Raw genomic sequence first — 144,179 nt, forward strand, 5'->3', positions numbered from 1 at the left:
TTACTCACATTATGAATGTAATGGACACAGCTTTCCTTCTCATAGTATTCCTTCAGAGTGTTGTGTCCATGGAATTTTCTAGAAAACACAAACTGACATTTTGCTACGCATGCAATATGCTAGCTACTAACACGCAATAATTTAAAATTATTATAATAAAACTATTCCGTTAAATAACAAATAAAAATTTGGCCTATTTTTGGACAATGGCTATCAATACAATTTAATGAATGTAATTAATTGAAATAATGTTAAACGTTATTTTCTATAGCGCCTATAAATTGAATACCAAAGTGCTTAACAAGAGCAGAATACAGCAGCAAAATACAACAATGTAAGGTTATACATAAAAAAGATACATTAAGAAGAAATAAAAGATAATAAAACTTTAAATAAGGTCGCGTTTACACTGCATGTTTGAATTTACTGATCTGAATTTACACACTAAACATGTTATATTGCGCAGCGTAAACACAATTAAAGCTTAAAAAAACGCAAGAAAAATGGGATCTTTAACTTTTTGTCATGCTCATTTTTCTCTTAAGTTAAATATAGTAAATTTAAGTTTGAGGCAAATAGCGTGTTTTTACGGCAATTGCGCTGCCAATTCACATCATTCGCGTTGCCCCACGCAAGTTTGCGTCTATTCCCGTCTTTGCATTGACTTTGAATGTAATCTACTTCGCAAATCGTTGAATTTGTGTTTGGTGTGTACGCCCCAATAACAGATGATGTAAGCGGGTCGTCAAAAAAATTAGATACAGACAACAAATCGGAATTGGGCATCAAGATTTGCAGTATAAATCTAACCTAAGAAGTACCCTGCCAAAAGCTGTCCAAAAAATTTTTTTAAGGTGAGATTTAAAAATGGCAAATGACTGCACTTGCCGAAACTCCATAGAATTCCATAGTTTATGAGCTAGTGAAAAAAAGGCACTGTCTATCATAGGTCTTAATCAACTTATTATTATTATAAAAATGAATATGTGCAATTATACAGTGTAGATACTGTTCCTTTAAAAGAAATCATGTGACAAAATCTAACTTAAAGCTGCAATCCTTAACCTTTGGGGTAAAATGATCCTCCTTACCTGTGCCCGATTTACAACAGAAGTCTAATAATAATGCTTTGCAATTTGATCAACCGTGTCTGTTTTTGTGGGAATAACGAGCGTTCTACTTTAGGTCTTTGTGTCTTTCAGCCACATCCATAAACAGAGGACCCAGCTACTATATCACGTGTGTGCTGCTGCAGATGGTGAAGAGATTGTAGTTTGTTCAACAGTTACTTAGAATTTAAACTTATCATCTAGACGTCAGAGCAGCTTCATTAAAACATGTTAATTTATTTTCATCTTTAAATCTGGGGAATCATTTATTGCTAAAACTTTAAAGCTCAAACTGCGGTATCAAAAACGACACTGAGCTAACATTACTGTGTAAAATGTGTACTAAATAATGTATGCAATCTTAACTACAAATCATCTACGTACCGATGAGGTATTTGTACCGATAAAATTGTCTATATTATAGGGATACGCGGTAATTCGCATGCCATATCATGCGCATCTTGTCAGTGAAGCCGGTTCAGATCGCCATTTACTACACAAAGCCGTATTTCGCTTACAAGCTGGGCCGTATCGCATACATATCGCAGGCCGTACATCCGCAATAATTAATGCGAAATTGGCCCGATTGTCAGTGAACTACGACTTTGTGTAGTAATGTGCGCAATGACAGTCACATGCAAATGATCGTGCATTTTCTTCTATTTTACTTCTTCAGATTACATGTTTTTTAGATATATGACCTTTAGGAGGTACTTCTGTCATGTGGATGTGGCGATCACAGACATCAGATTTATCTGAGCAGAGTAGCGGGGCGAAGGAAACTACTCCACAAATAACTGCAATTTTATGTTTCTGACAGAGATGGCGATATAGAGGCAAAAGTTACGGATTGCAACTTTAAGTGGTTCGTAAATTGGGTCCCCAGTGCTTCTTTTAAACTAGAAAATGTGAAAAATTGTGAAATTAGGCTCAGAATTTTGATGTCAGAAATGGATAATACCGCCCCTTAATCTGTACTATCCAACCACGGCACTGCCATTTAGTGCAAAGATCAGCTCATTTGCATTTTAAAGGACACACCCCAAAACGGCACATTTTTGCTCACACCTACAAAGTGGCAATTTTAACATGCTTTAATAAATTATCTATATGGTTTATAAACGTACTCTGGGGACACCAATTTATTTGACATATTAAAAATGCCCCCTTTAAAAGGGTTTGCTTGAATTGATCAATTTACAACAAGGGAGTTCTCAAAAATGTATATGTATGATGAGGCACGACTACAGCAATACATAAAAAAATCTAAAAACTTTACTAAAATGATGCTTAAATCTAGGTGCCTGAAATTACTTGGCGCCTTTCTTTTACATTTATTCAACCGTCAACCTTTAACTCTTTCCCCGCCATTGACAAGAGAAGAGAAAACGGCAAGAGAAAACACTTTCCTGCCAATGACGAGGTTTTACGGCTATCCATATTTCCGCTATTATCCAGTAGGTGGCGCGGAAGCTTCCACTGATCAGAAAACAGTAAAAACTCATTCTAATTCTGATCTCTAACAAAAGTCCTTTACAAAAACGCAATTATTTGAGAGGTGATAAAAGAGAACAAATGAAGATAGGATGAAATGTTTGTGCTGTCATTTGATATTTTATGTTAAAATATTTAAAGAAGATAGGTATTAAACTTTTGTGAAAATCATAAAAAATGCTGCCGCGTGCTGGCAACTTAAAAAAACTAAAGCTGGCGGGGAAAGAGTTAAACATAAAAATGTGTTTATGCGTCTCTTTCACAACACACCAAAATAATTACGAGTAGACAAGTAAAGACATGTGGCAGCAATTTTCCTCCTCTCACCTCATGATGTTGTCGTCGATCTGCATGAGGGATGTGGCGGTGTAGAGTCGACTCAGATCTGCATCAACCATTTTATTGGAGCCGACCCCGAACAATTCGCCCCTGTTAAAGTGGAAACAAAACGAAACCTTTTTGACTCTGGTCGTACAACATCCTGGAGGACTAGATTTGTGTTCTCTTACCACTCGGAAGGAGGTTAATTAATCTTGTTTGTGTCATCAAGTTAAGTTATTCTGATGTCTCCTAATGAGTCGATTGCAAAAGAAAATGTGAGCTCAGAACAGTTCTCATAACATCTCTACCCATGGGATCGTATCACATCGGACCGCTCGACAGAGCTCACAATGCCTGTAAGGTTTGAGATGCTTGATGTGGTCAACATTACCTGTGGGTCAGAATGATCTTCTTCATGTTGTCTGCCATCAGGAAGTTATAGAAACGCCGACACTGGTCCCACTGCAGAAACGTCTCCTGAGCCCTAAAACGTCAACACATGAGACACGACGAACGATCAGTTTTACTTACAAGCAACAACACTAAGACGAATACAGGAGGATAAAAGATCACAAACAGCACCAGACATTGTATACTTGAGACTTGCTGGTGCGTGATAAAGTCTCAATGTGAAACGCAAAACCTGAAGCTCATATTCAGCGTGCAACCCAGAACAACGATTTCAATGGTTTTCAGATTTTTGGACACGCACATCATATAAATATATAAAGACTAAGAAATTACCTAAAACTGTGTCATATATTACCAAAAACGGTATCAACGTTCACATGATATACGATAGTGACGCTCAGGTTGTGTTTTTTCCAACCTGAGGGTCCCGCTTTTATTAAATTATTTAGCCCACCCCAGACCGCCCCGCACCTCTGTTTCTATTTTTTTTTTACAACCCGCCCCGCGTCCATTAAATAGACATACTAGGCATTGTAAAGGGATAGTTCACCCAAAAATGAAAATGCTGTCATCATTTACTCACTCTCATGTTGTTACAAACCCGCATAAATGTATTTGTTCTAATGAACACGAAGAAAGATATTTAAAAAAATGTTTGTAATCAAACCGTTCATGGACCCCATTCACTTCCATAGTAGGAAAAATTAATACTATGGAAGCGAATGGGGCCCACGAATGCTTTGGTTACAAACATTTCTTGAAATATCTTCCTTTGTGTTCATCAGAACAAAGAAATGTATACAGGTTTGTAACAACATGAAAGTGAGAAAATTATGACTGAATTTTTATTTTTGGGTGAACTATCCCTGTAATGTAAATAAAAAACCATAGAAACCACCATAGTCTTATTATTAACAAAATAGGATAATGATACACATTTTCAACATTATCTATTCATAATTTTTTTCTCTCACACCTCATCTTTCATCTTCACTTTTATTTCTCCGTTTTTTGTTGTTGTTGTGGCTTGGCGTTTTTGTGATGTGAGGCCAAAGGTTTGGAAACATTACGCAAGTTACGTTGCAACGTAGACCTACTTATTTTAACCTTATCAAAGAACCTAATAAAATATAAAAATATATATTCCCGAATATTTCATATAGGTTATACACTGCAAAAAATTATTTACAAGAAAAAAATTCTTAGTATTTCTGTCTTGTTTTCAGTAAAAATATCTAAATATTCTTAAATTAAGATGCTTTTTCCTGATGAGCAAAACGACTCAAGAAAATAAGTCTAGTTTTTAAACCAAAAATATCACATTTAAATGATTTTGTGCATAAAATTTTTTTTTGCTTGTTTTATGCACAAAATCAATTACATTTTATATTTTTGGTCTAAAAACTACACTTATTTTCTTGGGTTGTTTTGCTCATCAAGAAAAAGCATCTTAATTTAAGAATGTTTAGATATTTTTACTGAAAACAAGACAAAAATACTAAGAATGTTTTTCTTGAAAATCATTTTTTGCAGTGTAGGGAACTGCATGCAACAAACATGTTGTTTTATTTGTTTTTAATGATCCGCCCCACAAATAAAGCAACACTTTTTTACCGCACCAACGCGACGACCTGCGCATCACAAGTATGCGATGCATAGACGGTCAATTTATGGTTTAATTGTGCTGCATTGTTTTTAACCGCACAATTACTATTATTTTATTCATCTTTTATTATTGTGATTATTAGCGTTATTAATTATATTAATTATGAAATTAACAGTGTTTTTAAATACATTGTAATGTAAATGACTGAAAAATGCCTTTAGGCGAGTTTTCACAGGCTGGGTCACAAATAATAAACAAATGCAGTAACACTTTACACAAAGGGGTGTATATAAGACTGACATGACATCTTTATAATCATGACATGACACGTGTCATGAATATGACGGAGATTTTATGCACGTTTATGACAAGTCATTAAGTCATTCGCTCAATGTCATTTACATTGTTTGAGATGTCTTGGTAATGTCAAGTTGTCATAACAAAGACAACATAACTTCATAAATCTGTCATAAACATGACACAGCAGATACATTTTCAAAATTAAGAAACTAACTAGCTTTATGGGTCATGTGGTTGGTTTTGACATTGGCTGTCATGTGGCCATTATAATTGTGTCTGACCACTTTTTACCACTGATACAAATTAAATTTGAAATTAAAATGTCATTAATTGTTAATACTAATAATAGTGTCATAAATATTTTTCTTGACCTGATGGATGGTGATGATTATTCCTGAACTAAACTGTGGGAAAGTCTGTCAAAGCTTGTGCTGTTATTTGCGTGAGAGATCAGATTGTAACTGCGATGTGATTACGAAAATGTAGGAAATGCCCTTTACCTATCAATTCCAACTAAATGCAAAAGATCCATTAAAGGGATCTTAAAAATAATAATCTGCCAGATAATCGGAGCTGAAGCAGATTAACAAAGGCTTTACAGAGTCAGTAATCCTGAGAGATATTGTTTGGCAACACACTCGGACCATTGCCAAATCTGCTGACACATAATAAAACATTGAGCGCAGACAGCCGGGCTCACAGCTGAGGTGTGGCTTTAAGTATTTATGAAGTCCAAACATTCCCAAGCTGTGACACGACTATCAGGTGATTATTATCATGATGTGTGTCATGTGTGTTTGTTAAGGGTGTCGCTATGATTGTCATGTCATCATTTTAATCTTTACAGCTGTCATTACGTTGTCTATAAAGCGGCTTCGCAACAATGCAAAGTTGTGAAAAGGTCTAAAAAACGAAATGTACATTTGAAAGATCCCATCTCCAGATTTTGTAACAAAGTAATTGTCTGGTTATAGCGTCTTACCTCAATGCACTGTATCCCTGACATACACTGACACAGCACAGGACTCGCTCCTGATTGGTGCTGTTCTCTCCCAAAAACTTGCACACGATGTTTCCACCCAGACTGAAGCCCACGACGATAAGTTTGGTTTGGGGGTGTGTCTTTTTTATGAAGCCCACCATAGCTGCAAACTCCCATGTACAGCCTATAAAAAAACAATAGATTCATATTATATACAACTACTAACTGGAAGCATGTGCTTGTTTAATAACATGAAATGTGTTTATTTGAGGAATTATGCGGTAAAACAATTAGACACATGTGCTCCTTATGGTCTAAAGGTATTTCTTATATCTTCAGATGTCCCACACAGGTGTCTTACCATAGGTGAACATGCGAGGAGAGGTGAGCTCAATGTTTGGCAAGGCCCCGAGGTGATTGAGCACAGCGCATCGGTAACCCTGTTTCTGTGAATAATCCACGAACGTGCGGATGTAGTGCTTCTCACTGTGATTCCCGATACCAGGACAAATAACCATAGTGACGTCCTCTGGAAACAAACACAGAGACATTGAGGACAACTGTTGTACATGCAAACAAACAGGTGCAAAAGACAAATGTTTGAGGCGTTAATAAAGCGTGTTGAAACATTCAAAGCAAACAAATTCAAAATACAGAATTTGCATAACGCAGTTTCATAAACTTTCCACTGCATTGACAACGATATATTATAATTTCACAAATGTGAAATTATATTGTTTGCTATAGGTCAAAATTTACTTGGTTTAAGTTGGGGCAAACAATTCGCACAAGTTTTTTCATTACAGATTGCATTTTCGACATTTGTTGATAAAAATATAAATAGTGCACGATCTTAAAGGCAAAGTTCAAACCAAAATTATAATTCTCTCATAATTTATTCATCTCACATAATCCCAGATGTCATCAGCTAATCATAATTGTATTTTAAAATGTGTTCTTGCGCATCTTATTACTAAGTAGCTTATGGGAAAAGCGAGAACCAATAAGATTTCAAGTTATTAATGTGAAGTCATGTTTGAATGTTTTGCTAGGTTCTGCTTGTTTACATTTCAATTTTGCTAAATAAACTTAAATGATTAATAGTTCCCCACCCTTTCAAAAACACACAAAAAAATTGTTGTTCATTCAACTTAACCAAGAAATTGGTTAGGGGTGTACAACTAGAATAAGTTCATTTAAACAAATAATCTTTTGTTGCACCAACTTAATAATTTAAACCTTTTTGGTCATCAAAACATTTTGTTCAATAAACTTCTCCATGCAATTAGTTCTGGTCTGTTCAACAAGGACTAAACAAATTCATTCAAACAAAAAATGTATTGTTAAACCAACGGTCAGTTTCTATATCATACTAATTTGCATAATCACATGCATGCTAATAATAATAATAATAACATGATATGATACACTGGATGAGCATGTGAGAAGAGACTGATCTCCAGACAGGCATTAACACAGTTAGTGCTCATGCGAGGAAGTACGTCACATCCACAACTTTACCACAAGCACCACACTTCTGCACCATGGTAACCAAACAATAAATCAAAATAGATAACACAAACTCTTAAATCAATAAGATAAACGAACATTAAACACTATAAAGTCTTTCTCTTTACCTAAAAATAAAGTACTTAATAATACTTACATTTATTATTTAATTATTATTTAATACTTTAATAATACTTAATTTTAAAAATGACTCTCCAAATGCAGTTGCTGGCAAAGCATGCTGGGAAATACAGATCCACGACCCAGTTAGGAATAGCAACAAAAATCATTCATGTGTTCCCAGGATAAAATTATTAAGTTAATGTAATTTTTTAAAATTTAAGTGGATTGAACATGATAAAATTGTGTTGTGTTAAAGGAACACGCCCACATTTTGGGAATTTAGCTTATTCACCGTAACCCCCAGAGTTAGATAAGTCCATACATACCTTTCTCATCTCCGTGCATGCTGTAACTCTGTCTGACGCAGCCCCCGCTAGCTTAGCTTAGCACAAAGACTGAAAGTGAATGGCTCCAGCTAGCATACTGCTCCCAATAAGTGACAAAATAATGCCAACATTTTCCTATTTATGTGTTGTGATTTGTATAGTCACACCGTGTACAAATAACAAGGTGATATGAGACACCACCATCTTTTTACAGTATACATACTGGGAACTATATTCTCAGAAGGTGAAGCACTGCTATTTGGGCGGAGTGATTTGCTCGCAGGTATACGGTTAAACGATGGCTGTGTCTCATATGACCTTGTTATTTGTACACCCTGTGACTATACAAACCACAACACATAAATAGGAAAATGTTTGTGTTATTTTGTCATTTAGTGGGAGCAGTATGCTAGCTGGAGCCATTCACTTCCAGTCTTTGTGCTAAGCTAAGCTAAGCTAGCGGGGCTGCATCAGACAGAGTTACAGCACGCACGTAGATGAGAAAGGTATGTATGTATGGACTTATCTATCTCTGGGGGAAATGGTGAATAAACTAAATTCCCAAAATTTGGGCTTGATTATTTTAAATGATGGATTTATGTGTTTTTAGAGCTTTGCTATGTTGACACACATAAAGTATAAGAAGATAATACCATATATTTACATAAAATTAACATATACAATTATTTGTGTTAAACTAAAGAAAGTGAAGACATGAAGATGAGTAAATTATGAAAGAAAGTTCATGCATCTATTTAAAATTTTACAACTTGTTTTAATGTTTCAGAATCCTAAAAGTTATCACCAAATGAGTAATGAGTAAAACAGCATTCCACTTTGACTTTTAAAGTTTTTCAGGAGTGCTGCTTTCACTAATATCTCTTCTTTACCAGCGTGAGTTAGCATTTATTTAAATATCATTTACATGACACTTCCTCTCTGTGCTAAAACCGACTGTAATTTATCAGGTTTCACACGGAGCGTTGTGTTACTCCAGCCCAGACCAAATAAACCCGACTACATGGCACTGACCTCCGGTCTGATGATCCGCCAGCGGTTCAAAGAGGTCGAACGTCGCCGTTGCCCCGTCCTGCATGGGCAGATATTTGCGCAGGCCGAACGGGTGCGGAGAACTAACCCGACCCAACTTTCCATAGAGGGCTGTCTGTAGATGACCGCTTTTACCCCACAGTAGAGGAGGAATGTACCTAAAAAAAATGACACAAAATATGAAATTCGGCATAAAATATAAAAGATGCAATAGGTATAAAAAGGAAATTTGCTATGGACTGTGTATGTGTGTAGATATTTTGAGGATTATGCAAAACATGAACTGGGCCTCTTTTTAGGTCTGTATACTAACAGTTGGCATGTGACAGGCCAAGCAGACATCATGTGACATCACAGAAAGCCCCACCCACCAGTTAGGATTTACCCAGTAACCAATTGACCCTTTGTTAAGCTTATAGGTTGCTAGGTCTGCCCAATCCATCTCCTATAATACAACTAATTAAAAGATTTCCATATTAAAATACATTTTTAAATTTCCCAAAATAGTAATAATTTCTATGATGAGGTCCACAGAGGAAATCCACCCAATCTTCTTCCCTGTCACAGTGATCTATCACTCAAGCTTATAAAGACACACCTACATAACCAGTGACATATATTTATATACGGTTAACCTTAAAATACCAATGATAAGGAGGTCTAATCTGGTCACCATGATATTAAGGGGACAAGAGGATCAGTAGGGAGATTTGGGAGTGTCCAGTATAACCGAAGAACAGCTATATTTAGCAACCCAAATGTAAACACAACGAAAGCTCCCTTAAATAACCAGCACTTCTTAGCAATGTTATCAAACGTGGTTCGCACGTAACTTATAAAAGTACTGACTGGAAACGTTGACTATTTTGGTTTCCTGTAAGTTAACTAGTGTGTTTCTCAGCTGGTTGACTGTGGTCCAACCATACAAGTTAAAAACAAGAAACATGCGTCGGCAGGGCTGAGCTGGAGGACACGCCTAAAAATGTTTCAAAGTCCAGAGACGCAATATCTCAGGCATTCATGCCCATTATTAGCGCTCTTAAAGGTGTTTGCTGGACGACTTTACCAGGAGAAACGAGCTAATCGTGCTAATATGTGTTGCAATTGTCAATTGATTTCTGGTATAGATGCCATACTGGAAAATAATGATTACATAACCAGCCGGCACTGTCTTTGGATTACAAAAGATACACCCACTCGAGCTGGGCATGTATATGCAACACATTTACGCAACGAATATTGCGACTTCTGATGTCATTGTGTGGCACAACTTCTAAAAGATGTTTTTCTCGGTTTAATTCTACGATTAAAGTGTATGATAAAACATTAATCTTTCTGTAACAAAGATTAATAGCTAAAACTAAAAGTGGTTTAAAGAGATATTTGACCAAAAAAATAAAAATTCTGTGAAAAATTATTTACCCTCACGTTGTGCCAAACCTGTATACATTTCTTTGAAGATGAAGATATTTAGAAAAATGTTAACCAATCAGATCTGGAGCACCATTCACGTCCATAGTATTATTTTTCCCACTATAAAAGTCAATGGTGCCCCAGATCTGAATTTTTTTATATCTTCCTTTATATACAGCAGAACAAAGAAATGAACACAAGTTTGGCACAACTTGAGGGTGAAAACATGATGACAGAATTTGCATTTTTCGGTAAACTATTCTTGCATGCTTTTTGCATTTTTTTTATTACACTTTATACAATTATATTTAATTGTATACATTAAATGTCGCTGGTTTTGGGATTTCACGCTTAGGACACAAAAATAAACAGTAGTTCCAGCTAACAAAGACTTCTCAAAAACATCTCACCTTATCATAAACTATGAATGCAGACTATGACTGCATTTTTAAAATAGCAAGAAAATCCTCCATATGACAGGTTTGTACCAAAATGCATTACAGAAGTCTCGCAAAACACATCTGAAAGCGTTTCTGGAGTCTCTAAGCTGATTTCAGGTCACTTTGTGATAATAATTACTCACTCTTTGGTCAGGATAGGACAGGATTTGAGTAAGAAGTGGTTTAGCGCTGTATCCTGATAGATCAGATCTGGAGCAGCTGTGGGACTTTTTAAGTTTAGGCACCGGACGATGACATAGAGCACCGTGGCGACTGCCGCCAGCTTCATGCCGTCAAACATCGCCGGCATCTCCGGCGCGAGCGTGTACACCTCCGAATCGTGAGAGCTCATTTTTGCTCTGAAAAAAATCCCAAAATTAAATATTTTATTAATGCATATCAAAACCGAAGACCCCTATAGATTTAAAGATGTCTCGATTGTTCAATACTAAACAACATCTAGCTAATAATAAAAACTGACTGACTTACTTGATCTCTTTTTCTCTGATGAATTTGAGGATATTACTGTTCGTGGATTTTAGGTCACAGTGACCTGATCGATTCTCTGAAAGAGGAAGAATAAAGATTCATATTAGTAAAGATAAGATAGATGACGTGCTTTGAATATTAACAGCGACTGGAGCCGAGTCCACATTTATACCTCCATAACCATCTGCATTACTCACAGAGGCTCTTTCACTGAACATTAACCTTAAATGGACTCCATAAACGTTCCCATTCAGAGCACAATACCAAAATGTTAGAAAAGGATTAGCCAAACCATTTAGACATGTTAATGAGTTAAAATGTAGTAGTGCTGATGATTTTCCGCAGATGCACAACATGATTTCCTGATACAATGTTTATTCAACAAACTCAGGAAATGGTTTGTTTTGTATACATCTTTTAGCGAATGACATAATCAAAATAAATGATAATTATAGCTAATTAAAGAAAGGCAAATCTTTTGTATCAACTTCTCAGCAACTACTCGCTGATGCAAGAATAAACATGAAAAGTAATATAAAGTCATATTGTTACATAACAAAATACCTTTGTTAGTTAATGATTAGTAACATTTATATCTGTAAATCATTAAATAGTTATTAATAACACTATTAATCATTAACAATATCACTCTTATATTATATTGTTAACATATTACATATGTTATATATTTTGAAACATTATTAATAAACAATTATTAATTAATAACACTACATTTATTTATGTGTCATTTAGAAAAGTTAATAATAATAACTTGGTAAATCTAATGTTTAAATTAAAATTTTGCATGACATAATACTTCAGAAGTTATTAAGAAATGTTAAGTCACATATTTTCATATATATATTAAGTTATTAATATTTATTTATTTCAAATATTTATTTATTTATTGTTTATTTATTTATCGATTATTCATCTGTTTAAACATATATGTGATATACTTAGCTATAGGCCAGTGGCAATATAACTGGTTTGAGTTATTATAAAGTTGTATAAAAAGACTTTAGCATAAACACATAGTCGTGTGAAAGTGTGTGCTGATGTAAATATTGCAAAACAAGGCCTTTCCTTCGCAAATATTCACATATCCAGTGGTTATTTTACTGTAGTTATATACTGTAGATCGTACTGTAGGTCATTCTTCCCATACAAAACAACGGATATCAGAGATAACGTAACGTTAGTTCATTTACACTGATGATAATATGATAGACAACACGACATATGATTATAAATAGATATATGAGCATCAACTCGAAACATATCAACTGAAAATAGCTTTTCGGTGTAATGTTGAACTAAAGAAACTTCATTTTGGTGGATTTGTATAGATGAGGTAAAGCACAGGAGGCGGCGACACCCCAATAACAAGAGAACAGCAAAACACGCATCAATTTCCGTGCATAAAAACGCATCATACCTCTTTCCCACAAAAAAGCTCCCGTTTCCCGTAGTGGTTTAAATCAAACGTTTTCGTTGTCGTTCATACGCAGTTCATTTATTTTCCGGCGTCCATTTCTAGCATTTTCCTCCCTCTTCGTGTCTCTCGCTCGCAGACGGACATCAGTCGCAGTACTTCCTGATTTTGACGCGCTCATTTGCATATATCGCTGGCTATTGGGTAAAAGAACAACGGCGTCATCAGGCACCGCCTTTGTTTCCAAAAAAGGTCAGCGCGTTACGAGACTGCAGTGGGGAAGGTCACGTGTAAAAGCATGCATGTTGCTTCTGTCATGTAAGTGGATTAGATGCTTCTGGGCTGTGTTTAATTGACGTGAAAGAAAATACTAGAACTGTATTATTTTTGGGTTCTAAATAATAATACATTATACATGTAAAGGCCTTTAATAGATTCAGTCATATTAACTGTGCATAAATATATTTGTTTACTGTCATTTTAAATATTTATTACGTCAACAACAAGCCATCTTCCTCTGATTATACCAAGCACTGAGTGAGATAATAGATATGAAAGGTTGTGTTGTGTGACATTTCTCTTATTAAAGACCCACACACAAGTTAACCATTAAAAAACTATCTACAGGAAATGTTGCATAAGAAAACAAATAGTATCTAGCATTTGACTAATGCCGGATTTTTAGGCATAAAATAAAACATATTTAGCAAAAAAAAAATGTGATCAAATATAGCTGACACTACTAATATAAGGATAGTGCTACAATAAAAATTATATTTGAATAAATTTATCTACACTTTTATTATTTTTTTATACATGACATTATTAGTCTGACAACAGACACATTTGACAGCCTGTCTACATTAAAGATGTTTATAAATATCACCTGTTTTCGTATGTTTGACTGCATATTGCAATTTTTTTTGTTTTAGTTTTTTTTCAAGATTTGTGTTTTGCTTCGCTATTGTGCATGTTTATATTAATCTTGTTTATATTAAACAAGAGTCAGTGGTTCTTAAACCTTTTTATCGTGTGACCCCCCCTATACGGTGCATCCTTCGTGCCACCCCCCCCCCCCCCCAAAAGAAAATGAATGACATAAAACATTCCAAAACTTAAAATTTAAATTAAACAAAACATATTCAATTATTCAATGTAGTGCTGCTGGATAGCCTTATTTTTCTGAGATTCAGAATTTATGATAAATTAATTTATTTTAATTACATTAAAACGGTCCCCCCTGGCACTATCTCAGGGCCCCCAGGGGCCAAGGCCCCTAGTTTGGTCTTTTAATGCTTCAGGTTGCAGGCTAGCTCCACCTTGTGGAACTGCATAAACTATTTTTGAAGTACATTACGATCATTGCATTACTTAGAAATTTTTTTAATAATGTATGTGAAAGAACAGGTGATAGAATATACATGCAGTATACTTCGCCTAGATAATTATATTACATATAGTAAACATTACAATTAGTTTTATTTTATCAATACCAGATATACATTCACAGGTCTTTGTATATTAGTAGCTCTTGTGTTTTTAGACATTTTACTGGTTTCTTACAGACATAACTACGTAGAAATTAATTTCTAATTGGGTAAACTGCTAAAGTGCCTATAGGGCTTTTTCTTAGGACCTGTTTTCATAAATAAAGACATTTATAATATAGCTATATCATTTAATGCTATATCATTTAATGTCATTTAATTTAATTTGTATTTAGCCTTTCAAATTAAATGTAAACTGTCAAATAAAAATAAAACTTTAAGGCTCACCTTTAATATTATTAAGGTGCACCTGAAAGTCAGTCAGTGATAAATGCTGTAATGCAGGGAAAAATATTAATAAATAGCCTAAGTGAAAGTTGCCCTAAAACTTTTGAATGGTAGTACGCTATTTAAAGTTAAATCAGATAGTTGGACAGAACAATTAATATTAAAGCTTTATTTGTAATTGCATAGCAAGGTAAATAATGATATATTAGATACATATACATTATATACATACATATTATACCAATAACGAGACAAATGTCATACCTGCATACTTTTATATTTTGCATATTTATCATATTTTCTAGGCACCTGATAGCTTAAGACTATTTTTCTCATCCGTAGTTCTGTTTGTGTTGCATTACATCTCCCGTTTTCCATATGGTGTCAACATTGGAAGCTGTGACTTGATGCAAACTAAACCCCGCACCTCCTTCCCGTATTTCTAAGTGACAGCTCTGGTTGCTTAGCTACGAAAGACGCCACGGGGGCGTGCAAGAAGCGCCTTGACCCGCGTTTAACACGCGACGTGACATGTGAACGGCCACTGACGCTGTAATGTACCTAGATCGAAATATCGGGAATGTGTTTAGAAACCATATTATTGAAAAAAAAATTATATATATATACCGCGAAAAATAGGCCTATTGATATTGAATTAGTGTCCATCCCTAAGTTCGAAATGCACTGTAAAGCATAATAGAGTCTGCCAAACTTATAAAAAGAAATACATTTGTAAATATATGTTTTTTTTTACCTGATCAAAGTCAGACACTTGCCCACACTGTTCTGAACTGGCAGGCTACTACAGTGTGTCACTGATCATTTTATTTTTTGAATACCTGTTGAAAAACATATTTTGGACTATCTTCAGAAATTCTATTAGAAATCTCCTTCCTTTTTAACTGAAAGAAGATAAATATACTCATTAAAAAACAGAAAGCTATTTCACCTGTGTAATAATTACATTGACACCTAGTTCATTCACCCTGTGCGGCTTCAAGCTCGTGCCATAAAAAAATAAAACCCATCTTTGTGCTTGCATGAGCAAACAGCTACACAAAGAATCAGGTACTTGACCGATGAGTCAAAATCTCTTTAACTCTTATTTGTTTTCTGCTGGACCAACATGATCAGATTAAAGCAAGGTTGTCCAAACACTGCCATTTACAAAAATCCTTGCAGGCCTAAATGACCTTAAAGTAAGGAGCCGATCACAAAAATTTCCTATTACTCGAATTAATTGCGGTTTTTATTTCAATATAGTCTTGTTTTTGTTCAAGATTTTGAATTTCCTGTAACAGCCTAAACTTAAAAAAAAAAACATTCCTGAAACTGAATTTAAATTCAAAAACTTTTTAAGATTAGACAAATAATATGAATAAGTAATACATTTCTTTTTGTAAAACTGTATCCTCATATACAGTATAAGGGAATATAAAATAAATTTATACTCCACAGTAAAATGTTAGGAATGACTTGAAACTCCTCCCACGTGAACTTTGGAAACGTTGTCTGCTATGGTTAAGCATTCACGACATGTGTGATCGCTGTTTCTGTTTCATCTCACGTCTACTGCTGAAGCGCTTAAGGTGAGTCGATTTCAATCATCTCTCTCTCTACAGTGATAAACTTAATCCTCGGGTCTGTTGTCTTAAAACAGCTGATAAGAATTACAACAATATTGTGTTTTGAAATCTTTGTTTAAACACAAATAATGCTTGTTTTTATAGCACACATATTATGTATTTCAGTCATTTATATAGCCACAAAAGACGGACACTTCATCTAAATTAAACTGAATCCTCCGTGTTGATTAAGCTTTACAGCAAAAAACATTTCAAATGCAAAGCATAAAGTAATTTAAGTCTTCACAATAATAAAACAAATAATAAAGAATATTTTGAGCAAGTGCGCTAAAAGAAATACAGGTACAAAAGCAGGTACATAAAAAGTACTCCTTTGTACATAAACGATGTGTAGTAGTACCTCAAAGGTATTGGTACTTAATGAAGGCATATGTACCTAAATGGTACATATTATTACATATTAGGACCTTTTTAAATTGTGCCGTCCCAGTCACAGCTTTTGTACCGTTTATTTGGAGAGTATGGCAATGTGCTGGATCTAAGCAGGGAGACATTTCAGAAATTAAATTGCAAGTGTAATGAAACTTGATTTGGAAATAGACACTTAAAAATTAAGGTTCCTAAAAGGTTCTTTAATTCCTTAACTGTTACCCCATTTTTTTAAGTGTGAGGGGAAGGTAAAACAGTGATGTTTACCTTCAAATCAGTATAGCTCTGGCATTCTTTGGTCTAGACGCCTAATCTTGGTCTCCTTTAAGAAGAAAACTTTAAAGTTTTTCACTATAGCGTCTGGAGCTGTTAATATTATACAGACATAAATATTTATAGCAGTTTAAGTTTATTTTAAAGTGTTCCTATTTCATTGCTAAATAACGTTATTTTGTGTATGTGGTATAATACAATGTGTTCGCATGGTTTATGGTTTAAAAAAAACGCATAATTTTTCACAATGCGTACATTTTATCCTGCCTTCCTCAAATGCTCTGATTTTTTACAAAGCTCACGATCTTAAAAAGCGCTGTGTCCTTGATTGGCCAGCCATTCTGTATGTTGTGATTGGCCTGAATGATGTCAGCCGGAAATGTGACGCTCTTTACTATGTTTGAAAGATTTGCTCACAATGCAATTCTGACAGGAGTTAACTTACCGGCTGTGAGTCTGAAGCGGGAGGAATTATGATAATGTCGGTCTTGTCTACATCACTAAACTGTTGCCTACAATCAGTGTGTTTGTTGTAGTCCAAGAAAAGAGATTTACGTTGGAAACTATAACTCGCGTTATTGTTTACTTTGGGATTTGAACCTTTTGCATATCATTTACATGTGCGAATACACACTTACACACCAAAGGAAATGTAAAATCATGAATCAGATAATTCTTGCTCTTTAATAAACAAAAAGTATGTCTTTTATATAAAAAAAACTATCAAATGAAAATGTTTAATTGCAAAAAAATGCTGAAAAGCCATAGGTTTCAACTAGTTGTGATCCAAATTTCAAGTTAAAATCACAAAACACTTTTAGTAAATTTACCAACAAAAGCCACTAGGTGTCATTGGTTTGTTACATACCTTGGAGCTTTACAATGATAGGCTATATAGTTTGTCAAGATTTAAAAATATATATATAATAGGATATAAGTGTTGGGAATATATAATAATTAATATGCATTTCTATGCAGTGATATTTACACTTAAAATAACTGTCACTATAATTTCCATAACCAAATGGCTTTGAAATAGGAAAATAACATTCTTAGAGCTTTCCAATGATGCATCGGATTTCAAGATTTTTTCATGTTTAGAATAGGAAATGAGAGATTTCCAATGGTATATAGCTTGAATTTTAGTTTAAGAATAAGCTATTTTTCGGTTTAATAGTTACGTAAACAATTTGGGCCCACCTGTGGGCCTCTGACAGTTATAGGGTTTTAAACTGTAAAAAGAGGCAAAAATGGTCCTTTAAATGGTTCTTTTTCTTTGGGGCAATTAAAAATGGTTCTTCTGTGGCATTGCTGTGAAGAAGCCTTTGAGCGCCTTTATTTTTAAGTGTGTTTAATCGTGTTTTCTGAATTTCTGTCCAAACAGGCTTTGTTGAGGCAGTATTAGTGGAACAATGCTCCTGTTATGGATAACATTATGCTTCACATGGCATGGTATGGTACACACTTCTCACAGATCCTCCTGAGAATCTGTCATACAGTATTTCATCCTATAATCAGTTTATTTAAAAAAAAAACCTAATTTGAAATTTTTTTTAACAAATTAGTTCCACTAACTGTCTTTTTTATCCCAGGTGCAATGGGCTTTACGGTCCACAGTATTAAGGAGGGTTTATGTCTCGAGGACTCATTTGAAGGAGAAGTTTATTTAAAGAAATGCAATCTGGACTTAGATCTCCAGCAGTGGATGTGGACAGATAGATGGTTTTTGGTAAACACAGGCACCACGAGGTGTCTCTCCGCAATCCACAGTGACTCCGTCCAAACCGTTGAATGTAATTCAGATGAACACATCAAATGGCATTGCAAAGCACAACAGATTTTCAGTGTGAAGAATTCACTGTCATTGACTGCAGAGGGAGGAAAACTCGGTCTGGATGCAGGTCAACACATGTGGACGTCTCTGGATGCAGGTGACATCTGCCAGAACAAACTGAGTGAGTGGTAAAATAATTCATATGGGATCAAGCGTAGCCTAAAAAAGCTATGCAAAAAACATAGATTTTTTTAAATTTTCGTTAATATAATATATAAAAAAAATTCTATAAATTATAAAGTGCATTCATAAAGTTATTGTATTTGTTGCATTGCATTCAATAAATGCTATTTATGCTTTTAATTACACGACATTAAAGTATTTGGGGGTGAAACATATTTAATCATGATTCTAAAATGTCACCAAATAATCCAAATGCATTTTATGATGAAATAGATAGACATTTTTTTTATTTACTTAGCAGTTTTTTATCATTCACATTTGGCTGGGTGGTTATTAACACATTTTTCTATGGTGTGACAAACTCAGAACACATATTTAATATTACACATACTTTAATCTAGCTTTCTTCATTAAACCCTTCCTCACAGGATCCAGAAGACAAAGTGATACAGATTTTGAACGTGATTTTGAAGAAGACATGCAAAAGCCCAGAATGACAGTGGCACAGATAAAGTTTTTACAGTGGTATTACCGCACAGAGGACCGTGAGTACCACACTTTTACTCTTAAAGGGACAGATCACCAAAAAATAATTGATTCACTCTTAAAGGTCCCATTTTCCCTGTTTTTCGAAGCCTCGATTGTGTTAACAGTGCGCAATATTATGCGATAATGTTTTGTGTGTAAAAAATGCAGTATCTTTAACCACCGGAAGAAAAGTCACCACTGAATAGTTGTATTTACACAGATATACCAAAGATATTTAAAGGTAAATAAAATATACATTTGGCACTGTTGATGTAGGAATCAACACTGAAAACTGAAAGAGACATAGCATTCTAAACTATATAATAATAATAATATGAGCAACGGGCTCTGCTCCATAAAAATTGTTCATAGTGAGTAGAAATTAACACACACAAACCGTTGAATGTCATCCTCATATAAAATCTCATATTTTACAGCAACATCATGGAAGTTTGCCATGCTTGGATTTGCTTTCCTGGGTCTTCTGATTGGCTGTATCCTTGTGGTTATGGATATGATGGGTAGCAGGTGAGTATTGACTTTTACTATATAGTTTAGTTGATTTATCAATTCTCAGTTGTCTCTCTTAGCCACCAGTAAGATTAAATAGAGACCAAATGTAGACATTAACTTCATTAAATCTTTTACCACCACCGACGAGTTGTATTTGTATTTATTATTTATAAAGCACATTTCAATAGAACTTAAGTTGTCCAAAGTGCTGTACATTAAAATAGACATAACATTCCTAATAAAAAGGCCTTATAAAATATAAAAATTTCCAAATCCAAATACTTTGGTGCCAACCCATACAGAGACTTAAATACAAATAGTAAAAGTTTGTATTCAATTCAATGATGGACCGGCAACCATTAAGAGAAGATAGAAAAACGTGATGTGATCATGCTTACGGTTGCCTGTTATCAGTCTCGCAGCTGCATTCTGAACTGATTGTAGTCGGGACAGATCTTTCTGAGTAATGTGTAAAGAAAGTTACAGTAATCTAAGCGTGAAAATACAAGAGCATGAACAACTGTTTCTAAGTCTCTAATAGAAAAAAAGGGCTTCATCTTCTCAATGAGTCTCAGGTTAAAAAAAAAACAAGATTTGACTACATAATAATCAAATTTAAATTCTGGGTCAAATAGTACTCCTAAATTTTTCACCAGTGGTTTACTAGGCCAAGGGGCAAGAATAGAATTTATGGTACCAAATTTCCCATCTGAGCCAAAAAATATAATCTTGGTTTTACTTTCATTAAATTAAAAAAATATATAATGCCACCCAGTCCCTGATGTCAGCTTAGCAGTTCAGCAAAGGAGAGATATCTGATCCCGTATCTTTTCTAAGTGGCAGATAGTTACGAGACACACCATGCTTCCTAAATATTGTTCCCAAAGGGAGCAAATACATAGAAAACAATAGGGGGACAAGAATTGACCCTTGTGGAATGCCACATGTTAGTGGAGCTGAAATTGACATGCATTCACCCAGTTTCAGCACAAAGGTTCTGTCGACCAGATAAGACCTAAACCATTTAAGAGCTGTACCACACAAACCAACATGGTTTTCGAATCGGGAAACCATAATATTATGATTGACCGTATCAAACGCTGCACTGAGGTCGAGCAGCATTAAGATGGAAGGGGTTCCAGTATCAGCATTTAATAGTTATTTTCTAGTTTAATAGTTTATTTTTTATAGAGTTATTTTCTAAAAATGATTGTAATGGAATAAAAACTTCCTTCTCCAAGACCTTAGAAGGAAAAGGCAATTTTGAAATAGGTCTGAAGATGGCTAGGTCAGTGGGGTCTAAACCAGCTCTCTTTAATTTTGATGCACTATAGCAAATTTAAAATTGGTCGGAACTACTCCTAATTTCAAACAATTATTTATTAAAGTTAAATACAGGGACCCACTACTTAAAAAGCTTGTTTCAAGAATCATGTCGGGATAGCATATTGGGGGCTAGTAGAAGGTTTCATACGCATGACAATCTCCGTCAAATCAGACATGGAAACCAGCTCAAAATTATGGAAGACAGTTGAGCATGAAGACCCAGAAGCTTGATCACCATAATCTAACAACTGAAGGGAAGATCTAATATCATCAACTTTATCTATAAAAAACTTTTGGGACTTCAAACCCAGATGATGCCGGTGGATTTATTGCTGTTTTTAATGTATTAAATAAAACTTTTGGATTACCAGGGTTTTTCCGGATAAAATAAGAAAATAATTTAATTCTTTCTGCCTTAACTAGTTTCTGGTTATCAAATAACAGCCCTTTAAAAAATTCAAATGACATTTGCAATTTGTCCCTGTTGCATTTTTTTTATGTATGACTAGAGCACGCTTCGACTCATTACGCCAGGGTACAGATTTCAGCCAGGGTACATATGGTCTGGGGTGGAGCAATCTGATCTAAAATATTAGTACATGTCGACATAAAAGAAGAGAGTAATTGATCCCCATCCACATTCACATGTAAACCCTCACTGTCTAAATTCAATGCCACCATGTCATTAAATATAGTGCAAAAGTCATCAACCGTTTTGGAATTCAACTTTCAATGTTTAGAAGGTAACACATGTGAAGTTTCTTTAAGGCAAAGGAGGGAGATCTGCTTGACTGCTTTATGATCGGAAAACCCATTGTCAATAATTTCAAGGTCAGAAACAATCAAACCATATGAAAGAACAAGGTCCAAAGTGTGACCATGTATGTGTGTTGGACCATTCACATATTGCCCAAGATTATGTGAATCAATGAGATTAGCAAAGTCTCGTCTCAGCTGGACAGCAGACATGGATGTTAAAATCCCCTACGATCAAAAGTCTATCATACTTCAGCATTAGTCCATTATACACCACAACACACAGCACAGGGTATGTACCTCAATTAACATCAACAGTACCACACTTACACTAGTAAGTGTATAAGATTTCACATTTTTGCAGTCAAATTTCCTTGCAAAAACAGATGCCAAGCCACCACCATGGCCAGTGGTGCGAGGAAAACTTAAAAAGTTACAGTCAATCTCTGTCAATGGGCTGAGATCATTCACCCTTTGCAAAGTCTCCGTTATAAATAAACAATCCAAGCGGTGTGTAGTAATAAAGTCATTTAAAATGAAAGATTAATTTACCACCGACCTTGGGTTAATCAAGGCCATCTTAGCCGACACCTGTTCATAAGACGGCTGTGATACTAAACACAGCGAATGCAGATTAGCTAGGTTGACACCACCGCAACGGAGATGAGGCAAAAATACCTGAGAGGTTGAAGAACTAGCATCAGGCACCACAGGTGTAATCCAGTGATCCTGGGGTTCATAGCAGTCGAGGAACATCCCATACTGGGAAATAGACGTTGTTTACGACGTTGCTTCTTCTCCGGAGCAATGTACAACCCCAAAACAGAAAAAGTTGGGACAAAGTCTTAAATTAAAATTAAAACTGAAAACAGTGATCTGAAAACCCTTTTTGGTGTGTATTGCACTTAGAAACTATAGACTAACCTTTGTCTGATGTTTTACAAGATTAATTTTATTGTCTCTTCAAAATAAACACGTATATGCATTTTGAGTCTTGCAACATATTCCAAAAAAAGTTGGGACAGTAAATCATTTACCACTTTGTAACATTGCCATTTAATTTCACAACACTCAAAAGACATCTAGGGACAGAAGACACCAAGTGATTTAATGTTTCAGTGGGAATTTTGTCCCATTCTTCCTGTAAACATGTCTTGAGGTGTGCAACAGAATGAGGTCTTCGTTGTCGCATTTTACGCTTCAAAATGCGCCACACATTTTCTATTGGAGACAGATCAGGACTGCAGGCAGGCCAGTCCAGCACCCACACCCTGTTCGTTCGCAGCCATGCCTTTGTAAGGTGTGCAGAATGTGGCTTTGCATTATCCTGTTGAAATATGCATGGTCGTCCCTGGAAGAGGCATCGTCTTGAAGGCAGCATATGTTGCTCTAAAATCTTTATGTACTTCTCAGCACTAATGGTGCCATCACAGAAGTGCAAGTTACCCTTGCCAGTGGCACTGACCCAACCCCAGACAATGACAGACCCTGGCTTCTGTACTTGTTGCTGATAACAGTCTGGATGGTCCTTTTCAACTTTGGTCCGGAGCACCCGACGTCCATTTTTTCCAAAAAAAAACCTCAAAAAAGGATTCATCTGACCATAATACACGTTTCCACTGTGTCATGGTCCATTCTAGATGTCTCCGAGCCCAGATACGTCGACGGCGCTTATGGACACTGTTAAGATAAGGCTTCCTTTTGGCACAGTAAAGTTTGAAGTGGCATTTGTGGATGTAGTTTCGTATTGTGCTGCTTGACAAAGGTTTGTCAAAGTAATTCTGAGCCCATGTGGTTATATCAGCTTTGGAAGAATGACGATTCTTGATACAGTGACTGTAGCAGCCAAATTTTACTGCTGCTATTGAGATGCTATGTTGTCTTTATTGCACTAGGTGTCGCTGTGTATCTGTGAATGCATCAGGTATATAGATAGGAAATGTATTGTTGAGGTCAAGGTGTTAACCCGGAAGGGCAAAGGGTTTTTGACCGTTCTACCGTATAGATGTGTTTGTCATGCTGTTTTAATGTTTTGGAATAAATGGATTGCACTCTAAAGCAAGGACAACGCTTGGACTCTTCTTAACGGTAATTAAAGTTTAAACGCGTCAACCAACTCATTCCGGGAATAACATCGTAGAAGATTAATAACGGTTAGATCTTCTACAACATTAGTCAAAAACCTGCCAGCAGTTGGGACTGTGTCGGTGAACTTATCTTTGGATCGATTACACATTGGAATTACGAGTGCTGTTGGAAATCGCTTGGATGATAAGATCTAATGAAACTGGATTACACGGCGCCCAACGAGCAAAGGTAATGTAGCGCTATACTGTTTAATGGCCATTAACTGTGTGCACACATAAAGGGTAAATCCAATGCATTGGTAGCCTAACATTTAAATTGACTGTTGCGTTGAGCATCATTGCTACGGACTATCGTTGATTGACTGATTATCATGGAAATTAATGTACAAACCGCTAGTAAATCTAACGTAACTAGCGATGCTAAAATACCGACTCCAAAACGAGAAATTAAGCTCACTGCAAAGGCTTTCGCTTGGAAACTGGACAAGTTACAAACTGATAGAAAGGCCAAGCTAAATAAAGCAAGCCTCATAAGGAAGTTAATTCAAGATTTAATGGTAAAAAATGATAAAACCCAGGTCGAGAAAGCCCTTAAAGAATTGATTGAATTGTGTAATGAAATACAGTGTATACATGAATCTCTGTTGGAACTGTTACCAGATGTTGAAAGGGACAAACATATAACATGGTTTAAAGCAAAAATGATGTTTAATGATGAATGTATTACTGATGCAAAGTTGTGGGTTTCTCACTATGATACAGATTGTGGGTATGTTCATCCAATTCAGAATGTTGATTTAACTAATGACAAGGATGATGTTAATCCAAATGATAGTATTTCCAATGTTGACACGAGTAGTAAATGTTCAAGTCGAAGGAGTGGTATGAGTGGAGTAAGTACCACATCTTCAGCAAGGGTAAAAGCTGAAGCAGAAAGAGCTGCGCTTATAGCTCGTGCAGGGGCTTTGAAGGAAAAACATGCTTTGGAGGAACAGGAGCAACTGCTTAGGAGAAGAAGGGAAGAGCTGGATTTAGAAACTGAATTGGCTGCATCTACTGCCAAGTTGGCCGTATTACAAGCTGCAGACCTGAAAGATTCTCTCCAAGCACCCTCTGATGGCATGAATTCCTACTTGGAAAGTGAAAAACGGAAAGCGCAATCTGTTAATATCTTGAATCCTACAGTACAGGAGTATAAACCTGGATCCAGGAAACCAACGCAAAATATTGAGTCGTCAAAGGAACTGCTACCATCTATCGACCCATTACCATTAGATGTACGGAGAAAGGAAACAGAGCGGTGGTGTAAAGCTACGTCAAGGCATTGGTATAACCACAAAGAACAGCAACAGGAAAATAATATGATGGGAACATCTCAGCATTTTCATCACCAGTCAATAATAGCACCATTGGAGGATGAGCAAAGGCAAGTCTCATACTATCCAAGCGGTCAAGACTCATCCAGGGACCTCCTTACCATCATGCACAGGCAAAATGATATAACTGCGGCGTTGGTACGACAGCAGCAATCATCATCTCTGCCACCTCGAGAAATTCCAACCTTTGAAGGCGATCCACTTCAGTATAGAGCATTCATTAAGGCCTTCGAGCAAGGAGTGGAGGATAAAACGGGAAAGGCAGACTGCTTATACTATTTGGAGCAGTTTACAAGAGGACGACCACGAGAATTGGTGCGTAGTTGTCAACATATGGCTCCAGATCGTGGTTATACAGTGGCAAAGGATCTTCTACAGGAACACTTTGGAAATCCTGATAAAATTGCAACCGCTTATATGGAAAGGGCTCTGGCATGGGAAACAATTAAATCTGAGGACATTAAGTCACTTCAAGCTTATTCCCTATTTTTGCATGGTTGCTGTAATGTAATGGAGGAGCTTCCGTATATACAGGAATTAGATATGCCAGTGAATATGAGAACTATCATTTCAAAGTTACCCTTTAAGATGAGGGAGCAGTGGAGGACCAAAGCACACGACATTATGGAAAAAAACGGTCACCGAGCTCATTTTAAAGATCTAACCACATTCATTGAACGGTGGGTCAAAATTCTCTCAGATCCTCTGTTTGGTGACATACAGGACCCATTATCGGGTGCTACAGGGATTAAGGGTCTCATCAGGTCTAGACCACAGCCCAGGGATAGAGTAAAGGGAAATGTCGTTGCCACTACAGTAACATCTATGGATTTGCCTGGAGGAGTGTCTGACACAATTTTAGATTCAGAGATTGTGGAGAAAGCAGAGTGTCCCTTTTGTTATACACGTAATCATACCCTGGAGGAATGCAACCAGTTCCAGAGAAAGAAGCACAAAGAAAAGATCAGCTATTTAAGGGAGAAAGGAATATGCTTTGCATGTCTATGTTTTGGTCATATAAGCCGAGATTGTGAGCAGCGCTTGACATGTAAAGTGTGTGGTCAAAGCCACCCTACCTTGCTTCATATTAAAGGCCAAGCTGCAATGTTGGAGCAAGTAGAGGGATCTTCTAATAGCCAGTCAACCTTGTTTAAAACATGTGGCCGTACTAGGGCCGGAGAAGACCGATGTGCTCTGTCCATTTTACCCGTAAAGGTGAAATCCACAAAAGGGAATCGCATTATAAGAACATATGCCTTCTTAGATGCTGGTAGCTCAGCTACATTTTGCTCAGAAAGTCTAATGCAAAAGCTGAATATAACAGGCAGGAGAACTAACTTCCTGTTGAGGACTATGGGGCAAGAAAAGATTGTTCCAGCTTACTCTTTGACTGGTTTAGAGATATCTGATCCGAATAGTGATGAATTCCACAGCCTTCCAGAGGTTCTAACACAGAAAGAAATGCCTGTCACTGTTAATGACATGGTAACATCTGCAGATTTACTTAAATGGCCATACCTGCCAAAGGTGCACATCCCAAGTACAAAGGCAAATGTGGAGCTGCTAATAGGAACCAATGCACGCAAGATACTAGAACCTTGGGAGGTCATCAACAGCCATGGGCAAGGTCCATATGCTGTTAGGACAAAGTTGGGATGGGTCATTAATGGACCGTTGACTGAAAATGGTGGAACCTCAAAGAGGCAACTCCCTTCTGCTACAGTGAATAGGATCTCTCTGTGTAAGTTAGAAAACATGCTGAATGCTCAATATAACCATGATTTCTGTGAGAAATTCAGTGAGGAGAAGGAAATGTCAAGAGAAGACCATAAATTTCTGGAAATAATGGAACATTCAACTAATCTTCAGGAAGGAAGGTATTGTTTGAAACTCCCCTTAAGAAGGAAAGTAGTCTCATTGCCAAACAACTTTACAGTGGCCAAGCAAAGGATGCAGGGTTTAAAACGAAGGTTTCTGAACAACAAGGACTTGCATCAGGAATATGCAGAGTATATGAATAATCTCATCAGTAAAACCTATGCAGAACAAGTATCACAACAACAGCTACCCGGACAAAGTGGGAAGGTGTGGTACATTCCCCATCATGCAGTACACCATCCAAAAAAGGGATCACTTCGAGTGGTGTTCGATTGTGGGGTCACCTTCCGAGGAGCATGCTTAAACAACGAGCTGTTACAGGGTCCTAACTTAACTAGCTCATTGCTTGGAGTCCTTACCCGGTTTAGAGAAGAAACTGTGGCATTCATGGGTGACATTCAAGCCATGTTCCACCAAGTAAAGGTCGCTGAAGAGGACAGAGATTTTCTTCGATTTCTCTGGTGGCCAAATGGAGATATCACTAAAGATCTAGTGGAATATAGGATGACTGTGCATCTGTTTGGCGCAGTATCTTCTCCCAGTTGTGCTGCCTTTGCACTTAAAAAAACTGCTGATGATAACCAGTCCAAGTGTTCAGTGGAAGCAGTTCGATCTATTAATCAAAATTTCTATGTCGATGATTGTCTGAAGAGTTCTGCCACGGCTCAGGAAGCTATCCAGATGATTAAAGAATTAACTGCTTTATGTTCAAAGGGAGGCTTCCTCTTGGAAAAGTGGATTAGCAACAGTCGTGTTGTTTTACAAGCCATCGCCGAAGATCAAAGGGCCCAAGACCTTAAGGAGTTGGACCTAGATCGAGATAAGCTTCCAGTGGAAAGGGCGTTAGGCCTACAGTGGTGCGTGGAGACTGATACATTTAAGTTCAAGATGGAGATGGAGAAACAGCCTCTTACTAGACGTGGCATGCTGTCAATCACCAGTTCAGTTTATGATCCTATAGGCTTCCTGGCACCAGTCACCTTACTTGCCAAAATGTTACAGCAAGAACTTTGTAGGAGGAGATGTGGATGGGATGATGATTTGCCACCTGGTATTCTGCATCAATGGAAAGGATGGTTGGAGGATCTGGATTTGCTGGCAACATTTAATGTGACTAGGTGCATTAAGCCGGCAAATTTTGGGACAATTATGTTTGCCCAATTACATCACTTTGCGGATGCAAGCGAAGGTGGTTATGGAACTGCAACATATATTCGCATGTTAAACCCATTGGGCGACATTCAGGTTTCCTTTCTCTTGGGCAAGGCCAGAGTGACTCCACTAAAGGCCGTAACTATTCCCCGGCTGGAGTTGACAGCTGCGGTTCTTGCTGTCAGAGTGGATTCAATGTTAAGAGCAGAGCTGAAACTTCAATTGAGTCATTCTGTTTTCTGGACTGATAGTACTTCAGTGTTGAAGTACATCAACAATGAGGATAGGCGTTTTCATACATTCGTTGCAAATAGAATTGCAGCTATCAGAGACGCATCTGAGCCATCACAGTGGCGACATGTTCCTACTCAAGATAATCCAGCAGACGATGCGTCAAGGGGACTTAAGGTGGCAGATTTATTGAAGAATGACAGGTGGCTGGAAGGGCCTGCGTTTCTCTGGAAGAATGAGGAGGACTGGCCTAAAGTTGTACTAGACACCCGTGTGGACCCCAGTGACATGGAGATTAGAAGGGAGACGACTGTAAATACTATTAATGTGTGTGATGAGTTGAAGCCTACGGACTACCTCATGATATATTTTTCTGACTGGAGGCGGCTTAAGACCACAGTTGCTTGGTTTCTCAGAATAAAGTCTATGTTGTTGGATCAGAGTCGCTTGAGAAAGCGGTTGGAGACTTCTGTGACTGGTAAACTGAGGACAAGCAAACAAAATAAGATGACATCCTGGCACGGGATTTTAACGCTGGATGAGCTGTCAAGAGCAGAGGTGACTATCATTCGCTATTGCCAGCAACAACGATTCAACGAAGAGATTGCCGCACTATCAGCCCAAGCTACCATTAGGCGTCAGAGTCCTTTATACAGGTTGGACCCAGTTCTGGATAATGGACTCTTGAGAGTTGGAGGGAGATTGAGTAAAGGAGCAATGCCTGAGGAGGCCAAACATCCGTTCATTCTCTCAAAGGATCAGCATGTTTCTTTTCTCATTCTCAAGCATGTTCACCAGAGTTTGGGCCATAGTGGACGCGCACACACATTGTCTACAGTGAGGAAAAGGTTCTGGATTACAAATGCTAATTCTGCTGTACGTAAGGTCATCACTGAATGCAGCTTTTGTAAACGCTATAATGGTAGACCAATGGAACAAAAGATGGCAGACCTTCCAAAGGAGAGAGTCCTCCCTGATTTACCACCATTCACTAATACGGGAGTTGATTATTTTGGTCCAATTGAAGTAAAGAGGGGAAGATCGACCTGCAAGCGATATGGAGTTATATTTAGCTGTATGGCAAGCAGGGCTGTCCATATAGAAGTAGCAGGGTCATTGGAAACAGACGCTTGTATTAATGCTTTGCGGCGTTTCATCAGCAGAAGAGGACAAGTGTTACAACTTAGGTCTGATAACGGCACCAACTTCATTGGAGCAGAAAGAGAACTGAGGGAGGCTGTTGCTGCTTTGAACCATGTCCAAATTCAAGGAAAACTTTCTCAAGTTGGAATTCGCTGGAATTTTAATCCGCCAGCAGGCTCACATCACGGAGGGGTGTGGGAGCGAATGATCCGCCTGATAAGAAGGGTTCTAAGCTCCGTGCTACGACAACAGAGATTGGATGATGATGGGTTGCATACAGTGCTCTGTGAAGTGGAAGCCATTTTAAATGATCGTCCAATCACCCAGCTTTCAGATAATCCAAATGATTTGGAGCCACTCACTCCCAACCATCTTTTGCTTCTGAAGGGTCAACCAGCTTTACCACCTGGAGTGTTTGGGCCCCATGATCAGTACACGAAAAGACGATGGAAACAGGTTCAGTACATTTCGGACCTTTTTTGGAAAAGATGGGTACGAGAATATTTGCCATTGCTCCAGGAGCGTCAAAAATCGAATCAGAAGAAAAAAAGTCTGAGTACTGGAGATATTGTGGTGATAATGGATCCATCAGCCCCACGGGGTTCTTGGCCCTTGGGCAAAGTTCTTAAGGTCTTTCCAGATAAGCAAGGTCATGTACGCTCTGTGAGGTTACAGACCAAGTCCAGTATAATTGAAAGACCTATAACAAAGTTGTGTTTGGTGCATGAGGTTTAATCATTTGTTATGTCTGTATGGCCTTAACAAATAGGGGCCGGTATGTAGCAGCCAAATTTTACTGCTGCTATTGAGATGCTATGTTGTCTTTATTGCACTAGGTGTCGCTGTGTATCTGTGAATGCATCAGGTATATAGATAGGAAATGTATTGTTGAGGTCAAGGTGTTAACCCGGAAGGGCAAAGGGTTTTTGACCGTTCTACCGTATAGATGTGTTTGTCATGCTGTTTTAATGTTTTGGAATAAATGGATTGCACTCTAAAGCAAGGACAACGCTTGGACTCTTCTTAACGGTAATTAAAGTTTAAACGCGTCAACCAACTCATTCCGGGAATAACATCGTAGAAGATTAATAACGGTTAGATCTTCTACAACAGTGACGTTTAAGGGCACGGAGGTCACGGGACTTCAGCTTAGGCTTGCGCCCTTGCCCTTTACGCACTGAAATTGCGCCAGATTCCTTGAATCTTTTAATGATGTTGAATACCGTAGAGGACGAAATATTCAAATCTCTTCCTATCTGTCTTTGAGAAATACTTTTTTTAAACTTTTCAATAATTTTCTCACGTGTTTCTTGGCAAACTGGTGATCCCGGCCCATCTTTGCTGCTAAAGGACTAGGCCTTTCTTGAGTGCTGGTTTTATACCAAATCATGACTACAATCACCTGTTGACATCACCTATTTCAAATCACATCGTTAATCAATTGTTTTACCTCATTATAGCCCAAAATCTACCCTCCGTCGGGGCTTCTTATCAAGTTATATGGGCCATTCTACCGAATTGGTGCAAATTGACACTTCAAAACTTCTTGAAAAAAGTGTGTTTTTTCCTGAAAGCTTTGTAGCCATAAACATAGTAGAACATCTAAGGAACACTAATCTACTGATTGGACACTTTAGTTTCTTAGCATGCTTTTATACAGTTTCGAAATGTTTTCTCTCTCCCAAAATGTGTCACTACCGAAACACAACAACATTTGATATAAAAAATAGGTTTTTAATAGCCTATTCTGATTTTCTGTACATGAACCTTCTAAATATATTTTTAATTTTTTTTTAAAGACAGTTTCATGGTTATATTGATTGGAAATATAATTTTAACAAAACTATAAGTGTGGTTTATCAAATGAAATGCATTTTGAAAGCAATATTTCTCTGTAATTGCTATACATGCACTGATACAGATTTGAAATTCAAGGATTCATTAGTTTAAATTTTTATCTAACTAAATAAAATTATGTCATCTTTTCTGATAACAAAACCTATTTTATTTTTCTAGAACATTATTTGTTTCGGTCGTGACAGTAATGTTTCGGTAGTGACATCCATATTGGATTGTCCATATTTTGTGTAAAAAAAGTCATTAGTTAGTCAAAAATGATTGGCATTATGAAGTCAAAACATACAGCACAAAAAATATCTAAAGCAACACCACATAAAAGCACTTTGCACTGACATTACGCTGAAGAGATGACGGATAGTTCAGACCTTAAAGGGATGCAAGATATCCGATTTTTGCGAGTTTTATGTGTATCGTGTATATTTTATGTGTTTATGTGTATATTGGCCAATATGTGGCTGCTGTGTTCACGACATTATCACTGGCATTATTTACAGACAGAGTGCTGGAAGCCACAAGCGATTGCAGGTCATGTGACTAAAAACAAACAACCTTTCCGTGACAACATTGTAAGCTCGGCCTAACAGCTGATCATAACTGGACAAAGCGGGTTTTTATTTCTATATAATTTTTTTATTTATATATATTTGTAGTAATAAAGTGCTAGAAATCAATATCCTTTGCTGATAGTTTCTCATCATTGTGGAGAGTGCAGTTCATGGTTCCATAGAACCATCACCTGTTTTTACTATTTGTTAAATATAGTTTTTTAAGTTCAATAAATGTTACTTTTTTAAATTGAGACATTTATAATGTAAACTGAGTGAGCAAAAGCAGTATCGGCTCCAAGTATCGGCTCAAGAAAATCGGCAGCCTGTATCGGTATTGGCATTGGCACAAAAAAAATCCATATGGGTCGATCCCTAAAAAGAACTATAAAAACAGAACTGTCTTTTAACCATCTTCCTGGGTTTGTCCTTTCTTTTCCTCCATTCTTTTCTGACATTTCTTTGCTCCCTGTCAGATAATTCTTTGATACTTTTCAGCATCCCTTCTTCCCTGCGTTTCTGATTTTGTTATCTTTCCTTTTTTTAAGTATTCTTGGTACCTTTCTGGGTCCTCCCTCAATCTTTGTATGTATTTTCTCAGTCTGTCCGCTCTACTTTCATCTTTCCGTCCATGCATATTGGCAATTCCCCTCTCTCTGTAGCTATCTCTACAAATTAACCAAAGATATTTACATTTACATTATTAGTGTGAGCCTCTCCTGTCTACACTTAACAATGACATGTCAATTTACTATGATACTGATAAGTGCTATCTGTTATATCAGTTATATAAAGCAATCAGTCAAAGTCCCGCTAAATTAGCGCAGAAAGTTTTCCTAGAGACCAGAGGTAGAATCATATAGCCTTCATTTATCTTAGTTTGTAGTCCTAGTCAAATCACATACAACATTACAGAAATATGACTGACAAATATATGTGCACTTGAAAGTTTCTATTTATTTATTAAAATAAAGAAATAAGTGTCATTTTGTCACTACCGAAACAATCACGTCACAACCGAAAAGTCAACACATGTTTCGGTAGTGACTGTTTCGGTAGTGACAATTTAAGATAACTTTGATCCTACTGCTAAGATGCTAATTAGTACGTAGTTAGCCAGCACAGTTCTCGACATTGAAACATGATTAAAACCTAAATGACCAGTAGAAAAATTTTAAAAAAATTAATTAATCATTGAAAATGTGTGATCGGTAGTGACATTCATAAATGTCACACACTGATTTCCAAACTTTTGATCACATTTACTTCAAAACCATGGGACTGATCTAATCGCCATGCCACCACGAGGGAGCGAGGCACAGACAAAGTTTCTGGTTCAAAATTGAGGGGAGTGGCTTAAAGCAGTATTATATTATTGACCAAACTATGCAATGTTTCGGTAGTGACGTGAAAATGCGGGACAGTGTTTTTTTTACATGATTATTCATGTTTTTTACTGAAAATATCCAATAAATATATTTTTGGTTTTAATTTACAAAAGTATTCAAAATGATACTTCTTAAAAAAATTATAAAAAATTATAAAAAAATTATTTCATATTTTTTTTTCTATGGTGAAATTCAGACCTTGGGGTTTGGGACAACCACCTCTCAATTGAAAGCACCATATAAATGATGATATTTTATATATAAAGCCTGCAGCTACCTCAAATATTACATTGGGTTTTGATTGCTAATTGCTTATATTTTTTTATTATCAAAAATTTTCCTACGTTAATGCTTTTTAAATTAGTTTTTTGGTTCCGGGACAGCAATTTGCACGAATTCGGTAGAATGGCCCATATAAGTTGGGAGTAAAGGGGAGAGTGTTCAAGTGGATTAAATCATTTTTATCTAAAAGAAGAATTAGAGTTAAAGTAAATGGAGTTTTGAGTGAGGTATATGAGGTAGAAAATGGTACTCCTCAAGGGAGTATTATTAGTCCATTGTTATTTTCAGTAATGATAAATGACATATTTAAAAATGTAGAAAGAAATATTGGAGTAGCTTTATTTGCAGATGATGGAGCAATGTGGAAAAGGGGGAGAAATGTCTATCACAGTGTGAGTAAGATGCAACAAGCAGTGGATATAGTGCATAAAAGGGCAATTGAGTGGGGATTTAGGATATCAGTTGAAAAAACTAAGGTTATTTTCTTTACTAGGAAGAAAATAAGTCAGGAGCTAAAGATTCAAATAGCTGGTAAGGAACTGGAAAGAGTAGAGGTTTTTAAATATCTTGGAATGTGGTTTGATAAAAGAATGACATGGGCAATACATATTCAGAAGATGGTAGGAAAATGTAAAAAGATATTAAATGTAATGAGGTGTTTGCGTGGGGTGGAATGGGGTGCAACTAGGAGTGCTATGCAAACAATATATATTGGACTTATTAGATCAGTTTTTGACTATGGGTGTATTGTATATGGATCTGCTGCTAAGACTATTTTAAATAAACTAAACAGAATACAGAATCAAGGTCTAAGATTATGTTGTGGAGCTATGAAAACTACTCCAGTGACAGCCATCCAAGTAGAGATGGGGGAGATGCCATTAGACCTTAGAAGGGACCAACTCAGTCTGGTGTTCTGGGCAAATCTTAGAGGTCATAGGGAAGACCATTTAAGTCAAGCTACACTGGTAGAGAGTCAAGAGAGACAGAAAGGTATGAAAAACAGTTTTGGATGGACTGTTAAACAGAAAGCATATGAGATGGAAATAGCCTTATTGGATATAAGTCCTACAGTGGTAATTTCGAGAACTCCTATATGGACTCTTGAAGATCTTTCCATTGATCTTAATCTTTTGAAAGAAGCTCAGAAGGAGGATATAGATAGTAATGTGGTTCAGAGGTATTTAAGAGAAAGATATGGAGATAGAATAATAATTTACATAGATGGGTCAAAAAGGGAGTCAAGAGTGGGGGTGGCGTTTGTTATTCCAAAGTTAAAAATTGCATCCCAAAAAAGAATTAATGATAATTTAGCAGACTATACAGCAGAGTTAGTTGCTATTGTATTGGCGCTTTCTTGGGCTGAAAGCAATAAGCCAAAAAGTTTGGTAATTGCTTCTGACTCAGCTTCAGCTTTGATAAGTATTCAGAACATTAATTCACAAAGTAGGCAAGACATTGTTATAGAAATTGTCCAAATGGCAAGTAAATTAATTAAAGATGGAGTCAAAGTTGGATGTGTATGGATCCCTGCACATAAAGGAGTAGTAGGGAACGAGTTGGCTGATAAGAATGCTAAAGAAGCAACTGAAATGGAGAATATAAATTTAAGTATTAAATACAGTAAAGCTGAAGTTAAATCAATCATAAAAGGAAAGGTAAAGGAGAAGTGGCAAGTCCTGTGGGATAATGGTCATTCCGGTAGGAAATTATATAATATCCAAAAAAGAGTGGGGGTGAGTAGAAGTACTTGCAGAAATATAAATGAAGAAAATATCATTTTAAGAATGAGATTTGGGCACACAGGATTAAATAGTACATTAGTTTTAATGAAAAAACATGACAATGGGAGGTGTAGTGTATGTAACACACAGGATACCATAGAACATGCTATTGAGGTATGTACTAAATATAGTAATGAGAGGCAGCATTTAATCCATCAGCAAGAAGATGAAGAGATACCGTTGATAATAAATGAAATATTGCAAAGGAAATCTAGTGATTTATGTTTTAAGTTTTTATTTTTATTTTTTAGGAAAACTGGTTTAATAAGGATAAGTTAAGTGTAGGAACAATAGTATTCAGATCCACGCTCCATTTCAGAAGGTGGCAGTAATGCAACCAGACGTTGTTTGCCAACTGCCATAAAATAATAAGAAGAAGAAGAATCTACCCTCCGTCCCAACTTTTTTTGAAAGGTGTTGGAGGCATCACATTACAAATGTGCCTACATTTTCCATGAAATAGTATTTTTTACATTTTCAACATTTGATATGTTGTCTGTACCCGGCAACTAAATATGAGTTTATGAGATTTGCAGATTATTACATTTTGTTTTTATTTACATTTTACACAATGTCCCAACTTTTTCTGTTTTGGGGTTGTAGAACGACCGGCGTAAATAGCCCGGTAGCAAGAAATCAAACGGAGGAGCTGTCGACCCTGGCTTACTAAGATCATGATTAAACCACAGTTCCACTGAGTCTCAGATTAACAGCAATGTTTGCTTATCATAGATCAGAAGTGTAAATGTATGTTGATAAAATGAGGAGACACACAGGACAAACACAATAAACCGTGCGAGCTGCAGACGGCAAGCCATACACAATGGCGCCATCTTTGTCACAAGTTCAATATCTCGTCAATTAAAATAAAATGCTTCCCTTTATACGGCAATCCATATTTCCGCTATTATCCACTAGGTGGCACTCTTACCCAACTTATAAAACACTAAAGTATCCACTGATCCAAAAACAGTAAAAACTCACAAAAATGTCATTATCTCTTTTTGATGGTATTTTTGAAGAAACCTACCCATAGGCTACTTGAGAGAACAAATGAAGATAGGATGAAACATTTTTTTCTGTTATTTTTTTAGTTTGAAAGCAAAGGATCTGTTCTTTCATTTGATATATTGTATGTTTGTATTTAAAGAAGAAGATTTTCTGGTAGGCATTAAACTTTTGTGAAATTCTGCCGCTGACTGGCTGACACTGGCTGGAAACTTTTTTTTAAATGCTGATGTGGAAAAAGTTAACTCCCAGAACTCCACTATATCTGCCTGGCTTTAAAATACAAATGGCAATGGCAGTTTCCACTTGTAAAGTAACAATATCAACAGATGTGTTAACGATCATTTGTTCATAACTTTCAGGAGCAGGAAGCAAATAGCCAAATACAGATCATCCACCAAAGTTACAGGGTTGAAACCTGAAACGGAGGAGTTGCAGGTCATCATCAAAGATAAGGTCACAGAGGTAAAGCAGGAGAAAAACTGCTCCACGCCCCTCCTGCAGAACAGCCATACTGACAGTAAATCCACGAAGGAACTGAAGCCCGGGGAAATCGTGGTGACCTGGAAGGACGGCAACGTCTCTAGCTTATATCCTGAAGCCGCAGGGTATGGAGAAGTCAAAGAGGAGGTCCAAAGTTTAGACATTAAAGACTCACATGATGGTCAAGATGTGGAGACTCCAAACACACCCGATGAATCTGAAGATCATGCATTATGATTTGGAGCTTTCACAAAAGTTAAAAGTCCTACTCTTTGTCTTTATTTTAGATATAAATCCACTTGACTTTTGCACTGTATTCAAATTTAAGATGACATCTGATCATTCACATATATATTCAGTTCTGTTTATAAAAAATAAACAGGTATCTATTGAGTATATAGTTTGCTCTGCTAAGGCTTATAGTTTTTTACACTTATCAAATAATATAATAAAAATGTCACTGAAACTGTTGCATCAGAATCAGTCATAAAATAAAACACTAAAAATAAAAGTGTTGCTTTTTCTTTGGTCCACTGAAAGTTATTCGCATCTGCTTTTGTAATGAATGTGGCTATTCAAAGATGTCCTTACAATATTAAACTGTTTTTGTTTCAGCCTTGCAAGAACAGCCTTCACAGATTTAAACCTTATATTGACTTTGTATATTTATATTGTTTTTGATATTCTTTGCATGATTGTGTAAAATAATAATTCAACAAAGAACTCCAAATTAAAAAAGTCTGAATGGTCGGAAATGTAGGGCTGTCATAAAATTAATCGTGATTAATCGCATATCAAATTAAAGTTTGTGTGTGCATAATATATTTGTGTGTTATTATTAGAAATTTTTTATCTATAATATAAAATATAACTTAATAAATATATACATGTAAATGTTTCTTAAATGCATACATGCATGTGTGTGTATTTATATACAAAATAATTAAACATAGTGCACACACCTATATTATGCAAAAAAAATTTAAAAAATTGTATGCCATTAATTGCGATACGTTTTTGACATCCCTACCGTAATGCAAACAAAGATATTTATTTACACTCTGGTGTATTTGCAGTGTTTTCATTACATATCAAATAATAAGTCTGTAATGCATCATTAATGTCATGCACAAATGTTATGCCTGGTAAAGTCATCCTCTATTTGTGCGTGGTTCTGAAAATATGTTGTTTGACCTTAAAGAGAGATTTTAGAGATACAGTATCTTCCCCTATTCAATTGGTTTCAGAGAAAGAAAATAAAGCCGCTAGAATGCCCCATCCAATCACCTGATTTGAATCCAATTAAAAATCTATGGAAAGGTCAGAGTTCATAGAAGAGGGACACAGAACCTTCAAGATTTGAAGACTAGTTTGTGATTTTTCTAAATCTTGTTTTGTGATTGTGCATTCCAATTAATATCAATCAAACTGCATATGATTTGTTTTGATTTAAGCCTTCATAGCTAAAAAAAATACAACTAAGTAGCACAATAAAACACAATAAAAACATGATAACATCATAATAAATATGTTTTGACAAAAAATTAAAAATTAAAATAACGTTTCCAAAAAAGTTTTAGTTGTTCATCCACTCAAAACAGGGTGAATGGCACTTTCACATTCGCTTTGCAGCCCTCTATCGGCCAAAACCGCACTAAAGAAGTTTCCAACCGTTGGGTAGTGGTCCTGTAGTTCGAGTGAAAACTACAAAAAATTGCTTTACGGCAGACCTACAATCCAATCAGAGCCAGCTATGTTGCAGTATTTACGACAGTGCTAATAACAATTACGCGTCTAACCTGTAGGGGGAGCAAAGAGCAATAACTCTTTAGTGTTGCTTTAATGCAGAAAAATGTGCATGTCCCTTTAAATGAACTTTAATTTAGAGCAGCTAAGGAGCGCTAATACCAAAAAATACATTTCTCTGGCCAAAAATATGTAAAAATGTTTTAACCTGAGGACGGGGCTCGGGCACCAAGTTCAACCCCCCACAGAACTGCAAGGAGGAAGAAGGAGAGCAGTGAAGGAGGAGATGGGGAGGAGGAGGGATGCCGGAAGAATTACAGCTGGACACAGAGGCTGCCTTATATACAGGCCTGAATGTTTAGGGTCCTCCCGAACCTACGTTTAGAACTAGGCTACATAAAAAATATATTTTTACTGGCCAAATTATAAAATAATACATATATTTTTGCAGTTGAAAATACCGTATAATTTGAACCTTTTCAAACATGTTATCTTTACAGATTGTAACATACAACGTGAATATAAATGCTTTATAATATATCTTTTTAAAATATATTTCATAAATATATTGGTAAAAAATACTAAATATATTTCAGCACATATATTCTTTGGCCATTTTTTGTATATTTTGAAATAGCCTATATTTAAAATTATATTTGAAATTAAATTATATTTACTTTTGCCGTAACCTCTAAATGTTTTAAATCCAACATCCACCACAGCTTCACAGGGCTTATTGCTTAAAATAAATTGTCATTCCATATTTTTGGCAAGGTTTAATAAGAACAAACATACACAGCAACACAACTGTAATGACATGATTAATAATAAATCCATATTATTCGTCCACCAAGCAATGTAGTTCTTCAGAAACAATTCAACAAAGTGGTTGCCAAGCAACGCAGTGACGCAGTGGCGCAGTGATACTGATGAACGCGGCTCAATGACCGGAACTATATGCTTTATAAACAGAGGCACTTTTTGTGGTAGATCAGAAGATGGCAGCAGTCAGTCAGATTAGAAGATCTTAAAGCCTTTGAGAAGCGTCAGTGTGGGGGCTCTGCGTTTACTTTGAGCTCGTGATGATTTTACCGTCACCAGCTTGGCCGTGGCCGGGGCGGGCAGCTCTTTATAACAGGCGGTGAGGGGAGGTGCGGAGGACAGGCTGATGGCGGATTTATCTTCGCTGATGAAGAGCGGACCGATGCTCCTCTCCGTCTCCCGCCGTACCTCCCGTACGGCCTCGTGAAAGATGTGCTGAACTGACAGAAAATCCGAGCAGGCGGAAACTTCAAAGAACAGACAGCCGACACGCGACGCCAGGGACGCGCCGTCTGACTTGCTCACCTGTCTGAGAGAGATAGAAAACAATGTAGGCCTATTCAATACAAACACACGAGGCACAGTGTCATTTACTGGACTATATCGGTTATTGCCAATTACAAGAACGGTTTCAGGGTCTTATATCGTAAAAATTTCAATAAAAGACCAATAGAGTTATATACAGTGTTAATGAACTGTATCTAATAATAGAAATCTTGTCAAAATCAAATTATGCAGTCAAATGTTATCAAAATTGGAGTTTGTACTATTTTAATTTAAATAAATAAATTGATAGTCCTAATACATTATCTCATTTCCTATAATTAAACTATAATTAAGAAAAACCCAGGTAAATTTCACTCTACCACATATCCGGTAAACCTTGTAACTTTCTAATGATACATGCAAGGAAACCAAAAGGGTATTGTATACTAGTGCCAGCTACAGGAGTTAATAAAACAAAATAAGACAACTTTGAAAGCTCCAATAATAAGATTTCTTAGATGAGAAATAAGCTTCATACCTTTTCTTATTTTAAACTCTCTGGATTGCAAGCCTGTTTACTTACATCACAAGTGTGTTAGTGTAAGCGAAATGTGACCCTGGACCACAAAAACCAGTCATAATAGTTAATTTTGTTTATACATCGTATGAAAGCTGAATAAATAAGCTTTCCATTGATGTATGGTTTGTTAGGATAGGACGATATTTGGCCGAGATAACCATTTGGAATCTGAGGGTGCAAAAAAATCAACATGTTGAACTTTAAAATCCCCTTTAAAGTTGTCCAAATGAAATCTTTAGCAACACATATTACTAATGATAAATACATTTTTGATGTATTTACAATAGTAAATGCACAAAATATCTTCATGGAGCATGATCTTTACTTAAACAGGACATTTCACAAGACTTTTTTAAAAGATGTAAAATAAGTCTTTGGTGTCTCCAGAGTACATATATGATGTTTTAGCTTAAAATATCATATATTTATAGATTATAACATGTTAAAATTGGCCTTTTGTAGATGCAGGTAACTATCACTTTGTGGGTGTGTCCTTTAAAATGCAAATGAGCGGATGAAATGCAAACACTGATCGCCATGATGGTGGTTTGTTGGAAATTAAAACTCAATTGTGCTGTCGCTAAATGGCAGTGCCATGGTTGGATAGTGCAGATTTACAGGCAGTATTATTATAATAAGATCCCCTTTTGACATCACAAGGGGAGCCACATTTCAATTACCTATTTTTTCACATGCTTCCAGGGAATTATTAAGTAACTGTTTTGTTTTTTCACATTTGGTAGGTTAATAGCAGCAGTGGGGCCCCAATTATAGCACTTAAACATCAGATTTTCAGAAATGTTCAGATTTTAAGAAAAAGTCAGATTTTCATAATATGTCCCCTTTAATATCCTAATGATTTTTGGCATAAAATCAATCATTTTGACCCACACAATGTACTGTTGCCTATTTATACCTGTGCGACTTATGATTGGTTTTGTGCTCCAGGATCACAAATGATTTTAAACATAACATAGACTAACTTACTACACTCTCAGAAAAAGATACAAAAGCTGTACCCATTAAAAAGTACACTTTTAATCCTGTTGATGGATCCTAAATTGAATTAAACCCCAAATATTTTTTTAAATAGAATCAAAGCCTTGATATCAACACATATTTACTACTAAAATACAATACTGAAAAAAGTGGTCCCATGTTGTGATTGGGGCAGTTACCTTTTAAAAAGCTTTGCGGTACCTCTGAGGTACCATGAACTCTTTAGATGCAAAAGTGTACTTTTTAAAGAGGATTGCCTTTTAAAGGCCCCTCAAAAAAATGGGTATGAGCAGTCAAAGCTTCAGTTAAAAGCATTGTTGGCAAAGCACACGTAAATCTGCGGATATGTAAATGATTGAGTCCAGCTGTTATATTGTCATTTTAAATGTGATCCTGCATATACAGTACAATATCATATAGTGTGTTTGCACGATGAAAGTGAAATAAAAAGCAATAAACATTTCCTGGAGTTATCAGATCTTACTCAAATGTTTTAAAATCTTGAAAGGTTGAAAGCTAAATATTTAGCTAGTGTTGGGGATCATTGTTATAACATAGTTTATTACAGTTCTCCTGTTAAACAAACAAGACTAGAGTTTATGTAAATGCATAATTTCCTGCTATGCGTAGTTACTTCATTACTGTTTCGATTTTTCACTGACACTCACTCAGACAGGAATGTTGGCAGATTTACATAACGAGTCATAATGTATTCTAATAGGATGGATTTGATTTACCTGTATCTCTCCATGTCCAGTTTGTTGCCTATAAGAATGACAGGTGCCTCTGGCTGCAGGCCTTTTGTGTAAAGAGTCACAGTCTCGATATACTGTTGACAGACCTCAAAACTGTTTCGATTGTCAATGCTGTAGACAATGAAGAAGGCATTGGCCCAAGCTAAATACCGCTCACAGTTGACTGGTCCATCCTGATATGAATAAGACAGATGTGTTTAGTTGCCTTTTTTTCATAGTTTTCCATTTGACAGACACTCAGTAAAACCATGATGAGGGAACAAATCTGGGTAGAAACATCAAATGTGACCATGGACCACAAAACTCCTTAACTCTTTCACCGCCAGCGTTTTTAAAAAAAGTTGCCAGCCAGCGCCAGCGTTTTTCATGATTTTCACCAAAGTTTAATGCCTTCCAGAAAATGTTCTTCTTTAAATATATAAACATACAATATACCAAATGAAAGAACAGACCCTCTGCTTTCAAACAAAAAAAAACCGTTTCATCCTACCTTTAGTGGTTCTTTTGCAATCAGCTTTTGAATATGGGTAGGTTTTTGCAAAAACACCATATTTTGAGCAAAAAGCAGAAATAATTCCATTTTTATGACGGACTTTTCATAGAGATCCCATTCAGAGCGATCTTTAAAACAGACACGGACATGCAGCCGCTTGCCATAGGGCAATACTTCCGGTTTTAAAAAGTTGCGGAAGGGCGCCACCTGGTGGATAATAGCGGTATTGCGGAAAGACGGAATATCTCGTCATTGGCGGGGAAGCGTTTTCTCTTAATTGACGAGAAATCTCGTCAATGGCGGGGAAAGAGTTAAAGGATTACTTCACTTTTATTTAAAAAATCCTGATTATTTACTCACCCCCATGTCATCCATGATGTTTATGTCTTTCTTTGTTCAGTCGAGAAGAAATTATGTTTTTTTGAGGTAAACATTCCAGGATTTTTCTCCATATATTGGACTTTAATGAATCTCAACAGTTTCAAAGGGGTCTAAAAGATTCCAACCGAGGTATAAAGGGCTCGTTGTAGTTGTGCGTAGGTCCGATGGCGTAGGTTCCGCGTCGGTTTTATCTTTTATAATTTTGCGTCGCCGTCCGCGTCGACGTGCAAACACGCACGCAGAACGCTGGTAGGCAGTATCCACGTGTGTAACCACAGTAGCAGCGCGACCGTCAAAGAAGAAAGCTTTGTTTATACTCGCGCTTTGGTCTGCAACGCAAGCCTCCGCAGATCGCGCGCGCGTCTCACCAAACGGACGAGGCGTTTATAGTTGACGCGCTCACTGTTGCACTATTTTTTGAATCACCAGGAGGCGCGAGCAATAAAGTCAAAAACCAACACAAAGAAGAGAATAGAAGAAGTCGTCCGCTGGAACAACCCTGGTGCTTTTAACATCAGAGTTTGATATATAAATATGAGAACATGAATAAAACAACAATCTTTTAAATATGTCTTTATTAAACATGATCATTTCATTAACGTTTTTTACTAAACAAACAGTACAGATATCTTAAGGTTTGTATTTTATTCCTCGTCCAGTGGTTCATTCAATACAAATATAAGCCAAACATTCTGAATCATGTAAAAGAATTCGTGTTTTAAACTGCAAAGTTTCCATACTTTACTTACAGAGTGTCAGATAAATATATAAATTGTTTTGCTTGGATTGATCAAAGAGATACGTCACAGGCTTGCCTGCTCGGACAGAATCGCCTCGAGTTCGCGCGGAAAGTTACAAAATATGCCGTGCACAACTCCACGCGAAATGGGGTCTCGCGCACCCAACGCGCACGACCGGCCACTCCGCGTTGACGTCATTTTTGCCGCGCGCACCAACACGCCCGTGCGGACGCGGCGAGCATAAACATAGCTGAATAAGCTTGGCAAGTTAATTCACAAACGAAGAAGAAACAGCAACTTGTTGTGTATGTTTGAGAAGACCAGCAATGATGGAAGTAAATAAACAGCGAGTTTCAGTTAAATCACACCTCAACTTGGTCCGTCTTTGTTTTCATCGTTGCAAACGGAAATACCTATGACGCAGTTTTTTTACCTGACGGGAGGGGTTCTGGTAGACCAATCACAGCGCTTGCGGTCCGCGTAGAACTGACGGGCTGTTAAAAATTTTGCGAGGTGCACGTCAGGCTACGCAGAGCTACGCACAGGCTACAGATAGCTACGGCGTAGAACCTACGCACGACTATAAATCGGGCTTAAGGGTCTTATCTAGTGAAACGATCATCATTTTCGCCTATCTTCTCGTATTGCACTAGCCGTGTGTGACGTGCCAGCGCGACCTTATTTACGTAATCCATCGAAAAGTTACCCATTGTATATGTATAATGCACACTTACGGACCTTTTTAAACAATAAACTCACAGAAAGACATTAATTAGTGTCATTCCTCATACAACAACGTCAGAACGGTTCTCTTTCTCTACACTTATAAACACTGAAGCGGTAGTTTTGCATACGTCCTGCGTGACCATTCGACGTGATTACATGATACCCAAGGTCACACTGGCGCGTCACAAGGCTAGTGCAAGACGAGAAGTTGATGTTTTTTCTGGCAAAAATGACGATCGCTTCGCAAGATAAGACCCTTATGTCTCAGTTGGGATCATTTAGAGCCCTTTGAAGCTGCATTGAAACTGTAAACTGTTGAGGTCTACTATATGGTGAAAAATCCTGGGATGTTTTCTTCATAAAACTTAATTTCTTCTCGGCTGAACAAAGAAAGACATAAACATTATGGAAGACATGCAGGGGGTGAGTAAATTATCAGATGTTTTATAAAAGTGGATTTGCACAGGTATATTTGTAGCAATAGCCAGCAATACATCAAAATGATCACTTTTATGCCAAAAATCATTAGGATATGAAGTAAAGATCATGTTTCATGAAGATAATTGTAAATTTCCTAACATAAATATATCAAAAATGTATTTATCATCAGTAATATGTGTTTACTAAGGACTTCATTTGTACAACTTTTAAGGCGATTTTCTCAATATTTGGATTTTTTGCACCCTCCAATTCCAGATATTCTAATAGTTTTATCTCAGCCGAATATTGTCCAAACAAAAGCTTATTTATTCAGCTTTCAGATGATGTATACATCTCAATAAAAAGGATCCTTCTGATATCACGTGGTCTAGGGTCACAAATGTCAAATTCAAGTTCATTACCTGATCAGCAGTGTCCATCACTTTGACTAAAACTGGCTGTTGGTCGACCATTTCTTCAGAAGAATAGGTATCTTCTGGAAACAAAACATAAAAAGCTTGGACTGAGAAACACATCAGACCACACACATGATCTTATTAGGTTTCTTGTTTAGTCTTAAAACTAAAGATGCTTCACGATGCCATAAAAAAAGTTTTGGCTGAATGTTATTCTATGGCATCGCTGTGAAGAACCGTTCAATCCTCTTTATTTTTAATAGTGTACAGTATGTCTCATAAATAAATAAAAACTCCATGTTTATCATTCACACTATAGTAAAATACAATAATATATATTCACCATGAAATATGTTTGTTAAAACATCTCTCAACGCTGAGAGACTCACCAAGATTTGGGTCATATTCACTGATGAATCTCTTTGTGAGGAATTTCACAGTGAGAGCTGTGGGGAAAGAAAAACTTCCTTTAAATCCAAATTTAGTGTACAATTACATAAGCCATCCCAATGGGATACCAGGAAATCATTTGCTTTATAAAAATAATCTTGTGGAAATGTTTCACTTATAAAGTCAATATGCGATGCATAAAATCGTACCTGACTTTCCAGTTCCCATAGCTCCCAAAATGACGATGTTACATTCTGAAGGCTCGTGCTCAGGGACCGTTACAATGTTACAAGTCCTCGCTTTCCCAAACATTAGAGACATTTTGAAGCGTGAAAGATCAAAAGATTGAGATGTGTGCCGAAGCCGATCTGAATCGTACAGTCCATCAGAGTCCACGTGCGCTTTGATCTTCACTTCATACCTGGGTGACGTCTGATCTCTGCCCAGAGCTCGATGTAAAACAGCTGAATATTACTGCAATATGAAAGACATTTCCAAAATCACAGCCGATTCAGATAAACTTTAAAAACTGTTGTCTTCTCCTCTGTAGAGTTATATTCCTCAGACTTTAGTAGGGGTGTACAGCTGGAGATGATGTTGTGAGAGGGGGGCTGAATGCGGAGATGTTGGGATAGTTTTGGTTTGGTGGGTTGGAGCACATAATGGACCATCTAAGCCCCGCCTCCCATGAACAGAAATAACCCTTGTTTCTACTGCAATGCCTGTTGCTTTCACTGTACAGTTAAATGTATTGTGGTAATGGCATTAAACAATTCATACATAATTTAACTACTGTATAGACATAAGCACATACTTATACAGGAGTGGCCAAAAAGAATGTCTAGGAGGAGATTTGTACAATATTTGATTTTAAGCCTCTTCAGGTTAAAATGAAGAGTTTGGTTCTAAAATGCAATAAATCCATTATGACAAATTTTGGTAAAAACGTGTTTTTATACCAAGAAAGTGACAAGATGAAAACCACTATTTTCTGTTACAAACATTCACATAGCATCTTTAGGTTATAATAACATTAAAAATTCAAATCCATTATTTGATTTTCAAAGATTTATTTGTTATTACGTTTTTTTTTTAAATGCTATAAATCTATTGAATCGATATATAAATGTGCATTTATCTTTGCCATGTTATATTCATTTAGTTGACTAGTGGTATACACTGATTAAAAAATAAACATTAATGACTGCTGTCATCCTTGGGACGTCGTCGCTGAAATTTTTTCACAGTGATCGGCTGTAAAATGTTTTGGTCCTGCTCGATTTTCATTGGCTTCGCGTAAAATAATTGAAAGTTTTTCAGAAGATCCCCTGAGTTCAGTGTGTTAAGGGCTCGTAATAGTCGTGCGTAGGTCCTACGGCGTAGCCGCGATGGCGTAGGTTCCGCGTCGGTTTTCATTTATACTTTTGCGTCGTCCTCCGCGTCGACGTGCAAACACACCCGCAAACCGCTGGTAGGCAGTATCTACGCGTGTAACCACAGTAGCAGCGCGACCGTCAGAGAAGAACAAGCTTGGCAAGTTAACCCACAAACGAAGAAGAAATAGCAACTTGTTGTGTATAATTTGAGAAGACCAGCAATGATGGAAGTAAATAAACAACTTTTGTTGCAGTTTGAGTTAAATCACTCCTCAACTTGGCTCATCTTTGTTTTCACAGTCACAAACAGAAATACCTATGATGCAGTTTTATTTACCTGACGGGAGGGGTTCTGGTGGACCAATCACAGCGCTTGCGGTCCGCGTAGATCTGACGCAGAGCTACGCACAGGCTACGGAAAGCCTACGCCGAATCTACCCACGACTATAAATCGCCCTTTAGCATGACAGAAGCTTGATGCTGTCGGGAGAACAAGCAACAACACCAGAATTTTTCCATCTTCCGAGTGCCTCTCGCATAAATTATTAGATGTTGATGGCTTACGTTTCTTTTCTGCCACAGAAAACCACCACAGGTTTATCAGTGCCATCAAAGTATTATTTTGTTTTTGTTTGTTTGTTGATCACAAAGTACTGTATTCAACGCACCACCATTGTTGTTTACAATTCGTGGAGTGGTGCGCTGTGATTTGTTGAGCGGATTTATTGCAGTGTGCAGCAAAGGAGGACTGGAGTTTATTGCGTTTTGGTAAAAAAGGGAGAAAAGATGACAGAATAACACGGCGGATATTAGATTTTGAGTAAAATTAAGAATTAACTTTTTAATACTGACCTGATACAATAATGATCTTGGCAGTAACTCATTTAAAAAAAAAGTTGTTTATCGCATTTTGGAACCAAATGCTTCAAATATAGGTATATGGTACAATATGGACAAAACACCAAACATTCAAGACACTACTGGCAAAATTATTTTCATTTAAGGTGTATTTAAGTTTTTTCGAACATTAAAAAATGTAAAAGTATACAAAGACTACAATTATATCTGTTTTTAATATTTACTTTTGTGGTAATACAGATGTCCTGCGCTTTGTCTTTATAAACTTTGCACACATGTGTAATTTTTTTACTTAAAGGTGCAGTGTGTAAATTTTAGGCATCTAGTGGTGAGGTTACGAATTGCAACCAACGGCTCAGCCCACTGCTCACCCCTCACTTTTGAAACACACAGAGAAGCTATGGTAGCCGCCACTGGACAAACATACCAGTGCACAAACACTTTGTCCGTTAAGAGCTTCTGAAGAAACATGGCGGCACAAAATGGCGACTTCCATGTAAGGGGACCCTCGGTGTAAGTAGATAAAAACGTCTCATTCTAAGGTAAAAAAAACACATAACAGTTCATTATGAAAGGTCTTTATACACCCCTGATAATATAGTTTTGTATATTATTTAGCATTTCCGTCAAGACATCCTTATTAAAATTACACACTGCACCTTTAAATTCTTTTCAGTACTGAGCTATAGTGTTTATACTGTAAATGCAATTTTTTTTATGCATATTTAATCAAATATTTGAAAAAAGCGAAGATGTTAATTTGGACAGTTTCATCCAAAGTTGGATAACACTTTTGGCTTATGCAGTTTTCTGGCAACACTTTACAATAAGGTTTCATTTGTTTAACATTAGTTACGCTGTTAAACATTTCTGTACTGGCTGTTTGCCAGTAACTTACTGTAGATATTAATTGATGTTATTTTACTATTATTTACTTTTAATTAACACTAAACATTAACAAGTCTTTATCTCTACAGAATAAAACTATAAAATAACAGCCTCATGCAAAGCATTTTGGGAACCAGAAGTCCTCGTCAACCTTTTTGTGTTTTTCTTTCAGATTTCTATTCCCAGAATGTTTTGCAAGAGGCTGTTATTTTAGTTTTATTCTGTAAAGATAAAGACTTGTTAATGTTTAATGTTCATTTAACTTTGAACAAACTGTTGCAGTAAATATCATAAATTTAAATCTACAGTAAGTTACTGGCAAACAGCTGCATAACTACAGCATTTTTTTTACAGTGAGCGTATTTCATTTGTAGTCATAAGGAAACCATTGAATTGACTACCCAAGTTAATCTGCCACATTTTGAAATACATCCCCAAGGGTGCCAAAAGGCAACTTGACAATGACATTAGGAACAGTTTGTACTTTATTATATAAAGATAAGCAACAATAACTCTTTTCAATGAAGTTCAAGTCTCATTTTGAATGGCCTTGTGGAAAAGTTTGGAATGTTGACCCACATCAAAAAGTGACCCTTACAGGCATACCATTGTTACAATTCTGGGTCCTTCACCTGTTCACCAAAGGGAGAAGATAACATTTTCTGCCTTCTTTCAATGCCTGCCAAGAACAAAGGGTAATAAATAACTAGAAGGACTGCTGCCCTCTAGGGTGATGGCTATCCGCCATATAGGTCTCCCCGATACGCCAAGGCATTATGCTGCCAAGCTTTTCACTTCTATGTATAGCCCCTTCTATTCTTGCAGTTGTTAGGAGTAATACAAACTGTGGACTGATACAAACACTCAGTCAAGTACGTCTGACATAAAGAGATATCACGGATAACCAGCGGTGCTGTGAATCTCATCCAAAACATGTTTGATTATGCATACGTGGAAATTTCTCTGGAATTCTGCTCAACTTGATGGAGTCGAACAGCTGTGCTGACTTAAAGGTCACCACAGGGAAGGCGATTTGCCAGCCGACGGGTTTCGTTAAAGTAAGATTCGGTGAAAGTGTTTTTACGGTGGACAAAGGCCTCCTGGAGCAGCACTGCGAATACTTTCGAGCTCTTTTCCGTTCTGGGATGAAGGAATGTCTGCAAGATGAGATTTGTCTTCAGGCACCAAGTGCCTGTGGCTTCCTGGTCACCCTCCAGGTGTTACACGGAGAGAGACCCATCCTGAACAGAGACGAAATTGTCGAAGCCATCCAGTGTGCTGCTTTCCTTCAGGTCCAAGCTCTAACCGAGCATCTCATAAACATCATAAATTCCGACAACTGCCTTCTCATGTATCACACGTCAGCTATTTTCGGGTTATTTAAGCTCTTCGAAAGCGCTGCTTTGTTTATCCGAGACATGTATGGAGACCTCAAAGAAGATGTGAAGTGCTTGCCAAAGGATTTGATCGAACACATCGAGGCTCTTATTCCCAGTACATATGTGACTGTCGGTGCACACTCGCCGACCATCAAACTGCTGCAGGACTTCATGAGGACCGTTTGTTACCTGGATGAAGATGAGAAAGATTGGAAGGTTCTTACCCATTTGCCCCTCAACGCCAGCACCACCATGGCAGGTGTCGCAGTCTTAGACAATAAGCTCTATATCGTTGGAGGGGTCTATGATGTCTCCAACAAAGTTGTGGACTCTGGGTTCTGCTATGATGCTTCCACAGACACTTGGAGCACATTTTCTAGCCCACAACAACTTCGCTACAACTGCACTTTGGTCGGCCACGAGGGCCACCTCTATATCATTGGTGGAGAATACGACAAGACCATAATGTCCTCTGTGGAAAAATACAATGTCTCCACGGACACTTGGACCTTTGCCGCCCATCTACCGAGACCTGCAGCCGCTGTCACTTGCACCAAAACTATGAGCAGACTCTTCATCTGCCTCTGGAGACCTAAGGATGCTACGGAGATTTACGAGTACGTCGGGAACAAAGACAAGTGGGAGTTAACCACGACACTTGTAAGGCATCAAAGTTATGGCCATTGGATGGTGGCCCACAGAGACAATTTGTATGTTATGAGAAATGGACCATCTGATGATTTCTTGAGATGCATGATAGACTGTTACAATCTGACCACAGGTCAGTGGACGGCCATGCCCGGGCAGTACGAGAACAGTAAAGGTGCCTTGTTTACTGCAGTAGTGCGAGGTGACTCTGTTTTTACGGTGAACCGTAGAGCGACTGTGGAGTATGCCATCGAGGACAAATGGAGGACAAAAAAAGAATTGACAGGGTTTCCAAGAATTGGCTCCATGTGGACTTTCCTCTTGAGACTGCCAAAGAAAAGCAGCGAATCTTTGGAAAAGAAAGATAGTGGACCTGAGATCTACAGTCTCCCTTCAAACTCCCTACAATGTCAAGACTGAGTGGCGATACCTTTTTTTTAAATAATAGAATTCTAGGAATTTGTTGATACCGAGCTGTCTGATCTGACATAAGTCAAAGGCTTATTATTGTCAAATTCAGTTAACAGTGAAATGGGACAGGGAATGTGGGAATTGGAAAGTGAAATAATGGAAAGTGATGTGACTGGTTTTAGACGTGTGATTTTTATTTATAAATAATTGCATTCAAATCTTTCGTCTTATTTCACTCTAAAAACATGCTGGGTTGTTTCATCCATGGTTGGGTAAATTTAACTTGACTGTTGGGTTGGCCATATTTTATTATTTCTTCATACCAGAGGGCTGTTGAAGGCTTCAATCTCATATGCTGACAAACATTCTAGGGGGTGCATTATTTTTCAAAAAAATGCCATGGCGGTCAGAACCATTATATGTGGGTTGGACAAGACCCCCCCCCCCAGGTTTTTAAGACCAATGATATTGGACCCACTCTGTTTTCTCTAATTAAGTGCATTTGTTGGTTCACTTGTCAGAGCGCCAACAGTCAAATCTATTTCCACTAGAGCAGTGTTTCCCAATCCTGGTCCTCGAGGCCCCCCTCCCAGAAAGTTTTAGATGTCTCCTTATTTACAACACCTGATTTAACTCATCAGCTTGTTAGGGAGACATGTTTACCATTTTGGAAGGAGGCTGATAAGCTAAATCAGGTGTTTTAAATAAGGAGACATCTAAAACTCTCTGGGAGGGGGGCCTCGAGGACCAGGATTGGGAGGCACTGCACTAGAGGAATGCCCTAATAAATGAAACTCCATTCCGTGTTTCAGCAACAGCCTTGACTTACATGCTGCTGGTTCCTCAAATCCATTTCTCTTGGTTCAATGAGAGCCCATATAATTTAAACTCCATTTCATGTTTTTATTACTTTTGCATTCGGCAATCCTGCTGCGACACAACAAGAGCAATAGTTTAATTCAAAGGCAGCAGGGGCGACACAGTGGCTCAGTGGGTAGCCCAGCCGCTGGGTTAAATGAATCCAGAAAATGTTTATTTTTGACCCAACAATGGGTTAAATCACAGCATTCTGGGTTGAAACAACTCAGCATTGGTTAAATTAAAACCCAAAGGGGTTGTAAATACGGGGTCGTGCCTTTTTGATCCAAGGCTGGGTTGAAAATAACTCAGCATTTTTTTAGAGTGTACTCTTCTTTGCAGTATTTCTATGCTGTGTCCTTTAGACCATGTACAGTATGTACTGTGCACAATGCATCAGCTAGTAATAACTTTCAATTATTTTACTTGAATCTAAGAAACATGATGTTCAAGTCTCTTCGAAATATGATCTCTAAGTACAAGAAAGCTACTGTAGTTTTGATGAACAACGCTGATGGCATCCATTCAAAGACTTGCAGGCTCTGTTAATGTTAAGAGCTGTATTATATAAAATGGATGGTTAATTGAAAATACAGTATATCACCATGCCAACCACAACGTCAAACTATGGAAACGTTTCCTGTTTATATATCAAACAAGCCGCTGATCCCTGGAGCATCCATACCAGAGGAGCGCGGGTCAGTCGAGGGCAGTTAGTTAAAGTGAGATGAGAATGTTTAAGTTTGGCTGGAAGGCATAAAAGAATAAATATTATCACAAATGATATTTCTTTATACAATTCATCATGACCTCATGAATTGGTTGAGTCTAACCGACTGGAAACATTTTTGACGGTTACATTCAGGCCCTCCGGAGAATTATATCCAAACATTCCTGAATGCTTCGGTCACTGCTGCAGCGGGTTCATTCATTACATTGAGATACCGATAACTAAACAGCTGACCAAAAAAGAAAACACTGGGTCCAAGAGTTTGGCAGTTTAATAAAAGAACATACAGATGTTGCCAGGTCTGTGTTATTCACTCTTCTGCTAATGTTAACAGCTTTAGTTCACAGATGAACCGTAGTGTACATCATTTTAAACAAAAGTGCTCTACAATTTTTTATAAATATGTAGGCAAATGTTACTTACAGTAAACAAACTATTAAGTAAAACACTTTTAATGCATCATATACACAACACATTTAACAAATATACATTAAATAGCAGGAGATAAGGGCAGACCAAAATACGACAAATTAAACTTTTTCACTTTTCAGCATGTTATAAATGAAAGCATTATATACAGGAGAAAACCTAAAACATTAATTTGATGCCACAGGCTCTATTTTTCAATGTAATTGTCTTGTAAACTGTATTTTATAGTATACACTTTCTTAAAACACCTATGATTGCTTAAATTTGTTTATGTTTTAAACAATTCTAAGGCAAATATAATAACAGGATGCATGAATGATAATCAGCGTTCCCACACCTTAGTTAACTTCAAATTCAAGGACTAAATGTGAGGACACATTTCAAGTGAGAGCAAGGTTACATCGTGTTACCTTTTAAGATACATTGTTACAGTTCCCTTTTGAGGGAACACGCGCTGCGTCACTGCGGTGACACTTTGGGGACGCCTCCAGGGGTAAGTGCGTCTGAATATGTTTATCAAATTCAACCAATGGTGAGGCTTAACGACAAAGACAGGGTGACGCAGGAGCCAGGAAGTATATCGCTATCTGAAATATTGCCAAAGACGGCGTTACAGGGACGCAGGAATCATGGAAAGGGAGACGCAGCGTCTCGTTCCCTTCTCAGGGAACAACAGTTACATACGTAACCAGAGACGTTTTCATGTGTCAAACACAACTATGCAAAAAAGCATTTTGGTATGAATCAACATTCGCATACAGAAGATATAAGCATTTAAAGCGAACAGTTTAGCACGTGTGCTTAAAAAGTCTAGAATTTTTATGATATTATCCTACACTACACAGGGAATAATATGGATTTTTCCAGAAAATGTCTTGCATAAAATAGATTCAAGCACTTTCAATGACCTGTATCTATGTATGTATATTTTCAAAAACTTCCCAGGGCCTAGAATTTTTTCCCCCAGATTCGAAAACTTTCAAGGATTTCAATTACCCTTGGGAACCCTGGATAATAAATAACGTAGTAAAATAATGAACATATTCATGAAATATGAATAAAACATTAACATAATAAATTCCCATGGTTTACATTTCTGTAAATAAAGCAGCAAATGCAAAGTTTTATTGCTACTGCAAAGACAAAGGAAACGTAATAACATTGAAAAAAATTCTCATTACCCGCCAGCATTTTTTGTTATTTTCACAAGTTTCACAAAATGCCTTCCAGGAAAATGTTCTTCTATAAATATATAAACATACAAATATATCAAACAGATCCTCTGCTTTCAAAGAAAAAACAAAACGGAAAAAAAATGTCTCATCATATATTCATTTGTTCTCTTTTTATTACCTCTTAAATATGGGTAGGTTTCTTAAAAAACAAAAACAAATTTTAAACAAAAAAACTGAAATAATTGCATTGTTAGAGATCAGATTCAGCACGATTATCAAAACAAACACGGAGTTTTAAAGCAACACTATGTAGTTTTTCAACCTTTAAATAATGTCTCTAAAATTATTTCAGTGATAGAACAACACTTAACTGGACAAATTGTACTGCTGCTGCAACCTGAGCAGCCTCCTAGCTGCTACAAGCACAGTCTGAAAGTCGAGGTGGAGGGTAGAGCACACAGCCCCACCCCTCCCCCTGCCTGCAAAAGAGTGTCTGATACCAGGCACTGTTGCACTTTTCAACCACATGGGGGAGCCGTAAGTCAATTTTACATGGAAACTACATAGTGTTGCTTTAAATGTTGAAAATTTTGTTTTTGCTTCAGTTTTTATACATTGGGTCATCTACTGGATAATAGCGGAATTACAGATTACAGTAAACACTTGCCAGGAAAGTGCATTGGCAGGGAAATGTTTTCTCTTAATTGACGAGATAATTCATCAATGGCAGGAAAAGAGTTCAAAAGGAACAACAAATATACACATTTTAGTATATAATAAATAAGCCACAACAATTTGACGTGAGCAGTTCATTCATGTCAAAGGTGATTGGTCAGGCCATGCGGTTCATGAGCTCCTCTAGGGCTCGTTCTCTATGGTTCTCATGCACCAACAGGACCTCTTTAATGGTGTTCTGCTGGAAACCCATTTCATTAAACTGTGCAAGAAGATGGAGGAACTCCTCGGCCTAAAAGAAAAGAAGAAATTAAAGGGGACGTTTCACATAATTAAGACATAAAATAAATCTTTAGTGTCCACCGAGTACATATGTGAAGTTTTAGCTCAAAATACCATATAGATAATTTATTATAACATGTTTAAATTGCCACTTTGTATATATATATGTGAGAGAATTTTATGTGCCCGAGCAGACAAGTAACTTTAAAATGTCAATCCAAAAGAAATAATTAAAATAAATAAATAATAAAGACTGCCTTCATTTGCAATAAAGCCTTTGTTCTCTACCAATGAGGTATAACCAAATTGACATGGCTAAAATATCATTTTTATCTTCGGGAAAGTAACTTTTTTGTCATTTACTTGTCTGAAGGATTACCACATGACAATGCTTAAAGGGACACTTCACTTTAAAAAAAAAATAATATGCTAATTTTCCAGCTCCCTTACAGTTAAACATTTGAGGTCTGGCAGTAGCACTTTTAGCATAGCTTAGCATAATCCATTGAATCTGATTAGACCATTAGCATCGCACTAAAAATAACCAGAGTTTTTATATTTTTCCTATTTAAAACTTTACTCTTCTGTAGTTACATCGTGTACTAAGACCGACGGAAAATTAAAAGTTGTGATTTTCTAGGCAGATATGGCTAGGGACTATACTCTCATTCTGGCGTAATAATCAAGGACTTTGCTGATGTAACATGGCTGCAGCAGGCGTAGTGATATTACGCACTGCCCGAAAATAGTCCCCTTGGTTACTTTCAAGGTGCTGCGTAATATCATTGCGCCTCCTAATTTTCCATCAGCCTTAGTACACGATGTTACTACAGAAGAGTCAAGTTTTAAAAAAGAAAAATATCGAAACTCTGGTTATTTTTTAGCGCAATGCTAATGGTCTAATCAGATTCAATGGATTATGCTAAGCTATGCTAAAAATTCTACTAGTAGACCCGGAGATCAGCTGAATGGATTCCAAAACGGTAAAAATCAAATGTTTCACTCTAGGGGAGCTGGAAAATGAGCATATTTTCAAATAAAGTGGAGTGTCCCTTTAATGTCAAGCCCCGTCTAAACTGTATTTAAATGTATCACTGAAAGATGATATAACTAGTCGCCATTTCTCTCTTATCCACGGCAAGTCTCTGTTCTGGTTCTAGGTTTTTCATCAATGTAGGTTACTGTAAGAGCGATTGAAGTACTTTATTTTTAAAGCTCATATTAGCTTGATGGTCTCACCTTGGTCTCACAGTTTTGAAACATCTCCAGCGCTTCTTCAACCTGTGCTTCATCATAGCCAAGTTCACAAAGCCTATCACAAGCCACCAGATATCTCAAAATCTGCAGGAAAAAAAAACAGCCGTCATAAATAAAAAGGAAAACACAAAGAGTTAGATCATCCTGTGATCGAAGAGAAAATTTGGTTTATCCCCAACAAGTAAGTAATTAGATAAACAGATCTGGTTAACAGGCACACCAAGACTATGAATGATGTCTATAAGCGGAGTCTGAGCGATCATGAGTTTCTATCGTGATGGGACCCCATGTGAGATTCAGAACAGGGCGGGTGTGAAACGTGAGAGGCATACGGATGGAGAGATGAAGGAACGGCTGGTCTGATTAATCCCTGTAATCAGATCAGAGCTTTGTTGACTCCAATCTGATCATCCTTTCCAACCAGCTGTCTCATGTTTATATGCTTACTGAGCAACTGTGGAAAGACTTCAGTTCAATGGCCAATGGAAGTCAGTAATAGACTTCAAAGGGATAGCTCACCCCAAAGCACCATTGACTTCCACATTAGAAAAAAATACTAAGTCAATGGTGCACCAAACTGTTTGGTTTTATTCACTCAGTCAATATTAACGATATCAAGATTATACATTACATTATGAAAGCAGTAAATTACAAAAACTAAGCCTGACTTTAGCTGGGTTTTCACAGACTGAGTCACGAACACATGATGGTTTTCTTTTTATTGCGGCTCAAAACAAACTGAAGTGGTCTGACGAGATATTTTCCAACAGATCGGACATTACGTAGCCCCAATGTCATCGTCCAGCCCTCATTGTATGATTCAGTATCGGTCCCTTTTAAATACCCAACCCAACAATTTAAGTACAATTACCATAAACCACCACAGGGCAAGTTTCCTACAGTGCTTGGCAACATAATGATGTATTTTTTAATCACTGTCTTCGTCATGATTCCTCTGTTCTCCTAAGAGACATTGAGATCTAGTTACTGGCAGGTTGTGGAAACTTTAGGGTGATCTGGTGTCTATTTTTAATATGCTGGATTTTTTCTCATCGCAACCAGATCAGATTAAAGAGGTTGAAACCAGATGTTTTACTGTTAGAGAAAGAAATGGTTTGAGTGGCTGATGTGTGAAATCTCTGGCAATGCGTTATTGCATTACATAAATGATAAAGAATGATTTTAAAACAAAGTGCATGCTTCTGAAATGACCTGGATGACATTTCCATCAAAGACGAGAAGGACTTACTTAAACATAACTTGTATATTTTAAATGGAGAACTATAAAGCAGAGACCACCCAAGTGGGGTTGCATTTAATGCATGCCGGTATACATGGCGTACAATAATCGAAACAGTCAATAGAGTCTCAACATTACGCTTCTTGTTTCACGGTGAAAGCTTGTAATCTATCCCCGTCCTCACTGACCTGCTCTGGGCTCTGCTGGCCCGTCTTCTGCAGGGCGATGATGGCGGTCCGGAGAGGGTAACCCCGCTCGGTTATGGCCGACAGCAGCTCCCTCTCTTCCGGGCTGAGAGCGGAGAGCAGCTCGACAGAAGAGTCCAGGGTAGCAGCGTGGGAATTAAGTGGCCGTGATGGGGCCGGTGAACCCTGGGGCTGGAAAAAACAACAACAGTGGGTCAGTATACCCTTGAGAGATGAGGGCAGGAAACACAATACTGAGAAAATTGAGAATGAAAAACACACTGTCATTGGTAAAGCGTTTGACTTTGGCTTCATATCCAAGTTTTAAAACGGTAGAGACTCATTTGGCAGATGTTTGTATCCAAGAGTTGCTTATAGGAGATTTAAAGCATTCAGTTTATCAAAATGTGCCATTCCCTGGGATCGAACCCATAAACTTGGGACCACAAATGCACTTTACTGACCCAGGGAAGATTATATTGCTCAATAGTTTTATAGCTCAGGAGATTTGATGGAGTTCTCAGTTGTGTTTCATTCAAGTATCAATTTAATCAAAGATGTTTCTCCTAAAATTGTTAAGGAGCTGTAAAATTAATGTAGATTGTATAGGTAAAATAATCTGGATTTGGGTAAATTTGGTGAGAAATGTGAATTTATATCCAAATCTGAAATAATATTAAATGTAGACTTGTCAAGTCCGAGCTTAGTTTGTGACATTGTTGAGATCTCATCTGAAAAAAAACTTTTTCCTCAGGAGACTTGATGTCATCCAAGATGTTTCTTTCTTTCTTTCTTCAGTCAAAAAATTAATTTTGTGAGGAAAACATTTCATTTTTTGGCGAAAATGACAATTGTTTCGCTAGATAAGACCCTTATGCCTCGGTTGGGATCATTTAGATGTGAAGGTCCTTCAAGACCTTCAAATGGTTGGGTTTAATTGTAGTCCACTATATGGAGAAAAATCCTGGAATGATTTCCTCAAAAAACGTAATTTCTTTTTGAAAAATTCAGGCTTAATTATTTTACCATTCATGTTAACAAAAATGTAACTATAATGAAAAAGTACAAGCGCCTTGCCATGTTTAGCATGGTCATGAGTCTGAGACAGTGGTGGACAGTAACGAAGTAAATGTAATTCGTTACTGTACTTAAGTAGTTTTTTGGCGTATCTGTACTTTACTCAAGTACTTTTATTTCGGGAGACTTTTACTTTTACTTTACTACATTTTAAAGTCAAATATCTTACTTTTTACTCTACTACATTTTGAAAATTCGGTCGTTCCTTTTTATTTATCAGTGGATAAAAAACTTAACTGGATAAAATAAAGCTGCAAAAAAAAAAAAAAAAAAAAAAAAACGCACACGTGATGCGTCAAACCACCAATAAGGGTACAGCATGCGCTTTTGAACTTGTTTTGGTTGCCACGCTGGTTCACGAAAGCTAAGCGCATGCAGCAGCCAGCGTATCGTTTGGAGAATAAAACTGGATTTAAAAACAACGGAGGAAATGACTTTACCCGCCACAACAACAATGGCCTTATTTACGCGAGTTTTTTAAGTCCTTGAAATAGAAGAACGAGTCCTTCGTTTCTTCTCAGCCTGCCTCGAAACTGTGCTATTTCTTTTTACAAGAATACTCCTTCAAATCTAAGGAAACATTTTTATTCTGGTTATATTTTTAAAGGAGAAATCTTAACAGTAGCTTGCAGAAAACTGTTTCATTGTGTAGTTAAAATATATACGATGTTATCATGAATGAATTTTAAGTAAGTTAGCTATGCAGGCTGGAGCTATTTTTAGCCGTATAGTTAGTGCTGTGTTATTGTGAAATGACAATCAATCGCTATCAACACTGTTGTAAAATATAAATTATATTATTTGCTTAAACAGGCAGGTGGATTGGAGTGGTCCTTATACTACATATTATAACTAATATTTTCAAAAGTTTTGCTTCCAAATCTATTAATACATGTATTTATGTATTACAATATACATATGACATGCTAAAGCACATTAAATGTTTCTTAAATTATATTCTGTAAGGCTTATTGTATTTACCAAAGGAAGGGAGACTGGTTTCTAGATATGTATTTAATGTCTGAATCTTTTCTTTTGCAGAGAAAGCATGGTAGCCAACATTAAAAGGTATGTTACTGTAACATCATCAAGGAAAAGAAACCTGGAAAGTGAGGAGGCTCCATCAACCTCCAGATAGTAAAAGAAAACTCCTGTGAACCTGTGCTTAATTCAAGTTTTTACTACACTTAAACTGTTAAATTATTTAACAAATAAATCTTGAAATGAGACTTACTGCTCTCAAATCCTGTTATTTCATTTGGTGCTAAAGGAATTGTTTGGCATTAAGGTTTTAGGCTTATGATAATTTTAATAGACATCAGTGTCTGAATAATTAATGTCCTTCTATTAATAGATTAGTGAGCCAAGAGAGTTTTTTCACATAATTTGAGTTTCGTGACAATATGATTCAGACATAATAAATCACAGTACTTTTGTACTTAAGTACATTTTAAGGCAGATACTTTTGTACTTTTACTCAAGTAAAAATTTTAAGCAAGTACTTATACTTTAACTTGAGTAAAATTTTACCCTGGGTATCTTAACTTTTACTCAAGTACATGATTTGTGTAATTCGTCCACCACTGGTCTGAGATGATGTCATGGACACAAATAACATGCCGGATTAGACTGTCAGCATAGGCGTAACCTTAAATCTTAACTTTGCTGAGAAAGACATTCACCGGGCACTTCCACCTACTAATCCAGACGAATTTGTTACAGCTTGGGAAGATTCCAGGAAAAGACTTAACACCAGCTATTATTAGCCGTTTCATCTTCTGAGACATCATAGAAATGTGAAAGACGTCCTTCTGAGAAGTCATTCATGTCTACAATCTGAATGAAAATGTTCGTATAGTCCGCCAAAATACCTTTCAGCATCAGTATTTTCAATGAACCTGTATGGATAATGGTCCAAACTGGCTTCTTGCTTTAAAGTGATTAAAATACTTTAATGGTTTTATTGGAGGCATAAAAGTTTAAGCCTTTTAAGGACAAATGTTTGGGGTACCAAACTATTGCAAACTTTAGTGAATTCTAAACTTTACCCACAAGCAAAATATTTCGTAATTAGATTAAATGAAAATAGAGATAGAGTTGACTGTATATGGATTGTCTGTGTTTGTGCTTAATAAAGTAATTATGGATCAAATAGAAGTCAAAACTGGACCCAAATGATCGCACAAGATGAGAAATGCGGTAATGTACAGTGATTTTCTTTATTATATGGCAATAATGGTTGCTATATTTGGTAAGTGTTAAGCTCAGTTTCTACAGTCTCGATAATTCCTACTGTAAAAATTTCCGTAATTTTAACAGAAGAAAAATTTAATAATGCTTACTGTAAAAAAACTTGACATATACGGTTAAAAACTGTAAGATTGAACAAAACCTTACATTTAATTTTACGGTAAAATGTCAAAGTAAAATGTACAGTTTTTGAAAGTAAAAAGTGTGAATTATAATATGGGGTGTCATGATTCTTTTAATTTTGATGATTATAACTGACAACTAAGAAAATTAGAATATTACTTAAGACAAATACAAAGAAAGGATTTTTTGAAATCTCGGCCAACTGAAAAGTATGAGCATTCACTATACAGCACTCAATACTTAGTTGGCATGGAGTCTATCAGTCTGTGGCACTGCTCAGGTGTTATAGTGGCCTGATAGTCACAATACCCCATATGGGGTAAAGGTCAGGCAGGTGCCAAGTCCTGTTGGAAAATGAAATCTGCATCTCTTGAAGTCTGTTGGTCTGCAGCAGATAGCATGGAGTGCTCTAAAACTTCCTGGTATATGGCTGTGTTGACCTTGGACCTCAGAAAACACACTGGACGAAACACCAGCACGAAGCACCCCAAACCATTATGACTGTGAAAACTTTACACTGGACCTCAAGCAACGTGCCTCTCCTCTCTTCTTCCAGACTCTGTGACCCTGATTTCCAAAGGAAATGCTAAATTTACTTTCATAAGAGAACATAACTTTGGACCACTCAGCAGCAGTCCAGAAGCAAGACGCTTCTGACGCGGTCTGTTGTTCAAGAGTGGCTTAACACAAGGAATGCGACAGCTGAAGTTCATGTCTTGCATACGTCTGTGCGTAGTGGTTCTTAAGGCACTGACTCCAGCTGCAGTCCACTTTTTGTGAATCTCCCCCACATTTTGAATGGGTTTTGTTTGACAATCCTCTCTAGGGTGTGGTTATCCCTAGTGCTTGTACACTTTTTTTCTACCACATCTCTTCCTTCCCTTCGCCTCTCTATTAATATGCTTGGACACAGAGATCTGTGAACAGCCAGCCTCTTTTGCAATTACCTTTTGTGTCTTGCCCACCTTGTGCAAGGTGTCAATGGTCGTCTTTTTGACAACTGTCAAGCCAGCAGTCTCCCCCATGATTGTGTAGCCTACAGAACTAGACTGAGAGATCATTTAAAGGCCTTTGCAGATGTTTTGAGTTAATTAGCTGATCAAAGTGTGGCACCAGGTATATTGAACCTTTATAATATGGGATTGTCAGTTATAATCATCAAAATTAAAAGAAATAAAAATTTAAAATATACCAGTATGTGTGTAATGAATGAATATAATATACAATATAATATACAGTAAAAGACTTTTCCGCAATTCCCTGCGTGAATCTTCACATTTAATGAATAATTTTCTACGTTTTTTTTGGGGGGGGGGTTTAAATGATTAATTAAAAAAAATTATGTTTCCTCTTTTAAACAATGACACTGATATATGTTAAGATATGTCAGTACAAGATGTTTTTTTAAATCAAGACGGCTCAAACATGGATTTTAGTCTGGGATTAGGATAAGTCCTGTCCAAGAAACTGCCCATAATGTTGTTTATTTAATGTTTATAACATTATTTTCGTCTTTCTTAGCTAGTCTCTTTCAGTGAGGCCGTTAGGAGGTGTTCCTAATTCTGGTTGTCCTACAAACAACTATAAATAAATTAGTAGCCATCTTTCAGTTATTGACAGATGACGTGAACTTTACTCTTTACTAAGAACTGTTTTGCTCTTATTGGTTGTCGCTCATGAAAGTCGCTCATCATTTGCATAAAGTTGAATTGTTCTCAACTTTGTCGCGTAGCTAGACATGCCCACTTCCTGTCACCAACGATTGCTTTCGTCGGAATTGCCACGCTTCCACTGAAATTAATAAGATTGCTAATGTTTTTGTCCCAGGGACAGCTTGTGGTCATTTTGTGATAATTTTTTCTGACAGTGTACCAAATGTATAAATGGGATATAAAATGCACTTGTGCTGACATAAAAGCAGAGGAAAGACATGGAATGATTCGAGACATCACTTACTATTGGATGGCACATAGATGAAAGGCCAATGTGAGGCTGTCTTACCTTTGGAGTCTCTTTGTTGTTCCTTGGCTTAGAAATGCATTCAGACGGCAAGCAGTTGTTTGATGTCATAAAGGACACGTTTGGATGTCCAGCAGACCTTTGGGTCCTCTGGAGATTTCTTTTGGGGAAGTAAGACTTGCAGAGAGATGATCGTCGCATGTTCCCCTCACGCTGTGTACAAGGCAGCTTGAGGAAGTTTGATGATCCAGAAGTGCTTGAGTCTTTCTTTCCGCCCTGTCTGCATTCATGATGAGTAGCTCCATCTCCTTCAAATTCTTCATCTTCTGAATCGGAAATGGCGCATTTTACGTGGTCCTTCATTGTGCGGTAATGGGCTGCATTTAAACTGCGGCTACGTGGACGAGGGTTGGGCTCCCAGAAGTCACTGCTCCAGCGGCTGGCTAACCTGCTCTCCTGAGGACTTCTGAACATCATCCAGTAAGGAGGACAGGTGGCCTTCTGCTCACATGATGACCGTGGACAGAGGGTTTGATAGCCGCTCTGGAGACCTGTGAGGACCCAGTTCTCCAGGCTGAACACATACTGTAACATCAAAGCACACAAGAGACTTTTTGAGGAAAACATTCCAGGATTTTTCTCTATATAGTGGACTTTAGTGGACCGTTTATGGTTACAATGCAGCTTCAAAAAACTCTAAACGATCCCAACCGAGGCAGTAGTTTTAAATCATAAATACTTGTATTGCACTAGACATGTGACGTGCCAGCTTGACCTTACGAATTACGTAGTCATGTTGAAAGCTCACGCGTCATTTATGTGAAACGGACACTATTGGACCATTTTAAACAAAGACATACATTTGTATCGTTCCACATACAACAATGTCTGAACAGTCCACTTTCTCCACACTTGTAAACAATGGAGCGGTAGTTTGTGTGACTTTTCGATGTGATAACGTAATATGTAAAGTCACACTGCCTTGTCCCACGGCTAGTGCAAGATGAGAAGTTGTGGTTTAAAAGTACATGTCTTGCATACATCTGTGCGTAGTGGTTCTTGAGGCACTGACTCCAGCAGCAGTCCACTCTTTGTGAATCTCCCCCACATTTTGAATGGGTTTTGTTTGACAATCCTCTCTAGGGCGGGTTATTCCTATTGCTTGCACACTTTTTTCTACCACATCTCTTCCTTCCCTTCGCCTCTCTGTTAATATGCTTGGGCACAGAGCTCTGTGAACAGCCAGCCTCTTTTGCAATGACCTTGTGTGTCTTGCCCACCTTGTGCAAGGTGTCAATGGTCGTCTTATGGACAACTGTCAAGTCAGCAGTCTTCCCCACTTTCTCCACACTTGTAAACAATGGAGAGGTAGTTTGTGTGACCTTCTGATGTGATAACGTAATATGTAAAGTCACACTGACGTGTCACACGGCTAGTGCAAGATGAGAAGTTGTGGTTTAAAAGTACATATATTTTCCTTTTTGGGCAAAAATAATGATTGTTTAGCTAGATAAGCCCTTATGCCTCGGTTGGGATCGTTTAGAGTCCTTTGAAGCTGCACTGAAACTGTAAACTGTTGAGGTCCACTAAAGTTCACAATATGGAGAAAAATCCTGGAATGTTTTCCTCAAAAAAACGTTATTTCTTCTCAACTGAGCAAAGAAAGACATTAACATCTTGGATGACATGACGGTGAGTAAGTTATTTATTTTATATGAAAGTGGAGTATTCCTTTAATTTAACTAAGGCCTAGTCCTGGCTTTAGCTAAGCCTTGTCTGTAAAACTTGACCACTGTTTATATTGGTATGGTCCTAATTTAGGTACAGATATGTATGATCAGTATTAGTACCTCTGAGGAATTTATTAGGTGCAATGGTGTACTTTGTAAAATGGCAGCTTGGGACCATTTCTTTTTCTGACAGTGTACAGACTACAAACATCTAGAAATGTAAGCCTTGGTAGATAAATGACTCCTACACAGAACTATGAATATGGCACAATGGACCACAATTTTCAAAACATTAATCTGAAAACTGAATAAATAAGCTTTCCATTGATGTGTGGTTTGTTAGGATAGGACAATATTTGGTCGAGATACAACTATTTGGAATCCGATGGTGCAAAAATCCAAATATTGAAAAAAATAATCTTTAAAGTTGTACAACACACATTTCTAATGAGAAATACATTACGGTGGGACATTTATCAAAACACTGTATGGACCATGATCTTTACTTAGTATCTTAATGATTTTCAACATAAAAATGTATAATTTTGACCCATACAATGTATTGTTGGCTATTGCTCAAATATTCCCATAGCCGTGCCTGGTCCAGAGTCACATTAATGCAGTTTTTTTAAGCTAACTTGCTTAAAATTGTTCTTGTATAGATTCAGACTGCTGCAGGTCGCCTAATGTAAACTTTTGCACATGACTGTATATTTGCCATTAATGCATGTTATGAGCTAATGTTGCAAAAATCCCACTGTATATTAGTAACATTTGTCTTATCTGCTGGTATCCGCATTATGAATCATGGAAGACCGCAAAACAGATGTGAAAATGACAAGAATATGCACCAGCCAGATATTACGCAACAACTTTGATCCCAGTCAAATCAAGCGTGCAACGCTCCAGGGCAGGTACTGAATGTTGTTTTTGGACACACGTAGGAGAAATGATTAAGAATTTAAGTTCTGGACGTACCCATAAAAGGTGCGCATGAGCTCATTTCTGATTAGATTGTAATAACCTCAGATAACAATGTGTTTTCTTTGCAAATACGACACAAACTTTTGGGAATTTTATCTACAGTACCAATCATATAAAAAGATAACTAAAGTTTTTGCGTTTATCAGAGACGTAATCATACTGTATTTTGACATTGTAGCAGGACCATAGCTTCATGCTGACGGTATACCCTCTAGGGTTAAATAACCGGCGTGCTGGATAGGTTATACATCAGTGTGATTATACAGCGCTGATACTGTGATGACAGATGGGATTAGGTTAGAGGTGGTAGGGATACACTTACGATGAGATGCATGATACAAATGTATTTTCCCGTGACCTTGACTGTGCTCAGTGAAAACTGCAAAACTGAAAACTGACCTGAATGGATCAAAAAGCGCAAAAGCCCTAGGTTTGAACCAAGGAAAGACACATACTTATTAAATAATGCACACCTTTTAATGCAATGGATAAAATAGCATCTGCCATATGCATAAAAGTAAACTTTATTAATGCAAACTTTTAGTCATGGCCTTAGTTTAAATTTTTACATTTGGCAGACACTTCTTACAAAAACTATAGAGTAAATTTTTTCAGTATGTGTTTTTCATGGGAATTAATCCAATGATGTTTGCACTGCTAATGGAATGCTCTACTAATTGAGTTACAGGAACACGTAGTCAGTCAAGGTCTTGGTCTCTAATGTAAATGAAAAAGATCATGTCTGTGGTTACACAAAAAGACTTAACGGGCAGAAGTCTCACTTCGTATATAAACAATAATAGGACAAAAAAAGGATAATCCCACACAGAAAAACAAATATTTTTAAATATATTTCAAAATATAAAAATTGGCCAAAAAATATAATTGCTGAAATATATTTTGGAAATTTATTTGGGGGAATTGTTTGTTATATTTTGAAATATATAAGTAAATACGTTTTTAAGCATTAAATTTTTTTTAGCCCTCCATATTTTTCAATCCACTTACCTAAAAGATTATTAGGAACACCTGTTCAAAAAATGCCTTGTTGATGCTAGAGGTCAGAGGAGAATGGGCCGACTGATTCAAGCTGATAGAAGAGCAACTTTGACTGAAATAACCACTCGTTACAACCGAGGTATGCAGCAAAGCATTTGTGAAGCCACAACACGCACAACTTTGAGGCGGAGGGGCTACAACAGCAGAAGACCCCACCGGGTACCACTCATCTCAAATAGGAAAAAGAGGCTACAATTTGCACAAGCTCACCAAAATTGGACAGTTGAAGACTGGAAAAATGTTGCCTGGTCTGATGAGTCTCGATTTCTGTTGAGACATTCAGATGGTAGAGTCAGAATTTGACGTAAGCAGAATGAGAATATGGATCCATCATGCCTTGTTTCCACTGTGCAGGCTGGGGGTGTAATGGTGTGGGGGATGTTTTCTTGGCACACTTTAGGCCCCTTAGTGCCAATTGGGCATCATTTAAATGCCACGGCCTACCTGAGCATTGTTTCTGACCATGCCCATCCCTTTATGACCACCATGTACCCATCCTCTGATGGCTACTTTCTGCAGGATAATGCACCATGTCACAAAGCTTGAATCATTTCAAATTGGTTTCTTGAACCTGAGAATGAGTTCACTGTACTAAAAGGGCCCCCACAGTCACCAGATCTCAACCCAATAGAGCTTCTTTGGGATGTGGTGGAATGAGAGCTTTGTGCCCTGGATGTGCATCCCACAAATCTCCATCAACTACAAGATGCTATCCTATCAATATGGGCCAACATTTTTAAATAATGCTTTCAGCACCTTGTTGAATCAATGCCATGAAAAATTAAGGCAGTTCAAAGGGGGTCCAACCCTGTACTAGTAAGGTGTACCTAATAAAGTGGCCGGTGAGTGTATATATATTACCAAATTCAAAAATATATTGAATTGAGCATAACAATCTACAAATTTTATTTGGCATATATATTTAAAATAAATTTTTTTGGACAGAGAAATTTGTATTTTTGCCGTATGGGGGGGTGATGTCTTCTCCATGTTTAAGTACACGTGTTAGTGGTCGAGTGACAGACCTCAGTGTCCTGCAGTATCTTCAGGTAGTCAGGTAGAGTGATTTCAGGAGCTGTGATGAGCTTCAACTCCTCCTGGTCTTCCTTAAGGAAACCAAGAGGGATTTTTAGAGACACTCCATCCAGACAGGACATGTTGTGCCAACTAAAAACAGCAAAATAAAGGAGACCTATTATTCAAAATCCACATGTACATGGTGTTTGGACTAGAGGTCTTCACGGGTCCACTTAGATCCGAAAACCTGAGGTCGGACACGAGACCCATTCGGGTTTGTCTCCGGTCGGGTCTTTCTTTAAAAAAAAATATTTATGCACGTCAAGTTCGGGTATAATGTGATTTGGGTCATTTCGGGTCAGGTACATTTCTTTGGACCCGAGAAGACCTCTAGTTTGGACATAAATGTGTGTGGGCAGTGTGTGAACACAGCAACCCTACAATGAGAAAATCCCCTTCTTTTTATATCTCCATTAAACCAAAGCAGTCTCATTGTGTGTGTCTCTACTTGTGTGTTTAACAGAATAAAGAAAGAATACATGCATGTAAACTAAGACAATTTCCATTTGTGGGTGAATCGTCCCTTTAAATCAGAACATTTTGTTTATGAGGATATATGGTGATTACATCACAGTTAAGACACTACAAAATGTTGCCATAAGTCAGATAGCATTACAGTCATTTCTCAGAAAACAGCTATATTTTCTTAGTATGACTGAAACTTCTTTTATGTTTGTTTACTTTTTATACAATAGTAAAGAGATTCGTGGATTAGGAATTAAAGATCAGCAACCAGGTGACCGTCTCACCCTTTGATATGTCGGACACATGCCCTTCATAAGTAAACACCTGCGCGTGTTGTTTTTTTCTAAATTGTAATCAGAAACGGTCATTTCAACAGTAGGTTCAAACATTTAGTCTTAAGTATCCCATCCAGGACGCCAGACCGCCTGCTGATGTTCTTCCCTTCAGATCTGATCCTAACCGGCTGATCTACTCCTTACTGTATTAACCAGATGGTTGGAGATCTTCAGATTGAGTCGCGTCTTACCAGCCAGATGCTTGATAAGCTCTTAAGTTGTATTGCTATTTGTGAAGACAGAACAATGGAAAGTTCAAGAAGCCAATCTAAACCAAAATGAGAAGATCTTAGGAGGAGAGTGTTATCAACTTAAATCATACAACAGTTAAGAGACATATTCAATAGTGCAGACAGAAATCAGAACATACAGAGACTCGTATTTGTTTAGCAATGGCAGATACCAAGTAGTTAAATGCAAAATAGTTTTTAATAAATTTCTTTTTTTTTTCTTATTTATATATTTTTTTTCAACTGTTGTATAAAAGCATACAATCACACTTGCATATAAAAGTGCATCACACTTGCAATCATGCTGTTTTCACGACTTTGATTTGTGCCATGGACATAAGACTATACAGTCTCAGCTGTGATGCTGTATGGGAATAATGCACTCGAGTGATATTGCTTTATTAGGTTACACTTTATTTTAAAGTGTCCTTGTTACACTTATACCTTGTAATATATAATTAAGTACTGACTAATATTAATAAACAACATTAGGAATGCACCGATGTATCTGCTGACACTTTTTTCTTTACTATCGATTGTTTAGAAACAGCCGATGATCAGGGCAGATTATATCCTGGCACTCAAAATGGGCAGAAAAACGCATCAGAACTCAAGCTGTGTGATTATTTTAAATTGGGTGATGATAGCAGTACCCTTCGAATTGCGCAAATTTTAAATGCGCCCAATGGAAACGAAACGATTTTGCGTTTACTTTCATATATCCCCTAAAAGGTTATTACACCCAGGTAAGGTGGTTTTTCAGGCAATTCGAAAAAAAAAATTATTGCAAAACTGCAATGCAAACTGTTTTTTTTCGCATAAAAGTCACATGATCATTCATTAAATATAGCACGGTATGTTTGGTTGGAGGACAAGACAGAAGAGGTATGGGTGTCACAAGAGTATGACATCAAAATACCGCGACAGTGATTCGGGAGTCGACTGCTTTGTATGCTTTCGAGTCACTCTCGCTGTAATCGGCATGACTTATCGCAAGACAACAAAGTGACGCTTTAGTCGCATAACATCAGTTAACGGAAATGCCGTGATCTCGCAATATTTTTTTGTCGACGTTTAGAAATTAACACTAAAGTTTTGCGCAAATCTTTAATGGAAACGTAGCTAATTACAACAAACCTTCAGTTGGTTGCTCCACACTTCTAGGATTCAAAACATATTTGTAAAAAGACAACATTTTCATCTACAGCCGCAAGTGTCCGCTATATGCTGCTTCTGTATTTATGTAATTCAATGAATTCAGTGATGCGGAATGACGAGTCTGCGAACTTCACGCTATAGTTGGCTTGTTCGGTTAATTTACTATTCAACCTTCCAGGTAAGTTCTGTATGCAATGGTTTATTGTTTAAATAACTGATAATATTACTTTAATGTACAGAAATCTATTCAGCCTGCTGTTCTGTCCGCTATTGTTTAATTGAATAACTTGCCTTTCCAGATTAAATGTCTGTTCTTCAGCTTGGATTTTGTGAAATAATTTTCTAAATAAACACCGTATAGTCCACTGTGACTGTAGGTGACTTATATATGTTACTTCTTCTTAATGACGCATTTTTAATGATGCGACTTATACTCCGGAGCGGCTTATAGTCCGGAAAATACGGTAGTAAAAAAAATTAAACTGTCGGTATCGATAGATGGCATTTTCAAAGTAATCGGCACAGAAATTTTGTATTGGTAAACTAGTATTTACTATAGATTTAGTTGCATGTAATTATGTTAGTCACTACATGTACATCCAGGCACTGTTGTTTCCTTTTATTTTTATATGTATTGCTATTACAGATTACAGATGAAAAGTCTGTTTCAAAGTTTACATTTACATGCATTTGGCTGACACTTTTATTCAAAGCGACCTAAGCTATATTCAGGGTCCATTCATGTAATACATGCCTGTATTTGCATTTTAAATACCACAACAACGATTCGGCACCTCTGTATGCTTTTGAGTCGTTCTCGTGGTAATTTGATGTCATTGGCATGTCAGTCTGCATGGGGCTGTATGACGATCACACCATTGCCATTGTTTTTGGAACGACTTATCGCGAGACAACAAAATTACATTTAAGGGGCATAACATCGGTTAGTAGAAACGTCTTAATTTTTGCACATATTTTTTGTTTACATTTTAAAATTAACACTGAAGTTTTGCGCAAAGGGGGACAGAGAATGAAAAAACATTTGTACCTTGTCTTTGTTGAATAATGGTAGTCTACCCGCATTCACGAACATACAAAAAGTGCTAGACATCCTAAACATCTCAGTCTCATAGAAATTCCTCTTTTAGAAATGTCAGCCAGAAAACGGCCCAATCTGAAAAACTGATGCTTATGACATCACAGGCATCTCACTGCCCCCCCACTTTAAAATAATTGGCTACATTTTTTGAGTGGCATCAAAGTCAGCCAATCAGTACTGAGATTGCAAGTTAAGCCAGTAGGGGGAGCCAAATAGGTGCAAAACCACTTGTTTAAAATCCCCAACCCTAATAGAGCTATCTGAGAGAGGTTTTTAGGAAGCTTCTAATGCATTACAGATCCAAACAAAATTTTTTTTTGTCTACATGTCACATCACAGAACAAGAATAAATACTCCGTTCAATCATTCTATGTCACCTTTAATGAAAACAATTAACTATAGGGTTAGTCGCATGTAATTATGTATCATTTTTTACTTTATTAAGTACATGTAACATAACAGGCACTGTAAAATAAAAATCCCTGTAAAATTACAGCTCTCGCACATTACAGATGAAAAGTCTTTTTTCAAAGCGACCTAAGCTATATTCAGGGTGCATTTCGTTTATACATTTTGTCTGTATATTTTTGTCTGAAATAAACACTTTCAGAGGTCTGAAAAACTCTGATTTGGTTTCTTACATAAATAATTTCACGTAATATTTCTAGAAACATTAAACATTGACATAACTCACATGTTATTTAAAGCTATTAGAACAAGGTATTGACAAATATTTCTATTAAACTACATTTTCTTTTTATAAATGCTTACAAACCCTACATATTTTTAAAGAGTAAAAGTTTACCCACCTGTCTCTTGCTTGTTTCAGTGATGAGCTGTGTAGTGTTATAGTGACTGTTGTTTTAGTCCTCACAGAGACGTGTGTTAATTACATTTGCTCCACTAATCCAGTGACCAAACACATTCTCATTGGATGTTCACCCTGACTGGTCACGCCCCCACAGGAAGCGATGCATCTACATTTACAAACTGCATTTTTTTCAGTCAAGCAGAAAACTGAAATATATGAAATATTACATCAAACAGAATAAATGTGCGAATCGATCTGATTTTATTTACAAACAACGGAGCAAGTCCAGGCTTCATAAGCAGATCACAGAATGAAAAAGTGATGTAATCAACTTTGCAGTCCACATGAGGGCCTTCTAATCATCCTTCATATCAAATATATACAAAATTAAAAACTACTGGAGCTGGTGAGGAAGTCTAATCCAATTTAGAGGTTATTTTCCTAGATGAAATAATAGTCATTTGGTTAAAGCAGTGTTATTTCTCCAGAGCCGTAGCCCAGATGTCATCAGCAGGCTGGTCAGGGAGAACCCATCCCTGAGGAACAGCGCTACCGTCCGGGTGTTCTGCGGGAACCAGGAACTGATCCCATTCCCTCCTGTCAAAGGCCATAAAAACAAATTCGATTTTTACTCAGTTATTTTTAGTTGTTTGCAGAAGTTATTTTTGGTTAGAAAACCGACCTTATTTGTATGAGCGCAGGAAGGGAGCGCTCGGCCTGTGTGTAGTAATCGTGGAAGGGCTGAAGAGGATGATCGGGTGGTAATTCAGCTTTAAAAACAGACAGAAAAACACAGCTCACATACTGTATAAGACATGTCATTTTTTGTATTTGACTTGTTTGTGACACTCCTTTCATTTATCATTGAGTGTGCATGACAAATACTGCCAGCCTGTGGTGCCTGGACCAAAAACTGTATTTTTTTATCCCTCATTAATCACTTTAAGTTCTGTTTAAGGTCTGTGAAACCCAAAGGACAAAGCAAAATAAATTCATTCAGGATCCCAGATTGCCCTGTTATAGTTTGTTTGTGATAAAGACCGGCTGACTCTACATTATGCATTGCGTGTAAAGCCTGTATGGGAATTCATTCGGAGGATAGGGCCTGTGTCTTGTCTCATGGTGTGTTCACACCAGATGCGAATGAAGCGTTAAGTGCGAGTGATTTACATTTTAAGTCAATGCAAAGATGCAATAGACATCCCATGGGCAAATTACGCAATTTGCATGAATGACACGCCGCGAATTGAACGAACAGGAAGTAACATGTAATTCGCGCTAGTTCAAAAATCTGAACTTTGTCGGATATTCGAGCCGCGTTAACCAATCAGGAACTTGCTCTAGTAGTGACGTGTTTACGATGTAGCGAGCTGGAGCAGAAATATGAAACAAGAATGGAAGACAAAATCATTATCACTGTATGACACATCTTTGTACTTTTATAGAAACGTGAATAAAAAGGATCTTGCTTGGAAGAAAGTGAGTGAGGAGGTTGGACAATCTGGTAAGATGTATAAAACGCTACATATACATATATACATAAATTAAGCGTATTTGCATCTGATTTTCACAAACGAATGTTACGAATGTCACACATGAATAGGGCTGTAATGATTAATCGTGTGTCCCATTAAAAATGCCTGTCTGAAATCGATTCAGAATCGATTTTAAATCTATTCTGTGTGTCATGCACAGCTTGTGCGTGTACTCCGGTGTTTTGGTCAGTAGAAAGTCCTTATTAATCTAAAATCATTAAGAGTTTGATTCGTTTATAACGTGCATTTAAAAAAGCAACACTTGTTAAACAAAAACATTCAAAATAGTCTTTATTATCATGAAAATACCTAAAACAATTTGAAGAACAGCAATATAAATATTTTTATAGACATTTCCTGGAATAGCGTTTGTAATGCTATTTCTTCTGTGGCACAAAAAAAGAGTTTCTGCACGAGAGCGGCCCTCTGGTTTTGGGATGTGCCAAGATTTCACCGTAATATAGTTAAAATTCATTCATTGAGAAAATGCGCATTTGCACGATTAATCGTTACAGCCCTACAAAGGAATGCCGCAAATGTCACACGCGAATGCCGCAAATTTCACATACGAATTTCACATGCGAATGCCGTGAATTTCACACGCGAATGCCATGATTAAAACACGCGAATGCCACGAATTTGACACGTGAATGAATTTGCAGCAAATTTCACACACAAATGTGGCGAATTTCACACGCAAATGAATTCCCCGCGAATTCCAACCACAAATACCACGAATTTCACACGCAAATGAATTCCACACACAAATGCCAAGAATTTTACACGAATTTCACACGTGAATGAATTAGCAGCAAATTTCACACACGAATGCCGTGAATTTCACACGCAAATGAATTTCCCACGAATTTCACACACGAATGAATTCCCCGCGAATTTCACACACTAATGAATTCCCCGCAAATTTCACACACGAATGCCACGAATTTCACATGCAAATGAATTCCACACACAAATGTCACGAATTTTACACGAATTTCACACGTGAATGAATTAGCAGCAAATTTCACACACGAATGCCGCAAATTTCACACGCAAATGAATTCCCCACGAATTTCACACACGAATGAATTCTCCGCGAATTTCACACACGAATGCCACGAATTTCACATGCAAATGAATTCCACACACAAATGCCACGAATTTTACACGAATTTCACACGTGAATGAATTCGCCGCAAATTTCACACACGAATGCCACAAATTTCACACGTGAATGAATTCGTAGCAAATTTCACACACGAATGCCGCGAATTTCACACGCAAATGAATTCCCCGCGAATTTCACACGCCAATGCCACGAATTTCACATGCAAATTAATTTCACACACGAATGCCACGAATTTTACACGAATTTCACATGCAAATGAATTTGCCACAAATTTCACACACGAATGCCAAGAATTTCACACACGAATGCCACAAATTCACACTCGAATGCCGCCAATTTCACACACGACTGTCACAAATTTCACACACGAATGTCACAAATTTCACACACGAATGTCACAAATTTCACACGCGAATGCTGCAAATTTCACACGCGAATGCCGAAAATTTCACACGTGAATGCTGCAAATTTCACACAATTCTCACACATTACAGATGAAAAATCTGTTCCAAAGTTTACATTTACATTGATGCATTTTGCAGACATTTTTATTCAAAGCAAGCTAAGCTATATTCAGGGTGCATTCAGCACCTACTAAAATAAAAACTTCAGATTTCTGAAAAACTCCATTTTGTATCCTCACATAAATAATTCCACCGTATTATTTCTAGAAAACTAATATTTTGGAAGTGGAACAGCATGGAGATGTTTGATATTATATTGAAACTTTACAAAAACGCTAAATGTATAAAGTTATAAACATTTACATAACTCACAAGTAATTTAAGTTATTAGAACAAGGTATTGACAAATATTTTTACACGAATGCCGCAAATTTCACTTGCGAAAGCTGCGAATTTCACACGCGAATGCCGTAAATTTCACACGCGAATTACTGAAAATGTTAAAACGTACATGCAAAAAGTTAATTTGTGTCTGGTGTAGACCCACAGTCAGTATGTGTACTGTTTTTAAACCCCCAATTACCTCCAAACAGCATCGACTCGACCTCTTTCTTCTTCTGCAACAGCTTCTCCTTTTCTTTTTTCTGACGTTTCTCCCGATCACGTTTCCGCTCTTCCTCCTGCTCGCCCTCTAGCATTACCCTCAAAGCTTTCTCCTCTACCGCGTAGACAGCTGTGCGTTTTTGGATCAGGCTCCTTAGACGCTCCAGATGACCCTCAAATATCACATCACTCTCCTTTTCTGGGAACAGGCCTGTTTGAAAAAAAGAAAGAACGATCATTCAGTTTTATGTACTTGTGTTTCGTTGATCAAACTATGTCAAATTTGTTAAACCTCTCACTATTGCATTATATGTACCAGACAAGGTGATCAGAGAAATGTGGTTTATTCACATTTTAACACCGACAGTTCTGGCTCCAAATTTTGATTGAATAAGTTGCATTTAAAGGGGTCATATTATGAATTTTTTTTAAGGTGTAAAATAAATATTTGGTGTCTCCAGAGTACGTAAGTGAACTTTAAGCTCAAAATACCCCACAGATAATTAATTATAGAATGTTAAAATGACCACTTTGTAGGCCTGAGCAAAAGTGAGCCGTTTTTGGGTGTTTCATTTTAAAATGCAAATGAGCTGAAGAAATGCAAACACTTATCACAATGATGGTAGTTTATTGTAATTGACACTCAATTGTGCTGTCAAGTATTTTTTCTTTCTCTCTTTCTCCCTGCACTAAATGGCAGTGCTGTGGTTGGATAGTGCAGATAAAGGGGGCGGTTTTATTGTAATTGGCCTTGCTACCTACCTCACAAAACAGGCGAAATCTGAACTACCAATTTTTTCACATGCTTGCAGAAAATGGCTTACCCAAATTAAGTTACTGGGTTGATCTTAATCACATTTTCAAGGTTGATAGAAGCACTGGGGACCCAATTATAGCACTTAAAACATGAAAAAAGTCTGATTTTCACGCTATGACCCCTTTAAAGTCATTAAAGTCATTCATGGGCAAACATTATGCATAAATGAATATACTGCAATCATAAACAAGCAACAGTTAAGATGCCAAATTATAGCACGTGGTTCAAAGTGCGCTATTAAATGTGTTCTCAGTTTGTCACACAAGAGAAAATGTGTATTTTAACCAGCCGGACAAATGTGAATGATAAAAAAACGCCAAGAAAATAAAATAAGTTAGCAAAATCTTGGAAAAATAGGCAGGATTCTCTGCTTTCAAGCCCACTCGCGGGAAAGCTGCCGTCTGGCTTTCCCATACCGCTAGAATCTGAATGCATGCTTGCATTTAGTGCTGCACAATTAATCGCATCGCAATCGCAATCGCAATGTCAGCCTGTGCGATTATATGACAGCAAAATGTTGCAATTATATTAAATAAATAAATGTGTGGACTTGTTAACACAAACTTTCTGATAACAGTTTGATGATTTCCCTTGCTGTTTAAAAAAAGAAAGAAAAACGAACAAAAAAGGCAGTGCACGTGTGTGCTGTGCGTCGTCACTTATACCAGAGCGAAGATGGATGCAGAGGAGGTTGACAGTGATCTGGTAGCTAAAAAAACCTCTATGTCTGTTGTATGGCGGTATTTTGGATTTAGGATTACTGACACTGAGCAGTTGCTACATCACGTGGCAATACGAAAACATTTCTAGTTTTGCAAATACACATTTTAGCTAAACTGTGTGTGGATTTTCCTTAAAACCCATCAAGTTGACTCATGATACCATCAAATATAATCGCAATCGCACATCGCAATATTAGCATCAATAACCGCAATGGGAAAAATTACCCAAATCGTGCAGCCCTACGTAGTGCTGCACAATTAATCGCATCGCAATCGCAATCGCGATGTCAGCCTGTGCAATTATATGACAGCAAAATGTTGCAATTATATTAAATAAATAAATGTGTGGACTTGTTAACACAAACTTTCTGATAACAGTTTGATGATTTTCCTTGCTGTTTAAAAAAAGAAAGAAAAATGAACAAAAAAGGCAGTGCACGTGTGGCATGCACGTGTGTGGTGTGCTTCGTCACTTATACCAGAGCGAAGATGGATGCAGAGGAGGTTGACAGTGATCTGGTAGCTAAAAAAAAAAACTCTTATGTCTGTTGTATGGCGGTATTTTGGATTTAGGATTACTGACACTGAGCAGTTGCTACATCACGTGGCAATACGAAAACATTTCTAGTTTTACAAATACAAATTTTAGCTAAACTGTGTGTGGATTTTCTTTAAAACCCATCAAGTTGACTCATGATACCATTTAGTATAATCGCAATCGCACATCGCAATTTTAGCATCAATAACCGCAATGGGAAAAATTACCCAAATCGTGCAGCCCTACTAAATAGTTTCATAAAAAATATGCACTTTTAAACCACAACTTCTCATCTATCTCCGGCCCGTGATGAGCCAGCGCAACCTCACGTAATACGTCATCACGCCAAAAGGTCACGAATGATGTATGCGAAACTATACCCCAGTGTTTACAAGTGTGGAAAAAAAACAGTTTTGACGTTATTGTATGTTAAATGATACTAATTAATGTCTTTGTGTCAGTTTATTGGTTAAAATGGTCGGCAAATGTGCGTTTTATATATGTAACACGTGACCTTTCTACGTCACTACGCAATTACATCAGGTTGTGCTGGCCCGTAACAGGACCGGAGATAGACGAGAAGTTGTGGTTTAAAAGAGCTTTTTTCTTGCCAAAAGTGACAATCGTTTCGCTAGATAAGACCCTTATGCCTCGTTTGAGATCGTTTAGAGTCCTTTAAAACCCAGTTGAAAAAAACTGTTAAGTGTTGAGTTAAGTATTAAGTGTTGGGGTCCATTAAAGTCCATTAAAATGATAAAAATCCTGGAATGTTTTCCTCAAAAAAACATATTTCTTCTCGACTGAACAAAGAAAGACATCAACATTTTGACTAATGCTTTAAAAAAATCTCTTAATATGACACCTTTAAATGCCTGGTGGTGCACTGAAACAATACTAAATCAATGCATTACCTCTTCTGGCGGCAGCCTCTTTCCGAAGTTTTCTCAGCTTTTCCAGGGATTTAAGTATGTCCTGCATTCTCTTGGAATCTGCTTGTTTCTTTCTGACCTCTGAAAGCACAGCGTCGGCCGCCAGTTTTAACTCTTTCTCCTGCATTAGAACAAAATGTATGTGCTTTATATTACTATCTACTATTTACATTGACATGCATCTATGTGTGTGCATTTGCATTCAATACTTGTGCGCCCCCTGTTGGAAGAAACACTTTACAACACAAATCTTGCTCTCACCCTGTTTTTCTCCTCCACTTCTTGAATGCGTTTAATCTGCCATTTATCCACTTCTGCCTTTCGTTCAGCTCTTCTAGCCTCTTGTTCCTGCTTCTCCTCTCTTTCCGCCATCTTTCTTCTCCTTACTCTTGCTCTTTTTTTACTGATCAGCAGCAGTTTCCTCTGGATGTTGCAGAAAAGCTCAGGGTCCTTCAGGTCGGTCATACTCTCCTGTATGATGTTCTTCAACTCTGTGGCTCTTGAGAGCATTTCAGTCCAAACACTTTCGCTCTCCAAGTTCTCCTTCAACATCTGACACACTGCATTTAACTCGGACACCATGTGAACAGTCCCATATAGCTTCTTTTTAAACTGAGAAATTGAAAGTTTAGGCTTTGGCAGCTCGAGTGGTTGATGTTTTCCTCTCTGAAGCAGGAAACTCTGAAGCCACTGCTCATCTCTCAACCTCTGCCTTGATTCTTCATCTAATGCTGAGATGCTTCTGGCTTGGTCCTGGTAGTCATCTGACCAGGGTCTGTTAGGTAGGTAGTTCTGGTTGCTGGTGGTGTCTTGTCTGATGTTGGACTGATATGAATGTTGGTTTGGTGGGAAGTGTCCCCTGAAATGGGAGTTTGGGGGAGTCCACTGGTTTTGAGTCCACTGTTGTTTGTCATTGTATTGAGGTGGTTCAAGGGTTGGAGGTGGTCTGCTGGGGTCAAAGGCTGGATACGGTCCACCAGGGTTCACTGGTGGGAAAGGTGGCCACTGATGCTGTGCTGTCGTCGGGGGTGGGTGCTGATACATGCTCCATGTGTTCCCAGGTCCGGGTGGTGGAGGTACTGGTGGTGGTCCTGTATAAACTCCGCTGTCTAAACCCGCTGGGTTATTAAAGGGAGGTGGCGGGAGATTCGTGTAACTGTATTGTTGAGAGTTATCCATCATTTCATTCTGAAATCACGTAAAATATGACACTAAATCAGTCAGTGGTAACGCGCTAACAGGGAGCTGCTTCACGAAACCGGAAGTTGTGACGGAAACGCTTCTAGTACGCCTTCAAAATAAAACCGCTAAAAAGTCTTCATATTTTAATTAAAAGTGAGGGGATTTAATGGAACATATGTTTAAATACGAATTTAATGTTGTATTAAATAAAAAAACTGTATATTATAAAACAAATGTGTGTTTGAGTTGAAGGACATGAAGCGCTGCGATTGGAAGAGCGATGACATCAAAGTACCGCGAGGACACCTCGAAAGTCCAGCTATTAAATCACTCTCGCGATACTCTGATGTCATACTAATCTGTTTGGGCATGTGAATTATAACGTGTGTAAATTACTTGATTCATATATTTATTTAATTCAACCATTGTGTCCCTCGCTGTATAAATCGGTCATCGTTTATTCAAAGCATTATTCTCAAATTTTATTGTATTTTGAGCAATATTCCATTTTATGATAGATTTGGTTATTACGTTTTATACGTCGTTTTTGTTTAATATAACATCTAATTTGTAATGAAACCATCATTCATGATTTGGTGATTTTCTGGTTTGCATACAGTTTAATATAATTGAAGTGCTGCATTTAACATCATAATATTTACATGATAAAATTATCATCATATTCTTAGCTAGATAATCTACTTTTGTTAATTTAACCCTTAAACTGCCAGGTTAAAGGGTTAAATGGTGATATGCGCCACCTTTAAATTAATATTACTCTGGCATTCTTTGGTCTAGAAGCAAAATCTTGGTCTCTTTTTAAAGAAGACACCTTAAGGTTTTTCACGTGTTTGTTTCATGAGTTGTGAATATTAAATAAATGAAAAATATACCATCTTAAATCTATTTTAATAAATAATGCAATAAGATATTTTATCTTGTATAAAAAAAACATACTGTTTACACCCAAAATGCTAAAAAAAATAAAGCCAGAAGTTTAGTCTCAACTAAACCAAAATTTCAAGTTAAAATTAGAAAAAAATGACTAGGTGTCCACGGTTAGCAGCATAACCTTGTCACATATTAATAAACTATTGTCACTGCATTATTATTAATGCAAGAAGGTTTTGAAATATGAAAACTATATTCCTTAAACAATCCAACAATATATAGTTTGTCAAGATTATTCCAGGTTTATAGGATATTAGTTATAAATAAATAAATAATCATTCATATGTATTCCTATGGGGTCAATGACCCTAAACAAAATGACTGTCACTACACAATTTCTATCATCAAATGGCTTTGAACCGTGAAAACTACATTCCTAGAACTTTCCAACAATATATAGTTGATGAAGATTACTTCAGGTTTATTGGACATTAACAAATAAATATGTATAAACACCATGCGCCCACCTGTTAGCTGGTGACATTTTAGAAAATTAATACGTCATTCATATGAAATCTACAATTTTTAGAGCTTTCCTACAATATATAGCTTGTCAAGATAAGTTTATGTTTAGACTAAGAAATTTTTGTTTAAAATATGTTAACATCCCACCTGTGGGACAGTGACAGTTATAGAGTTTTAACCACACAGACACACATTATTTTCTATTATCTCCATACAAAAGTGAACTCATCCAACGTTGTACTTAATTTGAGTTTAATATATCCTCTAAGAAAAACAATAAAAAATACACACTTTTATTACAATTTAAGTAGAGGAAACGGAACATTATCCATATTTCCATGGTGAGATGTTGCTCATGAATTTACCCAGGAGAATTGGTAAATAGCTTACTGTACAGAGAAAGCTACCGCACTGACACTGAACCTTTTTCCAAGTAAAGTCGCTTGTTTTACACTTTTGTAATCGGCACATACAAATCAATCCACTGTTAGGCCCTTTTGTGCATAAGGGAAATAATGACACAACAATTCGATATCAGATTATAACAGACATGTCCCTGAAAAATCCTCTAAACCCATTTACTGATTTTTCTTTTTTGAACCTAGACACATAGCAGCTTGAGTCTAATAGCGTAACCGGACATGCTAAACAACAATCAAAGAAAAATAATTCAATGTGCCAAATTTATGTAAGCTCACTCGGAAACCCTAATTTAATTGAATAGACCTCATAGGCAACAATACTGCAGATTGAGATGCTTTAGTTGTAAATGTGGTTCAACTACAAAAACGTTTAATACTGGAAAACATTAATGCAGTCTTTGAATGATTGAGAATAGAGATGAACCTTAGTTAGGACATCTATTAATAGTACTGTCTAACAAGTATAACCAGTGCATGACCAAATGTGTAATTCTACTCCAAGCAGGGCAAAGTGTGACATAAAGAATCTGAAGTCAAAATATATTACTGTATTTTAATGAGCAATCCTTACTATTCATCTCTGTTGCCAAAACAATCAAACAGTTCATAAAAATCACTTGCATCATCAAGTTATTAAGAATAAAATAAAACGTTTTTTTTTTTTTACATTTTACGAGGATTAGCTCTCTCTAAGAGGCATGGTGTCAGGGGCATTTGCTTGATTTCAAACATTAAGCCATAATTCTTTACTATGAAGGTAGAAGTGGGTGTTAAGGATTACAATTTTCCAAAGTGAATAACAAATCATCACAGGGGTACAGTGAGTAACTCGACTTGGAAATGGACCCTTAGAAGACGACGAGCTGGCTAAATGATCGGTGAGTTTAGTTTTTAGCTGCATCGACTTGTCTTGGCCAGTTTTCCTCTTCAATCCCAGAATCATACTCTTCCTCGGAGGACTCTTTAGCTGCAGCTCTGAAAGGAGGGAAAAGCAAATGGTCAAGGAGAAAAATCGATCACAAGTCCCTTTTGTTAAAACGCATGTACAAGTTCTTAACCGGAGAACACAGACTTATTATTAATGTAACATTTGAGAATAGAAAACATAAACGTGACCTATGCTGTTTAAGGGTGCGTGTACGCCACATAAATTGTTTCCATAGAGGCGTTTTTTTCCACACTGAGCGCGAGAAGTTATTTAGGAAAAAACAAACAATAACTAAAAGCAGGACGTTATTAAAATAACCCTTTTAAATGCTAAAACTGCTAAATTTACCAATCTTTCCATGTGTGCTCTCACCTTATGTATTGCGGTTGTGCTTTTCCCTTAACCACATCCTGGGTCACCTCCACGGCCACAATATCAGAATGTGGTACTTCAAACATTGGATCTAGCAGCAGTTTTTCCTGTTGGATAAATATTATATTACGTTATTGCTTTAATAATTGAATGCAATTATTGTATGATTATTATACCACAACACATTTACTTATAATACAAAGGCTCATGCTTCTGAGAAACAAAAAACTTGAAAGTAAACAGCAGTTTCTTACCATTATGGATCGAAGTCCACGGGCACCGGTTTTACGTTCCAAAGCCAATCTGGCGATGGCTCTCAAGGCTTCAGGCGTCACATTCAGATCACACTAACACAAAGATGCATAGTGTATTTAGAAACATTTAAACATTCAGTTTGAATTAGCGCTATATTTTTATTATGTCTTGATTAAAAGCACCATAAATATCTGCCTATATTAATAAATAACGAAAGGGAAATGGTTCAGTTATTCAATTTCAACATTACCAAAATTTGTCTTTGAACATCTAAAAGTCGAATTGATTTAAAAAGAAATAAATGTGTTCGTATATTTGGTTCCAACCTTGTCCATGCTGAAGAGAGCCTGATACTGAGGCACGACAGCATTGCGGGGCTCGGTGAGGATTCGGACGAGCGTCTCCTCATCCAGACTGTGCAGTGGAACGACAACGGGAAGACGTCCAACAAACTCTGGGATCATGCCAAACTCAATGAGGTCTCTAGCCTCCACATGTTTCAGAAGCCTGTCCTTCTCCTCGATCTCGGCCACAGCATCCACCTCTCCACCTGTGCTGTTGGCAAGGTCGGCCGCTGCTGCTGCCCTTCTGCCTTTTCCCATGTTAGATGGCGTTCCGAATCCAAGGTACTACACATGAAATATAAAGTGTCATATATATTTTCTTATGCACTGAATTTGTAAGTTAATATAATGGAACTGTCCACTTATCAATATCTTTAAAACATTTCATAACTCGTGAGAAAGTTTCCCAAATGTGGTCTGGAGGACATATACAACTGTGTCGTGTATAAAACAGTGAAAGGAAAGAACAATGTACAAAACAACAAAGGGCCCAAGACTGAGACATGCGGAACACCATACTTTGCCAGCTCTAGAATAGACAAACTCATTCAAAACACAAAGTGGTAGTGGTCTGATTGATAAGATTGATTAAGCTAGGGCCAATAAAAAAACCAAAAAAAAAAAAAACCCACACTGACTTTCAAGGCTGCCTAAAAGTTTTGCTCTGATCTATAGCGTCCAAGTTGGCCATGATTAATATTTTATTAGTTATGACCAAGAAGTAGGGCTGGGTATTGTTTAAAATCTTTCGATCCGGTGCCAATTTCGATACCTCCGTTTCGATGCCGGTTCCTAACGATACTTTTTCGATACCATGTTTTAAAATCCATTGAAACATTAACAAAAATACATTAAACACACAACTTTTATTTTTCACCTTAATTAAAACAAATTCTGGTAACAGTTCTCACTTAGGGTAACATTAATAAAACTGATTGTGCTTTTTGGATAGGGGTGCGCCAGCAGACACACTTTTTTTTTCAATCAGTTTTTTTATGAAAATAAGGAAACAAAAATAAAGAAATTAAGAATATAATTAACACTGCTTTATTTTATGAAATGTAAAATGGTATTTAGCTTGGACTAACCGTATTTGTGGGTTCATTATAGCTGCAACTTTGACAAAAAGTTACAATATTTAAATGGGTGACTGAGTTTTACTGGGAAGATTTGTATGCATGTTTGTTTTTTGTAAACAATACTCAACTTCATAATTATCAAAATATTAAATACATTTGGGATTTTTAAAATGAGTAGAAAATGCGTTCAATGTCATTTCATTCAAGTGAAATTAGCAAACCAGTTAAATGGAATTTTAGTTTGTTTTAAATAACGTGCCAGGCTTTGGGCTGCGCGTGTGCGTCAAGTTTAAACTATAGACTGTAAAAAATAGGTTTAAACGCATCGTCCATTTTGCGAGACAGGGGCATGAAGGCTTTGCGATGCGTAGAGACAGGCGCGAGTATTTCATAAGCATTGAGAGACACAAGCTGCGCGCGTGGGTCAAGTTTAAACACCTTGTCGAGACTGTTGTGGGAGACGCGCGCAAAGCCTTGCCATGCGGAACCAGGCGAGAGTAAATCAAGCAGAGACACAGGCTGTGCGCGTGCTTTAAATTGAAACCCCTCGTCACTTTAGGAGAAGCCCCGTTTTGGTTGACGTGCCTTTCACGGAGACAACACGGCCATGCTTGCGCTAACTCTATTGGTAAGACTGTCACAAAGACTTTCTTCTAATATTGTATCCTTACACTTGTGTTGGGTGACTGCGAGTATTTTCAGAAATCCTCCAAGTCACGTGGTGGTGGACAGCCAATCGCCGGCACTTTAGGTCCTTACACGCAAGTACAGGCTCACAGACACAGCCGCTTTTGGAATCGAAATTTGGCATCGAAAGATAAATCATTTTTCGATACTCAAAGTATCGAAGTTTTTCATTCAATATCATAAAAGTATCAACGTTCGGTACCCAGCCCTACCAAGAAGACTTTTGTTCGAATGCGAATAAAACCTCTTTGTCATGCGTCAATGTAAGTTTTTATAACACACCTTCTCATTCTTTCTTCTGCTGATGATTCGGTCAAGCCCATTAAATGCTCCAGATGCTACAAACAGGATGTTGGTGGTATCAACTTGCACAGTTTCTCCTCTCAGCTTCCTTGTGTTTTTCTCAGGAACATTTACAATGGTTCCTTCTAGGAGTTTGAGCAGACCCTACAGAAGAAAAAAAAGTGGTTTTGCTTACTCGGATTTAAATAAAACCTGACTTAAATTTGTTTTGGTAGCACAGCAAAAAATGTAGTAAAAATCTGATTTTTACTAAATGCATTACTAAAGCCACATATGTATGACCAAAGCAAATCAAGTCAAGTTATTTAGTAAGGTTTCGTGGGCACTGAAATGCTGGAGATAAAACATTGTAGTGCGGCACAACACAAACAATTTCATGGCACATTCAGGGCTCAACATAAAGGACTGCTCGGTGGCCCGGGGCAAGCGTGAGAGATGTTCGGGCCAGTAAAAAGCATTTGTCACTTCCCCGATCGGGACAGTGCTTCACCCTCAGTCACTAAAATATATTTTCATCAATGTATATTATTTAACATCTTGGAAGCAGACATTTTCTTGAATAAAACATGACAAAAGAAACAGACTTTTTTTATTGGGGCCAGTGAAAGTTTTGGCAGGGAAATTGAAAATCTGAACCACTGGCCCGAGCGGGCCAGTATAAAAAATTATTTATGTTGAGCCCTAAGATAAAAGAACAAAAGTAAAATTTTAATATTTTTTAAAGTTAGTCCTAAAGATCAGTGTCGAAAAACAATAAGGAATTATATCCAATGTTGACACCAACGTATCCGAGTTGTGTTATCATCTGGTTCATGTTTAATCACAGACCTGCTGCACTCCTTCTCCTCCCACATCCCTCAACTGATGGATGCCAGGAACACTGCCAATCTTGTCCACTTCATCCAAAAACACAATGCCTGAAAGAAATTACCATCTTTTTAAACATGCATATTAAACCATAGATCTGTACTATAACATTTCTGGGCAAACTAGTCTGAAATATATTATAGGCGTTACCTTGCTGAGCCTTCTCAACGACATAGTTAGCGTCCTGCAAAAGTTTGGCGATGACTGACTCGATGTCCTCCCCCACGTATCCCGCCTGGGTGAGAGTGGTACAGTCACAGATGGCAAAGGGAACGTCCAGGCATTTGGCCAGCGTTTGGGCCAGAAGGGTTTTCCCTGTAACACAACTCAGTTAAGTTAGCTCTTTCTCCACAATCCTCTGCCAATTATACAGTTTTAATTTACATTCTGGTTGATATTGTTTTCATTTAACATTATTCCTCTGCAATCAGCATAGAAAACACTGTGTTCACCAACATGAAAAGTGTTTCTCACCCGAGCCGGTGGGACCCAGTAGCACAATGTTACTCTTCTCTAGTTTGATGTCAGTATGTGTGGAGTCCAGCACTTCTCCTCCTCGCTTTTCTTGAGGTGTCTGCTGGTTTAACTGCTGTTGCATGGAGGCACCCAAAGCGTTTCCATGAGGACTGATCCCAGCGATCTGCAGAAGCTCTAGACAAATTAAACACATACATTAACTGGGTTCAAAACAAAGTTATTAACATCAGCGATAAATCACAGACAATAATATTTGACCTCGGCGCGCAGTAACATCATATAATACAGATCATGGATATGGACATACACTTACTTGTAAACCTGTATTCGTCCTCTCGTCGTCTGAGCTCCAGCTCTATAGAGAAAGGAGGACAATTATGAAAATATCACTACTTGTTTAACAATACAAAAAAAAACATTTAGTTTTTATGCATATGCAAGGGTCCGCATACAGTGTGCTTTAGGGCTGGGCAAAAAAAGTTATTTTTCGATTAATCGCTTTATTTTGCGTAGCCGACTCAAAATCGATTTTAAAAGAGCAGAATCGATTTTTTTTTTGTCATATTTATTTCCGCAAACATTGAACGTAAGATTAACATTAATCTAATTACTAGTCTTCTTCACTAGATGTCACCCTCTTTTTTTGCCTTGCGCGATGTTACCAATGAGCGAGAGGCGAGCGTGTCATTCATTCATTCTGTGCTTAAAATGGCGGTTTCAGGTGGTTCATCGACGTTAATGCCACCTTCACATTAAAAGTCAGAGGTATGGAAGCATTTTAGATTTTACAAGCAAGACGACGACGATAGTACTGTGGCTTTTAATTTCTTTTTATTAATTACCCACTTGTAAACTGCTGCTCACTGTTCTTTTTTATTAATATAGTATTTGTATTAAATCTTTATTCATTGAGTTGAATTGAGAATCGAGTATAAAAATCGATTCAAGAACCGGAATCCAAAATTGAATTGAATCGATTTGATGGATTGTGAATCAAAATCGAATCGATCTGGAACATCTGAATCGATACCCAGCCCTAGTGTGCCTGATGCAAATTTTGTCATCAAAATAGTGTCTGCGCACTCTATGCACCCCGCCAGATTTTTGTAACCATGCATACTTTGTACTCGTAGGTCGCACATGCTTGTGCAAAAGAATTTAGTGTGTAGCGTTGCATTTTGTCGCAATGTGCATGCGTCAAACGTCTGTGTTCACTTACATTCAAATGAACTACGCTATACAAGGCTCCGCGTTCGACCTGTTGTAATGTTATAAGGAATGCATTAAACTAAAATTTTTTTTACATATTTCTGGACCAAACTGAATTTTGCATTGAGGAACTTTTAAACTTTTGTTAATTTAAATGGATTAGAAAAAGTTAGCGATGACATTATTGTTGGTGTTTGCCAAATCTCATTGAGTTATACCGATGGAGGAACCCAAGTCATATGCAAGTACAAGAATATCATGAAAACTTGTGAATAAGCTCTTCTCACTTGCTAAGAAACCATACAACAGTGGTTCTCAAACTTTTTCTGCGTGCGGCCCCCCTTGTGTATGGTGCATTCCTTCGCGGCCCCCCCAAAGAAAATTTATGACAAAAACTGATAAAATTTAACATTTTAATTAAACAAAATATATTAAGTTTATACGAAGTAGTGCTGTTGGTTAGTATCCTTATTTTTTTTAGGTTTAATTACACAGAATTCATGATAAATGAATGTATTTTATAAAATGTCATAAAACTGGGGCCCCCCTGGCACCATCTCGCGGCCCCCCTGGGGGCCCCGGACCCCAGTTTGAGAACCACTGCCATACAACACTTTAGCGAAACCACAAAGCACTAAAAACACAATAGAAACTTTATAGTCAAACCCTGAAAAAAAAAACACCCAAGATGTGTGATTGGCACTTTTGTCCAGAAAAACTTTACCTGCTACATGTTCTCAGAGAATCAATAAAAAAAATGTTTGTTAATATTTGTAGAGAACTCAGATGCGAGAGCTGCTAAACGCCACCATCATCAAAAATTTGATAATTATATTGACTGGATGCTATCGGCACGTATTATACATTCATCGAATAGTTTCGCTTCAAATCCACTTAATCCTGGCCTCAGGCCATTCAGAAATACAGGTTTGTTGGAAAAACCATAAGAGCAACAATTTGTAGATTTTTTCCACTAGAGATTGCTATTACAAAGCACCACAATAAATCTTAATGATGTTATAAAGGAGAGTGAAAATCCTTGGGAACTTTTGGGATAATTTAAATACACATTTGCATTAAATATATCAAACTGTACAAGTGGTTTTTGGATATTTTATTACAAAAATCTTACATATCGTGGGTTTAATATGAGTGCTCATTTACAAGAAAACATGACAGACGCATTTTGCATCTGAGCTCTTTATATATTTAATAAAGTATTTCTATATATTGAAATATTTTAATTATTTTAATAAAGTAAATGGGGTCGATTTTATTTTTATATCATTTTTTCTCTATATCCCATTGAAACCTTTCTGAAGATACCAATGTGAATATATATCCAGCGTAAAACGAATGGCCTTTTAAACGTGTTTTTTTTATTCAGCAGTACAAACCTCGAGGGGTAAGAGAGGCCTGTTTTTCCACCTCCATCTGCTGGGTTCTGGTGCCTGCCGGCATGTTGTTGTAGATGCGTTTGTAATGGTTGTACACAGCCACTGAAAGAACCTTCTTAGCATGATCCTGACCAACAACATACTTATCAAGATAAGCATAGATCTGCAGAAAAACAAAAACAGAGGTCACATGGTAACCATGACCAGAGGCCATACTGTAAAACCTCAAAGTTTATTGAACTCGTACCTTTTTAGGTGGTGGAGGGGGTTTCTGCTGGAAAGCCAACTTGACGGCCTCCGCCGCCGACTCCGGGTCTTTACTCAAGCTCTTCTTGGTGTCGGTTTCAGAGAGCACCACAAAAAAGTGGTGACATTTTTCACATTTCACAAAGCGGGTTGATGCTGCCAAAGAGAATTAACATCTTATACAGAGCCAACAGTTTTAATATAATGAAATAAAATCCTGCCTGGTCCTGCCTTCAAGCGCACCTAGCGATATATAGTTTAGACATGAATGAATGTGAAAATATGTTATGCAACTAAAAAAATAATAAATGGATGATCTGAATAGCTATTAATAAATAAACATAGCACATGCGTCCCGTTTACATGACTAGTACAAATAAAAACTAAAGCAGAAGGATGGATCATAAGCTCTGTCACTAACAAAATAACTACAACACTGAAAATTAAATAACTTTGCAAATGTTTACACCAAACTACAGCAGAATTGCCTTCCACCATCTTAAATGTTGCAGTGGCCGTTATTTGGCATTTTTTATTATAGGCCCATAAATCTTTCTGTTCCTTAAATTGTTGTTCCTAAAGGCCAAAGTCGTTTATTTTTATGTGTAGGCAAACGTACACCCACAGTCGAACGCACACCCTTGAAAGCATAGTTTATTTGACTTTGTTTGAGTGTACATAGACGTTCGACACAAGCGCATTGCGACAAATTGCAATGCGTCTCCTGGGCTGCATACTACATTCTCATGTACGCACATGCGCGACCTATACATACGAAGTATGTGTGCATACATGCACATACATGTACTATTCTGATGACGAAATTAGCGTCATGCGCACTTAACGTGGACATTTACGCATACTTAAAAACTGAACTATACTTCCAGCTTAATGAAAAGACATTCAGATGTAAAGCCAAAGTCTGACAGACAGTAAAATGACCAATCATTATTCACTTATTATTAACGTCGTTTTATATTGTGTTACACAAAACAAAGACTTATTCAAACAATACTATTAAGTGTCAGATTCGCAGTCTTGTAAATTTTTTATTTCTAATTCTAATTTACTGTAATTTGATTTTTGCCATTGATTTCTCAATGTTGGTCAACCACTATTAACTCTTTCGCTGCCATTGACGAGATATCTCGTCAATCAAGAGAAAACCATTCCTTGCCAATGACGAGTATTTCCGGCTTTCCACAATACCGCTATTATCCACCAGGTGGCGCCCTTCCACAACTTTTTAAACCCGGAAGTATAGCCCTACGGCAAGCGGCTGCATGTCCGTGTCTGTTTTAAAGATCGCTCTGAATGGGATCTCTATGAAAAGTCTGTCACAAAAATTTTATTATCTCTGCTTTTTGCTCAAAATGTGGTGTTTTTGCAGAAACCTACCCATATTCAAAAGCTGATTACAAAAGAAGTACTGAAGGTAGGATGAAACAGTTTTTTTGTTTGAAAGCAGATGGTCTGTTCTTTCATTTGGTATATTGTATGTTTATATATTTAAAGAAGAAAATTTTTCTGGAAGGCAGTAAACTTCTGTGAAAATCATGAAAAACGCTGGCGCTGGCTGGCAACTTTTTTTTTTTAAACGCTGGCGGCGAAAGAGTTAAACATCCCTTTCAAATTCACATGGGGTATCAATAAAGATACAGACTGGGTTTTCATCATCCTGAATATATGCACATTTTAATGTATCACATCAGAAAAGAGTGATGGAAACGGCAAGTTTCAATAAAAATCAGTTAATTCGCAAACAACGTTTTAACGCTCACTTGGAGTGTTTTTGACTTTTGCGAAAAAAGTAAACGCAAATAAAGGAAGATGGAAACAAATTTGCAGAATAAACGTAGCGAACATTTTGTTTGTTTTCTTTTCTTGCAAATTTAGAAAATATTTGTTTCATGTTTGGATGGAAACCCAGCTACTGTTTCTCCACAGGTAAATACGACCTTTGCTTTATATGCACGTAACTTGAAACTGCAATGTCTCCACTTAACGCCTATATTAAAAGATGCATACATTAACTTGCCTAAACAATTTGGTCTATAACAGGGGTCTCCAACCTTTTGTGAGCAAGAGCTACCACAATGGATAAAACAATCTAGGGGTTCTTTTTGATATAGTCTTCACAAAACTTTTTATTTTATTTTATTTTACATATTGATGTGTTTTATGATTGCTTAAAATGTTAACATACACAAAAGAAGCTAAGCTAAAATAAAAAAATATCTAATAAATAAATATTAAAATTGAGGCTATTAATAGAATGTGCTTTGGCAGGAATTCGAACAACTCTCAGACTCCGTGCGGGCAACCATGTTGGTGACCACTGGTCTGTAATATCTGAAAATGTTTCATTCTAAACATTTAAAGCACGTTTCACTTCCTTCAGGCCCCAATAGAAAAGCAACAACTACGTGATTTATATTTAGCACTGAACAGTAAGTCCTGTGAACACTCTGTCCTAGTTACACATGCTCAAGGACAGATGAAACCACAACTATTTGGAAAGGTCAGTAAAAACCGGAATCACCGTGAACGCAGCAGATAAACATTTACACGGATAACCGTAAAGATGAAGTACTCACAAACAAATGTTTCAACGTGCGTGCAAGGATCTCCACATTTGGGGCATCGCAGCTGACTTCCTCCTTTGCCCGAGTTATTCGAATTGGTTCTTTTTCCACTTCCGTCACCAACAGATTTCTGACAAGGAAAACAAGGTAATGAATGTCCATTGTGGCTGGGTTAATCATTTCTCCACGGTCCCTTGTTGACAGACAACACAAAGTTTATCAGTATTACCTTCCCACCATCTCCATCTTTTATGCCATCTTTCGAAGCGTAATACACGGCCGTCTCCGAAAAGGACCTGATAGGGATACGACGTGACACTCGAACCTCGTGAGCTGCCGGCCGGCTCAGTGACAGTAACTGGACTCTGGATCCTGATATTCCTGTCACAAGCACAAAAATAGGAATTTAATTAATGACAATAAATACACTTTGTAAGAACAGAGCTTGTAAAAAACTTGTTTAAGTGCTGGTATTTACAAAATACTTGATTTATAAATAAAATCATATATTGAGGTATTGATAAGAGATTTTGTATATGATGACTTTTGCCATAAATTAAATCATAAATAACAGTTCATCCAAAATAAATATGTATGTAATGTAAAGTTGTGTATGTCATTTTAATAAATATTTGGTTACAATATTTACTGTACAATATTGCATCACACATTAAACAGAGCCAACTCTTCTGCTTCATATTTTTTGCATTAATTCTTGACTGTCAACTGTCCAATATTTGTACCATATATTCACTTCTAAAAACTCGTTCCTGTTTTAAATGTACTCTATAATTATGTATCATTATTGTTGTTATTAGCTCACTTGTATGTTAGCCACCTAGCAGTGACAGTGCTAAGCAATCAAACACACGTAGATATAATATAACAAACACAAACATAACTCTTTTCTTACCTTTATGAGCTGAATTTAAGATATTTCTTGCCGCTGAAACACATGTACACGACATGTTTCCGTGCTGTTTGTTTTTTTAACTGTTGTTTTGTTCGGGTGAATCTGAGGAGCGCTGGGTGGTTAGCGCTAGCTGATAGCTAACCAACTGAAATCCATTCAATACAGGCCCGAACGATAAATGACGTACAAACGAAACTACTTGCGACTACGATAACAATCAATCAAAGACATTAATATATTGAATAAGTTATTTTTGGGAGCCGTTACACGCGGTTGATCTAAAGACACACTGTTATCTGATCTAGATACTGTTAAAATGAAGTAAACAACGGATGACACTCTCGAGTCTGTGAATCGTTCAGTCAGTGAATCATTTGAGTGGAAGAATCGATCTGTGAATCACCTGATTCGAAGAGGCTGTGCGTACGTGCTAAACTGTCGTGTGTATTATAAACCTTATTTATTATGTAATATTGACAGGCAGGATAAATGAGTGCTAAGCATAAATTATCGCATTCTCTTGCGCGGTGATTCGGTTAACTGCTGAATCAACCGGTTTGCGGAGGTTTCTGCTGGGTCTTAAAGCCGATGAATTTAAGCTGTCGGACATTTTTCCAACAGCGGGCAATTGTTATATAATAAAATTTTTATTTTTCCAAAATGTCTGTATGTGTTTGTGTTATGGAAAATTTTACTTAAAGTGTGTTGGAGGGGCGTCCAACCAATTTTAATGGCTGAAACTCCTACAGGACATATTTATAACCTTGGATCACGTAAAAGACACCCTTACTTTGATGTTGTCACAATTTCTAGAAACAGTATACTATGAATACACATGCATATATAAATACTTTTTTTTATTTATTAGTACGCCAGAATCAAAATCAGACATTTTCTTAAAAATTGAAGCTTAAAAGTAGAGGAACTTTTATTGTATTTATATATTACCCATGATAAACAATTTCTTACAAATTTACATATGCTGTTTCATCTTGAACATACAGATTTGTTTTTGCAAACAGCTTGTTATTATTTTGTACACTTCTTTTGCCTGAACAAATATTTTTTTCTGATGCAAATAAAATGTAAATTTTATCGTTTGTATCTGGCTTCCAAGACCAGCCCTGTTTCTTACACACAGCCCTATGTCTTTAACTAAATGCTGATACAGAGATAAAAAACACATTAAACTGTAACATAGCCTTTGTTATACAAGTATACAAAATGTTCAACATCCGTGATCAACAAATGTCAGACGTCACGTGCAAGTGTTTTGAGAACTACATACTTTCAGATTAAAAGTCCTTATCATTCGTGAACGTTTAGTGCTGTCACTGTTATCATTTATCACTTTTGTGGAGCCCACACCTCTTAGATCTGCACAGACATAAAAGAGCATAAACCAAAGTGCTTTAAATAAAAAACGGCCAAACAAGAAATGTGTTCAGTAGTGGGCTCTTTGCAAATTTTTCTTTCTGGCACGTAATATTAGTGTTACAATTTAATGCATCTCTTATGGCATTTAAACCGCATAAAGCAGTAATACATTAACCTTCTATGTTTTATTGATATTTGTTAAATTGTACTCTGTCACTAGTTTATTATATATATTTTTGTTTTCTTGTTCACTTTGAATAATTTTTCTTGATTATGGCATTGATCTACGCTTAGGTTCAGTGCGCATGCGCACGTCACATCCGACTTTGGTTGGCTGCTGGGATCGTGACGTGTGTCGGAGTTTGTTGGCTGCGGAAGCTGCTGTCATGTGATTCGGCGCGAGGATACGATGCTTCTTAAATTTGTGGATAAAAAACGCTTAAAGGTGATTATATTTAATTAATATTTATATTTTGTATTCGTTTATCTGTCTCCTAAGACACTGTCTTCTAATTTACATCGCTGTGCAGCGTTTACAATCGAAAACTGTCAATATAGCGCAGAATGATGATGTGTTTTCAAACATCTCGTGCCCGTTTCTAGTGATTTTAGTCAGGAGACAATCACATTGTGCGTTACGTAAGAATTGTTTTGTGTGTGCGCAAATTGCAATTCTGACATTACATTAAGATCATTTTGTGTTTGTCTATTGTGAAATGCATGGCAGAGTGTAAAATCGAAAGCTTGTCCAACAATAATGATCCAAGTCTTCTTTTCCCCGTTATTTAGACTGCAAGCATTGATCTGATGTTGTCAGTTGTTTTGAGATCACGAAGTCAATATCATTTGCATTTCAGACATGGAGGAGATAAGAGTGTCTCCTGATTATAACTGGTTCAGAAGCACTGTACCTCTGAAGAGGGTAAGTCAATTCCTTCACTATTTGTGCAAATAAATAACCATCACATAACACCCACAGATTAATACAAATGATATATTATTTACATTATGACTAATGCAAACTTTCCTGTAGCTCACCTACACCAACTCCTAAAATTATGTAGAGATAATGGGAGTGTTGTCAAGTTAAGACCCTTAACCAAAGCCAAATGTATTTATTTTTGACTAACAAGTTGGGCAGGGTATCGGTTCAGATGTTCCCGATTGATTCGATTTCGATTCACAAGCTATCAACTCTCGGGACGGTTTTTATTCTTGATTCTCTATTCAACTCAATTAATATAGATTTTATACAAATACTATATTTATAAAAAAGAACAGTGAACATAAGTTTACAAGTGGGTAATTAATAAAATAAGAGATAAAGAGCCACAAACCTGTATTTTAAACTCTTTTATTTTAGGTACACATGGGTACATTAAAACAGAACCCATCTCTAATTTTCAAATGCATACAATTATGTAAAATACAATACAATTTTGATGAAAGATGAAAAATGTATGCTGAAAAAGTCAAAACAGTCACATTTCTTGGTCAAACAGCATTAGGTTATTTCATTTCGATTCTTGGCCTTTAAGAATCGATTTTTAATCGACCACGTAACCCGATTAATCGAATAATCGCTTTTTTGCCCAGTCCTACTAACAAGTATGTGTAATATGTCCAGTGACATGATCTCAGTAAGCTTTATAATTGTATGTATTTATTTATTTATTTATAAAATAATTACACAGAATCCACACACATATGTCATGCAAAACTTTAATTTTGTATTTGATTAATCGTGATTAATCTTTTGACAGCCCTAAACAATTATTGTCTTGTGTGTCTTAGATAATCGTGGATGATGATGACAGTAAAGTCTGGTCATTGTATGAAGCTGGGCCTAAAAGTATCCGGTGTCCCATCATCTTCCTCCCGCCGGTGAGCGGCACGGCAGAGGTTTTCTTCCAGCAGGTGTTGGCTCTCTCTGGACGGGGCTACCGTGTCATCTCAGTACGTTCTGTCACACATCAGTCATTCTGGAATAGTTTTGAAAATGTTTCTGTAATTTACCATCCAAATATATCATTATCACCAAATTTTTATTATAATATAAAAGTCAGTTTTTCCATCATATTTGATTGTTTATGAGATAAGCCTATTATTTAAACTACTTGTTGTTGCTTTTATCATGTAATGTAACTTGATATCTTCGTTTCCAGCTCCAGTACCCCGTCTACTGGGATCTGTTGGAATTTTGTGATGGATTTAGGAAGCTTTTAGACCACTTACAACTAGACAAGGTACAGTATATTGATATTTCAATTGGACCAATAGGGAATAAGGATCTTTCTTAACCCTCATCTGTGTCTCTTTGTGCAGGTGCATTTGTTCGGCGCTTCTCTTGGCGGTTTCCTGGCTCAGAAGTTTGCAGAGGTAACGCACAAATCTCCCAGAGTCCACTCTCTGATCCTCTGCAATTCATTTAGTGACACATCCATCTTCAACCAAACCTGGACGGCTAACAGGTACAGACAGAAACATTTTTTAGTCTGTTTTAAAGTCTCCATCCTTATTTTTACTGAATAATTTTCGTTCATAGCTTCTGGCTAATGCCTGCATTCATGCTGAAAAAGATTGTTCTTGGTAACTTTGCCAAAGGACCCGTGGACCCAAAAATGGCAGATGCGATCGACTTTATGGTCGATAGAGTGAGTACTTCTTTATTTTAACTTTTCCAGCCAGCGCCAGGGAAGTGTTTTCTCTTAATTGACAATATAACTTTTCAATCGCGGTGAAAGACTTAAGCATAACGAAACCACAAACAGTTTTGTTGCGCAGACAAGAAATAGTGTTTCATTGTAAATCTAGTCATATTTAGCTGAATGTAAGCCCTGTTGATTTGTTTTTCAGCTGGAGAGTCTGAATCAGAGCGAGCTCGCCTCTCGACTCACACTTAACTGCCAAAACTCTTACGTGGAGCCTCACAAGATAAAGGACGTTGCCATCACCATAATGGATGTATGTTTTGCATTTTTAGGTTTAACAATTACATACAAAATGCTTTATATCATTTTCAATACACTTGAGACACAAATTGTAATTCTTCACTTGGTGCATGTAAGATATTTGACCAATGGGAAGTAGAACTGTGTTTTAAGTCTGGTTACACATACTTCTGGTTTACCTACTTCTCCTGCTGGTTTTACATTTGTGGTAGGTTTTTGATCAGAGCGCCCTGTCGCACGAGGCAAAAGAAGAAATGTATAAGCTGTACCCAAACGCTAGAAGGGCTCACCTAAAAACTGGAGGAAACTTCCCATATCTTTGCAGAAGCGCAGAGGTTAACCTGTACATACAAGTGAGTCTAAAGCAGTGTTTTGCAAACTGGGGTTTGCGAATTGCAGGGGGTTTATAAGTAAATAAAATGTATATAAATTTAAAAACTTTAAATAAATTTAAAGGGGATGTATCACGAAAATCTGACGTTGTTCAAGTGCTATAATTGGGTCCCCGCTTTTTATCATCCTAGAAAATGTGATAAAGAAAACCCAGTATCTTAGTTTTGGTAAACTTTTTTTTTGAAAAAATAGGTAATTTAAATTTGGCTCCCCTTGTGATGTCAGAAGGGGATAATACCGCCCATTATTCTGCACTATTCAACCATGGCACTGTCATTTAGTACAGAGATCAGCTCATTTGTTGCTAATGTGAGCTTCACATACGGACTCTGGGGACAGCAAAGACATATTTGACATCTTAAAACTGTCTTGTGAAATGATCCCTTTAAAAGTAGAAAGACTTACTAATGCTTAATCTGCTTTCATGTAACCATTACACAACACTACAATATATTAGAAAAAGAGAACCAAAGATACGTTTTATGTACCAATAAAAGAAAATGACCAGAAGAAGGTCCAATAACAGGTAATAATAACAATAAATATGTAAAATACTACTGATAAACATTAAAACGTATGAAGAATAAAAGTTTTTGAAGTTAAACATGCAAATGTGCTTTTAAATGATTGAAACATTAACTTAAAATTTCAACGGGTACTTTTCAAAAGTTTGAAAACATCTGGTCTAAACGATAAAACTGGAGACCTGTTATGTGTCTGTTATATGACTACGAGTCTATTGTGTTTTTTTTGTTTTTGTTCTTTAATTTGCACTGTTACTCCGGTTTTATTCTGTAGATACATCTCCGTCAGTTTCACGGCACACGGTATGCTGCCATCAGCCCAGAGATGGTCAGTGCTGAGGAACTGGAGGTCCAAAAATCAAACCTGAGCAGAATTGATGATGAGTCTTAGACCCAAAGGCTTTTGATTCAACTGTACGACATTCAGAGATCATTTGGTATCATTTTTATGACATTAAATCAAATGTGAACGGACTTTAAAGAGCCTATTTTTACTTTAAAATAAACAATATTTTGATAAGTATTACGACTGTAAATAAGTTATATATACGTTTTCATAGAATGCCATATTTTGACCTGGTTGCCTTACACATCACAAAACCAACATCTTTGTTAAATTGCACTTTTTACCTAATTGTTTTTCCAACTTCTATTCTGTGGTATTTTTGTTCGTCCTGTTTTCGAATGGTTTGTTGTTATGTATGTCATTATCTTCGTTGTTCATATGAGTCATGCACTGAAATATAGTTCCTGATTTGGAAAGAAATCTTTATAAAATTTGTCATTTATTTGCTTAAGTAAAACTTCTGAAACACAAAAAAAAGGGCATTGTTGATCATTATTATAGATTTACAATTACTGTTGATAGGTTAATGTAATCTGTGCATCCATTTAGAGCAGCCTGCGAAACTGTACAGAAATTTTATCTGTCATTTTTATAATACAATGTTATGTTAGTTGAATAAGAGGGGTTGGATGTTCTTGGTTAAATCTAAAGTGTTATCACCTTTTTAATTTGCACATTTAACTTCCTGTGTATCTTACACACGGATGTCACACATCAAATAAACAAGAATAGGCTTGATTTACCATATTAAACAGATTGCCGTATTTTCAATTCAAAATGTAACCCAAGAAAATGGGGAAGCAATAGTAACCTTTGTTCTAATATAGGTCAGCTCGCTGACTTTTTTTTTTTAAAGTTTAAAGACATTTAATCCAACAGGAATCCTACAACATAAGCCAAATACTAGCAAGTTAGTGTTGTCGTTAAAGATATTCTTTACCCAAAAATGATAATTCTGTTATCATTTACTCACCTTTAAGTTGTTACGAACCTGTATTAAATGTCTTTGATATTTTGAGCAATGTTTGTAACCAAACTGTTTTTGAGCACCATTGTGTTCCATAGTATTTTTCTTTCCTACTATGGAAGTCAATGGTGCTTCTGATTTCTGCTTTCTTCCTTTGCAGAACAAAGAAATTTGTAACAACTTATAACTTATCTAGTAAATCATGACAGGATTAATCATTTTTGGGTGAACTGGCCCTTTAAGACCACATAAGCCAAGACCAAAGCACGACGAGACCGAATTAAGACCAGCAATCCTCAAATTCATGTAAAAGATTTAAAATAATCCAGACCATAAAATGATAAATAAACTGTAATTGCACAACCATTGCATTGCACATTAGAAATAACTTATTGTCGCATTTGATGCGGGAAGTTTTCATCCAATCACATTAATGATGTTAAGACAAATACCCTGCGTTTTTTGTTTTAACTCAAATAAATCCTTAATCATTCAAAAAAAAAATGTCTAAAGAGTTTGGGGGATAAATAAACAATGTAATGAATTGATGTAGTGCACTTTATGCATGTAATTACCGTGTACAATACCATACTGTATATTTGGACTGTGCCATGCAAATAACATACACACATGGTTTTACCGCAGGACTGATTTCTATTTTTGTACTGTAGTGTTTACATGGTCCTCCAAGGTACTATACTACAGTAAATATAGTATCATTGTTATAATGTACTATCAGTTTTGTTACTACATACCAAAAAAATACCATGATCCTACGCAAAGGATCAAAATGTGTTTCTTCAAATGGTGACTTCTTATCAGCACAAAATGAGACTCGGAGCAAATGTGCTAGAAACAGAAATAGAGGAACTTAAAGTTAACTTAAAGGGAACATATTATGTGAAATCCACTTTTACAAGGTGTTTGGTCATAAATGTGTGTCAGCAGTGTGTGAACCCAACCACCCTACAATAACGAAAATTCACCCACTCCTTCTCTTTTAATCCTCATAAAGACATGCTGTTTTAATTCTCTTGTTAATGTGATGTCACACTGATAAAGCCCCACCCAGGGCCCACTGCAACAAACTCACTTGTTAATTTTACCCAAAAGCTTTTCTAAGGGGCTGTTTACACTTGGTTTTAAGATGTGTTTTCATCGATCGGATCACAAGTGGACGAGAGAGACACATTACGTTTACACCTGGTATTTAAATCCGTCTCTTTTGTCCACTTTCGACTGCATCTGTCCTGAATACTGTGAGGGGGTGGTCTGTGAGACGGTGGGCGAGTCTCTCTGCTGTCATTCAAACGCGAGCGGGAGTAATTATGAGTTTATATGGACGCAAACTTATATTATGTCGGAGCCCGCTGCTTGTTTAGCAAGTAAACGTGCTGCACAGTGTTTTGTACGTGTGTATGTTAGAGCTTTCTCAGAATTTTCAGCGCAATTGATGAAATAGGATCGCGCAACTTTCACGCTTTCAAAACGAAACTACGGAGAACACCCGCAGTAGTTTTATCAATGAAAGGCTAAAAATAGCGCTGTTCACCGTATGTTCACGGCAGAAGTAAAAAAAGACGTAAAATTTGTGTTTAATACCTCAGATTAGATAAATGGGCGGAGAGAAGGCGGTCGCGTGTGGCTGTTCGAACACATTCAACCACATTTGCGTTCCGCAACTCCAAAGCGATCCGATCGAAAGTGGTTTCGACTACCTCTGAATGTAGTTGAAAGTGGTCGAAAGTGGACGCGTTCAAAACGTTTTGAACACCGTTTACACCTGGCATTAACGTCGTCCACTTGTGATCCGATCGACGAAAACGCATGTTAATGCCAAGTGTAAACAGCCTCTAAATGTGTTTGTTAGCATGTTGTAGCGCTAATGCAGCTAAATATGCTATTGTCTCCAACTGTATTCACAGGAATCAGAAATGGTTTTAATAAAAATAAAAAAAAACGCTTACTGTCTGTTGGTAAGGGAGTGAGGAGCTGTAGCTCATTTGCATTTAAAAGTACACCGAAAAAGGGGCATTTCGAACATGCTATATTAAATGATCTGTAGGGTATTTTGAGCTGAAACTTCACAGATAAAATCTAGGCACACCTGAGACTTATATTAAACTTGTAAAAATTGGCATAATATGTGCCCTTTAAAAATGAGACAATATCTTGTTGTTCTTGTTTCTGCAGGCCAAAGGTTTTCAGCATATTTAAACACATCGGCTCAGAAATATCGTTGTGTTTATTCTTCTTCTAATGTTGTAGCACCACATACAGTTATAAAAAGCGTGCACAATATAAAAACAATATACCAAAGTTCATACATTTTACGATTTACCAATATTCAGAAACAAATCTAACAGTTTATTATGGCTGAAAGTCTTAATCAGACGATTCAACATGATCAAAAAAAGTTTCTTTTTCTGGTTGGCGAATTTTCAAAAAACTTTCTAATAAAATATACAAATCTGTATTTGAATTGTATTCAGTGTAGGTCGTCTGGAATCCTAGATATTTGAGTAAATACACCTGTGATGCTGTAGTGATACATAAAGCTTTTTTATCAGGAAAGTCCCTTTTTACCACTGTGGCTGCATCCTGGATGCTTTCATTCAGTGGTCCTTGTTTCAGTTGTTTACTTCACGTTATACAACATTTTTTGGTAGAAGATGGGTCTGCATTAGCCTGCTGTCGCACACTTTCTGTTTGAAAAAGATAGAAAAGTTTTAGTCAGTAAAAGTGTTACAAATATGAACCTTTGTTTTATAGCTCTGTTCTAAAGCCCAGTGAGCCATCTTAAAAGGCAACGTCCTAAACAAAATGCAATCTTGTAAATAATTTTAATTCATTTTGGATGAAAATATAGTAATGTGCTATATAGTATAATGTTATCATAGTTGAATTTCTTATTGTTTAACACAGTATTATAGTAAAACAATTTAAATGCTGTATAAACAAACATCCCAATTTCACTAGGCTTTGAAACAGACCTAGAAGTATTCTGTATATGTGACCCTAAACCACAAAAGCGGTCTTAAGCGGCACGGGTATATTTGTAACAATAGCCAACAATACATTGCATGGGTCAAAATTATTAATTTGTATTTAATGCCAAAAATCATAAGGATGTTAAGTAAAGATCATGTTTCTTGAAGATATTCTGTTAATTTCCTACTGTAAATATAGCAAAAGTGTATTTATAATTAATATGTGTTGCTAAGGACTTCCATTTGGACAACTTTAAAGGCCATTTTCTTAATATTTAGATTTTTTGCATCTTCAGATTCCAAATTTTCAAGAAATTGTATCTCGACCAATCCTAGCAAACCATACATCAATTGGAAAGCTTATTTATTTAGCTTTTAGATTATGTATAAATCTCAAAAATTCTGAAAAAACTTAATTTTTTGTGGTCCAGGGTCACATATGTACCGATTATCATGAACTTAAAGGGGCCATGGCATGAAAATCTGACTTTTTCCATGTTTAAGTGCTGTGATTGGGTCCCCAGTGCTTCGATCAACCTAGAAAATGTGAAAAAGATAAACCCAGTAACCTTAGTTGTGGTAAACCATTCTCTGCAAGCATGTGAAAAAATAGGTAATTGAAATTTGGCTCTCCTTATGATGTCATAAGGAGCTCTTATTATAATACCACCCCTTAATCTGCATCCAACCACAGCACTGCCATTTAGTGCAGAGAAAAGCACAATTGAGTTTTAATTGCATCAAACCACCATCGTTGCGATCAGTGTTTAAATTTCATCAGCTCATTTGCATTTTAAAGGACACACCCAAAACAGCACATTTGTGCTCACACCTACAAAGTGGCAATTTTAACATGCTATAATAAATTATCTATATGGTATTTTGAGCTAAAACTTCACATATGTGCTCTAGGGACACCAAAGATTTATTTGACATCTTAAAAAAGTCTTGTGCCATGGCCCCTTTAAATCGTAACGTCACCTGCCAGATCTGTCCTTGCGATTCCTATCAGACTTTCGTATAAGCCTTTAATTGGGTTTCCACCAGCGATGATCACACCGTGCAGCCAGATCAGCAGCATTCTGTGTCCGTGCTCCTTGTAGCTCTTTGTACCTTTAAAAATGCAGATTTTATTATGATTACTATGGTAAAGATGTCCATCACACTGAACACAGAGAAAGGCTGCATTTGCTTACTAGAAAGTACCAAAAGGTCCAGTATGTTGGACAGGTGCAATACTACTAGCATGGTATTTTGGACATATACCATAGTAATACCATGTTAATTGTACATTAGAGTACCAGTTTTAACATTTTTGTGTATTGTCGTAAAAAAACAAGCCAATCAAGATATTTAACATGTTGCCATATTACATCCCACATAAACATGGTATGTGAAGGTCATTCGGGTACTTTTCGCATACTGTTTTTCGAATACTATGTATTCGGACATACTACTCGCCTCGCCTAATGCTTTTCGCGTACTATATATGGAAGTAGGCGGTTTTGGATGCAGCATACATGTATGACTGCACAGCACCCTTAAGCCCGGAGTATAGTTTGTTTTTCTGTGTTTGTCGTGAACATGTGCACGGTTGAACGCACGGCCTTGCAAAGCATAGTTTATTTGACTTGTATGTGTACAGAGACGTTCAATGAATGCGCCTCGTGACAAAATGCAATACATCTCCTTGGCCACATACTACATTATCCTGTACATGCATGCACGACCTATGTGAACAAAGTATGCGTTGTTATGTTGCGTTTACACCAGCTGCGGTAGGGGCGGCAAAAACGCGCTATTCACGCGTAGTTGGACGCTTGAACATTTGATTTCACTCGCTTCATTCGCACGTGAAAGGCGCGTGAAATTCTAGTCATTCGAGAAATAATTCGCATAATGGGAGGGGCTTTTGCGACTCTGCAGAGACTCCGCCACTCCGCTCACTTCCTGTAATCATGAACTACTACAGCAAGGTACTGATTGGTTAACGCGGTGCGGAATCCGGCGAAGTTCAGATTTTTCAACTCGCGCATTTCCCGCGGCAACACTCAATTTGCGCGGAAGGCGCCGCAGGATAATAATCCGCGTGTAATCGCGTCTTTGCATTGACTTAGCATGTAAATCACCCGCGCTCTACCCCGGCTGGTGTAAATGCAGCATTAAAAAAATCTAGTGGTGCGTATACAGTGCGCAAGTACTTTTCTGATAATATAATTTGTACGCATACCCTCGCATATGCATAAAAACAGAACAATACTTCTAGCTTTAGCAGTCGGTCAGAGACTATTTTTCCAGCGGAAGGAGGACTTTTAGAGATTTTACTTCATGAAAGTTGGGTTAATAGATTAAATTTCAACTTTAACATTTGTATTGTTTGGTAACTGTTTTATGAAAACATTAAAGCTGCACTCACATTATAAGCGACTTTTTCACGGTGTGACACTCGCTTAAAAACATCGTTAGGAGGCGTGTCTTAATCTGGTTGTCATGAACAAATGAGTAAAGTCCACTCCAGTAAGAGGCTGTTTACACTTGGCATTAACATGCGTTTTTGTTGATCGGATCACAAGTGGACGACGTTAATGCCAGGTGTAAACGGTGTTCAAAACATTTTGAACGCGTCCACTTTTCCACTTTCAACCACATCCAGAGGTAGTCGAAACCACTTTCGATCGGATCGCTTTGGAGTTGCGGAACGCAAATGTGGTTGAATGTGTTCGAACAGCCACACGCGACCGCCTTCTCTCCGCCCATTTATCTAATCTGAGGTATTAAACACAAGTTTTACGTCTTTTTTTGACTTCTGGCGTGAACATACGGTGAACAGCGCTATTTTTAGCCTTTCATTGATACAACTACTGCGGGTGTTCTCCGTAGTTTCGTTTTGAAAGCGTGAAAGTTGCACGATCCTATTTCATCAATTGCGCTGAAAATTCAGAGAAAGCTCTTACATATACACGTAAAAAACACTGTGCAGCATGTATACTTGCTAAACAAGCAGCGGACTCCGACATAATATTAGTTTGCGTCCATATAAACTCATAATTACTCCCGCTCGCGTTTGAATGACAGCAGAGAGACTCGCCCACCGTCTCGACAGACCACCCCCTCACAGTATTCAGGACAGAAGCGGTCGAAAGTGGACAAAAGAGACGGATTTAAATACCGGGGTAAACGTAATGTGTCTCTCTCGTCCACTTGAAAACACATCTTAATACCAAGTGTAAACAGCCCCTAACTGACGAAAGACGGATGACATGAACTCCACTGCTTCGTTCTCATTGGTAGTCGCTCCCAAAAGTTGCTCATAATTTGCATAAAGTTAAACATTTTCTCAAAATCGTGTGACTAGACACGCCCCTTCACAGTTGCCAGCACTCAATGTTGCCGGAAGTCGCCAAGCGTCCACTGAAATGAATGAGATTGCATCGCTATTGCTAATGCTAGTTGCTGCTAGTCTGAATGCAGCTTTAGGTACTCAAAGCTGTGCTGTATCGTAAATAAGTCACCGCTAAAGGGGTCACATTGACTCTGCTTCACATCGTGCCCAACAGCACGCCACAGCTGTAGCTGGGTTTCCATCGAAACGTGACGCGAATCTTTTCAAAATAAAAAAATGCTAATTAGGTGTGTTTCCATCAAGTTGTCAAGCAAATGACGGTGGTAACCAACAGTAAATAAAACAAGGCACGATTAGAAAATAGAGACAGGACTGCATTTAGTTACGATTGGGCAAGTTATAAATTTACTAGCAGTGCAGCTTGTAATTGTCAAACTGAATGATGTGCACAGAAGAAGTGCAAAAAATTTTATGCATGCACGAGCGGCAAACCACATATATAGAAAAAATAACGTCAGCTGAAAACGTACGACAATTGACGCAGAAAAATACAATTGCTTATATCAAACATATTAAATATCTATGTTGAATTTTGTGTAGTCCACCTGTCCACTGGTGTTCAATAGCTCGAATGTGTGCTTCTGAGAAGTTCCAGTGCTTGGCCAGGGTTTTCCATTCGCCGGGTTTGAGATATTTAGTGGCCAGTTTCCACAAGACAGAGCGAATGTGTTGTGTCTCCTGCTGATGGTCCGGTTTAAAGCTGACACTCATTCCCATCTGACACTCAGAATCACTCTGTACATTCTCCTGCGATGTATAAAAATATCAAATACGGCATGATCGCTAATTATTATGAGAGAAAACAATGAAACATTTTCATATCTGATGTATTCCACCTTTTCCCATTTGTAAAATCGATCGGCTTTGATAATCATGTCAACGACATTCACGTGGTTTCCCCTGGATGCAACGTCTAGTGATGTCTTTCCTTGCTGTAAAATAAGAGAGCCGAGTATATATTTGTCGAGTTGTTTTACATATGACAACACGCCATGCACACAACTGTAAGCTAACAGTAAAGTGTACCTTGTCAGTCAAATTAAGGTTGACTCCGGAAATGAGGATCATCTCGGCGATGTTGTGGCGTCCGTGTTCTGCTGCTATGTGCAGAGCTGTTTGATGGCGCTGTGTAGGGAATATTTGCAGTTGTTGCTTTAGTTTTTAGGTGATTCAATGCTAAGTTTGGAAAATATTAAAATTATCCACACTCACGTTGTCGCAGATGTCCAGGTCGCATCCGGCCTCGATGAGAAACTTGACTATTTCAGTGGAGTTGTTGAGTACGGCCAGGTGCAAAGCTGAGGTGTGTTGCTAGTAAGAATTTGATATTAGTAAAATTAGTAGGCAGTATTTGGGTCAGGAAAACATTGAATATTGAATCAAATCTAGACCTAAACTTCATAACCAACTTCTAAAACTTGATCAAATGTAGGGGTGCGCGTGGTTAGTTGTAACACGGATTGTTGCACAAGGTTGAGCGTTTTGTTTTTTCTGTATTTTTATCGCGCTGCCAAAAGACGATCTCCCGCAAATGATTGTAAATGTATAATGTTTTTCCAGAGAGTTATTGATGAACGAGTGTTTTGGTGTCATGTAAGTAAATTTTTTCATCATAATTTTTTTTCGGTTTCTAAGTTTGGTGTGTAAGATACCACATCCAATGCTATGTCATTTTAATCAGGGTCTTGTTGACTAAAACACAGCATCGTTTTGAAATATGTCTGCAGCTCTTAGCAACTTTTTTGGTGGGCTTGAAAATATTTTGACCCTGCGTGGTTAATTATAACGCTGTGTTACAACAAACCCCTCAGCACTTACGATATAAAAACCGCTAACGTAAGCGTAATTCTTGCCGTTGTTTTAAATAAGCTACACACAAATGATTGCTGGCTGCCAACAAAATAAATGTGCCTGTCTTATCAAAAATCGTGTATCAAATTTATTTTTATTCATATCTTTAATATTGATTGAATAAGATCACGTCAAAGATTAAAATCATAATGAGATGATTGACTAAAATCAGACTTTAATGCTCATTATCTCAGAATTTGATTTTGAAACTGTAGTATGGTTATTACAGACTGGAATATCATATAAAAAAATTTTGTCATAATTGTGCTGCTTTTTCTCACATATTTAGACATTTGTATCCATTTATAACTGAATTATTGTTAGAAAATGACTGGATGAATGAATACAGTCTATTATAGAGAGATATATAAACAATATCCACTTCAAGTATATAGACAAAATAGTATTGAAATATTTGCCAGCAAACTTAATTTTTAGCAAGTGTTACAACTAACCCCCTGCCTGTTACAATTACCCCCACCTACGGGGTAAGTTGTAACGTTTGCACTTCTGTCACGTTTGGTGTTATTGTCTACGAATGGTAAGAACAAGAAACAAACTTTAAACTCCTGATGTATATATGGGTACCACCAGGTCTGGTGATTTTGCTGTGCCCCTACTTTTTACAGTGCTTCATTGCTTTACAAGACGATGAAGAAACCACAGAAAATTCAAACCTGACTACAGTGCATTTCCAGTTAAGACTCTCAACTAAAGGTTTTAGTACTCACGGTGTCAACTGAATCTAGGTTGATTCCAGCCTGAACCAACAGTCTGACCTCTCTGTCTGAGCTGTGCTGTGACACCAGATGAAGGGCTGTCCTCTTTCTCTATAGGAACAAACAAATTTACTACATTCCCACCCTTTTTAAAGTCCCTGTGAACCGGAAGTCGCGATAGATTTCACTTCCGTGTTGTGACATATTTCAGAATATCACACGAGGAAGACAATGGGCTTGCCTTGTGTTTTTAATCGTGCTTTGATTAGATATAGAAAAGTAGGACTTTCATTCAGAAATTGGACTTGCATTATCGCCACAAGAGGGCGAAAGAACATTTACACATTTTGATTTAAGTTTATGAGTGCACATAGATAAAAAAAGAATTACACAGATACATTTTTATAATAAACACTGCAATATTGCAAAAAAATAAAAATTGCCAGTTTGGATTTCACTGGGACTTTAAATGATCATGATATCAAACTAATCTTTGATAAAAACAAAAAATATTAGACAATGATGATGGTTGAATGTCAATACTATAAAACAGGATTTTATATGTTGTCTGTTACAGATCTGACAATAAGGGATTTATATTCTGATTAAAATGATGGTTGCATTGTATTATTTTGCTATTGTGTAAATCAGAGTTCGTGAACCCCGGAGGTTCGTGGGGGAATTGCAGGGGGTTCGTGAGTTGATGAAAAAAATAATCAATTACAAATAAAAAATAAAATGTAAATAATTTTTAAATTATAAAATCTAAACACTAACATATATATATATATATATATATATATATATATATATATATATATATATATATATATATATATATATATATATATATATATAAATATTGGAGCTGGTCATAGATTAATCTAGATAAATTTTTTGCATAACATATGAGTTTGTGCTGTGTGTAATTATTATGTATATACACACACATTCATGTACATATTAAAGAAACATTTACATGTGTATATACATTTTTTTATATTTTAATATATTCTAAATTATAAATAAATAAATAAACGATATTTAAATAAAAATTTCTTAAATGTATATATATGTATGTGTGTGTGTGTTTAAATATACATAATATTTAGACACATCGCAAACTCATATATTATGCAAAAAATTACTTTTATTTTGTATGAGATTAATCTAGATTTATAATATATATAAAATTTGTTTATTATGTGACCATTACAAAATTCTGTAATTTATCAGAAAACTGAGAACTTCAATTATTAAAATATTTACTTAAAATCTTGTGGGTACTTTAAGTAAATAATTTAGGTCAGGGGGGTTCGGCTGACAAAAAAGTTTAAAAACCCTGTTGAAAATAATAGATGGACAAGCAAAGTGAATAAAATCAATCTTTCATTACAGGCAAAACTAATTTAGGGGCTTGTCCCTTTTTAAAAATACCCAATAGGTTTTGGTTTCATGTTATAGTAAAATAAAATGAAATAAGAATGAATGAATTCCAGCCGAGTTCTTCACAATCAACAGATTCATGATTTGCTTTATGCTTTTCGAAGCCAATGATAGGTGGTCTTTTGTCAATAATAGATATTCTTGTTTTAAATAAAAAGAGCGTTTGTGCTTACATTGGTAAGTTCATTGACATTGCAGCCAGACTCCAGCAGTAATCTAATACACCCATAATGTCCCTCTTCAGCTGCCAAATGTAAAGCTGTCATGCCATCCTGAGAAAACATCAACCCAAGGTTCAGTTTACTAACATTACAATAACCAATACTCCTACCAATCTCATCACATGTTAAGTTCAACATTTAATAATAGTTCACATTTACCAGTCTGACTTACAATGTTTTTTTCATCAATGTTCTCCCCCGTTTCCACAATCTTCTGGAGGACTTCGCTGTGGCCATGCTTAGCGGCCAAGTGCAAAGCTGTGTTCTCCTCCTAAAGTCACCAAACATCACATTTAAAAATGCACTCGTCTTTCCTTCAACTATAAAAACACGATTTGTAGTAAGAATATTATGGTCTTGGATCAATGGTCAAATTTCCTGGTTCTTAGGGGATCTGTTTTCTGGCCTCGACTCGCACATCAAACACGTTTTGGGTTATATAAGGAAAATAACAAACCCTTGACCTGATTCTGAGAACTTAGAATGGTGTTATGTATCTAGCTGTATTCAGCATGAAGTTGTGTGTCCTGTTGTCTTACCTTGTCCTTCAGATCATGTGCACAGCCCATACCAATGAGAAACTCCACCACCTCCAAGTGTCCATGCTCTGCGGCCAAATGAAACGCCGTCTTGCCTGACTGATACACAGAGCCAGATGGACACAAGTCAGAACGGCACGCAGTGTCCCAATGAGCATAAAAACTTTCATCTTTCATCTTTGCATCACATTATCAGTTGTAGAACTTCATAGAACTGTACTTTATGCGGTTATAGACTAAAATGTTGGGTCATGACAGCCAAGGTGGAAAATGTGTCCAAAATGCAGTGTTTGGGCGGGGTTTTATCAGTGTGACATCACATTAACAGGAGAATCAAATGGCATGTCTAATGAGTAGGGATGCACCGAATATTTGGCCACCGAAAATGGCCCAAAAGAGCATTTTCGGTTTTCGGCCAAAAGACTTTAATCACCGAAACAATACGGCCGAAATGTTGTAATGACGCAAACAGAAACCGCGACCTGCACATGCTTGTCTAAAGCAACATGCCTGCGGTGTGGATGTATTTAACGTGTAAAAAGGCACTTAAGTGAGCAGCTTTCTGTACGCACAGAGGCACAAACGGTTGAATGTGTCCGGTCCAGACGTGATCATCACAGTATGCCCTTCAAAGATCAGAACTCTTGATGTGTAAACTTAAGAGAGAGTTGCGCTAATGACAAAGAGAAAATCACTTCTGTAGCTCTATAAATTATAATATATTTAATTTATACAATAAAGACAGTGTTATGATTTATTTAATTTGATTTCTGTACCTAATGCTAATTTCAGACCTTATTAATGTACAACTTTGTTCTTTTTTATAAATGTTTGCAATTTCTTTATTTGTTATTAGATTTTTCCCACCCCCTTTTTGCTGATCCGAAAAATAATCCAATCCTTGCTTCAAAAACTGTAATGTGATCCGAACCGTGAGTTTTGTGATCGGTCACACACCCCTAGTTAAGTTGGTAGGCCCTACACAGTGATGGCCATAAATGCAATGCTACTAATAATTGGCATAATAATTTCTTTCGGGGTTTTGGTTTTCGGCCTTGGTTTACTCTTTTTTGGTTTTCGGTTTCGGCCAAGAATTTTCATTTCAGTGCATCCCTACTAATGAGACTGCTTTGGTTTAATGAGGATTAAAAAAGTGGGTGGGTGGATTTATTTTATTGGCAGACAAAAAAAGCGTCTACCAAATGTATAAATATAAAATATCTGGTAACACTTTACTTGAAGGGGTGTGCATAAGACTGACAAAAAGGCTTCATAATCATGACATGACCCGTGTCATGAACATGAAGGAGATTTTATGCACCTTTATGACAGCTGTCAATGACGTGTCATTAGTTCAATTATGTAGTTTTTAATGCAAAGACGATGTTATGACAACTTGACATAAACCAATATATAATAACTTGTCATAAAGCGGTCATAAACATGACATAGAAGCATAATTATCAAACTTAAGAAACTACCTAGCTTTATGGGTTAACATTACATTAAACTGTCATTTAAATGTCAATTAGTGTAAATACTCTGTCAAATAGTTTTATAGCCACATCATGAATATTTTTCTTGACCTCAACTACAGTGGTACAAATTGAACTTGTCATTAAAATGTCAATAAGTGTTAATACTACGCCAAATCATTTTAAATACCTTAACAAAATACCTTAACAGACACGTTAAAAAATTATACTTAACTTTATGTATGTGCACAATACATAAAATAACTGACAACTAACAGACACACAGAGGGTTCTGAAATTTTCTTACATAGAAGAAAAAACTAACAAAACATTTAATTAATTTAATTATTTTATTGATTTTTGCACCTATATGGACCCAACGCTGCATGGCTTAACCCACCATTGTACTGTTTTTATTTAATTTCTCCAAATACAATAAAATACATTTTAATCAGTATTATTATTATAATTGGATGATTGATTTTATTTCTCTAATATGTGGAGGAAACAAAAAAACATTATGAACTGAAGAATATTCATGACGCTGTTATAAAACTATTTGCCAGAGTATTAACACTTAATGACATTTTTTAATGACAAATTATATTTGCACCACTGTAGTTGAGGTCAAGAAAAATATTAATGACGCTGTTATAAAACTATATGACAGAGTATTAACACTTAATGACATTTTTTAATGACAAATTATATTTGCACCATTGTAGTTGAGGTCAAGAAAAATATTTATGACGCTGTTATAAAACTATATGACAGAGTATTAACACTTAATGACATTTTTTAATGACAAATTATATTTGCACCACTGTAGTTGAGGTCAAGAAAAATATTTATGACGCTGTTATAAAACTATATGACAGAGTATTAACACTTAATGACATTTTTTAATGACAAATTATATTTGCACCACTGTAGTTGAGGTCAAGAAAAATATTTATGACGCGGTTATAAAACTATATGACAGAGTATTAACACTTAATGACATTTTTTAATGACAAATTATATTTGCACCACTGTAGTTGAGGTCAAGAAAAATATTTATGACGCGGTTATAAAACTATATGACAGAGTATTAACACTTAATGACATTTTTTAATGACAAATTATATTTGCACCATTGTAGTTGAGGTCAAGAAAAATATTTATGACGCTGTTATAAAACTATATGACAGAGTATTAACACTTAATGACATTTTTTAATGACAAATTACATTTGCACCATTGTAGTTGAGGTCAAGAAAAATATTAATGATGCTGTTATAAAACTACTTGACAAAGTATATACACTTCATGACATTTTAATGACATTTTAAGTGGTCAGTTATGTTGTCTTGGTAACGTCAAGTTGTCATGACAAGTTATGATGTATTGGTTAATGTCAATTTGTCATAAAGACATCTCAAACAATGTCATCTTTGCATTAAAAATGACATAACTGAACAAATGACACTTAATGACAGTTGTCATAAACGTGCATAAAATCTCATTCACGTGTATGTCATGATTATGAAGGTGTCATGTCAGTCTTATATCTAAATATAAACTCAAATATACTCACCTTGTCCACTTTATTAAGCTGCACATCTTCTAGATCTTCCATGATGTACTCCAAAACATTGATGTGACCCCTCTGGGCTGCACAGTGGAGGAGATTTAAGCCATTCTGAGAACACAACCAAAGAGAAGACTGTATCAGAATTCCCAAATGAAGGCCAATTTACTCACATCAGTGTCATGAGTTAGTGGTTTATAAACGTCCATTGGCATCATAACAAAAGTGCACACTCAACCGCACTCTCAAGTGATGTCTGGTGAGATATGCTGAACTTGTTACCAGTGTACTCTTACTTGGTTTTCACATGTGAGCTTCGCCCCAGTTGAAACGAGGATCTTCAGGATTGACAGGTGACCAAACCATGCGGCCAAGAGCAAAGCATTCATACCAAACTGGAAAACAAACACGACCACAGGTCATGTGTACATGGTCACACAGAACTGTATTAGCATAAGGCAGTGTTTTCCCAACTCTGTTCCTGATGGCACACCAACAGTGCATGTTTTAGATTACACGTTTTCAACATCTGACCCAATTAACTGTTTAGACAAAACAGATGACGTAGCCCTTCAGATAAGCGATCTGCTTATCCGGTTTGTGCAGAAATGACCAACTTCACCTTTAAGGACAAAGATGATCAGTGGTCAGATTGAAAGCATATGTGACACGTACGCTGTCCATATCATCCAAGTCCGTGTCGTGGTCCAGAAGTAGACGTAGTGCCTGCTCACTGCCCGCTCCGGCTGCCCAGTGCATGGCCTTACGATCCATCTGAAAAAAAAACATTGGCTTGCCATGGTAAATTTGGTCAAATATCCTGTCCTTTGTGTTTCAATCACTTTAATGGAAAAAACGAAACATTCCAGACCGAAACTGGTGGATGGCAACTTCCTGTGATACAACTTCCTATGAACTAGTATTACTATAAAAACTGTTTGTATTTCTGGTACAATGTACACATCCAGCTCTGTATAAGCAGACGTGTCAGTCTGGTTTCTGTAGATACGGCTGTACTGTTTATATGTTTTCATTGGTTTCCATGGGCTGGAGGGTTTCTTCATGGTACAGTAGCTACATACATGCAACCAAACAGTCAATTAGACTGAAAAGCCTTCGTGTAAACACCTTAATCGAAACGATCTGAAATTCCGATCGGATTAAAAGGGGCAGTGCAGACCGATCTGTGATCCGATTGACAGAAGATTAAGCATGTAAACTTGCTTGTGCACATACTCAGTGAGATTGTGCTTATGTTCACGTCTTATATTTACACCTTATTTACATGATACTCATCACAAAAAACATCCCAGACAGCAGACAACTCCGGGCCAGATCTGCACCGAACTCAGCAGCCTCGGTGTGGATCCTGTCGTGTGCTGTCTGGGATGTAATATTAAAGGGAAGTTCACACAAAAATAAAAAAATGACCCTCAAGACATCCTCGATGTATATAATTATCTTTTTACAGACAAACACAATAGGAGTTATATTAGAAAATGTCCTGGCTGTTCCAAGCTTTATAATGGTAGTAAATGGTGCTTTTGATTTGAAGCCCAAAAAAGTCCATCAATCCTTTACAGAAGTAATCCACACGGCTCTAGGGGGTTAATAAAGGCCTTCTGAGGGCTACTGATGTGATTTTGTAAAAAAAATCTATATTTAAAACTTTACAAACAAAAATAACTAGCTAGGTAACAACCGATGCAGGTTCACGAGAGAGTGCGTATCCAAGCATATGACGTAGAGCCTCGTCTCTCTCAACACATCTTCATTACGTCTCGTACGCTACGTCCTATGCTGGAAATCTCTTTTAAAAGGGGCTTCAAATCAAAAGCACCATTTACTACCATTATAAAGCTTGGAAGAGCCAGACATTTTTTTAATAAAACGCTGATTGTGTTCATCTGAAAAAAGTAATCATATACATCAGGGTGGCTTGAGGGTGAAGATATCATGTGGTAATTTCCATTTTTGCTTAACTGTTTATTGATTGTATAACTGCACTTTTGTGTAACAGAAAGGTTCTGTTGATGTTAAAGGTTCTTTATGGAACCATGCAGCCCAAAAAAAAATAAACTCAATATTTAAGAGTCCATATCTCACCTTGTTTTTGACTTTGACGTCCACCCCTCCATTGACCAGCTCCTGCATTTTATCTGTATCGTTTCTCTTTGCAGCATCATGAAACTCCTTCTCTGATTTCAGCACTGGGGTCACAGACGGTCACAAACATCAGCATGATGCTCACCTGCATCTTCTTGATGCTTCTCTGTCTCTGGACTTCAACTCCAGCTATATTACAAATACTACTCGATTCCTGAATGATACTTTATATACATTTTTGTAAGACTTCCTGTCTAATGTCAAACAGGCATGAATAAATGTTTTATCTTTTAGGGTGTAAACATATAAGCAGATGGTTTCAGCAGTAACAATGGCTTTCGTGGAACAAACATAACTTCCTGTAAAAACTATGTAAAGAATAAAAGAGTGCTTTGAGAGTAGTTTATTTCTGCTTACGAGCAAAATAAACTAGAAGTAGATTGCCATAGTTTAAATCATAGCCAAAGCGTATCAAAAACTACACTGAGCTAACGTTACGGTGTAAAATGTGTAATGTATACAATGTATAAATACACATTGACAGCCAAACCTCCCTTCTTATAGCGGGGATCCATGATCGTCGTCTCCAATCGTCTTTAGGAAACCAAAACTTTTGTTATTTATGATGGGGAATTTGTTCCAGAGTTCAGTTTAGCCACAAGCCAGACCATTAAACAAACAGAGACCGGAAGTTAAGTTCCGTGCAGAAGCGTAACTGACAATGCTCGTGCGTTGGTTTTGTAAACAAACTTTGGTTTCTTTTAAATTAGCTATAAAAAACAAACTAAATAAAAGTTAAATAATAAAATAACAGGTAACATTTACCACAAGTAAGCACAAATTAGAGATTTTATAGCCAGAGTTACAACTTACAGTTATTCTGTATAAGTTACATTTAGTGGGGCATTGCTTTGCATTGTAGTGGTTCAGTACGTCATCACACATTAATTATACATAAAACACAAATACAAGAAATAGTCGTACACACAGATCCTACTAAATTAGTCTATTATAGACTCCACCATAGCACACACAATTATGCAATGTGATGATAAAGTGTTCCTTTTTTACACATTTCTGTGATTTAACTCACATATATCGTCTTCAGACACCAGCCCGTCCTCCATCGCTATCCTCTGATGATGTGTGTCGTCTCGGACAAACGCATCTTTTGATAGATTTATAAACTGTTTGATCCTTTGATGCGATATGTGCTCCTCTCAGTGCTGATCTCAAGTCTGCCGCTTTGGGAAATCGCGAATGAAAGTGAGCTGAGGGAAGAGAAGGCTTGGCTCATGAATATTAACGACGCATTGTGTGGACGTAAATAGCATCCGTCCAATGGTGAAGCTTTCGAGTATAAATATTAACTAGCTTGTGTGACGTTTCTTTATAGTTTTTCAATGACAAAGGCTAGGCATATGAATATTAAAGAAGTTGTACGGACGTTACTTGACAGCCCTCCAATGGCGAAAGGTTGGACTATGAATATTAACAACGTGGGCGGTCGCTTTATTGCCGCACATCCGGGACTTTTGTGCATATGCCTTATCGCTCTAAAACTCTCTTAAATAAATAATATTAAACTAAATGTTGTTTGATAATTTAATATACAATCGTTAATAATCCCTGCTATATTTTCGGTTTACAAAAATATAAAAAATATTGTATTTACTTTTAAGCTTTTTTTCCTTTATCAAATTACATTGCATATGACTAAATGATTACAGTTTAGGACTTTAATTCTAATAAATAAACAACAACAACTATATTAGTAAATAAGTAGGCTAATAAATGCATAGATTTGCTGTAAACTACACGTGTATGTATTGTTTGTTCATTAATTCATTTTATTTTGATATTTACAGCATCTAATTCTTTAAATCTTTTATTTATTTACTCGTCTTTTTTCTTTATTTACTCCTGTCATTTTTCCATTTGTACTAAACAGTATTAATTAGCTTTACATGATGAATTTATTTGTCTTTGTCATCATAACTTTATTCAGGTAAGGCAGACAATCGCGCTCGTGCACGGCAATCGTGTCAAGTGTGTGAGTACGCCCTTATTGACAGCCGTGTCTTCTTACATTAATGTTCATTTCAGATTTGCAGGGTTGGGTTTTGTTTGTCTGTCTGTCTGTTGTTGACGTTGGGTAAACTGGCATAAATGCTTGACAAATGTTGACTTATCTCAGCGCACGAGACCTGACATACGTTATAAAGCCACATCTCCACTAGAGAGAGCTGCAATTCACAGATTAGTGCGTGTCAACTTTTTCACTAGCATGAAAGCTTAATCCTTGTTAAAACTGCAGTATAAATTTTAAAGATACCAGAACTGATGGAAATACAATATCAGTTATTGCTTATTATTACCACGACCAGGATCATTTTTACTTCAAAGTGTACACTGAATACTGCGTACTATTTTATAAAAGTATACAGTATACATTATGCAACTGATCTTTAACAGTACATTCTACATTGCAAGCTATATAAATATATATTTGAGATATATACTAAATACATTTTGTATAAGTTAAAGCTTAATTTAACATATTTTTGAATGTGAAAATATATTTAGTTTTAACCTTACTTTATTAATATATATTTAAAGATGTATTTCAGGGGAAACAAATACATTTCTAATTGTACAACCCATACGGCAAAAAATATATTTTTCTTGGCCAAAATATATACCTTTGTATACAATGTATAAAGTACAAGGATAAAAATACTTCAAAGTGTACACTGAATACGCCGTACTATACATTATACATTATGCATTATGCAAATGATCTTTAACAGTACATTCTACATTGCAACTATATAAAAATATGTTTTAAATATATGCTAAATACATTTTATAGAAAGTAAAGCTTAATTAAATATATTTTTGAATTTGAAAATATATTTCGTTTTTTAACCTTTTCATATTATTTTAAAATGTACTTTTGGGGCAAGAAATACATTACTAATTGTACAACCCATGCAGCAAAAAATATATTTTTCTTGGCCAAAACATATAACTTTGTATACAATGCGTAAAGTATAAGTATAAAATGTACTTCAAAGTGTACACTGAATACTGCATACTATTTTTAAAAGTATACAGTATACTTTATTCAAATGATCCTTAACAGTACATTCTACATTGCAACTTTACAAAAATATGTTTTAAATATATGCTAAATACATTTTGTAGAAAGTAAAGCTTAATTAAATATACTTTTGAATTTGAAAATATATTTAGTTTTTTAACCTTTTCATATTAACATATATTTTAAAATGTACTTTTGGGGCAACAAATACATTACTAATTGTACAACCCATGCAGCAAAAAAATATATTTTTCTTGGCCAAAATAAGTTTGTATACAATGTATAAAGTATAAAATGTACTTCAAAGTGTACACTGAATACTGCATACTATTTTAAAAAGTATACAGTATACTTTATGCAAATGATCTTTAACAGTACATTCTACATTGCAACTACATAAAAATATGTTTTAAATATATGCTAAATACATTTTATAGAAAGTAAAGCTTAATTAAATATATTTTTGAATACAGTGCAAGCTATATAAAAAATGTTTTAAATGTATGCTAAACATATTTTTTTGAAAATAAAGCTTATTTAGTTTCAACCTTCCTATACAAATATAAATAAATAAATCTAAGCTTGTATGTAATGTATAAATTATAAGTATAAAATGTATATGTATGTATATATAAAATGATAAGTATTTTTGCCGTTTAAATTTGATCCTCTTCAAACCTGTTATGTTTTTTTTCCAATGCAACGTGAATATAAATGTCTTAAAAAATATAATGCATTGCACAATGGGATACACTACTCTGTGTAGTGCACCTCAGTAGTATACTACAAATTTGGTAGTAGTATGTCATCTGCGCATAGATAAAATTTGCATACTGTTACATACAGTACATTACAGAAAAAGTTAGGGTACTGTAGTAGGGTAGTAGCTTATCCTATTCTGAACCTTAGTAGGCCCGATGTTTTCAGTGCAATGGGGGCAGTAGGGTGGCAGCTCCCATTTTATCAGATCACACCAGCAGAGGGCGATTTTTGAACCTCAACTAAAGGTCCACACAGTATTTATAAACCACAAAAAATAAAAAAGGAGAACTACCAAATTTGCTAATATTATATGAAAATGCTCAATTGGCCTACTTATGCTATAGGCCTACTTAAAGTATTACAACATACATTTAAACCCAAAAGTGTCTTTTGAATGTGTGAGAAAATAGCAGACGTCTGTGCAGTTGTGGTAATCGTGCAGCGATCAGTTCCACATTAACATTATTTTCAATTTACTGAAGCATGAGGTGGAACTGAGTCTTTAAACACAATATCTGCCAATACTGTACACTAGTAAACACATTAGACTCAAACTTACATTTATATTTAAATCCTTAATCATCTTTTCAAGGTTTTGGAAGGGCTTTATTAAATCCAGCAAGTGACTTGATAAAAATGTGTGTCGAATGGTTTGTTGGTCAAAAGGTCAAAGTTATTTGACAAAAGGTCAAATTGTGATCAAGCATGGCTCAATAATAAGGATGCTCCAATGGTGCTATTGTGAGAGAGATAAAAAGTGTCATTTGCATTATTGTTGTATTTACTCTGACTTTCAATAAATAAAACCTTGAATTTATAAAAAAAAAATATTTTATAGTAAAATAAGAACAGCTGAAGCAACAAATGTTCTGTTAAGTCAGTGCATTTTAAAGACGTTTTGCCTTTATTATGACGTGCTTTGCAAAGCAATTATTTCCATTTTTTTGCACATTTAATATGCATTTAAGAGTTTAGAAAATATTAGTCCAGTTAGTAAATACCATTAAGAAATACCAAATGACAAACAAATTCATAAGCCTCTTATAAACTTCAACAGTAAACATCAATAATTATATTTTAAACGTACAACAGTTGTTTGTAATTTGATCTTAAGCATTGCTTTAAAAAAAGACAGTAAACATAAACGTGTCAGAACATTAATAACTTAAATATTAAGCATTTCACTGGCAGGCATGTTATTTACAACAATGTTCAAATTCACTGAGCTATAGTTCTCTATAAAAAAAATAAGGATAAATGAAATTATACTTAATGGTACAACTGGATAAATGGGATGTGAAGACATTTTGATATGAGCATAAGGACACATAACTAAAATCAAAAAATTAATCGCATAAACTGTGTCATTTATTTAAAACATTATTTACAAGATCACAAATTGTACCATAAAAAACATTTTGTTGTAAAATATTCAGTTCTGTTCTGTCTGTATTATCTGTGCTTCGTAATCTTCCCTATTCTTGTTGTGGGAAAGACGAAGTTGAAATGAAACTCTCTTCCAGAATAACTGTATTACATCTGACTTGTGGGTGTCTACCGGTATACATTTATATTATTAATAAACTTCTGCGACTATAAAAAAAAATAAGAGAGACTATGAACTCATGTTGTTTTCACTATTATTCAGCTTTTCGCATTGCCACCATGTGTAAATGCTCTCAAGTTTTGTTTTTTGAGGGGGTGTATTCATAAGGAAGTGCAGCACAGTGTTATAGGTTAAGATACAACTGTACAACATTTTGTATAGCAAAGTAGCAAAAATAGTAAAGCAGAGATGTTGTTTCAGATTAGGTAGTCTATACATTGTAGATTGCTATGTTTTAAACTTCAAAGCTTAATTTAATCAACATTTCCTTTTCATTATGACATAATATTTATTATTTAAAGGTGCAGTGTGTACATTTTAGTGGCATCTAGTAGTAAGGTTGCGAATAGCAACCAACGACTCAGTCCACGGCTTACCGCTCACTTTTCGAACGAATAGAGACGCAACTGTAACCGTCACAGGACAAACATGTTATCATCGGAGACACATGGTTAACAAAGTTTGTCTGTTAAGGGCTTCTGTAGAAACATGGATCTCATTCTTAGGTAATAAAAACAATACGTTCATTATGTAAGGTCTTTATACACCACAGATAATATATTTCTGTATTTAACATTGCGTTTCGGTCAAGAGATCCTTTTAAAAGTTACACACTGCACCTTTAAAACAGATTCATTCTCAATATTTTCTGCCTATTTTTTACAAGATGTAATATAAGTCTCAGGTGTGCCTTTTAAAATTAACCAGTCTGTCAGTGGCCGTGGGCGGGGCTTGATCAGTGTGATGTCACATTGACAAGAGAATCAGAATGGCATGTCTACCGTGGCCTGGAAAGGCAAAAATAAATTACAATGGTAAATTACTTATTTACAGATTAAAAACAAATTTACAAGTTTCTTTTAACAAATGTACAAGTTTTTTAACAAATGTACAAGTTTTTTTAACCAATTTACAAGTTTTTTAACCAATTTATAAGTTTTTTTAACAAATTTACAATGAGTGAATAAATGTACAAGTTTTTTTTAACAAATTTACAAGTGTTCAAACAAATTTACAATGAGCGAACAAAAGTACAAGTTTTTTTCACAAATTTAGAATGAGTGAACAAATGTACAAGTTTTTTTTAACAAATTTACAAGTGTTTAAACCAATTTACAATGAGTGAACAAAATGACAAGTTTTAAAACAAATTTACGTTTATTACGGAAAGGGTGGGTACAATACGCTGACATCATGCATCTGAGCCTCCGGTGGGAAGAAACCCGGAAGTATCGCCGTAAATCTCATGAGAGTTGCGAATGCGATGTTGTGTATTAGGCTGTTCATCCTATTAACTGAAAGAGAGAGATAATATATAACCTTTCATTGCTTCCGAAGTGACTTAAAGGGATATTGGACCTTGTTTTCAGGTAAATGAAAAAGTTTTAGTTAGCATGTGATTCACGGCGATACTTCCGGGTTTCTTCCCACCGGAGGCTCGAATGCGTCAGCGTATTGTACCTACCCTTTCCGTAAAAAACCTTAAATTTGTTTTAAAACTTGTAATTTTGTTCGCTCATTGTAAATTTGTTAAAAAAACGTGTACATTTGTTCACTCATTGTAAATTTGTTTAAAAACTTGTAAATTTGTTAAAAAACTTTTACATTTATTCACTCATTGTAAATTTGTTAAAAAAACTTGTAAATTTGTTAAAAAACGTGTAAATTTGTTAAAAAACTTGTAAATTTGTTTTTAATCTTGTAAATAAGTAATTTACCATTGTAAATTATTTTTGCACCTCGAGGCCACCGTACATGTCTAATAAGCCTGCTTTGGTTTAATGGGGAAAAATTTTTTTTTTCCTTTGTAGGGTGGTTGTGTTGACACACTGCCAACACACATTTATGTCCAAACACCTTGTAAAAAGTGAATTTTGCGTAATATGTGCCCTTTAAACCAAATCATTATGAACTCAAAATGGATGTGATGAAAATTATAAATTTGGACACCAAATGTACCTGCAATTATATAATCACCCAGAAAAAAAATGTCTATAAGTCTCCGCCCGGTCAAATGTCCCTCTTCATTTTCACTTGCTAACTAGTCTTGTTGACTCTTGTTACACTCCCTGTTTTCATACAAAAGTTACAGTGCAAACTCTGTACAAATGCATAACATTGGGGTTATGTGCAAAAAACAATGGGGTTATGTGGGACTGTGATGATGTAATTCTGTCACGTTTCGTTTTATGCTACATTCTGAATATAATTCAATTGGTTTGTTCTTCAAATGTGATATAGCAAAGTGCCAAATGCAACTAAATGAATTAAGACATAGAAAAGCTTCAATAAGTAAAACTGGAGTAAAGCAAGGTAAAACCACAGTGTGCAAGTACGCTGATTGGCTGGTGGATTTTGCTGATGTATTTACAAAAGAAAATATAGCATATACATACTGACCAGCAAGTAGCAGGCCTATCATCATATAGAGGCAATAAGGGTTAACAAACTGTGAGGCAATTCACGTACTGACTGTCGCCTTGGATCGTTTGCATTTTCGGCACACAAGGTACACGGTACGCATTTCATCTGCTAATACTTACCATTACAAGCTTAATCTGTTGTTTTTATTAATACTTCTGGCTTCCTTTAAGAACTGCTCAGCTTTCCTGAGCTTATCCATCGCTGCGTTGAGCAAGATCTCAGGACTTGCCGGCCCCTCCGTTCCGCTACTCTGTCCGGTCGCAATTTCGCTCAGCATCTCTTCTGTCTCTGCCATCTCAAAAGACACTTTACTTTGCAAGTCCTTTACGTCACTTTCGTGCTGTATCTCTTTATTCTCAGTGTTTTCAGACAGCAGGTCTCCCAAGGATGCGGATCGGGCATTGGGGGAACACTTGAGGGGTGCAGTTATGTGTAGAGACTTGCTAGGTGACGGATGAGCGTTGAGAGCCAAGCTCTCAGTGGTGGTGGTAGGCGTTCCTAAGGACGGTTCCTCCAAACTCTCGGCTTTGCTGTCGGACGGATCAAGATCGTCCTCGCTCGTCTCGCCATCGAGACCCTGGGAACTTCCCTTCAACTTTGCGGTTGAAGCCTGTTCACTGATCTCAGACTCTTCTCCTGAGTGCTGACCGCTGTCTAAAGACTTCTCCTCTACGTCTTCACTCGAAATATCACCACCTGGCTCAGGTTTGGGTTCTGGAGTTGTCAGTGCGATGTCAACTTTATCAATAGACTGCTCTGGGACTTTTTCCGAAGTGGTGCTGATTGTAAGGATCGTGGGGTTACCTTGCGGGGAAGCTTCTTCTGTTTTGGCCGCTGGCTTTACAGGCTTCTTCTTGGGTGGAGCTGGAGGTCCAGAACTCTTTTTAAGAGATTCAGAGGTTGCAAGTGGTGTCACGTTAATCTGATGAGGTTCGATCAAGGTTGTAACTTTTTCAGTGTCATCCGACGCTTTCGCTGAGTCTTGCTCTTCTTCAACCGGTGGTTCCTTTGATGGTGTAGTGGGTGAATCCCACATCACCACTTGGGGCTTTATAATCTTATTGGATAGAATGAACGTCTGGTCTTCTTCCTTATTTTTCTTTTGAGCATCTGGAGGTACATCTACCATATCTTCATCGTCCATCTCCTTAAGCTCCTCTTCAGTCTCCTGACTCTCTGTGGCTGGAGTAACCGGTTGGGTGGGCTTCATATGTTTGGACGGTGGAGCTGGAGGTTGGACGTTCTTAGATGGTTCAGAGTTGGCGTTCTGCGCATCCACTTTATCGTCAGCGGCACTCTCTTCAGAAGAGATACGGGGTTTGTTCTCTTTCGATGGAGGCATGGGTGGTGTAAGAATCTTCTGTGGGGCCTCATTTTTGGCCTCATCGTCCTTATGGCTATCATTGGGTTTGCTGTCTTTTGATGGCGGCATTGGCGGCTTTATAACTTTCTTCTGGGGTGTGGTATCTTCATTAACATCCTCTTCCTCGGCAATGTCATTCAGCGACACGGACGGCTTCGGAGTTTCGGTTTCTTTATCCCCGTCTTTATTTAAGCTATGCGTTCCGTTCAGCGTGATAACTTCTCCGTCCAGATCCAGTCTTAAAATTCCATCATTTGATACACTTGCAACCTACAGCAATCAAACAGTATGAAATTTAGATGGTGTTTAGATGGTCTATCGTTCTCCAAAATGTCAGATAAATGCTTTAGGGGCTAATCACACCAACCGCGCTTTAAACGCTTCGAAACGCAAGGCGCGACGCACTGCCTTTTTTAAAAAAAGAGCAGTGCGACGCGGCTTTTTATATTGCTAAGCAACCACCGAGTCAGCTGTCTTGTCAATCAAATATTGAAGCGTGAGTGCTCTTTTGCTGTTAACTGTCATATTAGCAGAAACTTTAAAACGAGGGTGCTTGCTCTGACCTTGTTTGAGGATGAGAGGTGCACAAACACGCAGGAGAGAGTGAGCGAGTGGAGTCCGGTTCTTCAAAGCAACTGTAAACGTCCCTCACCACAACGTAAGGCCCGCCTCTCCCCTCATTCGATTGGACAATGGAAAGACGAGAATGACGTCGGGCACTTCTCCGCTCTCAGCATTCCTTCAAAGGCGCGTGCTGCGGCCGGCGGCAAAAACCGCAAGGCGCTCGGCGCGCATAAACAGCGCGCAAACGCTCCCTGCCCATAGAATATCATTCAAAAAAGGCGCCTGCAACTGCCATAAACGCTTTTGGTGTGACTGGCCCCTTAGACAGCTTTTTACATGGGTGAGTACAATACCTCCTTCATGTGTATTCTTGTTGGCGGTCTTCGTTCACGATTCATCTTCGGCCGAGAGCGCGTAACATGTTCTAAAGTGCTGGTCTCCACTTTCACCTAAAATAAAAAAACACTATAATTAGTAACATATACATAACTATAACTATAAATCCAATCATGTAACATTTAAAAGCTGAACAATAAAAAATACCTCATCAAATATTTTATTTTTTGCCTTGTTTATTCCTTCACAAATTGCCCTGATCCATTCCTCTTTCTCTTCATGGGTCTGTGCCTGAAATTTGACATCTTGGACCTAGAAAACATTTTATACAACAGTTTTAATTGCAGTCAAGTAGACTATACTGTATGTGTAGACGCATAAAGTATTAAGTTTAGCTAAGTTTATCTCTTTTACAACCAGTGGTAGACAGTAGTAAAGCATTATTACTCTACTACTGTGTTTTCTATTTGGAAAACTTTTGCTTTACTAAAGCACAATATCCAACTTTTACTCCTCTGTATTCATATTAAATTGTATTTAATACTTAATTACATAAAAAAATCCTATTTTTACTCAAGTAAAAGTTTACATATAGTTTTAAAAATTGTTTAAAGAGAATAGCGAAGTTTACACCACAACTATAACGATAAATATACAATAAACGATATCGTTGGGATCACTTGCTGAATGATAAATCATTGACAGCCAATCAAATCTATTTGAACTTCAAGAGCATGCGCATTCGAAATGACAGACTACACTGTGGAGAAGCTCATTGCTGATGTCTATAACATAAAATTCCCTCAGGTATCCAGCGCTGATGCAGTTGCTGTGAAATTGACTATGTGATGCTTTTTATTCGACTACGCCAGAAGGTAAAATGAGAGATTACACAAACAACTAGATTCACTGTTTAGATTTACGAAATGCAATGTGTTGAGGACATCTGCTGGATATTCCTGTTGTGTATATGCAACAAGAACAGCATATTTATACTTCAATTGACACATGAACAATAACAAGCGTTTTTAGTAAAGGAAATATGCAATATTAGATAATACCATTGAAAGTAAGTGATTTGCAGGAGTACTGCACCACGCGTTATCATTCGGTGGTGTTGACGCTAATATAGTTACCGTTATATTGAGAACGGCCCTCCAGAAAGTACTAAATTTTTTATGTACACCGCGAGTACGTAAAGGTGCTCTAAGCGAATTGACGCGTTTTAGACCATAAAAATGTTTTTGTTACATACAGCAAACATCTCCTCATTATCTGCTTGCTGCCTGTCCACTGATCAAACTGTAAAAAAATGCGATCTCTGTAGACAGCCCAGGCTTCACAAATGGCAATAACAACACAGTGGCCAAACCTAGCACCAAAAAAAAAAAACAAAGTGTTCCAGCCAATAAACGACAAAAAGGATTTGGGGGTGGGGGTTGGGCGCATTCATGAAAGCACGGAAGGGAGGGGGAGGAGTTAGCTACGCTCCGTCTGTTTGAAAATAATTCAAACGTCAACAAAAACTAACGTCTCGCATATTCGCTTAGAACGCCTTTAAGTACACTGTAAACATTTTAAGTTTAATCTGCATAAAAATATTCAATTGATAGCTTTTTCAACTTAGAAACTTAGAAAATTTAAGTTGAATAAAAGTTAATCCAACTTTAAGTTAATTCAACGCTGTAAAGAATTAAAACCTTAAAATTTTAAGTTTAATACATTAATTATTATAATTATTATTATTATTATTTATTCAATTCAACAACTATTCTTGGCTAGTAAGGAGTTTCTGTAAAAAAAAGTTTGTACTGTCGGGCTGCTTTTGGAACATTTTATGTAACAGAAATGTTAAATGAAAAAGTAATTTCATATTTTTTTGCAAAGATAAACAACAAAATATGTTTGCAGTTACATATAAACAACGTCAGAGTCATGTATATTCCCTAAAAACAAGGGTAACACAAAAATCTATGTTGTTTTGTTGTGTTACTTTTGACCCACCTGTGTGTGACTTTCAAAGGTCAAAAGTAACAATGCGCTACTTATGTTTAAAGTTAGATTATACTGACGTCGTTTTACATTTGTTCAAAATTCCACCTGGTATTAATAGACAACACTTGTGAGTTATTGACCACAGCAAATATATATCTCTGTCTATCTTTAAAAATCTAAAAAAAACTTCCGCCCCTGCTCTTCCCTACTACCTTAAAATGTTAAGTGTAATCAACTTGGATTTACAAGTCATTTCAACTTATTATTATTAATCTTGGCTAGTGAGTATTTGCTATAACTTTAAAAATGATTAGCTTAAAATATTTCAACTTTGTTTTATAAGTTATAGCAACATTAGTCAAGATAAAAATAGTATGTTGAATTTACTTAAAAATTAAGGGCAACCAGGAATGTATTTATGAAATGTTATGTAATGAGGTTTTCCAAAAGAAAATTCCAGATACTTTAAAAGTGTACTTGAGTAGAGTAAAAATACTTCACTACCTCTGTAAAAATCTGAATTTTATCAAAGCATTACACTGTAAAAAGTGAAAGTTGGATCTACTTAAACTGGTAACGCCTAAATGTAAGCTTTTTCAATTTAAAGTGAGAAAAAGTAACTTCAAAACTTTTAAGTTAATCCAACTTTTTACAGTACTTTCACTTATGCAAATAATATATGTAAATGCTTAAATGTCTTCAAAATGAAGTGTAGTTCAGACTGAATTCTTTCTGTCTTTCTTTGTAGGATGTTTATTTGTCTGCCCTATTGTTCAGCTGTGCTGGGTTCATATGAGGTGTGAGTAGCATCCTGTATACTGACCGTCTCAGCATGAGCCTTTGAAGTACATGAAAACAGTATGTACTTTTATTAAAGTATCTGCTTGTCCATGCAAAACCTACGGCCACAATTCTACGGTTTTGGTTCTTAACACTATGTAGTTTAATATTGACCCAATATTATTTCTCTTAAAGCCATGGCATTAAAAATCTGACTTTTTTCATGTTTAAGTGCTATGATTAGGTCCCCAGTGCTTCTATAACCCTAGAAAATGTGAAAAAGATCTTAATTTTTGGTAAACCATTCTCTACAAGCACATGAAAAAATAGGTTGTTGAAATTTGGCTCTCCTTATGATGTCATAAGGAGCTCTTATTATAATAATACCACCCCTTAATCTGCACTATCCAACCACGGCACTGCCATTTAGTGCAGAGAAAAGCACAATTGAGTTTTAATTGCATCAAACCACCATCATTGTGATCAGTGTTTGAATTTCATCAGCTCATTTGCATTTTAAAGGACACACCCAAAACGGCACATTTTTGCACACACCTACAAAGTGGCAATTTTATCATGCTATAATAAATTATTTATATGGTATTTTGAGCTAAAACTTCACATATGTGCTCTGGGGACACCAAAGATTTATTTGACATCTTAAAAAAGTCTTGTGCCATGGCCCCTTTAACTCTTTCACCGCCATTGACGAGATATCTCGTTAATTAAGAGAAAAACCCGGAAGTATTGCCCTATGGCAAGCGGCTGCATGTCTGTGTCTGTTTTAAAGATCGCTCTGAATGGGATCTCTATGAAAAGTCCGTCACAAAAATGGAATTATCTCTGCTTTTTGCTCAAAATGTGGTGTTTTTGCAGAAACCTACCCATATTCAAAAGCTGATTACAAAAGAACCACTGAAGGTAGGATAAAACGTTTTTTTTTTTGTTTCAAAGCAGAGGGTCTGTTCTTTCATTTGGTATATTGTATGTTTATATATTTAAAGAAGAACATTTTCTGGAAGGCATTAAACTTTGGTGAAAATCAGGAAAAACGCTGGCGCTGGCTGGCAACTTTTAAAAAAAACGCTGGCAGTAAAAGAGTTAATATGGCTCAGTTTGGGATTTTTTCATTTTACCATTTTGTAGTTCACAAGACTGGTTTGAAAAGTAATAGCACATCTTTATTCCTCGAGCTATACAATCTGACATAACATTCAAGTCTGTAACACCAATGGTTTGGGACTTTTTTTAATATTTAGGGTTATGGTGTCATTGTTACCATAAATATTATCTATACACTATCAATGAAAAGGAACCACTCAAGTGCCTTAAAATTCGACATAATTTCCACAACAGGAAACAGGAACTTAGGGCGTGACATACTGAGAAGCTCCCCCTTTTTTTAAAAAAACCAATAGGGTTTAATTACCTCACAAAAAGCCTGGAAACTGCCAAAAAGCTACAGAATGGTGTCATAAACAAGCTGTAAGCTTTAAATGCCGATTTCTTTTAAATGCAACATTTGCCAAAGTTTTGGAGCACGCCATTTTATTGATATCCTTAAAGCTAACATATTCATACTAAAAGCTAAAAAACTTTCATTTTGATTTCATTGGGACTTTAAAGGCACAGATGTTTACCACATCTGGCCTGTCTTTAGTCTTTAAAATCTTTTCAAGAACTACAGTATGCACAGTATGTCGAGTAATAAAACAAAACGCACTCGGACTGTTTGACTCATACAGCTGGCTGGTCGCACAGCTCAAGAGAGGAAAAACTGACATGATGGTCTGGTTGCTCTTTACACACACACACACACATTTTCTCTTTTGGAGAAGTCTCTTGACATCTGCTGAGCTCTTTGCAGTGCGCCAGCGATTCGCTCTCGTCATCTGTTAGTAATAATGCATACTTCACCCGTTAGGTATCTTCCGCATTTCTTCAGACCCTCCCTACATCCAAAACTCCCTGAATTCAGACTATAATACAGTGCAGACCATGAATATAGATATATAAAGATTCACAAAAATATTTACAGGGTCACAGATGTTAGCACTTTAAGACGGTGTGCCACATACTACACGTGAGGCCAAAAATTACGACATATCAACTGTGCACTTCCTTCTGTGTGAATTTGACATTAACCCTCTATAACAACTGTAATATGAAGTAACAGCACAACATGTGTATACACAGTAAGTCAAAAGAGATATTAAAGAGTTTCGGTCAGCTAAAATGTGTGAACCGGACATTTAAAACTTGCTTATCTATTTATGAGATTAGGATCGCCTTGATTTCGATCTTTGACATGATCACACCCAGGGTCACATGTATAAGTATAGATGTAAAGATGTTATCCGCCATGCTAAAATTATTTATTGACCATCAGATAGCTGAAAGTACCTACATTTCCGTGCATATAGTCCTAAGATTCATGAAATTCACTTTTCACTAAAAAGAAAAACTGCAGGCCTGTGGCTCTTTTGATATACCACTGCAAAGTCATACAGGAAATCTTGCACTGCCTTAAAAAAAAAAAAAAAAACATAAAACATGGCGACAACCAATGGTTGTTCTGATATTCTACACTGTAATCTAAAACAGGAATGTTATCTCTTTTATCCTGGATTTTATAACACGCAGTAACAGAACAGCACAAAAAGTAGTACCCAAAAAGCCCACATAAAACGTCTGCTATCGGTCAAAGTCAAACTTTGGATCCAATGCCATTGGAGGACCATCATCGGTCATGTGTCTGTTCAGATACGTCTCTGATTCATTACATTCAGCAGCACAAAGATCTAGTGTGCCTGTAGTGCGTGACATATTGAGCCACTGACGTCACAGCTGCAGGCATCTGTGCTTGGCATTGTCACACCAATGACAGTCACTCTTTATATCACATACAAAAGAAACAGCAGTCTCATATGGCTGATGTGGTGTTGGGCTGCTATGGTCATTATTACCTTGTTGCCGCTCTTGGGGTTTCGTATTAGTACCAGCCTTTGTTTCTTCTTGAATGTGCTTTTCAGCTCGTGACACTTTTCGTAGTTCTCCAGGTCCAACTTTTCCAAACATGTTGTTAATTCCTGCACAAGGGTAAAAGATGTACAAACTTTATTACTCAGTTCACTTCATGTTCATAAAATATTAAATGTTTTTCTTAACATTTCTCTTAAAGGATGATGTGGACAGGAAAAGATTTATATTGAGCTATTTGACTTTCGTATTTGGTATTCGCAGGCAAAATAAATCTATATCAAATATAGCTGCTAGCAGCGATGACAAGCACTGTAGTACTGTCAAGAAAACGAACTAACCGCACCGCTTTAAAGGTGCAGTGTGTAATTTTTAAAAGGCTCTCTTGACAGAAATGCAAAATAATATTTAAAACTATATTATCCGTGGTGCATAAAGACCTTTCATAAAGAACCGTTGTGTTTATTACCTTAAAGGTGCAGTGTGTAACTTTTAAAAGGCTCTCTTGACAGAAATGCAAAATAATATACAAAACTAAATGATCAGGGGTGTATAAAGACCTTTCATAATGAACCGTTATATGTTTATTGCCTTAGAATGAGATGTTTTTATCTACATACACAGAGGGTCCCCTTACATGGAAGCCGCCATTTTGGGGCCGCCATGTTTCTACAGAAGCCCTTAACAGGCAAATTTTTTTTACTAGGCTCTCTTCGACGATGACATGTTTGTCCGGTGGCGGCTACTGTAGCTTCTCTATGTGTTTCAAAAGCGAGGGGTGAGCAGTGGACTGAGCTGTTACCACTAGATGCCGCTAAAATTTTCCACACTGCACCTTTAATCAAAACTAGGGGCGCTACAGAACCCCCTGCCACGCATGTCTACAGTTTTGCCGTAAACCTACCAGTCGTCATCTTTGACGTCTGTGCCAAATTTAAAGACATTTTAGGCATTCTCAGAGCCTTACAAATGAAATTAATATAAAATAGATACGTTGCCATGGAAACATTATTTAATATATCACCAAGCCTTTAACAATTTTTCACCAGCCTTGTCTCTATATTATTTTAACAAAGTTTAAAGTGATTTAGGTAAGGGATAATGTACAGAACGCCGGTTGTTAATGCAGAAATAAATAAGCCCCAACAGTGTGAACAGGAACAGACGCAAAGTCACTTATTACACGACTGTTTACCTCATAAGTAAGGTAAGGAAGATTAAATATTGATTTTATTTGCTAATTATTAACAAATGCAAACCTTCCGGGAGGAAAACAAAGTTACTTTCGGTTTTAAGACGTTTAAATGTCACGAATACACTATTTGGTTTAATCATTTGTAAATACAATGTCATACATGCTATTAAAGTGCACCTATTTCATTGCTAAAAAAACAATGTTATTTTGTGTATTTGGTATAATACAATGTGTGGTTTATGGTTAAAAAACACATTATTTGCACATACGTATATTCTTTAGCTCCAGATTTCCCTCTCTTCCTGAAACGCACTGATTTTGTACAAAATTCAGTGATTGGCCAGCTAATCTGTACATTGTGATTTTCGTCAGCCGGAAATGTGACGCTCCTTACCATGTTTGAAAGATTCGTTCACAGTGCCATACTAACAGGAGTTAATTACAGGCTGCGAGTCTAACCGGGAGGATTTATGATAATGTCGGTCTTTACTACATCACCAATCCAAGGACGTAAACTGTTGCCTACAATCCGTGTGTTTGTTGTAGTCCAAGAAAAGAGATTTACGTTGGAGATGATAGCTCGCGTCATTGTTTACTTTGGGGTTTGTACCTTTTGCATATCATTAACATGTACAGGGTTCCCACACCTTAGTTCACTTCAAATTCAAGGACCTTTCAAGGACTTTCCAAGTCCAATACCCTCAAATTCAAGGACCAAATGTGGGGATACATTTCAAGTGAGAGCAAGGTTACATTGTGTTACCTTTTAAGATACATTGTTACAGTTCCCTTTCAAGGGAACTCGCGCTGTGTCACTTTGGGGAAGCCTCCATGGGTAAGTGCGTCTGAATGTGTATATCAAATTCAACCAATGGTGAGGCTTAACGGCAAAGACAGGGTGACGCGGGAGCCAGGAAGTATATCGCTATCTGAAATATTGTCAAAGACGGTGTTACAGGGACGCAGGAAGTACAACAGTTACATACGAAACTCGAGACGTTTTCATTTGTCGAACATTTTTGCATTTATGCTTAAAAAGTCTAGAATTGTTATGATATTATCCTACACTACACAGGGATTTTTTTCGAGAAATTTTCTTGCATAAAATAGATTCAACCATTTTCAATGACCTGTATCTATGTATGTTTATTTTCAAAAACTTCCCAGGCCTTGAAATTTTTCCCCCAGAAACACAAACTTTCAAGGATTTCAAGGACCCGTGGGAACCCTTCATGTACTAATACACACTTACACACCAAAGGAAATGTAAAATCGTGAATCGGATAATTGGTGACATTTATATTACATCTTGTGTAATAAGTATACAGTACTGTGCAACAGTCGTAGGCCACCACCACCAGACTTATTGTTTTAGAAGTTTTAATGTCCATCCATATTTATTTTTTTATCTATTTTATTAAGATACAAACAGAAAATACAGAAAATATGAACAAAAAATAAAAAACGACATTTTTAGGACTAAATGTCTTCCTTAGGCATCGTCTGTGTTTAGTGTGACCTCTCTTGGCACGATACATATCTTGAACGTTTTTGAGCAGAATTAAGTAAAAATACTAATTTCTTTAAAATTTTAAATAAGGATTTAATTTTATTTAAGTTTAAGAGATCCTGCAGTTGCCTGCTACACTCTTAGAAAGGATTTACACATCTTTGTGCGTTAAGCTTTTAACACATTATGTGTAGTATTAACACATTATGTGTCATTTTGTTTTCAAATATAACACAAGTTGTGTTAAAATGTGTTGTTTCAATAATAACACAGAGATGGGTGGATTCACATTCGTTTTAAGAGTGTATTACTCAAGTGTAAGGGCAGTTTACCCTAAAAACTTGACACATCAGTTTACATTTTTATACAGTTTTTAATACTACATACACATTTCTTGTATTTTCTGGATGTATTTTATTAAAGAGACTGAGAAATTATTATGTATCATCACTATAACATTGCAAAAACAACTAATCTAATTCTGGCATGATGGCTTAAGACTTTTACACAGTACTGTATATAAGTTCAATTTTTTAAAGTCTGTTTTAAGTTGACACACTTAATGTTGCTGGGGCTATGACTATGATTCAGAATAACCACACCAATATGATCAAACCCCAAGATTAAACATACAGGTCAAGTTTGATTAAAATCACTCAATTTATGCAGAAGATACGAGTCACTTCCTGTTTCCTTTTCTAGCCATAAAACCATTCTCTCGCCATGGCAACATTGTTCAAGATATCAAAATATGTTCAGAAATTAGTATTGTAAGTGTCTAGGCATCATCTTGGCATTGCATGAATTTGAGAGTCCTCCAAACATTGTTTAGAAAAATAAAAATTAGGCATCTAACAGAATGAATGAATAGGCTAATAATAAAAATTAAAGGAGACATTTCACAAAACATTTTCAAGATGTAAAATTAGTCTTTGGTGTCCCCAGAGTACATTTGTGAAGTTATACCCCACAGATAATTTATTATAGCATGTAGAAATTGCAACTTTGTAGGTGTGAGCAAAAATGTGCCGTTTTTGGGTGTGTCTTCTGCTTATTATAGCATGTTAAAATTGCCACTTGAAAGTGACAAACTCGTCAAGTTTGCAACACATATATCTATCATTATTTACTCGCCCTCAAGTTGTTTCAAACTTGTATAAATGTGTTTGTTCTGCTGAACACAAAGGAAGATATTTGTAATCAAACCGTATTTGAGCACCACTGACTTCCATAGTAGGAAAATAGTCAATGGTGCACCACAATTGTTGGGTTACAAATAATAACAAATTTTAATTTGGGGTGAACTATCCCTTTAAAGGAAAACACCACAGTTTTTCAATATTTTACTATGTTCTTACCTCAACTTAGATGAATTAATACATACATATCTTTTTTCAATGCGTGCACTTTTAATCTTTGTACAGCGCTTCTTGAATGTGTTAGCATTTAGCCTAGCCCCATTCATTCAAAGTTTTATTTGTGCCACCATACTTACTCATGTAACAGTCTTCAAATAGGGAAAACACGTTTTTCTAAATTCATCCCTGTTTGGATCCTAAGGAATGAATGGGGCTAGGCTAAATGCTAACACATTCACGAGGCACTGTACAAAGATTAAAAGTGCACGCATTAAAAAAGATAGGTATGTATTAATTCATCTAAGTTGAGGTTAGAATGTAGTAAAATATTGAAAAATGGTGATGTTTTCCTTTAAAATTTATCATAGCTAGATGTCTGGTGCAAATTAATTTTGCCGTCAACAAGAAATCTTTAAACGTATGAATGTTCCTGATCTTATTGCGTATCATTCTTTAGTGCATGTTATTCATTCAGAGCTGTTTTAATCTTTTATCAATCTTTCATGTATGGAACACCCATCCTGATCTTTCCGGATTCGGATTGTGTTTCACTCTATAAATGTCACATTATAAAATTAAAATGGGTTACAAGACATTGATTTTAAACATTGCAGGTACAGTTACCCGTCGTTTTACCTCATTCTCATAGATGTCAATCACAGTTCGTTCCAGTTGAATGTATCGATCCTTGTAGCTGCTCAAGATCTTCCCTGAACTTTTCTTCAACCAACCAGCCTTCCCAGCGCATTTCACCTCTTTGGGCTTGGCGGTCTCCTCTTTCACACCCTGTTTTGCAAAGGAAGACCAAAATCAGCATTTTTGTCAACCAAAATTTCAGTTTGACTTGGCACCAAGTCCAGAGAGCATTCCAGAGATGGGAGGGCGAAGCACACTGCAGACAAGATTATCATTTTTGGCCTGCATCAAATGACCTTCAACACCTTTTTTCCACTCTTTCCACATCTGTTAACTTATTTTCCTTACCTACCTTCTCATTCATATCTTAATTCTTCATTCATGACCTAATTTCTCATATTACTTTGATTGCTTTCTCAGTACAAAAGTCATACGCGAGCATACAAGGATTAGCAATATAGGTTATAATAGACTCAAACGGAGCTTTATTTGGAATTCCCAGACTTCCATAGACAGGAGTCTTTGTAAGGAAATTCCTCAGGATGTCTCTTTAGAGGGTCATCGGGCTGTTTTTCCACTTTCACTGGGCTTTTGAACAAAGCAGCTTGTGGTAGAGAAGGTGCAGATGTCTTGAAAAGAAAACATTGAGGATAATACAATCTGCACCATGCCTGAGTTCTGGGACTTTCCCACACGGCCCTGTCCTGGAAAGCAATATGGCGACAGGTCACTGCGTCCCCTAGCAGTGTCTGTGTTTGTCAGGGGAGGGGGACGATGGGGACGGGAGGGGGTGTTTTGGCACATGAGGGCGGCTCTTTGTTTTCCTCGTTCTGTTTTTGGGTAAATTGGAGCACGCTGGCTGAAGAGAGACTTTGGGTGGGATGGAAAAATCTATATTGCGAAAAACAGATTGGAGTCAATTTGGATCTGCGCTAAAGAGAAGAGAAACAGATAGGAGAGTTTGTAAAATGAAGAAGGAAATAAACATAAACTCTAACTATGGCTAACAGGATGTTCGTCTTAAGAAAAGCAAACTTTGTAGTGCTATACCTCAAGCGATGATAATCTAACCAAGTCTCAAAAAAGGTTCATTTGTGGTGTTAGCTAAAGCAAGCATCAATAAGATTAGCGCTCATACTTGCAGTACGATGAAGAAGAAATAAAACAGTAGTATATTACTGAGTTGTATCTGAGGCCAGAATATCAAAATTTTTAGGTTGGGCTCATTTTCACTTGCAAGAACCAGAACACAGGGCCTAAAACCCACACTGAACACCTTAGCAACCGCATATCAACGCCCTGGCAACCACCCCAAAACACCCGAGCATCATTTAGCACCACAAACACCACGCAATATATCTTCAGAAGATGTGAAAGTTGAGAGCAGTGAGGAATAGTCCCTAGTGAACATGATGAGCAGTTCATAAATAGTGAATGTGAGGAGCAGTCCCTACATAGTGAACATGAAGAGCAGTCCCTACATAGTGAACCTGAGGAACAGTCCCTACATAGTGAACCTGAGGAACAGTCCCTACGTAGTGAACGTGAGAAACAGTCCACACATAGTTAACGAGGAACAGTCCCTACATGGTGAACAAGAGAAGTGGTCCCTACATGGTGAACATGAGGAGCAGTCCCTGCATAGTAAATGTGAGGAGCAGTCCCTACATAGTGATTATGAGGAACTGTCCCAACATAGTGAATATGAAGGGCAGTCCCTACATAATGAACATAAAGAGCAGTCCTTACACATTGAACATGAAGAGTAGTCGCTTCATAGTACAAAGTGAACCTGAGGAACAGTCCCTACATAGTGAACATGAGGAGCAGCTGGCGTTACATAGTCAACATGAGGAACAGTCCCTACATAGTGAACGTGAGGAGCAGCTGTTGTTACATAGTCAACATGAGGAACAGTCCCTACATAAAGAACATTAGAGCAGTCCTTACACATTGAACATGAAGAGAGCAGTCGCTTCATAGTACACATTGAACATGAGGAACAGTCCCTATATAGTGAACATGAGGAACAGTCGCTACATAGTGACCGTGAGGAACCGTCCCTAGTACATAGTGAACATAAAGAGCAGACCTTACATAATAGACATGAAGAGCAGTTGCTTCATAGTACATAGTGAACATGAGGAACAGTCCCTACATAATGAATGTGAGGAACAGTCTCTACATAATAAACATGAGGAACAGTCCCCACATGGTGAACGTGAGGAACAGTCCCTACATAGTAAGCATGAGAAACAGTCCCCACATAGTTAGCGAGGAACAGTCTCTCCATAGTCAACATGAGGAACAGTCCCCACATAGTTAACGAGGAACAGTCCCTACATAGTCAACATGAAGAGGAGCAGTCCCTACATGGTGAACATGAGAAGCGGTCCCTACATAGTGAACATGAGGAGTAGTACCTACAAAGTGAACATGAGGGAGCAGTCCCTACATAGTGAACACGAGAAGCAGTCGCTTCATAGTACATAATGAACCTGAGGAACAGTCCCTACATAGTGAATGTGAGGAGCAGTTCCTACATAATGAACGTGAGGAACTGTCCCCACATGGTGAACGTGAGGAACAGTCCCTACATAGTTAACTAGGAACAGTGCCTACATGGTGAACATGAGGAGGAGCAGTCCCTACATGGTGAACATGAGAAGCGGCCCCTACATAGTGAACATGAGGAGCAGTCCCTGCAAAGTGAACATGAGGAGCAGTCCCTACATAGTGAACACGAGAAGCAGTTGCTTCATAGTACATATTGAACATTAGGAACAGTCCCTACATAGTGAACGTGAAGAGCAGTCCGTACGTAGTGAACATGAGGAGCAGTCGCTTCATAGTACATAATGAACATGATGAGCAGTTCATAAATAGTGAATGTGAGGAGCAGTCCCTACATAGTGAACATGAAGAGCAGTCCCTACATAGTGAACGTGAGGAGCAGTCCCTACATAGTGAACACGAGAAGCAGTCGCTTCATAGTACATAGTAAACATGAGGAACAGTCCCTACATAGTAAACATGAGGAACAGTCCCTACATAGTGAACACGAGAACCAGTTGCTTCATAGTACACAGTGAACATGAGGAACAGTCCCTACATAGTGAACATAAAGAGCAGTCGCTTCATAGTACATAATGAACATGAGGAGCAGTTCCTACATAATGAACGTGAGGAACTGTCCCCACATGGTGAACGTGAAGAGCAGTCCCTACATAGTGAATGTGAAGAGCAGTCCCTACGTAGTGAACATGAGGAGCAGTCGCTTCATAGTACATAATGAACATGATGAGCAGTTCATAAATAGTGAATGTGAGGAGCAGTCCCTACATAGTGAACATGAAGAGCAGTCCCTACATAGTGAACGTGAGGAGCAGTCCCTACATAGTAAACATGAGAAACAGTCCCCACATAGTTAACGAGGAACAGTTCCTTCATGGTGAACATGAGGAGGAACAGTCCCTACATGGTGAACATGAGAAGCGGCCCCTACATAGTGAACATGAGGAGCAGTCCCTGCAAAGTGAACATGAGGAGCAGTCCCTACATAGTGAACACGAGAAGCAGTCGCTTCATAGTGAACACGAGAAGCAGTCGCTTCATAGTACATATTGAACATTAGGAACAGTCCCTACATAGTGAACGTGAAGAGCAGTCCCTACATAGTGAATGTGAAGAGCAGTCCCTACGTAGTGAACATGAGGAGCAGTCGCTTCATAGTACATAATGAACATGATGAGCAGTTCATAAATAGTGAATGTGAGGAGCAGTCCCTACATAGTGAACATGAAGAGCAGTCCCTACATAGTAAACATGAGAAACAGTCCCCACATAGTTAACGAGGAACAGTTCCTTCATGGTGAACATGAGGAGGAGCAGTCCCTACATGGTGAACATGAGGAGCAGTCCCTGCAAAGTGAACATGAGGAGCAGTCCCTACATAGTGAACACGAGAAGCAGTCGCTTCATAGTGAACACGAGAAGCAGTCGCTTCATAGTACATATTGAACATTAGGAACAGTCCCTACATAGTGAACGTGAAGAGCAGTCCCTACATAGTGAATGTGAAGAGCAGTCCCTACGTAGTGAACATGAGGAGCAGTCGCTTCATAGTACATAATGAACATGAGGAGCAGTTCATAAATAGTGAATGTGAGGAGCAGTCCCTACATAGTGAACATGAAGAGCAGTCCCTACATAGTGAACGTGAGGAGCAGTCCCTACATAGTAAACATGAGAAACAGTCCCCACATAGTTAACGAGGAGCAGTCCCTACATGGTGAACATGAGAAGCGGCCCCTACATAGTGAACATGAGGAGCAGTCCCTGCAAAGTGAACATGAGGAGCAGTCCCTACATAGTGAACACGAGAAGCAGTCGCTTCATAGTACATATTGTACATTAGGAACAGTCCCTAGTACATAGTGAACGTTAAGAGCAGTCCCTACATAGTCAATGTGAAGAGCAGTCCCTACGTAGTGAACATGAGGAGCAGTCGCTTCATAGTACATAATGAACATGAGGAGCAGTTCATAAATAGTGAATGTGAGGAGCAGTCCCTACATAGAAAACATGAAGAGCAGTCCCTACATAGTGAACGTGAGAAACAGTCCCCCACATAGTAAATATGAGAAGGAGCAGTCCCTAGTAAACATAGTGAACATGCTTGCATAGCCAACATAAGGAACAATCCATACATAGTTAACATGAAGAGTAGCAGTCCCTACATAGTGACCATCAGATACAGTCCCTACAAAGTATAGCTGGTCGACACTGACAATTGACTGCGTTGACGCTGATAATAAGTCGACATCCATATTTTTAATTGATTCCATTATTTTACCTTTGAAATTTTGTTCTCAAGCTAAAATATCAACCGCTTCCTCCACATCACTAGTAGGCGGGAACATTTAAGTCTACGTGAAGAGAAGTCCCAAAATATTAAACATGAGGATGAGCAGTCCCTACATCATACCTGTCAACATTGGGACATAAATTTACATTCTTCAAGCAATCATATACTTAAACTGAATCTGATAACAAAACTAATGATATTTAGTCTTTAAAAGACAATATGTAAGGGATAATGTAGAGGCAGCCGGTAGTTATTGGGAAATAAGCCCCGACAGTGTGATCAGGACCCGACGCGAAGCGGAGGGTCTTGTATCACACTGAAGGGGCTTATTTCGCGATAACTACCGGCTGCCTCTACATTATCCCGCTTATTACACGGCTACTTGCCACATAAGAAAAAAAACTGGACATGAATATGAATTTGAAACATTTTATTGGCATATTTTTTTTAAATTAACATTTTTATCCTTCCGCGAAACTTTGCACAGATGCATAAAATGATCGTAATACCTTATTAAGATCCTCTGCTTCATACTTGTCTGTCTCCATTTTTTTCTCTTTAACCAGTCTTTGAGAAGTTTTAATGCCCATTCTGTATTTTTTTGTGTGTTGGCTTCGTAGCTGTCATGCTCTATTTTGTCAAGTTCAGTCTCAGTAAGCTCTCTGTGTCTTGTCGTGGTTGTCTAGTGTTTGTCACAAGATGGCGCCAAACAGACAGTAATCTTTATTGATCTTTATTGGCGCGGAGCGATTTTACTCGTGCAAGTAGTCCGGCTATGCGTTATTATTTTGGAGCGGTTATTATTTGAAAAGAACGAACCTGCAAATGTCTCAACTGACCAATCAGAATCAAGCATTCCAGAGAGCCGTGTAATAAAACTCTATAACGTATATATATATAAAACACATATGCAAACTCTTCATCTAATATGACTAAACTTCAGATGTGAGATGTAAAGTTTAGCTACGCTTTCTCATTTTCACTATCAACATGATCACAGTATAGAGGAAATAACACATGAAGACCAGTCTTAAGATACTGAAACCTCTGCCGCCAAAATACTTATTTAGTACACCTGAAAATAAAAAAATGATTTCACATATGATTAAAACTGAAGGACTGACAGCCAAAGTCTCTTTGATTGTATAGAAAAGAGTTACAACTTCTATGCAAATAAACGTTTGCGCTGGAAGAACCGGATAATGTACTGTTGTGCATTGTTAGGTGAGACGTGCATGTGTTTCATATACATGCACACGACTTCATTTGAGCTAAAAATAAAGAGCTGCAAACCCTGACCTGCCACACATCTAATAACCACACATCTAAATGTGAATCATCTGTGCACTTTTTCTCAAGATTTTATCATTAGAGTCAAAAACCAAAGCGACTCA

At 36.9% G+C, this 144,179-nt stretch overlaps 10 protein-coding genes across 15 annotated transcripts in view; 3 read left to right on the plus strand and 7 right to left on the minus strand.

The window, feature by feature from the left end:
* abhd2a (abhydrolase domain containing 2, acylglycerol lipase a) overlaps nucleotides 1-13,175 on the minus strand; it is a 20,040-nt gene extending 6,865 nt beyond the window's left edge. The window contains exons 1-9 of the mRNA XM_065249487.2: nucleotides 13,012-13,175; nucleotides 11,574-11,649; nucleotides 11,228-11,443; nucleotides 9,214-9,389; nucleotides 6,585-6,752; nucleotides 6,224-6,407; nucleotides 3,316-3,408; nucleotides 2,931-3,032; nucleotides 9-78 (exon numbers count right to left, since the gene is read on the minus strand). Coding sequence (XP_065105559.2) covers nucleotides 9-78; nucleotides 2,931-3,032; nucleotides 3,316-3,408; nucleotides 6,224-6,407; nucleotides 6,585-6,752; nucleotides 9,214-9,389; nucleotides 11,228-11,436 — 1,002 coding nt within the window. The 5' untranslated portion in view covers nucleotides 11,437-11,443; nucleotides 11,574-11,649; nucleotides 13,012-13,175. The remainder of the gene's footprint in view (nucleotides 1-8; nucleotides 79-2,930; nucleotides 3,033-3,315; nucleotides 3,409-6,223; nucleotides 6,408-6,584; nucleotides 6,753-9,213; nucleotides 9,390-11,227; nucleotides 11,444-11,573; nucleotides 11,650-13,011) is intronic.
* A 3,108-nt stretch (nucleotides 13,176-16,283) lies between these two features.
* On the plus strand, nucleotides 16,284-37,897 carry LOC135731483 (uncharacterized). Its single transcript, XM_065249485.2, has 6 exons — nucleotides 16,284-16,372; nucleotides 18,456-18,523; nucleotides 18,664-19,026; nucleotides 19,457-19,573; nucleotides 19,994-20,084; nucleotides 37,248-37,897. Exons 2-6 carry the CDS (start codon nucleotides 18,484-18,486, stop codon nucleotides 37,603-37,605), a joined length of 969 nt encoding a protein of 322 aa, XP_065105557.2. The 5' UTR covers nucleotides 16,284-16,372; nucleotides 18,456-18,483; the 3' UTR covers nucleotides 37,606-37,897.
* Nucleotides 37,898-39,875: 1,978 nt separating this feature from the next.
* rasl12 (RAS-like, family 12) lies at nucleotides 39,876-47,023 on the minus strand. Of its 2 annotated transcripts, none has more exons than XM_065294456.2 (5): nucleotides 46,532-47,023; nucleotides 46,276-46,378; nucleotides 45,939-46,012; nucleotides 42,739-42,929; nucleotides 39,876-40,465 (listed from the first exon to the last, which is right to left on the minus strand). In XM_065294456.2, exons 2-5 carry the CDS (start codon nucleotides 46,334-46,336, stop codon nucleotides 40,132-40,134), a joined length of 660 nt encoding a protein of 219 aa, XP_065150528.1. In that variant the 5' UTR covers nucleotides 46,337-46,378; nucleotides 46,532-47,023; the 3' UTR covers nucleotides 39,876-40,131. The 2 variants fall into 2 exon arrangements, with proteins under 2 accessions (XP_065150528.1, XP_065150527.1); XM_065294455.2 differs by having other exon boundaries at nucleotides 46,322-46,378; nucleotides 46,532-47,019.
* Nucleotides 47,024-49,853: 2,830 nt separating this feature from the next.
* On the plus strand, nucleotides 49,854-52,563 carry kbtbd13a (kelch repeat and BTB domain containing 13a). Its single transcript, XM_065294230.2, has one exon. It carries the CDS (start codon nucleotides 50,428-50,430, stop codon nucleotides 51,889-51,891), a length of 1,464 nt encoding a protein of 487 aa, XP_065150302.1. The 5' UTR covers nucleotides 49,854-50,427; the 3' UTR covers nucleotides 51,892-52,563.
* A 23-nt stretch (nucleotides 52,564-52,586) lies between these two features.
* Nucleotides 52,587-73,203, minus strand: ubap1lb (ubiquitin associated protein 1-like b). Its single transcript, XM_065249483.2, has 6 exons — nucleotides 73,069-73,203; nucleotides 68,921-69,062; nucleotides 64,165-64,707; nucleotides 58,717-58,905; nucleotides 57,271-57,372; nucleotides 52,587-56,041 (listed from the first exon to the last, which is right to left on the minus strand). The coding sequence occupies exons 2-6, from the start codon at nucleotides 69,050-69,052 to the stop codon at nucleotides 55,907-55,909; spliced, it is 1,101 nt and encodes a 366-aa protein (XP_065105555.2). The 5' UTR covers nucleotides 69,053-69,062; nucleotides 73,069-73,203; the 3' UTR covers nucleotides 52,587-55,906.
* A 327-nt stretch (nucleotides 73,204-73,530) lies between these two features.
* pdcd7 (programmed cell death 7) lies at nucleotides 73,531-80,996 on the minus strand. The gene is made up of 5 exons (XM_065294229.2): nucleotides 80,009-80,996; nucleotides 79,730-79,868; nucleotides 76,722-76,952; nucleotides 73,753-73,840; nucleotides 73,531-73,667 (listed from the first exon to the last, which is right to left on the minus strand). Exons 1-5 carry the CDS (start codon nucleotides 80,927-80,929, stop codon nucleotides 73,547-73,549), a joined length of 1,500 nt encoding a protein of 499 aa, XP_065150301.1. The 5' UTR covers nucleotides 80,930-80,996; the 3' UTR covers nucleotides 73,531-73,546.
* Nucleotides 80,997-82,580: 1,584 nt separating this feature from the next.
* Nucleotides 82,581-94,970, minus strand: clpxa (caseinolytic mitochondrial matrix peptidase chaperone subunit Xa). Its single transcript, XM_065294232.2, has 14 exons — nucleotides 94,430-94,970; nucleotides 93,746-93,897; nucleotides 93,529-93,646; nucleotides 90,933-91,087; nucleotides 90,686-90,848; nucleotides 88,393-88,434; nucleotides 88,077-88,253; nucleotides 87,753-87,917; nucleotides 87,564-87,652; nucleotides 86,715-86,879; nucleotides 84,649-84,951; nucleotides 84,322-84,414; nucleotides 84,068-84,174; nucleotides 82,581-83,742 (listed from the first exon to the last, which is right to left on the minus strand). The coding sequence occupies exons 1-14, from the start codon at nucleotides 94,482-94,484 to the stop codon at nucleotides 83,652-83,654; spliced, it is 1,875 nt and encodes a 624-aa protein (XP_065150304.1). The 5' UTR covers nucleotides 94,485-94,970; the 3' UTR covers nucleotides 82,581-83,651.
* Nucleotides 94,971-96,104: 1,134 nt separating this feature from the next.
* spg21 (SPG21 abhydrolase domain containing, maspardin) lies at nucleotides 96,105-101,353 on the plus strand. Its single transcript, XM_065249479.2, has 9 exons — nucleotides 96,105-96,251; nucleotides 96,664-96,728; nucleotides 97,601-97,762; nucleotides 97,972-98,052; nucleotides 98,132-98,277; nucleotides 98,352-98,460; nucleotides 98,663-98,770; nucleotides 98,970-99,110; nucleotides 99,949-101,353. Exons 2-9 carry the CDS (start codon nucleotides 96,666-96,668, stop codon nucleotides 100,063-100,065), a joined length of 927 nt encoding a protein of 308 aa, XP_065105551.2. The 5' UTR covers nucleotides 96,105-96,251; nucleotides 96,664-96,665; the 3' UTR covers nucleotides 100,066-101,353.
* A 1,861-nt stretch (nucleotides 101,354-103,214) lies between these two features.
* On the minus strand, nucleotides 103,215-118,662 carry ankdd1a (ankyrin repeat and death domain containing 1A). 5 transcript variants are annotated; one of them, XM_065294236.2, is made up of 16 exons: nucleotides 118,401-118,625; nucleotides 117,858-117,901; nucleotides 117,308-117,411; nucleotides 115,877-115,975; nucleotides 115,498-115,596; nucleotides 115,208-115,312; nucleotides 112,157-112,255; nucleotides 111,790-111,888; nucleotides 111,570-111,668; nucleotides 109,963-110,061; nucleotides 108,593-108,691; nucleotides 108,407-108,505; nucleotides 108,217-108,312; nucleotides 107,926-108,127; nucleotides 104,959-105,090; nucleotides 103,215-103,692 (listed from the first exon to the last, which is right to left on the minus strand). In XM_065294236.2, the coding sequence occupies exons 2-16, from the start codon at nucleotides 117,880-117,882 to the stop codon at nucleotides 103,631-103,633; spliced, it is 1,518 nt and encodes a 505-aa protein (XP_065150308.1). In that variant the 5' UTR covers nucleotides 117,883-117,901; nucleotides 118,401-118,625; the 3' UTR covers nucleotides 103,215-103,630. The 5 variants fall into 5 exon arrangements, with proteins under 5 accessions (XP_065150308.1, XP_065150307.1, XP_065150305.1 ...); XM_065294235.2 differs by having other exon boundaries at nucleotides 117,858-117,917; XM_065294233.2 differs by lacking the exon at nucleotides 117,858-117,901 and having other exon boundaries at nucleotides 118,401-118,622.
* A 3,393-nt stretch (nucleotides 118,663-122,055) lies between these two features.
* The window catches only part of plekho2 (pleckstrin homology domain containing, family O member 2), a 29,916-nt gene continuing 7,792 nt past the window's right edge, over nucleotides 122,056-144,179 (minus strand). The window contains exons 2-7 of the mRNA XM_065294240.1: nucleotides 137,919-138,068; nucleotides 133,207-133,329; nucleotides 127,673-127,777; nucleotides 127,483-127,578; nucleotides 125,322-126,835; nucleotides 122,056-123,566 (exon numbers count right to left, since the gene is read on the minus strand). Of these exons, the coding sequence (XP_065150312.1) occupies nucleotides 125,324-126,835; nucleotides 127,483-127,578; nucleotides 127,673-127,777; nucleotides 133,207-133,329; nucleotides 137,919-138,068 (1,986 nt within the window). The 3' untranslated portion in view covers nucleotides 122,056-123,566; nucleotides 125,322-125,323. The remainder of the gene's footprint in view (nucleotides 123,567-125,321; nucleotides 126,836-127,482; nucleotides 127,579-127,672; nucleotides 127,778-133,206; nucleotides 133,330-137,918; nucleotides 138,069-144,179) is intronic.

Source organism: Paramisgurnus dabryanus, chromosome 2 (genome assembly GCF_030506205.2).
Source record: "Paramisgurnus dabryanus chromosome 2, PD_genome_1.1, whole genome shotgun sequence".
NCBI classification, from domain to species: Eukaryota; Metazoa; Chordata; class Actinopteri; order Cypriniformes; family Cobitidae; genus Paramisgurnus; species Paramisgurnus dabryanus.

Excerpts from the sequence above, each read along its gene's own strand:
- LOC135731483 (XM_065249485.2), top strand. The coding sequence starts at position 18,484 with ATGCTCCTGTTATGGATAACATTATGCTTCACATGGCATG. Across the intron at positions 19,574-19,993 it reads GTATTACCGCACAGAGGACC|CAACATCATGGAAGTTTGCC; the intron begins GTGAGTACCACA and ends CATATTTTACAG. Across the intron at positions 20,085-37,247 it reads ATGGATATGATGGGTAGCAG|GAGCAGGAAGCAAATAGCCA; the intron begins GTGAGTATTGAC and ends CATAACTTTCAG.
- rasl12 (XM_065294455.2), bottom strand. The coding sequence starts at position 46,643 with ATGTCTCTAATGTTTGGGAAAGCGAGGACTTGTAACATTGTAACGGTC. Across the intron at positions 42,930-45,938 it reads TGATGGACACTGCTGATCAG|GATGGACCAGTCAACTGTGA; the intron begins GTAATGAACTTG and ends TATTCATATCAG. Across the intron at positions 40,466-42,738 it reads CTGGACATGGAGAGATACAG|ACAGGTGAGCAAGTCAGACG; the intron begins GTAAATCAAATC and ends TATCTCTCTCAG.
- kbtbd13a (XM_065294230.2), top strand. The coding sequence starts at position 50,428 with ATGGAGTCGAACAGCTGTGCTGACTTAAAGGTCACCACAGGGAAGGCG.
- ubap1lb (XM_065249483.2), bottom strand. The coding sequence starts at position 69,052 with ATGTCCTGTCTGGATGGAGTGTCTCTAAAAATCCCTCTTGGTTTCCTT. Across the intron at positions 58,906-64,164 it reads ACAACAAAGAGACTCCAAAG|CCCCAGGGTTCACCGGCCCC; the intron begins GTAAGACAGCCT and ends TGTTTTTTCCAG. Across the intron at positions 57,373-58,716 it reads GCCAGCAGAGCCCAGAGCAG|ATTTTGAGATATCTGGTGGC; the intron begins GTCAGTGAGGAC and ends TTTTTCCTGCAG.
- pdcd7 (XM_065294229.2), bottom strand. The coding sequence starts at position 80,929 with ATGATGGATAACTCTCAACAATACAGTTACACGAATCTCCCGCCACCT. Across the intron at positions 76,953-79,729 it reads AGAGGCTGCCGCCAGAAGAG|GCCTGTTCCCAGAAAAGGAG; the intron begins GTAATGCATTGA and ends TTTTTCAAACAG. Across the intron at positions 73,841-76,721 it reads CGAGTCGATGCTGTTTGGAG|CTGAATTACCACCCGATCAT; the intron begins GTAATTGGGGGT and ends CTGTTTTTAAAG.
- clpxa (XM_065294232.2), bottom strand. The coding sequence starts at position 94,484 with ATGTCGTGTACATGTGTTTCAGCGGCAAGAAATATCTTAAATTCAGCT. Across the intron at positions 88,254-88,392 it reads GGACGAATACAGGTTTACAA|AGCTTCTGCAGATCGCTGGG; the intron begins GTAAGTGTATGT and ends TAATTTGTCTAG. Across the intron at positions 83,743-84,067 it reads GCACAACCGCAATACATAAG|AGCTGCAGCTAAAGAGTCCT; the intron begins GTGAGAGCACAC and ends CCCTCCTTTCAG.
- spg21 (XM_065249479.2), top strand. The coding sequence starts at position 96,666 with ATGGAGGAGATAAGAGTGTCTCCTGATTATAACTGGTTCAGAAGCACT. Across the intron at positions 96,729-97,600 it reads GCACTGTACCTCTGAAGAGG|ATAATCGTGGATGATGATGA; the intron begins GTAAGTCAATTC and ends TGTGTGTCTTAG. Across the intron at positions 98,771-98,969 it reads TTGCCATCACCATAATGGAT|GTTTTTGATCAGAGCGCCCT; the intron begins GTATGTTTTGCA and ends CATTTGTGGTAG.
- ankdd1a (XM_065294233.2), bottom strand. The coding sequence starts at position 118,434 with ATGGAGGACGGGCTGGTGTCTGAAGACGATATAT. Across the intron at positions 115,313-115,497 it reads AGCTCACATGTGAAAACCAA|AATGGCTTAAATCTCCTCCA; the intron begins GTAAGAGTACAC and ends TTGTGTTCTCAG. Across the intron at positions 108,506-108,592 it reads ACCTGGACATCTGCGACAAC|CGCCATCAAACAGCTCTGCA; the intron begins GTGAGTGTGGAT and ends TTCCCTACACAG.